This window comes from Ascaphus truei, chromosome 17, assembly GCF_040206685.1.
Source record: "Ascaphus truei isolate aAscTru1 chromosome 17, aAscTru1.hap1, whole genome shotgun sequence".
Classification (NCBI taxonomy): Eukaryota; Metazoa; Chordata; class Amphibia; order Anura; family Ascaphidae; genus Ascaphus; species Ascaphus truei.
This window is the reverse complement of record NC_134499.1, coordinates 27,203,940-27,348,118: the sequence shown is the minus strand read 5'-3', so window position 1 is coordinate 27,348,118 and position 144,179 is coordinate 27,203,940. Positions and strand designations below refer to the sequence as shown.

Sequence of the window (144,179 nt, the reverse complement as noted above, 5' to 3'; positions counted from 1 at the left end):
ACAGATATATAGGAGAGATAAGTGATAGACAGATTGATTGGAAAATGGTACATGGATAGATAAATGATAAAGAGAGATAGATAGCATTATTTAACTATACTAATAAGTGGACACATGGGAAATTATCTATTAATTGGGCATGGAAACACACTGACTGACATTTAATCAATCACTCCCATGGTCTCAACAACCTTTGCACTTTACAGAAATCATTTCAGTGGTAGTGTAAGCTATCTGAAAAACAAAAGTTAAAAATCTAGTGCACTATTTAATGTACCAAAATGAAAACCACACAAACGAGAGGTATCCCACTCACAAACATCCTAAAAAGCTTGTTATTGGGTAGATTACTCAAGGATGTTTGTGTGTGTGCCACTGATTGAGCCACCTTTGCTGAAGCAGTGATATCCATAAAACCTGGCCTGTTGGTGGCCCTTCAGGACTGAGTTTGACACAGACACAACTTATTGAAGCCAATAGGCTGCACGTGGTCTCCCAGCACTGAAATAATTCTGCAGGCGTGCATTATTTTAGTCATCTTGAGGAGCAGGTTGCACAGAAGAGTAGAAGCATATTGCTGTGTTTGTAAAAGTGAATTCACAGTCATTATTTCAGACTGTGGGTCATTTTCCCCTCCTACAACATGTTAGCTGGATAACTCCCTGGGCATTAGAGCAACATCTTGTTTATCCCCATGTGAGAAACCAGCTCATGTGGGTCTGTGTCTAAGGTATGTTTGTAATCTCTGCGGAGACAGCCAGCTTGAGCACCCACTGACCACACGGGCATGGTATCTGTCCTGAAATAATCCCTCCACCGGAGCCGGGCAGTGTAGATTTCATGGTCACGAGCAGAGTGTTGGCACATTTTGTACCACTGAATCACCGTTCTACATTTCTATTCCCGACCACCTTGTGATCCTGAGCAGCACATGTCTGGCCCAAACATTCAATGTCCGTCATCTGTATGAATCTGAGACCTACGGACACCCTGTATTATCCCCAGGGACAAGCCAGAGAATATTGAACCATTTTTGAATGAAAAAATCTTGGGGGGAACCCCCCCCCCCCACATTGTTTAGGACAGAGAATATAAGGACGTGTCTCAACAAGACTTCTTCTCATGCAAGGATGTGGTCATTATTAAATACTATCCATTTGTTTCTGTAATGAAAGATAATGAACACATTGTTACTGCTTCTCCATTAATTAGAAAAGCTATTTGCATGTGTTAGCCCAGGGGTGCTGAACGCCAGTCCTCAATGCCCTCCCCCTCCCCCCCCAACAGGGCAGGTTTTCAGGATATCCCAGCTTCAGCACAAGTGGCTCAATCAGTCCCTGCTTCAGTACAGGTGGCTCAATGAGACTGCGCTCTGATTGAGCCACATGTGCTGAAGCTGGGATATCCTGAAAACCTGACCTGTTGCAGGGACTTGAGGACTGGAGTTGAGCACCCCTATGTTAACCAAATATGCAACACGCCTATGGCCGCCCCCCTCCTCTGTTTTTGTTTACATGTTTGGGAAGCAGGATTTCTCCTGAGCTGATATGCTCTATTTTCTGCTTTTTTGGGGGGGGGGGGCCCAGCTCCTGAGATACTTACTGCAGAAGGTACCCCTGCAAGGGAAACAAAAATCCCCAGCATAACGCGAGCCAATAGGAAGCCATGGCGTCATTCGTTGCAGGATCTTGCTGATCCACCATGACGCGGGGGATTTACACAACTGCGCTTCCAGGTTTGTATCACGGGAACCCGGGGGCGCTCCGAGCTGAGGTTAACGCGGTGCAGCTCTGGGGACCCCCTGCTTTCCACATATGTTAAAAAAAAAGGGGGGGGGAGGTGTGGGGAGTGGGGGAACTTTAAACTATGTGCAATGAAGGCGCATATTCTTGAAGCCTAAATTAATTGATCCTAAGCAACAGGGAAGTGTTTGTTTAAACAAAGTCACTTAGTGGATTTACACAGTTACATAATAGATTAGGTTGAAAAAAGACGTACGTCCATCCAGTTCAACCTATGCTAAATTTAGACGACAGATACTTTATCCTATATCCGTACTTACAGTATATTGATCCAGAGGAAGGCAAACACAAAACCCCAGTGAAACATCATCTAACGATATCTCTAAGGGGAAACATTAATTCCTTCCTGACGCAAAATATTGGCAATCAGATTACTCCCTGGATCAACATCCTTCCCATGTTTACTTATTTGGTATATCCCTGTATACCTTTCCATTCTAAAAAGATGTCCAACCTTTTTTTTGAACAAATCTATTGTATCTACCATCACAGTCTCCATGGGTAATGAATCCCACACTGTAACTGCCCTTACTGTAAAGAACCCTTTCCTTTGTTGCTGGTGAAATCTCCTTTCTTCCAACCTTAAGGGATGTCCCCGAGTCCTTTGTACTACTTCCATGCAGCAAATATGGCAGCTAATGCACAGCGCAGGTGTGACTGCGCAGAAATGTACAGGCAGCGCACTTATTGAGCACGCTCGTCTTACCGTGTGGCAGTAGTGCACTGCGGAGACAATTTGCCGGAAGAATCCGCGGGCTTCGTTCTCTGGAATGGGATGTTTGTAGTTGATGAAATCGTACAGCTCTCCGTTGCTGGCGTACTCCATCACGATGATTATTTTATCTCTGCTCTCAAACACTGGTAAAGGAAACACAATTGGGAAGGGGTGTGAGGAGAATGTTCTAGCGTTCACATGCTTTGGCTGGTTGTAGGCCTGGTGGGGGGGGGGAAACTCCAGTCCTCAAAGGGTCACCAACAGGTCAGGTTTTCAGGATATCCCTGCTTCAGCACAGGTGGCTCAATCGGTGACTCAGTCACAGACTAAGACACTGATTGAGTCACCTGTGCTGAAGCAGGGATATCTTTATAACCTGACCTGTTGGTGGCCCTCAAGGACTGGAGTTGGCCAATGACTGAGCCACCTGTTCTGAAGCAGGGATATCCTGAAAACCTGACCTGTTGGTGACCCTTGAGGACTGGAGTTGGCCAATGACTGAGCCACCTGTTCAGAAGCAGGGATATCCTGAAAACCTGACCTGTTGGTGGCCCTTGAGGACTAGAGTTTCCCACCCCTGATGTAAGCACTTCTAATGGCTCTCCTCAAATCGCAGTACGAACGCTGAATTTCACCTTGATGCAGCAGTTGTGTAAGGTCCATTCCTTTATTGGCAGGCCGATTTAGGTTTCTTAATTATGTCTTAAGGCAGCAATTTCTTTTACATAGATTTTTTTTTTTTTTACATGGTTGGAATGCTCTCTTTTCAGTTCTGGAGAACCCCTGCTTCCAGAGATACTTACTGGTGAAGGTACCAGGTTAAAAGCAGCAAAACATTTCTAAATAAATCAGTTCTGTACTGATCATCCTTTGGTTGCTACAGCAACCATTTAGAAAGTCACATCCACTTCCTCTTTTGAAACTGACTCTGACATGCACCTTTTTGAGCTCTGCTCTTTGGCAACAAAGTATCACAAACAGATCTGTTGCGGTGTTCCACACAGCAGACTGTCTATTACTCTGAAAGCTGTAACAATAGTGTTACACTTAGTAATATCATATCAGCTGCAGCATTGCACAAACTGCAGCACAACGTTAGAAGGCGGCCATTTCATTTGACACACAATCAGGATTTTTACACATTTATAACAGGAGCACCAAACGATTGCCAGCTTAGGTAAGAACGTAGAGTATGTTTTACGTATGCAAATAAGAGGAAAAAAAGGGGGAATATAGTATTGCTGCTTTAAAGTTCCCTTCCTGGAGAAACAACATGGCGACCAAATCTTGCATGATCCGCGAGCCAATCGTTTTACTCGTTCTTTTGGACGATACTGGCAGCCATATTGAATTCTCCATGAGGGATCACCATTACCAGTGACGATGTCGAGAACTAGCGGGCATCGAGAGCTGAAAATAGAGGGGCTCGGACCCCCTTCTACCCATTACGTAAATGTATTTTGTATTAGAATTGACGGGATTGCTCCTGTAACCAATTTGCTGCTTTTGCAATGCGGTGTAAGCCCCCTCTGGCAGTAAATGAATTAAAAGTGTTTTCTTTTCATGCTCTTTAAATGAATAATTTCCTTTCTGTTTATCGTTGTGTTTAATTAGCAGCATAACCATAGTTGCCTTTTCTTGTCTCGCAGGATGTCATGCTTTTGCAGTCTCCTATTAAATAATTTTTTTCATTGATTGTATTCAAATCTTTTTTTGTGCCTGGATTCCACCCTTAAATTCCCTTTAAAAAAAAAAAAGAAGGAACCTGGATGATCCTTGAAGCTTTAATCTTAGCCAATTAAATGCATACTCCACCCTGAAAAGCATGGCTTTCCTCTGACAGACTGCGAAATTATTGTCACAGTTCCTCCCTCCACATTTTCCTCCCTGCTACGCTGAGGTGGTGCTTTTATAACCCTTAATCACCGTACTCTATTTAAGATGACATCTTTAACAACTAATAACTTGCTAACACACACAGGAAACACCGCTTAAAGCAGCTACATGGCTCTCACTTTTTTTCTCTCTCTGCAGGATTGAGGCAGGGGGTCTCCGGAGCCGAACACCGTTAATTTCAGCTGCGGGGACCCCCTGCTTCCAGAGATACTTACCTCCGTAGGGGATGCCGGTATCGCTACAGTGAGGGAAACTGTTCGCCTAACATAATGGCGGCGTTTAAATGTCACGTGGGCTAGTAGGAAGCCGTGACATCACCCGGTGCGGCTTCCTATAGGCCGGGTAACCGGGACTAACGGAGGTAAGTTCTCTGGAGGTAAGGGGTCCCCAGAGCTGAAATGAACACAGTTCAGCTTCGGAGACCTGCTGCTTCAACCCTGTAAAATATATATATATATATATATATATATATATATATATATATATATATATATATATATATATCATATTTACCAGGCCAAAGTCCAGCAAAAAGAGACAGCACACTGTGTAGTATAATCCAAACGTTTTGTATTAGAACAAAAAATACACCGCAGCCTGTATATATCTATATATGTAATTCCCCGCCACAAGCGCCGCCCGCTCAGCCCGCTCAGCGCTAGCGGGGTCTCAGCCTAACGGGGCTCAGTGAATAGTGTATGCTTGTGATGACATCTTATGTGCATATAATTTGTCACTAATGCCCGTTCTAATGAATGCAATACTTTTTACGGGATTAAAACCGGATTAAATGTTACGTGTTATCCTCTGGTGAATACAGTGTTGCTATGAACGTGCCAATATTAATAATAAGGTAACGTAATGGCTAATAGCCTAGTGGAGCTTAGTGAATATGGGCTTTAATTCTGTTCAGTAGGTGACTCCGGCAATCTGTCAACTCAGGCTGTAAACTGACCTTCAAAGACCTGTATAACATGGTCGTGTTTCAGCAGCGCGGTTATCTCGATCTCTCTCTGGAGGTGGACTCTGTCCAGTTTATCTGTGATCTTGTCTTTCTGAATGGACTTCACGGCAACCTAGAGAAACACAACTCATCATCACTGCTGGGGAAGTCCAAGCATGGGTTCTCTCCATGCATTATAGTAACGCTTCCTTGTCATGTATCACTACAGCAAGCAAAATCACGTTTCACAGAAATCTCTGGTGTCTTAAGAGCTTACAATCTAAGTTTGGATCACGTTGGGGAAAGGACCATGCACCACTGCTGCATGTCAAAGACTGCGACATTACCGAATATTATATCCAGGTGAGGCTGAGGGAAAATCAAACTCTTATCAAGGCTTAGCAGCTATACAAACAGCCACACATTGTGTAGCTCAAGTTTTTAAAGCTGTTTTTTTTTTCAAAATAAATTAGTTCCGTACTATGAGAAAATACTTGTAGTATTTTTTTTAACAACAACTCTGAATGACATTTTTAATGTATTATAATGTAACAAGCATTTTTGTTTCTATAACAGCCATTTACAAAGTCACATCCCCTCCCTCTTCTGAAACAGGCTCTGGCACACCCCTTTTTGAGCCCTGCCCTCTCTCTAGCAGTGCATCAATTGTATCTAGTGACTGCCTGGTCACATGATCTTCCCCACAGAACTTTGCATCTTTGGTCCCCTTCTGCTGCACTGACAGCCATTTAGTGATCCCCTGAGCCGAATCTTCGCCGATCAATGACAGGAGAACAGATCAATCGGTAACTTAGCTAATTACTTATCATTGTGTGGATTGTATTGATGCGCATATTAAAGTGGAATATATATATTTTATTTTTTATTTTTAAACGGCAGCTTGGACAATATGTACTCAAATAATAGAGGGAGTTACCTGGTGTAATGAAATGCAGGGCTGACAGGGAGCAGATTGGGAGAAAGTATCTGATATCAGACAAACACGCTCCTAAACATGGACATTCCCAGTTTATTCTTTTGTTGTAACGTTGCCAAATTTTGCCAAAGAGTTTGATTTAACCCTGCACTGTATTGCGTGGCGCTCTCTCGGCACCAAAGGGTTGACTTCTCTAATATTTGGAAATAGAAAGTTTAGTATTTTTTTTACATTTTTGTTTCTTTTAAATATCCTTGTCCTCGGTTGATATAAATGCTGCTCTCTCCAAGCTGCTTTATCATCTCTGGCAACTCTTTCATCTGCTGGTCCTTCTGCGGACAACTATTTCTGTCCCTTCTCTATTAATACAAATTCTCCACGCGCTTCTGTAAAATCGAGCAAACAAAGACTAAATAACAACGTGGTCCGAAAATATTTATACAGTGACAGGAGCAGAACACTGGCGATGTCACCGTCTTTGAAGTGGGTGAACCCACGTTTGAAGTCCTGTCTCTGCTCCTCGTGTCACTTTATCTCAGTGTAACACAGGCACCAAAATTAGATCGTAAGCTCTACGGGACAGAGGCTCGTGTCTAAAAGATGTATGTATAGTTCTGTGCAAGAGGAAAATACTATTATTAAACTGAAAGAAATATTTTTTGTATGCCAAAAACAAATGTTATTGAAAACAGGGTAGTACGTTTTGTATATTATATCGTTCAATGGCCGTGTACATCTGAATTGACTGTGTCTACTCACTATACTTTTTCATTGACACCCTAACCACATTCTACGTTGTGAAAGGGGCCCATGCTTTCATATTCTGGAAAATCGAGATACAATGATGTTTTTGAGGTAAAGGGGGAGAAGGTATTATTTCTCAGCAGATTATGAGAATGGGCCATTGATGCGTTTACTGTTCTAAACAGGTATATACAGATATATTCCCCTGCCTCTTCAGCAGGTAAGCTCTTATGTGAACTCAGTATCCAGACACTAAACTACTATTCAGGCCATATTTGGCCTAAAAATCCAACTGAAGTCTACAGGGATTGTGGGACGAAAATGTCCCAAACATCCACTTTAGCGTATATAAAATATACTCCTACAATTCCCTTAAGAGAGGAGTTGCTCAGTGAGTAACGACACTGAGTTTGAAGCAGGAGGTACCTGGTTCAATTCCCAGCATTGGCTTCTTATGACCTTGGGCAAGTCACCTTATCTCCCTGTACCCCAGGCACCAAAAAACATAGACTGTAAGTGCAGGGACTGTGGCTGCAAAATGTCTCTGTAAAACTAGCAGCGCTATACAAGAACAAATTATTATTATTATGTGGCTAAATAAACCCATCTTTTATTGATAAGACCATTGGATTGCCGTTCTTTCTACTTTATACCTTGGACTTCGGCAGTGTCCGTACCGAGCACCGTACACTGTGACCCAGCACCCATGGCAGTAGTCTTTTATTCATGAGTGCACCTTCCCCCTTTGATCATAATTAATTGGTACTACAGTTTGAAGAGTTTAATCCAACCTTTTCTCTAATATGACATTAGCACCAATTTTTGGTTATCAGAATCAGTGGAACGCAGTAACTTATGGTAACTAAGGCTGTGCTTATTGTGCCGGCGACGGCGATGCGAATTCGCCCGAAAACAAAAGCATTGCCGCTGCCGCGTGCGCTTATAGTGCACACGACGGCGACAAGCGACGGAGCGACGTCGCCATCGCCAAAACCCGTCACCGGCAAAATGTGATTTTTCAAGGGCCGTCGCGTCACGTGACGGCCCTTTAACAAATCAAATTGCGGGAATCCCGCGATGCCGCCGACCGGCGAAACATAACTTTCGCCGGTGGCGACGGGTGACGTCACCCATCGTGTTGCCGTCGCCATCGGCGGCACTATAGGCACGGCCTAAGAATGGTTAGGACTCATTTTAGCAGCACATCCTTTATTAGCGCACAAGATGCTTTGAGTCTTACACAAAAAACTGCAATACTGCAAATAGAAGCTATCGCGCTGACATTCCCAGTGAAGTCAATTGCTCTGCTATGTTTTAAGAGTAATCGTGCACTGTCGCTTCATGAAATGCCTCCAACACATGTGCTGTCAATGTGTGTAATCGGGAAACGGAACCACACAATTTCATGTATCCAGCTGTGCGGCACTGTGCTGGCCTGTAGTTTCCGCCAGTACACAGCTGAGTGTGAATGTGGGTGTGCGAGGGAGGACTACATCAAGAAGCTGGAGGATAAGTGCTTCTTATCGCCACTGGAAGCAGAGTTAACAGCAGTCATCTCAGCTGTTTCCGGACAGCATAACCACATCCTTCTCTTGCTGTCTCTCTCTGGCTGAGAGATAGCACAGAACGTTCTGTAAAGAGGGTGGGGATGACTCCGACAGCTGAATTTATAGTTTAAACCTGTAGATTCTTTGTAGGTTTTGATAACCCTTAGGGCACTTACATCACCATTCTTAATAGTTGAAATTATAGTGTACAGAGTTTTAAAATGCACACGGTTTCTTCTGTGTTTTATTTGTTTAAAGCAACAATACAGGTTTCATTTTTTTTCATGTGTTATTATTACAGGATTAAAGCAGAGGGGGGTCTTTAGAGCCGGGACCCCCTGCTTGCAGAGATATTTTCCTCCATAGGGCGTGCCGGTATCTCTGTGGAGTTTAAATGTCCCGTTCACTTGGGCCTATAGGAAGCTGCAAAGGGATGACGTCCGGGCTTGCTATTGGCCCACGTGATGCGGGACATTTAAACGACGCCATTTCGTTAGGCACACAGTTCCCCGCAGAGATACCGGCACTTCCCACGGAGGTAAGAATCTCTGGAATCAGGGGCCTGCCGAGCTGAAATGAACACAGTTCATCTCTGGAGACCCGCTGCTTTAATCCTGTAATAAAACAATAATTGAAACCTGTATTGCTGCTTTAATTGAACATTGTACATTGGCTGCTCAGCTATTTATCTGAATGTGAACACACTGATGAGCCCGTGTCATTGACAGATTGCATGGCACAGCATACACAAGAATGAAGAGATAACAGTGGATAGGCTCCTTGATGGATGAATGTCTATCCTGTGAAAGGCATTCCTGCTGCCCCTGTAACAGCATGTCTGTTCTTAAGTACGGCAATATCTCTTGTGTGAGCACATTCACATCTCAGGCAGGTCTGCCACTCTGCCCTTCCCCATTATCTCTCAGCATAGAGTGCTTCCACTGCAGCCAGGGATTCTGGGTAAAGACATGCAAATGAGCATACAGTGTCCTACATGGCCAGTCAGGGGCCTCTAAGGCTATAGCCCCAGTGCTCACGGCTGCACGCGCGCCAGGGCGCCTGGCGGCGCGTGCACCCGTTTCAGCCGCGACCTGTGGTCTGCGGCTGGGCTTTCAGTGCAGAGCAGGAGATCCGATGGGGTGGGGGTAGGAGGGGACATGGCGGTGGTGCAGCCATGACCTCACATGGCTGGTTTGCCCTCATTAGCTGAACCGCCACCATGACGTTGCCAATGCTCGGCCGCCGCGCCAAAAGACAAAAATCTTGTCTTTTGGCCAAGGTGGTCGCGCGTCGTGGCTTCTGCGCGCACACACACGCCGACTGGGGCCTGCCCCATAGAGGGCTCTGCCATGTGTAAGGCGCGCACACCGTCACACGCGTTGCCGTGGCCGCTGGCGACCTAGCCTAAATGGGGAAGTGTCTGTTGATCAAGTGCTTTCTATCCTCTTATCAAACCCCGTCCTTATCAGGGAGCCAATAAAGATAACAGGGAAGGTGGAAGGAGGGATTCTGGTTGTACAAGCACTTGCTGATCACACAATGACATCACACAAAAGGGAGCAGCCAGAGGAAATTAAACTCCTCCCAAGTCTCACTTTAAATAATAAAGTAAACATACTTATAGGTGTCACAGATTTGGGCTAAAAAAAAAAAAGGTATCTATCCACCAGATGAGATCCCATAAACATGTCACTGGAATTAGTTCACGTAGGTCCTAGGAGGGATTGACCCTTTTAAGTGCATTAGTCTACTAGAACCCAACACAAGGTACACAAGCCCACAGCTGGTCTTGCTATCTCATGTGGCATAGGAAGAAAGGCGGGTACAGGGGAGCTTGTGTAGCAGCTGACAGTGGGCAAGGGAGACGGGGAGACAGTGGCGAGATGAAGACGAGATCTTGTTTCTCGACAGTAATTGCTTTGGAAGTCTGACCCAGTGAGATTTGGTCCCAGGCAGTATCACAGGCACCATTCTCTCTCTTTACTAGTCTTACAGTCTCCCCTGTAAATGTACGTCTGTACATATCAAGGTAACCCAAAAACAAGCTGACCCATTACTCAGCCTCAACAGAAACCTAAAAAAAAAACAAAGTAAGCAGATATTTGTGGAATTTGTAGGAGAGGAATGAAAGGAATCAGTGTTTCAGGCTGCACAAAAACGCTTGTTAAAAATCAGCACAAAATGTGTTTTGTTCTGTTTTAAAAACAAATAAATCGGAACACATATTTTACATAAACCACTTAATTGCCGGACTTGCAAACGCCTTAGGCAACAAAAGGGTTAACAGGTTTGGGGCAACTGTACCAACTGCACCCATGCAATGCTTTGATGCCCAACACTTTAGGAGGCCAAGGCTACTTTCCGTCTTCTATGAAGAAGTCCAGTTACTGGAAGATAAATCTCAAGCTGTGTGACCGTCACATGCTGGTCCGATTCTTAAGCGAGTTGGAACAAGTTAGCACATCGTTGCTACATAAAGACAGAGCCCACATAAGGGACAGGGCCAAAGGGCTGATGGCAGCGGTGGGAGGAGGTTAGAACGACGCACCGGAGGGGACACTGGGATTAAGTAGAAGCAGCGAGTGAACAGTATAGCTGTATTTGGGTAGTGTTCTCATGTCATGCTCTCACCAAGTCTTTTTGAGTTATAGGCAGTGTTCGACAAACCTATACATTTGCTCGCCCCGGGCGAGTGGATTTAACATCGTGGCGAGCTCCTATTGGCCCAAGCAGCACACGTTTGGTACTAGGTGGCGAGTAGATTTTTTTGTGATTTGTCGACCACTGGTTATAGGTGACTTTGTTACAGCAGAACTGCCAGGCCAGCTCTGACTCGCATACAGGTCCGGCTGGGAGGTTTGCGTGGCTCTGTGCAGTGGTGTTTTGGTGGGGCCTCTTACTTTCTCCAGAGCGGTATCACCTTCTCCTGCGTCATCATTGCGGCATGGCATTGTGTTGTCATGGTGACGCATCGTCACATGAATGCCGGTGGAGATGACGGCTCCGGAGAGAAGGTAAGGGGCACTTACAGACGCCCCGCGCTCTCCCCTGGCAATCAGTTTAAATGTTGTGGGGAAGAGCGCCGGGGCCTCTGTAAGCGCCGGGCTCAGCGCAGTGGCACCAATGGAACCGCCAGGCTCAGCGCAGTGGCACTGATGGAACCGCCGGGCTCAGCGCAGTGGCACTGATGGAACCGCCGGGCTCAGCGCAGTGGCATCGATAGAACCGCCATCAAGCCAGCTCTGTTGGGATGGAACAGTAATTGGGACGTACACTTACCCAAGTAACAATAATGCTTGTGGCAGCTGTACGGTTGGGCCTAGAGTCAGCTGCCGCAGGAATGGGGTAAGTTACGCGGGTGCACTGCAGTCACTGCACCCAGGGGAGAGGCTCAGCTCGGCGGCTAGCTGTCCAGGACCTCTGTTTTATGTTTTGTTGTGGCTGGCTTGGGCAATTTGTTTCAGCGCATAAAGCTATAACCTAAAATCAGTGTCAGGCCCCATTACTGGTTTTAATCATGGCGAAGCATCCATCACTGGCCTGGGTGGCCACTTATCTTTGACACATTTTCTGGCAAGCCCTTCTTAACAAAAAAAAACCACACACACAGAAAAGGGAAAGTGCCTCTTCCAGAAACTCCTCCTCTCCAGATTACGTGTGCTTGCATTTTTGTAAGCTGATGATTTGTTTTGAGAGACGGAGGTTGTCTCTCTGCCAGCGTTTCATACATTAGAGGGATAAGGCTGCACGTCCTGAACCCACATCTTGATTCCCAGCGCGATATACTCAGCAGTGAGAACACAGCGTGCCTTTCATTTGGCGCGATTACGCCCTGAAGCGCAATACATTTCTGCCATAAGTGCCTCACTACATTCTCACTTTTTCGCTTACTTCTTTTCTCCTTCTCTCTTTAATTTCCCCCCCCCCCTTTGTTTTTGGAGGTTTTCAACTTTTAACCATTTAACCCTTTAAAGGAGCGATCCAAGCAACAACCTACATGTGTGTTTTAAAAAAAATAAAAATCAGTTCTGTAGCATTAGATAATACTACCTTTTTCATTTTTAAATTAAACCCCTGATGCCATTTTTAATGAGTTTTAATATATTGAGCATCTTTTGATTTCTATAGCGGGTTTTAGCCCACCTCCCCAGCAGTGCAAGATATTTGCAACAATTTCCTGTTTGTGATAAGTTGTTGCCACATTTCCCCAGCAGTTTGAGCTGTAACAATAGATAATGTCACCTTAGTAATATAAGAATACATTGTAGCTGCTGAGTTATGACTTAAGGATTGATTTGAAACTGAAAGGCAGCCATTTAGGGAACCCTGGGAAGCAGAATTTTGCTGATTGATCACGGGAGAATGAATTGATCGGCAGCTTAGGTAATTCGTTTTCAATAAAGGGAATCAAATGCTGCATATATTAAAATATTTGTATTGCTTGGTCTGCCTCTTTAAATGCAATGCACTGCATTTGTCATTTCTCAGTGGGTGTGTCTGTGAGCTGTAGCATATCCTCCAACTGTACCTATGTAGCAGGTACTGTACTTATTCTTCATGTCCTGGACCATTTAAACCTAGCTGTACCTTTTGTACCCATTTCTGCTCACCTGTGAAAGCCAAGGACCGCTCCACTGCCTGTCTGATTAGTTGAAGCTCTGAGGCTTCTGCCAATAACAGCAGCTTGAAGATCAACAACTGATGATATAGAACATGTATCCCCATGTCTATTCTGTGTATGTTATGTGTTTGCAAATAATACATTGCATGTGTTGTGGAGCCTTTATAAGAGTGTCTGTGTCTCCCACAACGAAAGAGAAAAGGGAAAGTGTGCTATTTCCATGTGGCCAGTGTTGGGGGGGGGTTTGCTATAATCCCAATGCCAGACCCTATCCCGCCCAGTACAGATGTGGGAATGTTTTCAAATGGGCTTTGCAACATTTTTTTTTAAGGTTTCCCTTCGTTGTTTTTTTTGTTGTCAATTTCACCAGAATTGAGCAGAAATAGCAGCATATGGAAAGTCACGTGACCTGCATTTCGTGTCATGTGACCTACACTTTTAATATTTGGTGAACTTTTTTTGTGCAAACTTTGAAACATTTTGTAAACTATTAGTGCATAAAGAAGGGGATAATTGTATCTAGTTGAACTTCAGCGAAAATGTGGCACAGCTCTACTGCTGAGCTGAGCCAATGCTGAATAGTACAGTTCTGCATTGAGATTTAATAACTAATAGCAGTGATAGGTTTGACTGCAGATCTTTCACCATTTGTCTCACAAAAACAGGTACACTTTTATTTACTAGTGTGGGATATAGGACAAGTGACCCCACACCAAAGAGGCACAATAACACATACAATTCCCTATATGCAAAGATTATAATATAAATATATATAACGTGTGTATTTATGGATTTAGCTGTATATATTTATATATGTACACACAACATACATGTACACACAACATATTAAATCCCCCTTGACCAGCTGATTATTAGCAGATATGTCATCAACCTCCCAGCTGTAGGAACAGGTACTGCTGGATTTAGGTACAGAATATACAAACCGGGTACAGTACCTGCTAGATAAATACAGTTAGAGGGCATGTGATTTTTTTTTTAAGTGGTTGACAAAAGTCTGAAAGGATCCATTTGTTTTCAGTTCCAGCTGACTTTGAACTGGGGGGTGGTTATAAGTCTTTTTTAGATCCACTTCAGTGATAAGGTTTTTACTGATGTATACCTGCTCTGCTTGTTATAATGCTAATTAAGGCAAAGGGCAATGGTAATGAAGAGATGAAGGCAGCAAATTCCATTTCAGGTCACAATGTTTACAAAGATTGTAAAGATAACCCATCAAAGACATGAATTCAATGATTCAGCCATACTGAAGTTCCCTACTGATTAAACCGTTAACAACATATTCAATGTGTCGTTTTGGGATATTCTACAGGTGTGCTCTGCACTCTTTCACACTTCCACTTACCCTTGTGTATGGGCTACTCTACACATATAGATGCTGTAGCACCCTCTCATACACATCCTAGTGGGTTTGGTCTGCATATAGTAGCTGTGTCCCTTTTAACCACACTCTTATCCACCAAATTCCACGATGTGACTGTCCTTCTCACCCGCTCATAATGTGCAGTGTAAAAATGAATGAGTAACCAGTCTCCCAGTAACATGCACTGCCCAGTGGTAAAAAGTCCTATCCCGTTTTATGGACTACTCACCATCCGTCCAGTTCCCTTTTCCATGGCTCTCTTCACTTTGCCATACGTGCCTCTTCCAAGGGTCTCCAGGAGCTCGTACCTGTGCTTTATGCTGTGCTTGTGGTGGTGTGTCTTCACTGCACCTGGGGCAGCGCCTTTCACACAGCCTGAGACTCTGCAGGAGCTCCCATCAGACCGGTCCCTGGGGTGAATGTTCTTCTCTGCACCTCTTCTTTGAACCTGGTGTCCTTCTGCCCCCCTGCCATCCAGCATGACCTCTTCACAACTGTTGTCTTCACTAATGCAAGTCACTCCTGTCATTGTATGTCTGCTGGGGCCTTGTATTCTATCAGCAGCCGTGGAACCTTATTAAATATGCATTCAGGACATGTCAACAACTTGCTTCTTTACAGTACATCTTTAAAAAAAAAAAAATACTTAGGTATTTAAAAAATGTAGGTGTGCAAAATACGTGCTCAGTATAGTAATTAGTATATGCACTTTCTAAGGCAAATGTAGATTATAATAGTTCCCTCAGTGTTATGTCTTACTTGTCTTGGTCCTATGTGCTTGTAGATCAAGTAATTTGGATTCCCAAGCTTATCTATTTTCGCCTAGAACAGAACATCTCTCCAGTTGATTCAATCTGAGAAGAGCTACCTTCCTTCAGAGATACAGAAGAACCAGTTTGACGTCCCACCTTCTTAAAGCATCTGGTCCAGATTCTTCTTCAACAGCATAAATCTACTGGGTGCATTCCTCCTGCGTGGCAAGCACTGTGCTGTGTTGCAAAGTATAAAGCCTATTGCAGAAATAGCAGCTATTAAAATGCTGAATGTAAAAGTGATTACCATTTGCTCTTCAGTAGTATTGCAGAGGCAGCAGTTGTTGAGCCTGCCAGCTCCCTGCAGTTGCTGTGTATTCTGAGCTGGAGACTGGCCTTGCATTCTCTTAGTAAGAGGGGTGGAGAAAGATTTAGGAAGAGGGTGGAGCCCCAGTCTGATCCTTCAGTCTGCATATCTGTCCCTACCTGTGCTGTGTGCACTCTGAGCAGCGTATCAAAGCCACAGAGATGATGTGCTGTTTCTTAGAACCGTCTTCAGTTCTTTGTTACCCTGCCTGGAGCTTCTTGGATTCAATATGGGGGTTTTGAGCACAGTTCTTGTGCACATTTCAGTGCTGGATGAGGCTGCAGCACATAGTTATGTGCCATTATTATTACTATTATCGCCATTATTATTACTATTAGTTGTATGGCGGCAACATATTCCACAGCACAGTACAATGTGGGAGAGGAGATAAAACCATTGTATGACAAAATACTACATATATGTTAAGACAAGCAGAGACAATAGGAAGGAGGTGTTATGAGCATTTTTAACACCGGTGGAGTACAGAGTGCATCGGTTTGTTTTCATGTTAATAATCAATACCCTTCCAGAGCCATCAGTATACACGTGGCTGTACGTAGTACAGGTGCACAGCTAGTGATCCAGTTTTGAAAGTCAGAGAAAGTGCACATTTCAGGGTAATGTATGCAGCTGACATTGTCGTCATAGCTAGGGATTAAGTGGGCTAAAGGAGTGACTCAGTGAGTCAAGGAGCTGACTCTGAAAACCATGATACTGTCTTTGAAGCAGGGGAGCCTGGTGGCAACTCCTTGTGAACTTGGCAAGTCACTTTATCTCCCTGTGCCTCTGGTCCTAAATTAGATTAATTGTGTCTGCAAAATTCTATGACCAGTGCTGCATACCCTGTCAGCCCTATATAAGAAAACATTATGTCTAAAGCACTTATTCCCATGATCTGTTATTTATATTATCTGTTATTTATTTGATTACCATATGTATTACTACTGTGAAGCGCTATGTACATTAATGGCGCTATATAAATATAGACATACAACACAATACAATTATTATGGGAATAGAGATTCTGCCCTTTTGTGTCTGCCTCAAACTGCAAGAAATATGTTTCTCACATTTGATTCAATGTGTCTTACTCATATGTGGCTGACTCCAGTACAGACCTGGTTATTGTGCCATTGATGCACACAATGGGGAATTCATTATTGCACAAGAACGGACACAGAAAATGATTACACACATTATCCTATGCACTGTATACCAGTTAGAGGTGCAATCCCACATAGTCGGCAGCAAAACATACTTTTTACTGACTTCCCCAACACACATCTAACAATGGTAATCACTCAGGGTTGTCTGCTTTCATATTGGTAAACTAGTTACAAATTGAATTTGTTAGGGGCCTCTGAATGGGGAAGTGTTTGTCAATCAAGTGTTTTCTTACCCTTTACCCTGTCCTTATAAGAGAACCTATAAAGATAAGGGGGGTTGGAAGGGGGCTCTGGCTGGTCAAGCTCCTTCGGAGCACAGTGATATCACAGTGACATCACACAAACAGGAGCAGCAAGAGGACATCAAACCACTCCCCAGTCTCACTTTTATCATTAATAATATATATTTTTTCTTGTATAGCACTGACAATGTATGCAGCTCTGTACATAGAATTATTGCCCCATGGAGCTTACAATCTATTTTTTGTTGCCTGAGGCACAGGGAGATAAAGTGACTTTCCCAATGTCACAAGGAGCCGACACCGGGATTTAGAACCAAGCCCCCCTGCTTCACACTCCGTGTCAGTGTTTGTTAGTCAGTGCATTTACTCACCGAGCCGCTCCTTTAGCCTAACTTTAAATAATAATGTAAAAATACTTAGAGGTGTCAGATTTGGATAAAAATGGCATCAATTACCTAGGCAAGACGCCTTAGTGATGTCACTGGAATTAGTGCACTTTGGTCCTATGAGGGATTGTCCCTTTAACTCTTCTCTAACACATCTGGCTCAATATGGACGCTGCCCAGTCTGAATACTGAAACAGTTGTGGCTAAATTAAAGATAAAAGAAACACCTGTGAGCACATTCACATGTCTCAGACAGGTCCACCAACCCTGCCTTTCCCCATAATCATTCAGCGTACAATATTTCCACTGCAGCCAGGGATTCTGGGTAATGATATGCAAATGAGCACTCACTGTGCGTCACATTTGGCTTCTCATGTTAACATGGATCCCTTTAAGCTTACACCTGCTCTATTACACAGCGTAGCCTGGGTTAAGGAAGTACATTGCCAGCAAATCTACTCACAGACAGCCATTTGGACCCTTTGGGTCTCACCAGTGTGAAATATGCTCATAAGTGCGGGAGTTTTTTTTAACCCTTGCAGTGCGGTGGCGCGTGTACCAGTTTCAGTCGTGACCTGTGGTCTGTGGTGGCGCGTCAGGAGAAGAGCAAGAGATGGCGATGGGGGTATGTGGTGGGGGTGTGGCCATGATGTCACGTGGCTGGTTCGGCTTCATTGGCTGAACCGCCGCCGTGACGTGGCAAAAACTTAGCCGCCGCGCCAAAAATCTTGTCTTTTGGCAAAGGCGGTCGTGCATCGCGCTCTGTGCAGGCGCGCGGCGGCAGTGACTGGGGCCAGCCCCATAGAGGGCGGTATCTTGTTTGTGCGCACAGCGCGAGCAGTGGGGACGAGGCCCTACTCAGCATAACTTACTTTGTGGCTAAATTAGAACACACATTTCATTCAGTGATGGAGCAAATGTTGTATACATCCCTGCTGTTTTTTCTGGCCCAAACAATGCAGCACAAAGGTGAACGATGTTATTTCTTAGTCTAAATAGTGGTGTGCAGAAAACAAACATCCGAAATCTGTTTGCTTGTGAATCCCCCTTCATTAAACAAAGGGGTTAATTACAATCAATTTAGTTTTTTTTTTAATTGTATGTAAATACTCACAAATGTTGTGAACAATTCACAGATTTAATTAGAGACTATCCTGACCACAAGTGCTTAGTGCTCACCTAACGGGGGTTTCACCAGTCTGTCTCCCATTTATGCAAAGCTCTATGACATATAGTGATGAGGTGAGTCAGACAGAAGGTACAGAGAGAGCGGCCTTTTGAGTCACACAGCTGGTGCAAAACACCGTCTGTAGCCTGAGGCTGAAGTGAAATTCCCAATCCTTTGCTCACTGCAGAAGAAAGTGCCCATTGTAGCCAAAACAGACAGCTGTTTCGCGAGTGTTTGAAAGATGGCAATAGCTGCTCAAGCAGCCAAGTTATTGTATGTAAGCCTGTCCTTGTCCATGTGACACTGCGCCGGAGTTTGGAGATTTCCAGGTAAAGTTCTGTTTACAGATATATGAAAAATCCTTCTGCCAAAAAACGTCACGTCACAGCTTAAGTGAGGCCAGTGGGGACAACTGAAGATAAATTGTCCTGTGACAAACAATAATCAATTAGATTGTAAGCTCTTCGGGGCAGGGACTCCTTTTCCTAAATGTCACTTTTGTCTGAAGCACTTCTTCCAATGATGTGTTATTTGTATTATTTGTTATTTATATAATTATGTCATGTGTATTATTTGTGTGAAGCACTATGCACATTAATGGCGATATATACATAAAGATATAAATAAATACATAGTATATCTCATATATACTGATGCATGTATTGAACGATTGGATAATCGTACAGTATTAACATGTTCTGCAGGCTGCAGTGACCCAAGAGTCTATGTAACAAGCTATACATTTTATACTGTGCTGTATACTCTAGCAACAACTTTCTGCCCCTTGCACATGGATGAAAATATGCAGTAAATATAAAATGTGTTTCAGGCTTCCCTGGCAGCCAAAATGTAAGAAAATGACTTACTTTTGATATAACTGTCTTACTCTGACTAGTTTGGGCCGGATTAGTTGAAGATGATGGCTTTTCTAGACCCACGAAGATGGAAAAATGTTAACCTCAAATGTTGCAAAATGTAATCTCTTAAAACTCTCCCTATTGTTCCATTAAGCGTCATCCCAGGCGGTGTGATCAATCTCCAGCCAATATGTGCATTTTTCAAGGCTGACACATACCCTTCAATATGGTTAATATAACGTCTGGATTGGGGCCAATTCCTTGAAATGTTTTTGATACATTGTTCACTTTTAGGAATGTTTTCATGTCTTATGATGTGATGTAAAAACAGAATATTTATCTTGGAAATGGTGAAGAAATATGAAACGATTTGCATAGAACCTTCTGTCCATTTTGACAAGAGCTCCATAAAAAAAATAAAAGTAAAATAAATAATAACAGAGCTTTATATTTTGTTATATTTTGTTTGTGTCACATTCAGAGGCTACTAATGTAAGCAGTGTTTGTAAGGGCCACATAGAAGCTGCCAAAAATGTGCTTTTCCTCTCCACGGAGGTCTTATATGGGATCTGTCCAAGTCCCTTTTTTTTTGTGTTCATTGTAATAAATTGTGGGATGTTTAGTGGAACAACAAAATATACATCGATGTTGTACATGAGCTCGGAAATAATGTAGGTTAGCGCTTCAGGTAACATCTGCCATTGTGGTCTCCAATGCACTTTTTCAGACCCTGCATCCCTTCCGACGCGACCCCATGCTCTAGGTCAGAGGTGGACAGCTCCAGTCCTCAAGGGCCACCAACAGATGCATTTTTTTTTCTTCAGGATAGCCCTGTTTGGCACAGGTGGCTGTCATATGACTGAGCCACCTGTGCTGAAGCAGGGATATCCTGAAAAACTGACCTGTTGGGGGCCCTTGTGGACTGGAGCTGTCCACCCCTGACCTAGGTCCTTTCTGCAGATGTGAGCTCGTTGCTTCATCTGGTGACTCCACTGAGCGTTTTCCTGGAGATGTGACAAGTATCTACTGCAAATATGGCTTCATTCTTCACACCTCGCCACACCGTCTCCTCTTGTGATAATCCTGATCCTTACAAAGATGCCAGAAACTCTACAATGGCAAAGTAGAGCGTAAAATATGTGTAGAATATCCTAAGCTATCCAAGAGAACAGCTTGCTGTTAATTATTTGTGCTGTGCATTGGCTAACCCTTTCACTTCCACAAGGATTTGAATGCGTTGTCTGTGTTGTGTTGCACGTATTTCGCACGTATTTCTCAGGGTCTCCAAATCTGTTTCATCCATTCTACAACTAAACCAATGTGAAGACGTTGCCAGACAGACGCACGATATAGACAGATAAGTCACCACGTTAACAGAGAGAGAAGTGATTCTTAATGTGTTCTGCAATCACTAGCCCTTCAGGAACAATTGAAAATCCATTTCCGATCAGCATGGCGCGCAGTGTCTTAATACAGAGCACCAAGAGGTCGAGGTGCGTGACCACAGCTGACACTCCATGGTATGTCTGGCAAACAGGAATTAGTCTTTAAAGTAACGAAGGTGCCTTAACAAGTTTAAGTTGGACTGTGTAACTGCAGCTGCCAGACCTTTTCATCATAATGTACTACACATGCAAAGAATTCACAGAGCATACTTATACAACCCACATACTTTAATAGCATTACTAGCTATTGTGCCCGGCTTCGTCGGGGGAATGTAATATTGAATACATGTCACCGCCCCCCTCCTCCCCCCGGCTGGCGGGACCTGTCCCCTCCCCCCGCTGCCGGCACATCTACCCGGCCCCCCCCCCCCCTCAGACTCCCCCAGTGAAAGTTTTGTTTTGCTACATGGTGCAGTTTCTGAGATTTCGATGCTTCGGACATACAAAAAAACGGAATCCAACTTAGAATTATAGCATAGATAATATATATATTAGTAACTGCTTCATCTTCTAAAGCAGAATAATAATTGAAAAAAAAACCGTGCCATGTTCCCAATAGGAGATTTTGCAACCCAAGTTCAGGAATGTTGTGTCTCAATTAAAAAAAAAAAAAAAACCCACATTTTCAAGGAAGCGGTTGAGAACCTTGGTAAATGCTAATGACTTCACTGAGCTGCAGCCAAACCCATCTGTACTTCTGAGAATATGCGTGGCATTAAAACGAAAGGGAAGAGAAACGTTTCGTCGTCTTTTTAAAACGCAATGGTTTTTTTTTTTGTTTGTAAATAAGCAGAAATGTGTGTAAATGCCACGTATCGGTACTCAGTGGTACATGATTATAGTTTAGCTAGAACTACTGTGTGTCCAGCCACGGCATTAGTGACCATGTGGGATTGTGTATAAGGAGAACGAATGCGTTTAGCACTAGGTGAAGTGACGCATGACCGCAAGGTCCAGGCTACCCTCCCCTCCATCCACACTTCCTGGTCACCGGTGACACTCTGGGGGGAGGAGAGGTCTGGCTGGGGGGTAGGGGTTATAGGCAGGCAATGAGGGGCAGGAGATCGTTCTGCCCTCCGTCGCTGTGTTTTGCAGCTCTAGGCTGAGGCCTGTTCCCGGGACGGAGGTGGAAGCGAGGCTGTCGCAGCACTTTAGGTGCGTGACTGATCGGGGGAATCTGCAGGGGTAGGCCCTGGCCATTATTAGGCCTCTTGCTGCTGCCCCCCCCTCCCTTTGATATTCCTTGCTCACTCCCAGTGTTACATAGCAGTTGCGGGAGTGAGTTCTATCGGAACCCCCTGGTTGGTGGTGCTCTCAACTACCAGGAGGAGTTGGAAACTCATTGAGCACAGCCAGGGTTAAGATGCATAGCCAGCAAACCCACCCACAGACAGACTGTTTCGACCTTAATGGGTCTCCTCAGTGTGGGGTTGGTTATACTGGCTATGCAAAAATGCATCTTAACCCTGGCTGTGCTCAAAGCTGTGACCATGCAGCAAGCTTAAGCTTATATGGAACCATGTTTATGGTTTTGAAGCAAAAGGTGGCACTGTGTGCTCATTTCCCAGAATCCCTTGCTGCAGTGGAAGTGCTGTGTGCTGGGTGATAATGGTGAAAGGCGGGGTTGCAGACCTGTCTAAGACATGCAAATGAGCATACAGGAATATTTCCATTTGATATATAATCACTTGTGAGCACATTCACATGTCTTAGACAGGTCTGCTATCTCACAAGTGATATTCTTTATTGGCTATATGCTAACGGTGGAGGTTTTGTGTCGCCTTTTTCACCCAAATTAACTTAAATAATGTATATGTATATATACACACATATACATCTTTTTATGTTGTCCCTTTGCCTGTGTATTATCACGCTGCCTCAGCCTTCAAAGACACAAATCTAAAAGATTTGCAGGTTTAAACTAAGAAAGAGGCTATGTAATGGAAAAGTGCTGCGTTTTATTACTGAGACGATGAAGGCTGAAAATCAGAGGCTCGGGTTGCTCGGCCTGATCAATAGATACATGTATGGGTGGTGCTTATCATTCAAATCATAATAATAGCTAGAAGCATGGCTAAAACCAGGCATTTCACAGACTGTCTGCTGAGTGCAATCTTACTGAATAATTGAGCAACAACTATTCTGGGAATTATGTAATTATAATTATTAGTGTTAATATATGTATAAACTCCCCTGTCACACCTTAAATGTAGTTGTGCATGATTACTAAATCAACATGAAATGATCAACTTTATTGAAGTACATTGATAGTGGATGATGAATTTGCCTAATCCCGCTGACAATAGATTCTACGAAAGTACTGGAGAAGGAGGAAAGGGGGTCTTTTCAGCTGTTCTGGATAGGCAGAAAAGAAACCCTGAAATGGAAGGGTATTTTATAGGCAGAAATTGGAGGACGTGTTCATGCTCCCACAATGTCAGGCCTTATCCTAATAATCAACATCATTTTTCAAATGTAGCTTTCTACTTAATAGCAGGGAGGCTGCAGTGTGTTGAGATTCCTCACGTATCTGTTGTTTTTTCTTTTGTTTTTCTTGATGTTTCACATGGCAGAAAGGAGAACTAAATACTCTGAGCACACTCCACCCTGCACTGCTATTCCCATGGTTTAGTTCATGGAATAAAGTGCAGTGCTGCCTCCTTCTCCCGGACATGCTGTTGTGGAGGTTATGTGGCAGTCGGATCCCAGTCCTGTTCATGACTGTGTATTGATGTGGAAACAAAGTTATCACTCAGCACCAACTGCCTCTGTGCCTCTGTTTGATGTGGACATCTGTTTGCTGACAGCTGCGTTACGTTCTCAGACAGCTGTCCGCAAGGTGTAACTTTCCATCTCACCTATCTGAACTGAACCTTGAACTGAGGCTATCCGCCCCCCCCCCCATCCTCCCTTGTATATATCATCCACACTCCTCCACCTGCTGCTCTCCAAACATGAAACGACGCTTTGGAAACCAGAGGGAATCTTAGCAAAGCATTTGCGGGTGATTTTTTGGGGCCTTGGGGCAATCAAAATAAATAAGGGCTTATTTTAGGAATGTGTTGGAGCCAATGGGTTAATTACTTTTAAACGTCCCCCACTACTGGGATCCTTATTCAATATGCATTGAGCAGCGGGTCACAGCATAATGAATAGGGGATTACATGGGGAAATTGGCATTGTTATTGGCTTGTGCTATGTAATACACCATCAGGCGCAAGGATCAGTTAAATACATCATGCTTTGTGGCAGAGCATCTTCCTTCTATAAGGTAAGTTGCTACGTGGGCCCAAAGACATATTCGCACTAGCATGGTAATTGCATAAAGATTCCCCCCATGCTCTTACCTGAATATACTTTTCAATATCATAAAATGTATGTAACCTAAGGGTTGAAACAAGGGTAGTTCACAGTTCCCATATAGGCGAACACACTGCCCCTTTAATACCGCCCATCCAGATAAAACAGCACTGTGATTCCCAGCTGGCCCAACTGGATAGGCCAATATCTGAATTATAAGCCTTGGGTAGCTTCAAAGGGAATCATGCTGTATCCAACGCATTGACACTTCCTTAATCTTTATGGTGTTTGTCCTCCACGAAAAAGCAGAAGTGGCCACTGCTAGAGGGACCACCAGCGCATTGCAAAACCTTCAGGCAGCTAAGAGTTAAAAAAACAAAATCTGCCACAAAAATGTCTCTGATCTCTGATGATAGCATCAGTATAGGATTCTAGTTACAAACCACATCATTTGAAAACGACATTACATTTTATTCATTGGAATGCAAATTACAGGTACAGGTAGGGGCACGGACGGTAACCATCAACAAAGAGATGTCCAATAGCCCAGCCATTAATATTCCGGTAGTATCGTGCTTTATTTCGAACGTTTGGCATGTCACAAGAGGGGAGAGGTGTATGGATTTCTCAGGGCCTTGTATCAGCCTGAGGCATCAGGCCAGAGGGGAATTCAACATCAATTGCAGAATGCCCAGAACGCTCATGAGAATGCTGAGAACGATCATGAGAATGTTCAAAACTAGCATAAGAATGCTCTGAACTCGTGGAATTTGCACACAGGAACTGAGCAGCCAATAACTTTGTTACACAATATACAGTATCATCCATGCCGAGTCTGAAAAAGGGCCAAAACAGTGCTTCCTCTGCTGGTTATTTCTGAAAAGGATTGTGCCAGATACTCCATATATGTCTTGCCCATACAGAAACTATCTGAAGAATTTAACTCTTATTTGGTGCAGTCCGGTCTCAAGGGACAATCTAAAACATTAGAAAATTTAAGAGACATTTTAACCCGAGCAGTGCAGGAGCAGACTGTAATTAAAACGATGGATAATAATTATTTTAAACATGCATCAGCGCCACCTGCTGTAAGTTACATGATATAATATAGGCCAACAGGTTCAAAGGTAGGCTGCCACAATAGTACAAATACAACCTGTATTTATACTTATATATTGCCATTCTCATCCCTCACCACATTGCTTCATTATTGTCTATATTGACTCTAACTTAACTCTCTATACATCACTCATTGCACATCACATTGATAACTTCATTCATGTGTAATAGCTCTGGATTGGGTTCTACCCACTTAGATCGCACGTTCTATGGGGCAGGGACTTTTTCCTATTGTTGTTTTTGTCTAAAGCGCTTATTCCCATTATGTGATAGTATTATGTCCCCTGTATTACTGCTGTGAAGCGCTGTGTACATGGATGGCACTACTGTATATAAATCAAGATATACATACATACATACATACATACATACATATATACATACAGTACATACACATATACAGTACATACATACATACATGCGAAGGAGAAACAGGTGCGCAAATCACATCAGGATATGGAAAAGAAAGTGAAAACACAAAATAGTGCAATATTGTCTGCTCCAACAGATAATTTCAATGCTGGAAATTCTATAAAGTTTGCACTCACATGTTTAACGTGAAATGAAAGCGTTGAGGTTGTTCAAAGTTACCAACTTATGTCTCCAGACAGGTACTCCAGATCCATATAGAGGGGGGGGGGGGAATCCATATACAAAAGAGGGAAAGCAAATAGTATAATACTGTTTTTAATGTTAAAAACACAAGGTATTTCACTTACATAAGTGCCCTTGTTTGAGAGCATTCAGACCACCCTGGGTCATAAGGTCAGACAAGAGTATTCACAGCAACAGCATCCGCTCCATGGCCGTCACAGCAGGTACTGAGCTGATCAAATTTGTCCTCCACTCTGGATGTCATCAACAAGGGCTCTTTAGTGATCCCCAATTCAGGTCTCATTTTCAGGGGCCTCTGAATGGGGAAGTGTTTGTCAATCAGGGGTTTTCTTTTCCCTCATCCCACCCCGTCCTTATCAGAGAGACAATGAAGATAAGGGGAGGTGAGGAAGGGGGACAAGCACTCGCTGATCACACAGTGACATCACACAGTGACATCACATGACAGGGAGGAGCCAGAGGAAATTAAACCCCTCCCTAGTCTAACTTTAAATAAAAAATAAAAATACATATAGGTGTCAGATTTGGTAAAAAATTTTTTTTTAACAATCGCCCAGATGAGACGCCTTAGGCTTTGCCTATAGTGCCGCCGATGGCGACGGCGATACGATGGGTGATTTCACCCGTCGCCAACGGCAAAAGTTATCTTTCGCCGGTCGGCCGCATCGCGGGATTCCCGCAATTTGATTTGTTCAAGGTGACGGCCCTTGAAAAATCAAATTTTGCCGGCGGCGGGTTTTCGCGACAGCGCCGTCACGTGCACTATAAGCGCACGCGGGGGCGGCGGCAATGCGTTTGTTTTTGGGCGAATTCGCATCGCCGGCACTATAAGCACGGCCTAAGGCTTAGGCGACGGCCCCTGTGCGTGCGGGGTGCCTGGCGGCACTCATTCCCGGCAGCAGCGCGACCTGGTGGACTCCAGGCAACGCGGGGGCACGGCCATGACATCGCACGGCTGGTTGGCCCTCATTGGCTGAAACGCTGCTGTGACGTGGCCAGCGCTCCGACGCCACAAGCAAAGACAAAATCCTTGTGTTTGCAAAATGTGGTTGCGCATCGCGCCGGGGCGCACAGGCAGCTACTGGGGCCGGCCCCATAGTGGGCCATAACCTGTGGGCACCACGCCCGCCGTCACGGCCACCGGGGACAAAGCCTTAAACATGTCACTGGAATTAGTTCCCTTTGGTCAGTCACTCAGTTTTAACTTCTCAAACATATCGCTGCCATTACTTCAGTTCGCTGCTATGTGGGACTGAACTTGTATTTCTCAAACATTCCCTTGAGAAAAAGGTGTGTGTGGCGAGCACGCATGTTACAAGTGACACTTCTTAGTGTTTTTACACTCGTCAAAGGGTTTAATTCCATTTAAATGATAAACTGAAGTACAAAATAAATAGAATGCGTGTCCCCCGCAGTGAGTAGGGCCAGGCAATTGTCAGCTGCAGGTCAGTCCTGTAGTGGTTCTGATCGGGCCGGGGCTGCACCGCACATGTAGCAGCGGCATTGTTGTGCCTGGAAGCTCTTCACAGGCAGCCGTGGAGCCGGTCATAGGTAGTGGTAATGCCGGCACACATGTCAAATATGAGCGCATGCGCAATAGCATTGATGTTTAAGCGCATGTGCGAGCGCCTTCAGATACCTGCGCATGCGCACGATCTCTGCCACTTGCACGATCGCAGGGTAGAGGAGACCGAAAGGCTCCAGTGTGCGGAAGAACTTGGTAAGGCACGGGGAGCGCGTGCATGGTGCGTGCACGCCCCCAATCTCTGTTAAATTCGCCCTGTCAGACAATCATGCTGAGAACTTGTGCTGCCCCAGTCTGCATAGTCCCTTTCATAGCAAGTCACAACTCAACCCATTTTACCTTATCAGATTTTCCAATGAGCTATCGTCAGCTAAGAAGTTTCACTTCAAAAGTCTGAAAGTTTATAACCAGCGTGTCAATACAAAATACCTTTTTTTGTTTCCAGGATTACTGATGCAATTAAACTGATGAGTTATCCATAATAAAACTCAATGAAGTATCCATACTGGTGTCACTCATTAATAATTAGTGCCGTTTAATTATGTGCCGTCCACAACAGATGCATTTCATTAAAGTTTTAAATGTTCCAATGTATCATTTTGAGCATTTCAATCATTTACGAAGCAGAAATGTAGCAGCAGTAAGAGGAGTTATTATATATTGCAAAGTATGGTGCTGCAGTGCAGACTTGTACATTTACCATACAGCTGGGACACCTCTACCATCCACAGCAAGAGGGGTCAGCAATGTGAAGCCATGCACACAGACTGAACCCACAAAGAGAGAATTTTGCAAAGTTACCATAAGATACAGAATGGGAGAAACAGAGGCACATTTGTCTATTAAATACTTATAATTAAGAAATATTTGTTCCACATAAACTTTATAGCAGCAAGGCATCTACTCTGGCATTTCTAATTATTCTAATTACAGTGGGTGCAATTCTGCAACTGCCAAGGCCAAGGCATCCTTAATTAACTAAATTAGCTTATAAGAGGTTAGAGAAGTGTGTGTGTGTATATAACACACACACATAAGCTGGTGCACTCTATGCACTATTTAAAAAACTCTGTACAAACTGTTACATCCATGAAGAACTGCTCCTCAATGCATTGCAAAATTGCAAACCTCTGGAAACCAAGGGATTATTGGGATCAACCCATCTCTGTTAGTGGTCATGCAATTCCCAGGCAGAGAAGGAGTCATGAGAGTGTGTTTATCCTCAGCAGAACAATGGGTTTTGAAAGACAACAATAAAACACATATAAAAAAATATTGACAAATATTGGTAGAATAGTTAAAGAGTTCGCTCATTCCAAGGATTTTACAATGTAGATGACGTTGATCCCCTGGTCCTGCTGTCACTCGCCTCTGTTTTGCAGGAGAGTGTATCCTTGTATCCTGTAGTAGCGCTTCTGAAGCAGCAGGGCCCCACAAGACAGCAATGCTACAACGCAGAGAGCGCTGATAAAGACTGAAGAAGGGAACATGAACTCATCCTGGCTGCCCTGGAGTGGACCTCCTGCAGAATAAAGGTGACAGAGACAAAGTTACTGACCTTCATTGTGATGCAGTGGCGAGAACTCTAAAAAAAAGTCAACTTTGCAATCATCATTCTAAATGCATTCTGAGGGTGAGTTGGGAAAACAGCATTTCACTTGGGGATAATCCACCAGCCTAAGACCTGTAGACATTTGCCTGTTGTTTACTAACATTACTAGTTGGGAAATCACTTTCCTATTAGAAATATAGAACATAGAAACATATAATTTGATGGCCGATAAGTGTCACTTGTCCCACCTAGTTGTTACTACTTTGCTGGAACCCTTTATGTATTAATTATACATCCATTACAGGAGCATGGGATTCTGGGTAGGGGCATGCAAGTGAGGGCTGAAAGCATGGCACTTATCAGAGGTTGCAGACTGGTTTACAACTATTGGTGGTGGCAACACTGTAACACCGATAAAAACTTTCTGTCAAACTTCTCACTATACTTATCTCTAACTGTCCATGAAATGTCTGTAAATTGAATATATAACCTCTGCTCATTTAATGAAACCATGTATTGTAATCAGCGGCGGATTTCAAAACCTGCCGCCCCTTGGCACTGGCCTGTGTCGGCCGCCTCCTTTCTGCCGCCCTCCTGCTTCTTTGGAATCCCAGCGTCAAATGACGTCGCCCGGTGGTGCGTTGCCATGGAAACGCAACGTCATTATGTCATTTGGCGCGCCGTGTGACGCCACGTTCGTGACGTCCACGGTGTCATTTGACACAGGGATTCCAAAGGAGCAGATGGGTGGCAGAAAGGAGGCGGCTGACACATGGGAGTGCCTTCCCATCAAGCCCAATACGCCCGAGAGCGCGGCAAATTTCCGCCCTAGGCCCGGGGCTAACGGGAATTCTGACACTGATTATCATAACTCTGTGCTTAAGACATACTTGAAAATGGCAGGCAACGCTCAATGTATTACTTCCTGGTAAAATATTTGATAAATAAATAAATTACTTAATAGATCAATGTAGGTGTTAAATAAATCACCAACGTTTCCAGATTTGTGCCGAAAAGTAGGGGACTTTATGGTAACTTGTTAAAATCCCACCAGCCCATGATAGGTAGTAAAGGAATAGAACAGTAGTAGAAGGAGATAACCAAAAAAAAATAAACAAAAACAAAAGTAAACCATCCCAAAAGGTATCAGGGTTACTTCAGATTGTGTTTTTTGTATCGCAAAATGGAGAAAATACAAACAATAGTCCAAAGTCAACAAATACCACTCCGGTGCATGTACAGGTAGTCCTCGCTATCCAAAGTTTCACTTTGCAATGAATGGCATATCCAACACTTTCCAATGCAACCCTAAGGGCCGTTTTTCGACGCCAGAATGCGTTATCCGACGCTCACCACAACTGATTAACATGGGACTCACTTTACAACGGTTTCACTATCCAACTCTACTTCCAGAACGGATTCTGTTGGATAACTGAGGACCGCCTGTATAGCAGATATACAGAACAAAGTGCCATTAATGCTGGCAGGCTGTGTTTTACCAACCAGACAGATGTCAGTCAAGACACTGTAAACACAATGCTGTCTGGATTTAATGTTCCCTGTTGAATCACCCTTGTGTTTTTTGTTTCAAAATTCACACAGAAGGACTTCCCACGAACTCCTGTTGGTGTAAATAATAGAGCTGGAAAAAGAGAAGAACTAGCAGAACAAAAGCAATGGTTTGATTGCAGGTGAGTAGCTAGGCTGGAATGTGTATCAATCATTGAGGTCGGCATACAGGTCCCATGGGTCAGACCTAGAACAATTATATCCTGCTACCAACAGCCTGCAGCAAAGAAACCAGGGTTATTCCGGCCAGGTGGCTGCTCAATTGGTGAAGAATTCCCCACATTCGTTGTTTCTTGATCTTTTTCAAATGTTACTGCGATGAGTGCTCTCACTTTCTTTCTTTACGTCTGTAATTATAGCCACACTTCTGTTTTTTGTCTACAAAGCATCAAGAATGTTCTTGTGTTTGTAATGTTCAGAATGTATTGTAATACAGAATAAATGATAGGACGAACACAGTGATGCTTTATGGTAGGGTGAGACAAAACAATGATCTGCCCTTGGCATCCCAGATACTGTATATACTGTAGCATGTGAGACCTGGGTAGTTCTTAAGGGAAACTACATATAAAATCTGACAGCGTTTATCGCTAAACTTTGGGAAATGAGAAAAATATGGGATTTTTTTAAACAGATGTAAAAAAAAAAGGACAAAAAAAGAAATTTGCCATACAAAAATAAAGTCTAGAAACTCTTTAAATGCAACATAAATGTATATAAACATTAATTAAGCAACCAATATTTTAGTCAAATATTGGCTTATATTTTTTGGCCACTGTGAAAAAAAGTCTTGAAAGGGTTATTTTAAAAGCACGCAACTAACTTTGGAATTTGAAGATTGAATCTCATCTATATTTGTGACCGGTGGCCATTGTAGAGTCACTCCTTCATCTTCATGTAAACTGTTATAGGAGTGATAGGCGTCTGACTACTAGAAGATGTAATCAGGTAACATTAGAGGAGGGAAGAAAAACATGTGGTGGAAATAGAATTAACATAGCTTACCATGGTTAAATACAATGGGCCCTTGAGAGAGTCTGGCGGACTCCAGTTGGCTTTGGGAGGTGTGAACATCACGCCTGTGCCTTCTGCTGAGGCAGCCTTGAGTGCAGCGGTTGGGAGAAGAATTATTATGGCAGATGACGACGTCGCAGGACAGATACACCTCCTGGAAATTTTCAAACTTAAACACATGGAAACCAAAGCGTTGCTCTCTGTGGTCCAAAACTGGGTGTTCGTGCACGGTGGAGTCCTGGGAACACCTGAGATTGATGACAAATAACATAATAGCAGTAGGACATTGGAAAATGTATTAGCACCTCGTAGCATTAGAAATATGAGATTGCCACGTGCCCCACACTGCTGAGGGCAAATGATGTTGATCGCATCTGACTTTTACAAATTTCATAATTCAGGGCTCTTCATGAGGCATAAGAAATAGGTTCTATTAATCCTATCTCACAATGTCAATTAAAATAATAATAAAAAAAGTTGTGTGTGCCGAGCACGGGCATTTTAAGTGAAACTTCTTTGTCTTTTGTCACACAAATTGTATTTGTGATGGTGATGTTTTTAATTGAAAATCAAAACACAATTTCAGTGACAAAACACAAAGAAGTGTGACTTAGAATGCGCGTGCACGGCGCCCCCAGCCTGTTTTAGCTATTTGCACTAATATATTTATACTAACTGTGAATTCCTTGTGTGTGTGTGTGTGTGTGTGTGTGTGTGTGTGTGTGTGTGTGACTCTGGGTGTTTGTGTGGCTGGATGTGTGTGTGTGTGTGTGTGGATGTATGATTGTGTGTGTGACTCTGGGTGTGTGTGTGTGTGTGGATGTATGATTGTGTGTGTGACTCTGGATGTGTGTGTGTGTGTGTGTGTGTGGGTGTGTGACTGTGTGTGTGACTCTGGGTGTGTGTGTGGCTGGATGTGTGTGTGTGACTCTGAGTCTCGGGGGATGCGGCTCTCTCACTCACTCCCTGCCCGGTGTTCCCGGATCCTCTCCTCCCTCTCAGTCCGTCCTCTTTGGTGGCGCGCATGCGCAGAGGACCACGGCCGTGTGCAAAGGCCAGCGACCATGCACAGTAGCTGATGGCCGTTAGTGCGCATGCGTCCTGGAAGAGGGGGGAGCGCGAGTGTACTTGGAGCGGGATAAGGGCGGTACTGCACATGTGTAGTAGGGCGCGTGACGGGCGTGCGTCCAATAGTAGCGTGATGTCACTTTTGTTACAGTTTGTCGTTACAAAGGAATACATTTTTCCCATGAAAACACTATAGGCGCCAGCAAAGACGTTTCACTTCGATAATTTGCTTTGATTGGTGAACGGGGAGGTACAGAGTGGTAACTCAATAAAAAGTCAGTGTTAGAAAGTCATGCATTTAGCATCCATAATGAAGAAATATGTTTCTGAATTAATAAAACAGATCAAAGCAATGATGAGCATTGGGACACCATGATACAATGACAATACCCAGGATTGTCGTGTAAAATAACTGTATGAGTATAAATACATTATATATGCTTCTCACCCATGCTCAATGAGGTTGTAAGTTTGGCCTCCATCCTCTAACAAAGGGGAAGATTTGCAGTTTTCTGTGAATATCTGCAGGTCCTTATCATCTGATTCCACTTTAAACTCCACATAAAGATTGCCATGTAGATCGATTTCATAAGGATACGTTGTAATCGGGTCGTTGAAGGCCTCACTTTGGTATAGTCTCAGGGAGATGTTATAATGACCCAAAGAAATCATGTCGGTGACTTTGGGATGAAAGTTCAAACCAAGGGTTTCGTTCCCCACCATTTCACACCTTACAGGAACTTCAATACGATGGATACTGGTCTCTGGGACAGTCCCATAGACGGTATTTACATAGAATGTCTTCCCATCTTCAATCTGAAGAAACAATACAACGTTCTCTCATGGGTATTGTATTGATTGTCTTAAGTGCATTGTATGTTTTTGGTGAGTACAAAAATACCTTGATCTTATAAATTCACAGAAATACACATGTATAATTATTCCCTATTAAAAATAGATCCCCTATTTTAGCTAAAATGAACACAAATGGGATTATTTCCAAACCTTTCAAACTACACTGAGGAACCAAGCAGGACTGTCCTCTATCACCTTTATTAATCCTCTTTGCAATAGAACCACTGGCTAATCGTATTAGGAACAATCAACAAGTTACAGGTATAATGATTTCAAATATTTAAGAGCATAACAAATGATGGCTTTATGCATATTACATTTTATTGACTCTGAACCACAGACATTGATTGTAGCACCGATGGAATACATTAATCAATTTCTGTGGTATCAGGTTACAAAATAAATATATAAAAATCTGAAATAATGCCTATTTCTAAGTATTATCTCCCTGGTACTGCAGGAAACTGGTCCTGTAAATTAAAATACTGTACCTTGGTAACTTTAGATGCCATGATTTAATGAAAATGATCAAGTGTCATTTTCCATCTCTCTTTAATTGCATCTCTTCCGACATTGATAGATGGAATTTATTCCCTATGGTATCGCGAGGTAGAGTAAAATCAATATTACCCCTTGTATACATAATATGTGAGAAGCATGCTTCCACTAAGGATCACAGATAGTTTATTTAAAAAAATCCTTGTTATGTTTGATGTTAGAAGTCAGCGGACTTACATTTACACTGTGAAGCAAATGTGTGTATAAAACATTATTGGGAACTCAAAGACATCACAGCAGAAAAATATCTGCGATAGAACGAAGTAGCTAAATAATTCCTGAGATGATTCGTTCTCAACACTGGTTACAACAAGTTGTCATGACAATGACATACTATAAGCAGGTGTGCAAAACAGAGGATCAACACTGTCTGTAACCATGGTTTCTAAAGGTATGTGCCTTTGTGAGACTATATATATTTACTTTTCAGCTGATTCAGAAGAGGAAAATTATACACCACATTTTTACAATAGTTTTTTTTCTCTCCAGAAAAGCACGACTGTGGCTCACATATATTTGAAGAGTGGGTCCAAGGAGCAAGACACGAAGAAACTTTGTTAACATAATAATCAGGAGTAGGATTTTAGTGTAACTTGATACCCACTGTACCTCTCTCTCCAAATAAATAAAAAGTTTAATTGCATTGTCCTGTGTTTTTTTTTTTTTTTTACAAAGCTCCAAAATACAGGCAGAGTGGTAGGGTATAGACAATATGAAATGCACGATAGGGTTTGTTTATTGGTCATGTACACAAAACATGTACAGTACATATTTTGGTAAAAATCCATCTATTCTGGAATTTTGGGATATTTTGAAAAATCAAACCCCCAAGTATTCTTTACCAAAATGAATCTTGTTTGTTGCATCACAGAACCCAAGTAACCATTGACAAAGGAGAGAAGAAGGCGACTGGTAGGTACTTTTGTGAGACCACCATAGAATACAGATATTCTACATAGGAGTATGTGTTCCATCATTACATGGCATGAATTATTACTGTGACTATACGTTTATATGTATCAGGATTGGGACATTTTTTAAAGTTATTACTTGGACTTCGTATGCTCTTCTTTTTCAAAACCATCTAAGTACAGGTAGTATCTTTAAAATAGAAGTGAGGATACTACTGTTAGGAGGAAAAGAACATCTCACCAAAACTCTGGAGCCACATCTGTTGAACGGCATCTTAATGATAACCCAGTGCCCCTCCTGCACTGCTTGGCACAGGGGATCTTCAAGGTGAATATCATACACAGACAGGTCAGCCTCGGATACCAAGCTAAGAGGAAGTTGGTACACAGCACCAAGGGAAAGGCAACGTAGAACTGATGAACTTTCTGGCTCTTCTGTTGTCTGCGGGAACGGTGGATCTGACAAATGAAAAATAGGCACCAGATCAGTCATACTTCTGCTGCGCTAACCAAGTTAATGTGATAGGAAATCATGACAATGCCATACTAGGCACTAACTACAGTGACATTAGGAGAGCTTCTACAAACACCAGATGGTGTTCTATAGGTACTTCGAGGACGTTTAAACTCATTGGGTATGGTCAAAAAGCTATGATTATCTGACACCGATTACAGTGTGTGTATGTTCCGGAAAGCAATACGCTTTTTTGCATTCCGGTTTAATACTTAGCTACTATTGTGTGCCACCAGTGGCTATTATTTAGTGCATGTTTAGGGTGCAGTTCTGGGTGATGGACGTGGTGCTAGAACGACGACACATGTGGTTACCTGGGTATTTTGTTTGTTGACCCAGTGAATATCCATAGGAAACATAATTTTCAATTCCATAAACAGAGATAGTGAATGCAGAGGACTCGTGGTATATTTCGTGCTGTCCACCTGTTTTGCCCAAAAAGACCTCCCAGCCACTGGATCCATTTAACACCTTGATGGATACATTATACAGATCGAGGGGTTGATGGTCAAGGTAGAACTCAGAGGGTGAGGGTGACTGTGAGACAATCAGAAGGTAGTTGTAGTAGAGTTCTTGGGTTACAAACTTATAATATTTCCTTGTCAATGTTATAGGTGGAATTGTAGTGAGAAATGGGTCGTAAAAATCAACGGGTCCAGTTTGGCAATCTTGAAACAGATATGAAATCATAACAGGTTTGGTGGAATTCACCAGATAACTCTCCATCATAGTCAGCCGTATATGGGATCCTTCTCCTAGAATAAACTGGTTGGTTTCTCTGGATCCCTCAATGTACACTAAGGTATTTGGGCGTGCAGCCATTATGTGAATGTGATCTCGAAAGTGGTTTAACAGTGGAAACACAGCGAAGAATCTCCCCCAATTCTGCACAGGATACAGCTGCGCGACTATGGTGTCACATGCTGCGTTTATGCCTGTAAAGCACTTGTTTCCACTGAAAACAGCCACAGGTGTCGTGGATATAATTCTGGTGCCTGTTAGATCCGTCTGGCTTTGGAACTGAACAACCTGCTGATATTCAAGAGGGATTGAGAAAGTCTCCTTGTTGCCATATTTAAAACCATTAAATGAGATGGAGCCCGAGACTGTTATGTTCACCCAAGCTACCCCTTCCATCCCATTAGCAACAGCAAATTGATTGGCCTTCCCTGCTCCAGATGTAAAGATGTAATATTCCGTGCCCAAGTCTTCTTGAGGAAGGCAGGCCATGGCATCAGCAGATTCATTATTTGTGTAAAATACAAAGGCAGATATATCTGCATCAGATGTCACTATTACTGCCTTGGAAGATATGTGCTTCTCGTAAATCATGTACTCATAGCCCAGGCTCACTATGACATTGCTGTCCCTATTAACTAGCACGGTCTGGTTGAATCTTGGTTGGGACACAGTGACGGTGACTGTAGCTGCCTTATCGTAAGTGACCAGATACAGTTGTAATGTTGTTGATGGAGATCTTGAGTTGTTTTCCAAGAAAGCTGTGGTGAAGCGTCTCTGGGCCTGACCTAGTGAACAAAACACAATAAGCATGGAGACATAATGGAGTGTTCACGACAAGTGTGTCTGTTCTCCTTATGATAAGTGTGCGCTAATATTTAGGAGTGAATGCCTACCCTAAATACGAAAGCAAAAGGAAAGATAGGGAGGGCTGTGGAGAAAGCACACAGTTTTCCTTTAGCATCTGTATGTATAGCTCATTCCTGGTACTTTAATGGACACTCGAACCATGGAGGAAAACTACCAGCAAGACACAGAATATTATATGTGTCAAACAGCTCCTCCATAACCTCTCTTATATTTCCATATGACAGCTCCTTATGTTACTAGCTGCAGCAGGGCCAACATTGGAGAAACATATCTTGATACATTTAACTTACTGTGAAGACTTCTTCACACGTAGGAGAAGCGCTCAGATCTAGTAGGAAGTGTAAATTTCCCAGCAGACCTCACGCTATAATGTACATTTCCCGGCAGACCTCACGCTATAATGTACATTTCCCGGCAGACCTCACGCTATAATGTACATTTCCCGGCAGACCTAACGCTATAATGTACATTTCCCGGCAGACCTCACGCTATAATGTACATTTCCCGGCAGACCTGACGCTATAGTATACATTTTCCGGCAGACTTCACGCTATAGTGTAACATTTTCCCACAGACCCCATGCTATAGTGTAACATTTCCCGGCAGACCTCACGCTATAATGTACATTTCCCGGCAGACATCACGCTATAGTGTAACATTTTCCCACAGACCCCATGCTATAGTGTAACATTTCCCGGCAGACCTCACGCTATAATGTACATTTCCCGGCAGACATCACGCTATAGTGTAACATTTCCCGGCAGACATCACGCTATAGTGTACATTTCCCGGCAGACCTCACGCCATAGTGTACATTTCCTGGCAGACCTCACGCTATAGTGTAACATTTTCCACCAGACCTCATGCTATAGTGTCCATTTTCCAGCAGACCTCACGCTATAGTGTAACATTTCCCGGCAGACCTCACGCTATAGTGTAACATTTTCCGGCAGACCTCACGCTATAGTGTAACATTTTCCAGCAGACCTCATGCTATAGAGTACATTTTCCAGCAGACCTCACACTATAGAGTACATTTTCCGGAAGACCTCACGCTATAGTGTACATTTTCCGGCAGACCTCACGCTATAGTGTAACATTTTCTGGCAGACCTCACGCTATAGAGTACATTTTCCAGCAGACCTCACGCTATAGAGTAACATTTTCTGGCTGACCTCACGCTATAGAGTACATTTTCCGGAAGACCTCACGCTATAGTGTACATTTTCCGGCAGACCTCACGCTATAGTGTAACATTTTCTGGCTGACCTCACGCTATAGAGTACATTTTCTGGCTGACCTCACGCTATAGTGTAACATTTTCTGGCTGACCTCACGCTATAGAGTACATTTTCCAGCAGACCTCACGCTATAGAGTACATTTTCTGGCAGACCTCACGCTATAGTGTAACATTTTCTGGCTGACCTCACGCTATAGAGTACATTTTCCAGCAGACCTCACGCTATAGTGTAACATTTTCTGGCAGACCCCATGCTATAGAGTACATTTTCTGGCTGACCTCACGCTATAGAGTACATTTTCTGGCTGACCTCACGCTATAGAGTACATTTTCTGGCAGACCTCACGCTATAGTGTAACATTTTCTGGCAGACCTCACGCAATAGAGTACATTTTCTGGCTGACCTCACGCTATAGAGTACATTTTCTGGCTGACCTCACGCTATAGAGTACATTTTCTGGCAGACCTCACGCTATAGAGTACATTTTCTGGCTGACCTCACGCTATAGAGTACATTTTCTGGCTGACCTCACGCTATAGAGTACATTTTCTGGCAGACCTCACGCTATAGTGTAACATTTTCTGGCTGACCTCACGCTATAGAGTACATTTTCTGGCAGACCTCACGCTATAGTGTAACATTTTCTGGCTGACCTCACGCTATAGTGTAACATTTTCTGGCTGACCTCACGCTATAGAGTACATTTTCCAGCAGACCTCACGCTATAGAGTAACATTTTCTGGCAGACCTCACGCTATACTGTACATTTTCCAGCAGACCTCACGCTATAGTGTAACATTTTCTGGCTGACCTCACGCTATAGAGTACATTTTCCAGCCGACCTCACGCTATAGAGTACATTTTCCAGCAGACCTCACGCTATAGAGTACATTTTCCAGCAGACCTCACGCTATAGTGTAACATTTTCTGGCTGACCTCACGCTATAGAGTACATTTTCTGGCTGACCTCACGCTATAGAGTACATTTTCTGGCTGACCTCACGCTATAGAGTACATTTTCTGGCTGACCTCACGCTATAGTGTAACATTTTCTGGCAGACCTCATGCTATAGAGTACATTTTCTGGCAGACCTCACGCTATAGTGTAACATTTTCTGGCTGACCTCACGCTATAGAGTACATTTTCTGGCTGACCTCACGCTATAGAGTACATTTTCTGGCAGACCTCACGCTATAGAGTACATTTTCTGGCTGACCTCACGCTATAGAGTACATTTTCTGGCTGACCTCACGCTATAGAGTACATTTTCTGGCTGACCTCACGCTATAGAGTACATTTTCTGGCTGACCTCACGCTATACTGTACATTTTCCAGCAGACCTCACGCTATAGTGTAACATTTTCTGGCAGACCTCACGCTATAGTGTAACATTTTCTGGCAGACCTCACGCTATAGTGTAACATTTTCTGGCAGACCTCACGCTATAGAGTACATTTTCTGGCTGACCTCACGCTATAGAGTACATTTTCTGGCTGACCTCACGCTATAGAGTACATTTTCTGGCTGACCTCACGCTATAGAGTACATTTTCTGGCAGACCTCACGCTATAGAGTACATTTTCTGGCTGACCTCACGCTATAGAGTACATTTTCTGGCAGACCTCACGCTATAGAGTACATTTTCCGGAAGACCTCACGCTATACTGTACATTTTCCGGCAGACCTCACGCTATAGTGTAACATTTTCTGGCAGACCTCACGCTATAGTGTAACATTTTCTGGCTGACCTCACGCTATAGAGTACATTTTCCAGCAGACCTCACGCTATAGAGTAACATTTTCTGGCTGACCTCACGCTATACTGTACATTTTCCAGCAGACCTCACGCTATAGAGTACATTTTCCAGCAGACCTCATGCTATAGTGTAACATTTTCTGGCAGACCTCACGCTATAGAGTACATTTTCCAGCAGACCTCACGCTATAGAGTACATTTTCCAGCAGACCTCACGCTATACTGTACATTTTCCAGCAGACCTCACGCTATAGTGTAACATTTTCTGGCTGACCTCACGCTATAGAGTACATTTTCTGGCTGACCTCACGCTATAGTGTAACATTTTCTGGCTGACCTCACGCTATAGAGTACATTTTCTGGCTGACCTCACGCTATAGAGTACATTTTCTGGCAGACCTCACGCTATAGTGTAACATTTTCTGGCAGACCTCACGCTATAGAGTACATTTTCTGGCAGACCTCACGCTATAGAGTACATTTTCTGGCTGACCTCACGCTATAGAGTACATTTTCTGGCTGACCTCACGCTATAGAGTACATTTTCTGGCTGACCTCACGCTATAGTGTAACATTTTCTGGCAGACCTCACGCTATAGTGTAACATTTTCTGGCTGACCTCACGCTATAGAGTACATTTTCTGGCAGACCTCACGCTATAGTGTAACATTTTCTGGCAGACCTCACGCTATAGAGTACATTTTCTGGCAGACCTCACGCTATAGAGTACATTTTCTGGCTGACCTCACGCTATAGAGTACATTTTCTGGCTGACCTCACGCTATAGAGTACATTTTCTGGCAGACCTCACGCTATAGAGTACATTTTCTGGCTGACCTCACGCTATAGAGTACATTTTCTGGCTGACCTCACGCTATAGAGTACATTTTCTGGCTGACCTCACGCTATAGAGTACATTTTCTGGCAGACCTCACGCTATAGAGTACATTTTCTGGCAGACCTCACGCTATAGTGTAACATTTTCTGGCAGACCTCACGCTATAGTGTAACATTTTCTGGCTGACCTCACGCTATAGAGTACATTTTCTGGCTGACCTCACGCTATAGAGTACATTTTCTGGCAGACCTCACGCTATAGTGTAACATTTTCTGGCTGACCTCACGCTATAGTGTAACATTTTCTGGCTGACCTCACGCTATAGAGTACATTTTCTGGCAGACCTCACGCTATAGAGTACATTTTCTGGCTGACCTCACGCTATAGAGTACATTTTCTGGCTGACCTCACGCTATAGAGTACATTTTCTGGCTGACCTCACGCTATAGAGTACATTTTCTGGCAGACCTCACGCTATAGAGTACATTTTCTGGCTGACCTCACGCTATAGAGTACATTTTCTGGCTGACCTCACGCTATAGAGTACATTTTCTGGCAGACCTCACGCTATAGAGTACATTTTCTGGCAGACCTCACGCTATAGAGTACATTTTCTGGCAGACCTCACGCTATAGTGTAACATTTTCTGGCTGACCTCACGCTATAGAGTACATTTTCTGGCTGACCTCACGCTATAGAGTACATTTTCTGGCAGACCTCACGCTATAGTGTAACATTTTCTGGCAGACCTCACGCTATAGTGTAACATTTTCTGGCTGACCTCACGCTATAGTGTTACATTTTCTGGCTGACCTCACGCTATAGAGTACATTTTCTGGCAGACCTCACGCTATACTGTACATTTTCTGGCAGACCTCACGCTATAGAGTACATTTTCTGGCAGACCTCACGCTATAGAGTACATTTCCCGGCAGACCTCACGCTATAGTGTAACATTTTCTGGCTGACCTCACGCTATAGAGTACATTTTCTGGCAGACCTCACGCTATAGTGTAACATTTTCTGGCTGACCTCACGCTATAGAGTACATTTTCTGGCTGACCTCACGCTATAGAGTACATTTTCTGGCAGACCTCACGCTATAGTGTAACATTTTCTGGCAGACCTCACGCTATAGTGTAACATTTTCTGGCAGACCTCACGCTATAGAGTACATTTTCTGGCTGACCTCACGCTATAGAGTACATTTTCTGGCTGACCTCACGCTATAGAGTACATTTTCTGGCTGACCTCACGCTATAGTGTAACAATTTCTGGCAGACCTCACGCTATAGTGTAACATTTTCTGGCTGACCTCACGCTATAGAGTACATTTTCTGGCAGACCTCACGCTATAGAGTACATTTTCTGGCAGACCTCACGCTATAGTGTAACATTTTCTGGCAGACCTCACGCTATAGAGTACATTTTCTGGCAGACCTCACGCTATAGAGTACATTTTCTGGCAGACCTCACGCTATAGTGTAACATTTTCTGGCAGACCTCACGCTATACTGTACATTTTCTGGCTGACCTCACGCTATAGAGTACATTTTCTGGCAGACCTCACGCTATAGTGTAACATTTTCTGGCTGACCTCACGCTATAGAGTACATTTTCTGGCTGACCTCACGCTATAGAGTACATTTTCTGGCAGACCTCACGCTATAGTGTAACATTTTCTGGCAGACCTCACGCTATAGTGTAACATTTTCTGGCTGACCTCACGCTATAGTGTAACATTTTCTGGCAGACCTCACGCTATAGTGTAACATTTTCTGGCTGACCTCACGCTATAGTGTAACATTTTCTGGCTGACCTCACGCTATAGAGTACATTTTCTGGCAGACCTCACGCTATACTGTACATTTTCTGGCAGACCTCACGCTATAGAGTACATTTTCTGGCTGACCTCACGCTATAGAGTACATTTCCCGGCAGACCTCACGCTATAGTGTAACATTTTCTGGCTGACCTCACGCTATAGAGTACATTTTCTGGCAGACCTCACGCTATAGTGTAACATTTTCTGGCAGACCTCACGCTATAGAGTACATTTTCTGGCTGACCTCACGCTATAGAGTACATTTTCTGGCAGACCTCACGCTATAGTGTAACATTTTCTGGCAGACCTCACGCTATAGTGTAACATTTTCTGGCAGACCTCACGCTATAGAGTACATTTTCTGGCTGACCTCACGCTATAGAGTACATTTTCTGGCTGACCTCACGCTATAGAGTACATTTTCTGGCTGACCTCACGCTATAGTGTAACATTTTCTGGCAGACCTCACGCTATAGTGTAACATTTTCTGGCTGACCTCACGCTATAGAGTACATTTTCTGGCAGACCTCACGCTATAGAGTACATTTTCTGGCAGACCTCACGCTATAGTGTAACATTTTCTGGCAGACCTCACGCTATAGAGTACATTTTCTGGCTGACCTCACGCTATAGAGTACATTTTCTGGCAGACCTCACGCTATAGAGTACATTTTCTGGCAGACCTCACGCTATAGAGTACATTTTCTGGCTGACCTCACGCTATAGAGTACATTTTCTGGCAGACCTCACGCTATAGAGTACATTTTCTGGCTGACCTCACGCTATAGTGTAACATTTTCTGGCTGACCTCACGCTATAGAGTACATTTTCTGGCAGACCTCACGCTATAGAGTACATTTTCTGGCTGACCTCACGCTATAGAGTACATTTTCTGGCTGACCTCACGCTATAGAGTACATTTTCTGGCAGACCTCACGCTATAGAGTACATTTTCTGGCAGACCTCACGCTATAGTGTAACATTTTCTGGCAGACCTCACGCTATAGTGTAACATTTTCTGGCTGACCTCACGCTATAGTGTAACATTTTCTGGCTGACCTCACGCTATAGAGTACATTTTCTGGCAGACCTCACGCTATAGTGTAACATTTTCTGGCTGACCTCACGCTATAGAGTACATTTTCTGGCAGACCTCACGCTATAGAGTACATTTTCTTGCTGACCTCACGCTATAGAGTACATTTTCTGGCTGACCTCACGCTATAGAGTACATTTTCTGGCAGACCTCACGCTATAGAGTACATTTTCTGGCTGACCTCACGCTATAGAGTACATTTTCTGGCTGACCTCACGCTATAGAGTACATTTTCTGGCTGACTTCACGCTATAGAGTACATTTTCTGGCAGACCTCACGCTATAGTGTAACATTTTCTGGCTGACCTCACGCTATAGAGTACATTTTCTGGCTGACCTCACGCTATAGAGTACATTTTCTGGCAGACCTCACGCTATAGTGTAACATTTTCTGGCAGACCTCACGCTATAGTGTAACATTTTCTGGCTGACCTCACGCTATAGTGTAACATTTTCTGGCTGACCTCACGCTATAGAGTACATTTTCTGGCAGACCTCACGCTATAGTGTAACATTTTCTGGCAGACCTCACGCTATAGAGTACATTTTCTGGCTGACCTCACGCTATAGAGTACATTTTCTGGCTGACCTCACGCTATAGAGTACATTTTCTGGCTGACCTCACGCTATAGTGTAACATTTTCTGGCAGACCTCACGCTATAGTGTAACATTTTCTGGCAGACCTCACGCTATAGAGTACATTTTCTGGCTGACTTCACGCTATAGAGTACATTTTCTGGCTGACCTCACGCTATAGTATTCTAATATTTTTCAAATGTGAAAGAATAATTACCAGCAGCAATGATATTCAGAAGAAGCAGCAGCAGAACAAAGACTTTTCTCATTGTGATTCCTCTGTGAATTTCCATGGTCTCTGTTTTGTTCACCAATCTGGGTGCTCTTTTATACAATTTCTTATCTTCCCTTCCTGTTGGCACCACATTCATTTCATTGTCCGCCACATATCAACTTTCTGACATTAATATAAAACATGAAGCTAATACGTTGATAGCGTTTGACATGGGATTGTTGCAGCTGCAGAACAGGTGCGCTATGTCACGTAAGACCAGAATTTAACACTGGGATCAAGGCAGCACCCAGGACACAGGTGTCAATAATGGACATTTACTCCAGCCGGAGCCCGCAGTCACGGCTCAAAGTCACCAACAGAGCTTACACTCTGTGAGTATTCGCCATCCTGGCGGCTGGAGACTGTCTCCTCACCTTAAAGCTACTGCCACGACAGACACTCAAGAGGCGCTGCCTCAAGGCCCCGTTATGCGCGCGCGTGGATCTTGCGCGGCCTGCCTGCCCGCCCGCCCACAGATTCCACCTTTGCCCCCTGCTCTGGCGCGCGGAGGTTGCGCTCATCCAGCCTCCCCTCTGTCTCACGCCCCAGTCTCCACCCCGGGGACGGACAGGACATGCGTGGGAGTGACGTGCGCTCCAGTCTCCGCCCCCCTGACCTTAGTGACGCGCGCGGGTCGGCGTGTGCTCGGTCCCATCTCCGTTCCTGATTCGGCTGCATCATGGGGCACACCTGTGTGCACCAGCAGCCTATAGGATTCGGTTTCCTGGTTCCGCCCTGGCTCTTCATTGGAGGATCGGCCTATTTATACCCTCTTGCTCCAGACACACATTGCTGAGCATAGTCTTGTGTGCCGCCGTGCCTTGCTGCATTGAGTTCCTGTATCTCCTGCCTTGCCTTGCTTGTTTATCCTGCCGTTGCCTGAACTTGCTACGGACTTTGGACTCCGCATCACTCTACTCCTGATCCGGCTATTTTACGACCATCCTCCTGTCTCCGATCCTGACCTTGGCTACGTACGCCGATGATCCGCTACTCTCCTATCCTGAACTTGGCTACGTACGCGACGATCCGCTACTCTCCTATCCTGACCTTGGCTACGTACGCCGACGATCCGCTACTCTCCAATCCTGACCTTGGCTACGTACGCCGACGATCCGCTACTCTCCGATCCTGACCTTGGCTACGTACGCCGATGATCCGCTACTCTCCGATCCTGACCTTGGCTACGTACGCCGACGATCCGCTACTCTCCGATCCTGACCTTGGCTACGTACGCGACGATCCGCTACTCTCCGATCCTGACCTTGGCTACGTACGCCGATGATCCGCTACTCTCCAATCCTGACCTTGGCTACGTACGCCGATGATCCGCTACTCTCCAATCCTGACCTTGGCTACGTACGCGACGATCCGCTACTCTCCGATCCTGACCTTGGCTACGTACGCCGACGATCCGCTACTCTCCTATCCTGACCTTGGCTACGTACGCGACGATCCGCTACTCTCCGATCCTGACCTTGGCTACGTACGCCGACGATCCGCTACTCTCCAATCCTGAACTTGGCTACGTACGCCGATGATCCGCTACTCTCCAATCCTGACCTTGGCTACGTACGCCGATGATCCGCTACTCTCCAATCCTGAACTCGGCTACGTACGCCGACGATCCGCTACTCTCCTATCCTGAACTTGGCTACGTACGCCGACGATCCGCTAATTTGGTGCCAGGCACCAACCACTTCAAAGTCAGACCCGGGGGTTGCTTCCACACAGCGTAGGGTTAGAGACTGTCCAGACCTTGGTGCTGCTGTACGCGAGCAAGCGCTTTAAAAGAATGCTGCTAAAAGTCCTGCTCTCTGCGTCTCCGACAAAGATACAACTCCTAGGGCTCAAAGCAGGTTTGAATTTGCCGCGCGCATCAGCCCCGCGCCTCGTTCTCCACGTCTCCGGCATGCAGCCACGTTCCAAGGTACAAGCAGGTTTGAATCTCCCGCTTGGATCTGCCTCACGCCTCATTCTGGGTGTCTCTGGCAAATTCCCCTGGGGCACTCCACTTAGTCAGCCTCCATGCCAGCAACAGAAAGAGCCCCTTGGGCTCAGATCGGGGCCCCCTTTACATAGTTTCTCTGCTTCCATTGAAAAGCATGGGAAACAGAGTGGCGACCAATCACAGCGCGGATGCTGTACCTGTGCCAATCACAGCGAGTGGTTTGCCTGTGTTGGCTAATCCAAGACGGAGGGGTGTCGGAGTGGCAAGCACAACCCACAGGGGGCAGGATCAGAGGGGAGTGGGGACTTCGAACCGGCCAATGGGAAGAGCACATTCCGAGGCTTGCCCAGCATCTGATCCCCTGGCTGGCAGGATATCTCCCGCCGAGATGAAAGCCTCCAGACACAGAGGTGCCAAGACCAGCGTCTCCCACACGAGGGCTGACAACCTCCCCTGTCCCTTTGCTTCCCAGACTACACAGCCCCTTCGTTTCCTGGACATGCATGCTGAATAAGGCAATATCAGCCCTGCATGTCCGGGGAATCCAGCAAGCACATTATTACACTTACAAAACCAGTACATCTCACAGGAATAAAGAATTCCAGTTAAAGGGCATGCGTGATTCCACAGGATCCATGTCTAGTTTTGTGCTCTCCTTTCCGGGTTTTTTCCAGAGCTTGCCTTCACTTGGCTTTTGTGGCCATCTTTGTTCCTGGCAGCCTCCTATTTAAGGCTGCACTTCCTACAGGAAGTTGCTGAACAAGGTTCCTGTTTCTATTTGCAGTCCCAGCCGTGTCACTCCGTATCTCCTGCCCTCTTGCCTGTGGATTCTGTGTTGCTGTGTTCCCTGTTATCCCGGCTCTGCACCTCTGCCGCCTGCCGCGATCTTCTGCCTGCTACCCGACTACGTTAACTCGAACAGGACTCTTGCCCCTTGGCTCTGGTTTCTGGGTATATACCCCTACCTTAGCCCTGCAGGTCTACTTCCTGATCTGATGTAACAGTGTTTCCCCCACCCGATGGGAGATTCTGCCATTACAGCGTGTGTGGTGCACGCTACCTATTGGCAAGCAGGAGGGCTGAGTCGTCCACCGATGGTTGTGGGGACATAGGACAGATTTCTGGGGTACATACCCCACATGGTTCTCTAGCAGTGCAGCGCCTCCATCTGCCATAGGCTCCAGATGTATGGAGGCGATCCCCTATGATAGAAATACTTCCTCTCCTTCCCCAGTAAGATCACACACCAGGTAGGAGGTATATGAACAGGAACGGTTTTATTGGGTCCACACTCATAAGCACGGCAGTGGCCTGCCCAACACAGTCTCTGAGTCGGCTACCCAGCTGTAGGATGGTCCTTGGATAGCCACTACGGGTCAAGGGCCCCTGCAGCTGTCCTTGCTCTTCCCTGCCCCTCTAGCAGAGGAAAGGTCCACACTCACTCTCCCCCAAGGAGAAGAGGAACAGAGAAGGCCCAATGTTCAGGCACTCTGATGTGTGACCTGCCTCTCTCAAGTGGGGAGAGGCACTACTAAATTTGGGTGGCAATCTCCCTTAAGTACAACCAGGATGAGGGCATCATGTCTGATCCAGGATTGAACATACTCAGGCCTAGTTCCACCTCCTCCCCCTGTCACTCAAGGTTACTGCAGGGGGGTGGGGAAACCCCATGATTACTACTGGCAGGCCTGCTCTTACCAGGGCTTACTGCCAGTGAGGGCAGAATGGTAGCCAGAAACCAGTCCTGGCTACACTAAGATGAACACCGTTATAGCAAGGGGCTACAGAGTATATTAATACCGGGTAGCTCCAGGGACTTTGGACCAGATGAACTGCAAAGAGACACGGACAGGGGCCAGTGCACGGGGTTAACCTTTAGTACACGGTACCCTGGGCCCCCTTCCTTCCCACGTTCCTTAGCTAGTAAAACATCAATAACTCACAATATTTCTAATGAGCATTGTATATCATAAAGAATTGGCTTTATTAAACCAGAAAAGCCACGTCAGTTTTTAACTGCAGCTATAAATAGAATCATTGAGAGGCCGTGAGTTTTATTACCATTTATTACCATACTGTACATAAGCCGACTTTCCAAATATGACGAGATCAAATTAATGTGAAACAGTAATGACCGTGGCAGGGGGTGCAGCAGTGTTATACAATGCATTCAATCCATGTTCAGTTAATATCAATTCAACTATAGGTGTGTAAGGATATAATGTGCACATTTTTTTTTTCTATAGGTGCTGCTCCCGCTGCACGTTTATTTTTGTATTGGTGTCTTGGCTATACTGTGGCGTACAATAGAAAGTGTCCGTTTTCACACCCCTTGTTCCCCCTGCCCCCAACTCCCTGTTTTGTACACGTTGCACTTTATTCCTAAGAAATTAACCCAAATCCTACATTGTTACGGTGCTGAAGCCTTTCTCAATTAGGGCCATGATTGTAAGTAATTAGTGACATCACTGCACGTGACAGAATGTTATGTGAGAAGTTCGGGATGAGACATTGTCTCTGATAAGACGCGCTGGCCCAGATTTACAGAGCTCTGTTATTGACATAAATAGGCGTTAACGTATCATTAAGTGCTAACGGGTATCTCAAAGCTCACTAACACCGTGTTAACTCCTGTTTTCAGCAGTAACAGGCCTAGCGTTAACTATAACGGACTTTAGTGCTAATGTTATGCAAAATAGGTGTTCCCGGATCAGTAGAGCGATCATATTTTTCCCAGGGCAAACCGGGACGTGCGTGCCTGCACAGTCAGCGCTGGCCGATTGCGCACGTGCGGTCGGCGCGGACCAATTGGGCATGCGATTTAAAGAAACGAGACGGTTAGTACAATTTTGGGCCCCCAGGGACAAACAACAAAAAACTGGGACTGTCCCGGATAAACCGGGACATCTGGTCACCCTAGCTATCGGGCGTGTCTAAAGGTGTGTCTGAATAGCACACGTTTGCATTCAGAGTTTCCCAACAGCACATTCGTTTGTAACCAATTTAGTTGATGAAGATACCCTGCAACCTTTGTGATGATAACCACAGCGTATACATTTACAGAGATGTCACATTTGCTGAAATGTTGAGTGTTAGATCAAAATGTTTCAATCTGAATCGTATGTGGGGAAATCAGTACTTCTGAAAATACACTTTTTTTACTTTTTACGAGAATAGATGCTTATCATGGGATATGGTGGCCCTAATGAGCGTTAAGTCTGTATTTTATATACTTCCTTGGTTAATTCGTATGAGCAGGATAACATAAGAAGAGAAGAGACATAGGATGACACGGGTTCAAAGATTCCTGAAAGGGGTACAGACCCGAGCACCACTTTCTGCACTGAAAATGATCAATGTTTATTCTAGATTAAGACCAAAATATAGGTACTGTATATAGTAACTCTGAACTCGCATTAAAAGGCCATTTTGGAGAACAACATACAGTAGAAAACTGTAGCAGCAAAAGACAATAAAGATGGAATGCCGTTTAATATTAGGAATTTCTAAACATCTCAATTGTATTGGTTTCTTTTGATCTTATTTTTAGGATTTTGGGGGGAGAGACATTTCAGAGAACTGCAATCTTTTCAGTCTATTTGGATATCAGAAACAAATGAACAACTTCATTAACCCCCATACCTTTATGTTTCCACTAACCCTTCCTTATAGAGTGTGAGCTTCTTGGCGCGGTGTCTAAGCTTTCCTTACTTACCTACTGAAACGATGTACGTTAATGTTTGATATTTATTGTTATCAGCCTCCGTCTCCATTGTTGTGCACTGTGCAGAACAAACATATATAAATCAATGATAATAATATTATTCCTATAATCATGTTTATGCTCCATTAAATAAATAAATAAGTGACTCCGGTGCAAATGGAAACTAGACGGCTCAGAACTTTATTCCGAGTTGACAACAAAATGACAATCCCAAGAGTGACAAAGAACTCTTTTTATCCTTCTTACAGTACATACGTCCAGTTCTGTACTGTAGTGGACTTCAGCCCAATAATATCATTGATCTTTGTCCAACATATGAAGCAAAATGAATGCACTTTTCCTCTCTAGTTAACATAGCTTGTAAACAATTATATGAAATGTTTAGTATTTCTTAGCTTGTCTACTTCAATGTCCCAAGGACATCACTCAGCTCTGGGCAGCTGCCTCTGTCCTTATCTGCTGTTTCCTGTTTTTGCCCTGATATTGCAACTTTGTTTCCTACATTTTCTTTAAGGTCATCATGATTTTGTTGGCGGCTTGATGTGATTCTACAAACACACACAGCTGTCTGTACACACATGGGCGTCCTTCTGACCTGGTACAGATCCACACATAAAGTCTCGCAAAAGAGCGAGTTTACTGTTCTGCACTAAAATTCTGTATTGTTGTATTGTATGTCTTTATTTATATAGCGGCAAAAGTGTACTCTGTGCTTCACAGAGAATACAGTACAGGGAATTTTAATAATACAATAAGTGCAGCAATAGGAAAGGAAATCCCTGCCCAAAGAGCTTACAATCTAAGTGGTATGATGGGAGACTTACAGAGACAGCAGGTGAGGGAATGAGTGCTGTAGATGGCAGTTAGTTGGGTTATCTTGAAGCAAAGAAGTTATGTAATGGCTCTTACTTCATATTAAGACTATTTCTTTTTTTACATCTTCTGGGCCACTAGTGATGGGAATAAGTGAGAAAGAAGGAATTTGTATGTGGTGGTGTTAGTGTTGTTAGGAAATATTGCTACTTTCTTCTGGTCTACAGCAAAAGCTAGGATACTTCACAATGAAAACACATTACACTGTGGCTATAGTCAATATTATGTTTCTTAGACAACCAGAGGGATACGTAGACTGGGGGGGGGGGGAGGGGGGGGAGGGTGGAGAGGGAGGGGGGTGAACTCGAGTCCTCAAAGGCCACCAACTAGTCAGGTTTTCAGTATATTCCTGCTTCAGCACAGGTGGACTGAGCCACTGATTGAGCCACCTGTGCTGAAGCACGGATATCCTGAAAACCTGACCTGTTGGTGGCACCTGAGGACTCGTGTTGCTCACCCCAGACTTAGACAGAACAGAACATGAAAACACCTGTAAATATCTCAGAATAACCAGACTAGTCAAGTTTCATTCATTGTTAACGCGTTTCACTCAACGGAATTTTCACCATCAGTAACCTAAGATGCTACAAAGGAGTCTCACTTACACTGATGCATGAGGTTTTTGCAGCACATTGCATAGTGTACATGTGAGGCCCTTACAACAACCATTTAAAGCAGAACGCCTGGTGACACCTTGTTTTTTTATTAATAGGTCTGAAGCATGGGGTCTCTGGAGCTGAACCGCTCTGATTTCAGCTCCGGGGACACCCTGCTTCCCAAAATACTTACCTCCGTAGGGGGGCGCCTTATTTTTTTCTGATTTTTGCCCACCTTTTGCAGCCGGGAGACACTGATCAATAAACCCTGAAAATTTAATATGCGAAAACTACAGGAAAAAAACCACTAGGGGGCGCTTGGTGACTGAATAGAGGATATTCCCACAATACACTGTGAAACCATCGAATTGAATGATGTATGAATTCTTAATAACTGTTTTCATGGGCAAATTAGCAAATACAATTGCCGGAAGCAAACTGCAAAAACAAGTTACTTTATATCAAATATTTAATTTATTATACTGGAAAGAACATGCATACATGTTTTTACCTTATGGAGAGATTGCTATTTTATTCTTTTAATCCCGTTTTTGCACACTCGCTGGGCCTTGGTTATGTGAGATGGGTTGGTCCTCAGCTAGTAACATCTTGTCCCAAAAGAAAAACCAAGGCGCTAAAATGTGAATTAATTTGCTGCCCAAGTGAAGTGGAGGATCTCGCACCTCCACGAAAAGTGCTAAAAAGAAAAAGACACTTTGGCACATATTATTGATGAAATCTAGGAGTGCTGTGGTGTACCACGTTTTCAAAATAAGCAGTAACTTGAATTTAAAACAAAGAACATTTATTAAAATACATAATAAAATCAGCACACAAATAGAAATGAAACTTCCATGTATGGAAGTATATTACATACAAACCTTTATAACTTGATTAAGCTTAATTAACCCTTATGATATCATATGCTTTAAAAATATTACATGACATTGTAAAATATTACATGACAAATATGTCCACACCTGGACTAAGTCTAGAAAAAGGTAACCCCTTTATATGACAACAAATAGCTAACTTCAGCAATAAGTCCAGGGTGGGTTTGCAAATTTGTACTGTTGTTTAATACAATAACCACCTCTTTGTGTTGTTTATCCCCTCTGTCCAGGGAGATGTGAGTTTGTAATTTGTGTTGATTTTTTCACCTGGTATAATCGTACCTGGGCGCTTGGGATTTTTTTAAAAGTACTTTCTTCTTAAAGATGTTCCTATGTTCAAATAAGAGATGTTGTCGTGTTATCACCAGGGAGATGTGGATATCCTATGTGGAGTAGCTTTCTGCTATTAGCTGTGTTGAATTGTTGATGATGTTAATGCTGCATTTGAGGTTTAAGGTCTCTATGCCGGTGTAACAGGGGACTTATCCCTGTTCACAAATGTGCCTCTAATCCAGCAGTGTGGTGGTTAACTGCTGGTAGGCAATTAACTAACACCACCTGGCTGATTACAGGGGTTAGAAAAAGCCTGCCTCTGAGACAGGAAGGGAGACTCCTTAGTCCACAACTGGGCTTAACAAGGAGACAGACGTCTTGAGCCTGCCAAAAGAGACTGCAAGCTGACAACAATACACAGGGGATAATACTTCTATACCTGGATCCTGACATTGCCTTATCACAGACTGGTGTGGACACCAGGAGAACAAAGAAGCCTTCCCCTGCAGCAACCCAGCTAACAGATAAGACTTTTCTTTTAAGACTATTATCTATGTTTATCTAAGTATATGAATGTCTCTATGATTTGGGCTGGTGAATCGTTGACCTAACCTTAGAGAGAACTGGATCAAAAGTGAATATATACTCCAGAGTGGAGTGGATTTTGTTTGCTGATTTACATGTTTGCTGTGTTTAAAGCAACAGGCGCAATAAAGCCTTATTTTAATTTCACCTTAAAACAGTCTCCATTGCATACCTCTGAACACGTCTCTTACAGCCGGTAACAATTGTTACACAGATTGTTTACTCCTGTTGGTTGCTACCCGATTTTGAAGTCGAGTCTGCTTCCTATGTGTGCGGATCCCTTGCGGTCGCGGCATCCGTCTGTGTTAGTTACTTCTTCAGTGGCTGTGTACCTTTACCTCGGTTTCCCCGCAGCTCCCAACTGGCTCGTTAAACTCCACGTCACTTTACTCCAACCTCTGTTGAATCGAAGACACAGGTTCCACAATGGACTCTATTTCAGTCCGTCTCGTGTCTCACACCGGCACAGCAGGCAAACGGAACGCACCTCTCCTCGGCATTCCGGTTTGGCGCCAAACACAAAGCGGAGGTGTGTGTGCAGATGATGCAATACACCTGTTCACAAGTTGCAGGTTCCAGACTGTCCCACGCTACGCCGAGGAGAAGGCGCTCCGTTTGCCTGTAGTGCTGTAAAATTGTAATGCTGGAACGTCCTGTGTCTGCTTGCAAATCGGCCAGCGCTTCCCCACGATGCCTACTCCCGGGTTCGGATGGCAGGTGACGTCACAGACTTTCACAGCCATTGGAGATCCAAGTCTGGTCTCCAAGCTAAACACTGTAGCGATGCTACTTAAGGGGCAGACAGTGGGTACTTCGGTCGCACAGCTTGTTCACAGTTACAGAGAGCTATCTTGAGAGTTCCTGCTTCCAGATTTCTTGTTTGATCATCAATTCAATACAACCAGTAGGAGCTTTGCGCTTTGAGTGTTTTCTGTGACGTCTTCTGAGGGGTTGTGAAACTCCTTACGCCAGCAACATGTCCTGTGGTGATATTAATTTGTATTTAATCCCTTGATTTTCTTGAATTTGGTTAGGGTTTGCGCTTTAATTTTCTTTATCACGGTGTGCAGCATATACCTCTAATTTGGATAAAAAAACAAATACCAGCTGGGATTGCTGCTTTAAAATGACTACAGGGCTAATTCTATATGGGCTAATTCTATATGTGCTAAAGTGGCGGATCGGGCTGTTTTCTCCCAAAATTCCCCCGTAGACTTCAGCTTCTATAAAGCTCAACCTTTAAACATTTGTTTCACAAGAGGGCAGTAGAATATAGTTTACTGGATTTTCTCATGTTATTCCAACATCGTTTTGGAGACTGCTATATTTGTTTGAACCAGCAGATTGTATCAAATGCAGATATTGCTGTACATAATTGTGGCTAAAAGATCCGAAGAAAGCAATTGTGTTATTGTGTTTGTCCCGTCCAGCTAAGGTAAGATCGTGCAAAAATCAGATTGCCTAGAACATACACATTCTGTATAGTACATACTGTATAAGGTTCTGTTTCACATACTTGGTATTTAAATATTGTTTCCACATGTTTCAGATGATTTATAGTAATGGATGGTACTGCCATCTTGAGTAAATAGTAACGTGAATTAATATGGACACTTTGAAATGTCATCCATTGGGAATCTTCTAAAACAAAAATGCTACGAACTGTACAACGCAGGGGAATCCGAATCTACCCCCACATTATAGTAATTACAGTTATTTTAGTTATTTACTTTAAGAGTAATTTTTAATAGAGTATGACAGATTCACACTTCAACTGTAAACTCAACTTTATAATTCAGGGGCGTCAGGCAGCGCAAATACTGTGGGTTAGAGCAAGAAAGCTTCATTAAAGCACGGCTCAGAACGTGATGTTACCTAAAACAGGACAGGGCGTTAAGTTAACGCGTATCCTTAAAGTTAATTATATGCAAAACCAACGTCCGATCTACATCTCATTACCATAAGCGTAACATTGAGTTATTGTAGCACAGCATTGTGTTATCTGCCAATAACGTGACAGTAAGTAAGTCTTAGCGTTACTCTAATCCAGACCCTGACATTGGCGTTTAACTCGAACTGAGAAAGAGAGAAATAACTCATACCTAACTGTGGCGTTACCCCCATACAGACCTTACAAAAGCCCTATTTTAGGGTCAGGCTGGCAAGTTTTGATGTGACCCAACCAACGTAACGTTAAGTCCCTGCGTTACCCTTAAAAATACTTCTGTGGATATGCAATGTATTAACAATGCCTCATTTGCATGTAATTACCACTAATGGCCGTTATAGTTAACGCACTGCGCTTTACCGGCGAAATCATGGCTTCATGTTACATTATTGGCCTTTGAGGATTCACGGTTAGGCTTACCGTGAACTTAAGTGAGAACATCCCGTTAAATTGGCTGTACCTATTGGGGTATTGGTTTTATTTTTTACTAGGTGAGAAGCAGGGGGTTTCCGGAGCTGAACTGAGCTGAGTTCAGCTCTGGGGACCCGCTGCTTCGCGAGATAAATACCTCGGAAGGTGATACTGGTAACAGCCCCGGCTGAGCACAGAAAATGTCTGTTTAAAGATCCCACATACCGCGGGCCAATAGGAAGCCACGACATCATCCCTTGCTGAGTCCTATTGGTCAGCGTGACGTGGAGCCTTTAAACATGCAAGAGATACCGGCATCACCTTCCAATGTAAGTATCCTGAGGTGCAGCAGCTTAAATTAACACGGTTAAACTCAGCTTCAAACATATATATATATATATATATATATATATATATATATATATATATATATATATATATATATATATATATATATATATATATATATATTTAAGGCAATCATGTTTTAAGTCACTCAACAGAGTTGGGCCTTGGTAAGCACATATTTTAACCCTTTGCTGCCACAATGTCTACCCTCTGTTATCTACTGCTGCTTACATAATGGTATACACAGCTGAAATGGTAAGCCTGTGCTGCTTTGCATGTCTGGTGCTACGCCCCAATTCTTGTGTCATTTCTTTACTTTCTGAACAATGGCTGTCACTAGAAAGGATGGCAGACGTACCCAATCCTGGTAACCATTTGCAGAATACATGAGGTATACATTTCAGTTTTTCTTTCATATTCATGGCATTGTAATGGGAAGGATAGTTTACTGGTCTCCAGGCCTCTGTCCATATGGAATTAGTTAGAAAGCATAGTGGGGCTCTGTAATTGGAAACTAATGACAGAAGAACTAGCACATATCATATTGCTGGGATTTTATTGAGCCTGGCAGGGTTTTTTTTTTTACATAATGCTTTGCGAGTTTCCAGCAAGATTAACCGCAGCTCCGTGAAATACAAAAACGTGGAAAGGGGGATTTTTTATTCTTTCTTTCTTTCTAATACATCCCATTCATTTCTTCCTTTTTAAAAATACAGCACAGGGTGAATGCCGCAGTGAAAAGACATTTACCCTAATCATAACATGATATAAAAAAAGGTCCCTCACAAGCGCAGTCACTCACATCCGTTAGAAATTTCGTTCCCATTCAGAGATTTTTCCCCTATGAGATTTTTTGTAGGTGCAAGGGCCGGCAAAAGCAGTTTCACTTCAAAAAAGTTTGGTCGAAAAGTGACTTTTACAAATAAATGCACTTTTCAAAAAAGAGAGTAATCCGGTACAAACACTGTTAACTCTTTCACTGCCAGAAACACACAGCTACCAATTGGCAAGACTGCGTTTTGCTCGTTTGCATGTCATTTCCCAGAATCCCTGCAGTGGAAGCATTGTCTGAGACACGTGAATGTGCTCACAAGGGATATTTTTATTGGCTGTAGAGAAGGTAGGAACCTTTAAGAATTTCCAATTGCTGAAGCTCTACTGGGATCTGAAAATCCCCTCTGTATTTGTCATTTCATTGTTTATTGGGTCTGAAAAAGTCCCTGGCCTGGCCAGTACGTCTGGAAGTCTGTTTCATAACGTGTGAAGCACATCTGTGTGTCTAGAGATTCTCATGTAGGTGGTTAATATAGATGCCATATGGGAAGAACTATGCGTTCATTAAAAGCTCCAGTTTATCATTACTCGTTAAAAAAAAAGAAAACACCAATATGTTTTTTTTTAATTTTATTAAACAGGTATGGAGCCAGGGGGTCTCCGGAGCTGAACCCAGATAATTTCCGCTCTGGGGGTCCCCTTCTTCCCAATTTACTTATCTCCATAGATGCTGCCGGTACCTCCCGGTTCTACAATGTGCTGCGGCACGCGGTCCTATATGAAGCTTCCTGTTGGCTCCCGTGGCGTGGGAGATTTAAACCTCCATATAGTTTACCCAGCGTGGGACGCTATCGGGGGCACCTTCAGAAGTAAGTATGTCGAGAAGCAGAGCTGAAATGAATGCGGCCCAGCTCGAGGTTGCCTGCTCCCCACAAAAAAGAACTAAGCCCTAGGCGATACCACACCTTCAAAATCTTTTACTGAAGAACGCAGGATCCTGTATGTTCACAGAAAACAAACATTGAGGTCTATTGTGCAGAGCAGGGTGAACACAGCAACACTCAGCAGATAATAGCTGAACATACTCAGTCCTATTTGCGTGGTTGAAACCTATTCCAGCTTCAAATTGCAAAGCCAGTATAACCAGCCTCGCACACATTAGACGCAAAAGGTTGAAAAAGCTATCTGTGAGCAGGGTTACTGGCTCTGCACTTCTTTAACACGGGCTGTGCTGGAAAGCTGTGTAATACGGCAGGCATAAGTTTATAGGGGGTCCGTGTTAAAATGGACTTGAAGCAAAAGGTGACAGTGTGCTCATTTGAATGTCATTTCCCAGAATCCCCAGCTGCAGTAGAAGCATTGTATGCTAAGAGATAATGGGGAAAGGCAGGGTTGCAGATCTGACTGAGACATGTGAATATGCTCAGGTGAGATTTTTATTTGCAGTCCTCTTTTGCAACTGAAAACTGCTGTGCGTGTTCCCCACACAATGAGATTTCAATGCTCCTCGATGTTTTGAATCCAAGAGGCCAGGAGAGATACTGAGACCGTGGGAAGAGAAATCCATGTTGACTCTGGCAATGTGCATTAATGTGTTTTAGTGTTGAAGTCGGGGACCCACCATGGGTTTTCCTGGAATAACAATAAACAGCAACACGCCTTTACAGATAATTGCCACCACTGACTGGTTTGGCAGATTTTCTTAGGTCTGTCTGTCAGAGGACAGAGAGTACGAGAAGGAAGGAGCCACGCAAGATGTTACCACAGTACTGCTCCGAAGGGAATAACTGCTGCATTGTTCAAATATAACAGCCGATAAATATTCATCACTTCCAAAAAAGATTAATAAAGCATTCCTCTATAACGAGCAGCCTGTGGAGATTCGCTACAATTCTACTTAAAATGTATTTCATACGCATAGAGTCAAAACTTTTCTTTCTTGGGGGGAATTTTTTTTTCCACTCCCAAACAAATCGCAAGCAATGTGGAATAAACAGGACAGGTAAGAGTCACTGTTTAAGGCTTTACATTGATTATTGAAAGGGGACATTCATTGAAATTGAAATCTTACACAAAATTAACCGTGCTAAACCACATTACCAATCATTTTTGTATATGGAATACAGGTTAAAAAGTAATTAACTAAACATATGAAAGAGAGGATAATTACCATTACTATTTCTGCATTGTTTCTAAACAGATGCAGTTTGCGGAATGGCCTGTGTTTCAGGAAACCTCTTTGGCTAATGTTTCATTTCCCAGAATCCTCTGCTTGTCTCATCCTGACTTCCTTGGCTCTCCCCTCCACAGTGAGGGCAGTGACATCATCGGACTCAAATAAAAGCTTCATCTGGTTCTATCTGTCATGCTGTTCTTCTCTAGACAGGAAGCGACTGCAGGAATGTGGACAACCTTCCAAAGAGTGAAAACAAACATTGGAATATTGGAATGAACCGGAAGTTCAGTTGTTGATGTTTAAGTTAGTAGATTGTTAGCTTTTGGGATTTAAGGGTTGCAGTTCTCTCCCTGCTTCTGGAATACCAGCTAGACACAAGGTCACGTTTAGAGAAGGCTCCCAAGATTTCTCCAAGCTCAGGTGAAAAGATGAGTTTGCAGCTATTATGCCCCAGACTTCCTTCTAAACTGGGACCTTTCAGAGACCTTTTACTGTTCACAAGCTAAATTGAGGTCTCCTCTTTATGTTGCCTTTTATAGATGTAACTATCAATAACATTGTGTTATAACTTAATATACCTCTGCTATAATATAATGCAATGTCATATTATAATGTAGCGTGTGCGGCACAATTATCCTTATTTTTCATACTCCATTCCTTACAATTTCCATGTTTTGTTCCTGGATGAGGGTAGGTTTCCCCAATTCCCCAGGTAGACACATAGCAAATAACACTTATTGGTGTCTTCCACGGGGCAAAAACAGTCAAACTATTTGCACCAGATTTATTAAAGCAATTAATCCTACAACTTTCAATGGGGTTCCTTTTCTTTGCTTAATATGGTGCTGATTTTTGCACTCGGTTTGCCCTAGTTTTGCATTTGGAAGACTTTAGTAAATAAACCCAACTCACTCACTCACTCACTCACTCACTCACTAAATGATAATTAACACTCACCGGTATAATTAGGCTGCTTATTACAAGTCTATTTCAATCATTTGCTGCCAAAGGCCCCACGATGTGTTTTATTTCCAGCCCGTCTGCTACTGAAGGGGTTAATTACAGTAGCAAATAACTCCAATCATTTGCCAAATAGACAACAAACTGTTGTCGTTCTGGTTTATTAAATTCCACTACTTTATAGCAGGTAGAAAAATCCCTTTTTTATTAGTTCGCAAATTCCACGCTGTGCAATTGCTTTGTTCCACAATCCCCATCCATGTAGATTATTTACATTCAAGATGGAATTAAATTTTAATCTGTTTTTTTTTTCTTCTTTAATTTTGTAAGCAGAGTTGCCTGGCGTGGAACCCAGTTCCCCCCTCAGCACATGTGCAGTGTTCAAGGTAAAGCTACGCTGAGTATGACTGAGACATTTTCTTACAGACTTAATTGGCCAGGTGGAGTTTGGTTAATCGCCCTGCTGCACTTAACCAGAACCCTGCTGGATTTTAGAGATAGTTTCTTCAACATGGATAAGTAAGTCCCTGTTACATACGTGTAAAATCTTCCTATGGATTTGGTCGATTTCAATCCATGCGGATTCTTAAAAAACACGCCATTGGATACAACCCATGGACGGATCTGTAGAATCCTATCGGCAGATTCAGCAATCCGTTTGGTGGATTTGTAGGATTACTTAATCCGCCGATTGGATCCTACAAATCCATCCACAGGTTGCAGAATCCGCAGAGTGTATTGGTAATAATAAAAAATCCGCAAGACGCGAATCGCCCTTTTTGAGATTGATCCGCTGAAGCCTGCGGACCAAAAGACCAGGCTGATCCGCTGCTTATCCAAATTCACCCCCAAAATGTGCCCTTCTCTAATCAGAACCACCTATACTTTCTGACAGCATGCAAACCTGGGGGTCTGTCAGGGCTGAGCCATGCTATTTTGAGCTCCGGTGGTCCCTGCGGTTCCCAGGATACCTGCCGGTTTAGTTAGCGATGTTCCTTCAGGGTATTTAAATAGCTGTCCAATGGGAAGCAATGTTGAGGCTTCCTATTTTCCCGAGGGACCCACAAGATTTGGCGGCCATAATGAATTACCGAAGGGGGTGGAGAACACCGGTATCTAAATTGGTAAGTATCTCTGGAACCAGGCGGTGCCTATGCCCAGAGGAACCCCCTGTTTCCAGTGCTATAATGAGAATTGTGTAGGGGCAATTATTGCTTTAACCCTCTGAGTGACAGAGGGTGGCATGGCCGCTTTGGCACTCGCGATCACGTGATCGTTCAGTCACGATGACAGAAGTCCACCTTTCATTCCACTTGATGAGAACGCGATCTTCCCTGGGTCACCATACTTCATGACGTAGTAGCTATGCCTAAAGGGTTAAAGGATTCAATCAAAGAAAAACACACACTAATTAATTAGAAGAATGTCTCAGAAATGCAGAATAATTCAGATATCCCCTCTTCTGTTTAAAAGAGCATGGCGGGCTGACGGGTTGCATTTAAATGTGTTTCAGATGGGTTAGAGTTTGGTGGTTCGGTGCATAAACATATTCTTTACCTTCCTGCAGTGCCGGCACATTGTCAGGTTGTGTCCCCATGTCCTGATATCTTATATAGAGGACCCTCTGGATCCATGTGTGTGAATTGTCCATGTAAAACCTTCATAGGCCTCAGGACAAGATGCTCTCCGCAAGAAGTCTCCAAAAACAACCAACAGGAACAGAATGAGGTCAGCACACCAATGTGAGAATAGCTTGGATGTGACCACCCCAACAGCAGCTGGTGACCTACATCTCCTGCACGGCTGGATAGGATTGGTTATAAATTCTGAGATGTTCCAACCACAGGAATATCATCCCCCTAAATTGTACGGCACGTACCCGACTCAGCTGTCAGCCCACAGGGATATGTTTTCAACGGGGGGATTGTTTGGTAAGAAGATTGTTTCTGGTATCTCCCACCTCTGATGCACAAGGCAATTAGATTGTATGGAACTGGCTGAAGCGCAAGTCATTTTATCTCAAAATTAGATTGTGAGCTCTTTGGGAAACTCCCTCGTTGGGTCTGCAGCATTCTATGGAGAGCGCTGCGTACATTGATAGCACCATGTAAAAAAAAAATGAATTTGTCGTTTTGTTTAACTTACACAAATCAGCCAAAAATGTATCTACTGTGCTCTACCGCCCCTAATTTATCGGAGGTTAATGTGCAAGAAGATCCGTTTAGGGAAGTCAAGATTTGTCCCATTATAAATAACGTGTCTGGTATACGTATGAGCATTTTGCAGTAAGGGAATTGCAGAAGGAAGTACTTATAATATACGTACAAACACCATTTCTTGGGTGTGGTAGGAAACCAGTCCATTTCCTATAGCCAAATTCCACAGCTTCCAAGCTAATGGGTAAAATGTGCAGTCGAGAGATCAGGTTTTCAGTGGGCGTGGTGTGGGGAACTCCAGGGGATCTTGTAGGGGTAAGAAGTAGAATCAGGGATGTGATTTCTCCTCATCTCTCTGGCGGGACAGAAGGGGCAATTGGCGTAGAAAATCGAGTACTTGGTTGAAGAAGACAACGGCAGGAAGGAAGAGGCACTTCAAGGACCCTATACAGTATAGGGTCAGAAGTGGGGTAACACAAATAGAGATGTAGCAACTTCCAATTTATGGCAAGGGATGTTGATGTTAACTGTGGCTTACCCGCTCCCCACCATATTGAATAGGGCAATGAAGATACAATCAGTGATGCTCAATAAACCCCTGTCGGAGGGGCCAGTGCATTGAGTAGGGGTTAGTGTTTTTTTGGGGAGGTATGGGGATTACATACATACTTTCCTGCTTTTTACAGCGATTTATTCCAAGTCTTCAAGGGCCACCAAGAGCCCAGGTTTTAAGGATATCTCTGCTTCAGCACATGTGGCTAAGCCATTTTGATTAAGGGATGTGTGCTGAAGCTGGGATATCCTTAAAAACCTGGCCTGTTGGTGGCCCAGGAGGATGGAGTTTCAGCAGCGCTCCATTTAGTGCACCCTTGTAGGTGGATCCTGTGTTGGGATACCCAATGCTTTTTGGAATATGTCTTGATACAGATGAAAACAAACAAGAAACGCAGTGGCTTTCCCACAGGACTTTATCTGATTATCTGCCTCTGTAATCTCACAGTGCTCTATGTAACGCATTGAACCTTGTTTTATTACACAGAAAGGGAGCAGCTGGCCTGGGTAGGTAAATTACAAGCTCCTGTGCAACAGCTGCTTCTTCAAGACACTTGATCTGTGTGCCCCAGAATGAGGTAAACTCACAGCATGAGTAGCTCGCTTGTTCCGAGATTGATGTCACAGTGCCATTTAACAAATACAACCAAAATGTAAACTTAAAGGTTCCCTATAGAACTCGCTATATAACTCCGCGTTCTAACCATGCATTTCCTGGGCTTTCTCACATTCCCCGGTGTACGAGATGTGTGCGGAGGTATGCAAATGGAGACCGTTTTAGGGTGAAATTAATGTAAGGCTGCATTGCCTGTTTCTTTAACAATGTAAACACAAAGCATGTAAGAAAAACCTGCTCCACTTTGGAGAATAACTAGCCAGTACTGTATATGCAGTCTCTAACTGGGTGGGTAGCTAGGCTGATTACCACCCCAAACAAATATATATGTATAGCAAATGGAAATATTACTGTATGCTCATTGGCATGTCTTAGACAAGTCTGCAACCCAGCCTTTCACCATTATCACCCAGCACACAGTGCTTCCACTGCAGCAAGGGATGCTGGGAAATGACATTCAAATGAGCACACAGTGCCACCTTTTGCTTCAAAACCATATAACATAGTCCCCTATATATACACACAACAGTCGAACAAGAAAGTCTGTTACCTGATTCTGTTGTTGCTTTAGGGGAAGGCCTCTCTGTTCTCCAGGGTCAGCGCCCTTGTGTGCTATGGTACTCTCGGTGTCCAGGTATAGAGGTCTTGTCCCCTTGCCTTGCTGTCAGCATACAGTCCTTCTGTGTGCATCAAGACGTCATATTTTCCTCATGTCAGCCCAGTTGTGGGCTAAGGAAATCTCTGCAGTCCTCCTTCTCCTTATGTCAGCCCAAATGTGAGCTAAGGAATCTCTCTCCTGTTTCCAACAGGAAGATTTTTCTTACAGACTTAATTGGCCAGGTGGAGTCTGGTTAATCGCCTGCTGCACTTAACCAGATCCCTGCTGGATTTAAGAGATAGTTTCATCAACAGGGATAGGTCCCTGTTACACACAGTGTAAAATCTTCTGACGGATGTGGTCGGTTTCAATCCTCGCGGATTCGACAAAAGCTGCTGATCCGGGGGAATGGCGACCTTCATTTAATTCTGTTAAACAATCACAAGAAAAAGGATGACAAAAAGACAAGCAAGACTCACTGTACGGAGCATAAAATGCTTGTTGCTGGGGGGGAAAAAAGGGAAGATGTGCTAACCGACTTTGTAGTGAGCTGCTGGCCACTAAGAGGTTAAGCTAAAAGACAGGCTAGTTTTGAAACGCTGGACATGCCCATCATGCACTGAAGGGGTTAACGTGATTATACCATGTACTGTACACAGATTACACCATTAAGGGACAAATTGCACACACACACAAATCCATATTTATCTTATCTGCGCCTGGATCCACTATTTTTGGGTCTCCAGATGTGGCGCTCACATGATCTCCAGATGTGTTTAAAGACCGTTCTTCTCTTGGGGATCTGAGTATTAACTCCATTCTTCTTGTGAAACTTCATGAATGCTGCCCCTGAAGGTTGGACAGATGGCACTGCCCCTGCATGCAGCCAGAGAAGGAACTGCAGCCGGTTTGCCATGCATGTTGACTATAAATGTCTATAACACGCCGATTAACGTCTTCTCTGCTGGAAATGACAGCAGTCCATTGCTCTGTATGCAAACGAGTTAACTCTTTCTTTGCCAAAGGAGCCTGCTACACCTTGCTTAGATCAGATTCCAGTTAGGTTGCCCTGCTATGTTCTTATTAAAAGGTCGTCCAGTGATGTAAATATAATAGGTCGCAGCATGTGGAGATACAGTATGTATCTTGAACTTCCAGCAATAAAGATGAGCTTCAATTCTCAAAACGCACTCAGATTATCTGGCATACGGCGCTGAATCTTTTCTCTATGTTCAAATAATTTGGATGCGTAGGAAGAGGTTTTTAGCCACGAATCCGCTTATATATGCCGCGACCCAGCTTCTCAATGTCAGAGCTTGCTAGACACTGAGTAACAGCTTCAAAGTATATATAATAGGGGGCTATTTATCAAGGTTAATACACCTGAACGTGTGGCAACCCCCATTCAAAATCAGTGACTGATAGCTCCTGTTAGGGTGCGTTAACTCATACCGGAGCTTGATGCATCGTTATAGACCCTTTATGTCAGCCAGCAAACGGCACCAATGTTTCACTTTGTCACGCCGCAAATATCGGTGTCCGCGAAGAAACACCACGTTCGCTGCGAATTCGAAAGCCAACTAATAATTCTCCCATCTCTTTAAAGCAGGGGAGCTCATTCTTTTTTCCCTGTGCCTCCATGCCGGCGGTCCCTCTCTCTGCGCCCCCCCCCCCTTACCTCGGCTCTGGCGTCTGGGCGTCATGACGTCACATGACCCCGCGGTGTAATTGGACGACACGGTGACGCGTCTCCAGAAGCCGTCTGAGCCAAGGTAAGTGCAGTTTACAAAGGCCTTCGCTGCTTCCCCGCCATTTCATTTAAGTGCCTCTGTAAACCCTGCGCCTCCACAGACAATCTCGCGCCCCCCAGTTTGCGCACCCCTGCTGTAAAGCACCCGCAAGACAGCTTCGCAGCGCACTGAACAGTGACCATTGAGCAGATGTACAACCACAAGGAAGTTATTGCCAAGAGACATTCAGAGACCTGGGACTGGACAGCAGGTAAAGATCTGGTGGGTAGATTTGAGTGTACAGTAGGTGCCTATTCTGCATGCTGGGAAGCTGCTTGCACAATGTCTCTTATGACTCATCACTGATTTGGTTAGAAGATTTAAAGCTATAATGTTTTATGGTTCTGCATCCATGTTTAGATTATCTTGATGCGTGATACATTTTTTTCTTCTTCATGAGAGTTCTTAGCAAGAAACAATTATCCCACCCACGCAATATTTTCCTGTTTCCTCCCGAAACACAGCTGCCTTCCAACACCTCAGCTTCTTCATAAAGCCGTACAGCCCAATGTACATTGTACAAAGAGGACCCCGCCTCCTGGCTCTCCAGGTCCTTTGCACACTGTGCTTTCATTGTTCCTCTATGGCATATTTGGTTGGTTGGGAGCTTGGTGGTAGGCAGCTTGGAGTGGGCTTCTCTGACTGAAATAGTCTTGTAGCCCCTGGGTGCTAGCAGTGTCCCTCCGACACAGAATAGATTAACGAGCTCTGCGAACACATCTATCAGTGGGACCCCCCCCCCCATCCTTTGAAACCGGACAATCTAAACGTAGTTTTGTTTAACATTAGAGTCATCCAACCAATGTCATTCAGAAGGCCATCAATGGAATCTGACTCTCTCCCAATCATATGGATTATGTATCAAAGTCTTGTAGACATAAAACTGAAGCACAAGTAGAGCAAATAAGAATCCCATTGTGGCCTGTAGAATGCGATACATGAAAACAGCCAATAATGTCTCGGACCTCTAGGAGGAGGGTAAGACACCATGAAGTCCCCAAATAAGATGCACTCGACACACCTATATATCAACAGATGAGTAAATATTAGTATAGGAATCCATAACATAAAAATAATTGTATTAATACTGAACATGACTGTGTTCAGTATTAATAAAATAGTTTTTATACGTCACAATCATCACTTTTCTGTTATATTCTGCGGTAAATGCTTCCATTAGGTTCTTTCACATAGCTTCCGCCCTCAGTACTCTTATACATCAGTATACACTTAATCATTATGGATTTCTATACTAATATTTACTCAGCCATTGATATATAGGTGTCGAGTGCATCTTATTTGGGGATTTCATGGTGTCTTACCCTCCACCTGGAGGTCAGAGACATTATTGTCTTTTTTAGTGGATCCCTACCCCTAGTGGACCCACCCTATACCCATCTATAGGTGTGCGGACCTCTCTTTTGTTGCTTTTGTCCGAATGTGCCATGACCATCAACAATAAAAAAATAAAAAATAAAAAATAAATATATATATATATATATATACACATACATACATTAGATCTCTGGCAGTGACGGGGCTAAAGGAAGCATGTGAAGCCCCTGTCAAAAAGTCCTTTGGTGGCACTGGTTTAAGGGTTTGTTCAGTAACAGCCCGGGAAGAGAAGTGCTTCTAAGCTAATGAAATGAAATATTTGATTCATCGAGTCAAAGTCCATGGAAACAGAAGGCTGTTTGCATGTATCCTGGCAGGTGTGCCACGGTGTCTGTTAATCTCATCAGCTAACAAATAGCCCTTATTCTGTGCTGGCCCTGTGATACTAATAGAAACAGGTAACAGCCCATGTGCTGTTCTTGCCAGTCAACATGGGAGGACAATACCCGAGCGAACTGAGATTACACTGGCTGCCTACTCCTACCCTTTATCACCAAGAAAGAGTCCACTGTCCTCTTCCAATCCTCATCAGACCAAGAGTGTCTCCGTGCTTCTCCAGGTCCACATGGAGTGAAGCATTAAAAACCTGCAGCACATTCCATGCTGAGTGTCGACTTTGTGTTTCGTCTGCCCAAGGAACACACCTTAGAATCCATCCACACAGTTACTTTTCAATAACAGGGTGTACATCAGGGTCCTTCAACTGGCAGCCCACTTACTAAATACAGCCCATAACGGGCCTTCATATGGCCCTTGGACTCTTTGCTCCTGCTAGTCTCATACTAGTTGCTTGGGCAGTTAAGGGTAATGTTTCACACTGAAACTCACTTGTAAGTTATGGTCATGTAAATATATATGGTTATATGGTACAGGTGTTATAAATGCAAAGTGTCAAAACATAGTATTTTTTTAAAGTCTAAATGTATCTAAAATGACATTACAATAAGCGCGTGACCCTTCTACTCCTAAATGAGTTCTGATCCGGTCCCTTTGGAGAACGAGTTGATGATGTCCCGGTGTACAGTATGGGGGATAAAAAGGCATTATGTATTTTTTTGTTGTCTTTTTCAACCCAACACATTTGAGGTGCTTGAACATAGTTCATTTTAAAGAGATAGGAATTGTTCCTTAAAGTCAGTATAAGCTACTAATGAAATCCAAGATTTGAAAAAGAAGGGAAAACTAGACCCATAAGAAAGCTATAAATGTGTGCAATTTAGTGATTATATATATATATATATATATATATATATATATATATATATATATATATATATTTTAAACCTTACAATGATGGGCTATTTATCAACATTTTGCTCTAGCATTTAACTAGTGAAGAAATTCTTGTTATCAACATAGATAATCCTAATCTTGGAATGGTTAGCCAGATTTTCACCCAATGCAATCATTTTTCCCCCATTACACTGTGCATTCTGAAACATTACGTGGCATTATAAATGTCATCTTAGTAAACATGGTCCATTAAAGTCCTAGTAACAAAAAAAGAAAATGGTGCTTGAAAAATGAAATAATATTCTTGCAATTTGCCTTTGGTTGCATCAACCTCCTCCCTGACACCATCAATCTATGCCAAAGAAGGGACCTCATTCTGCATTCCCTTATTCTTCCCGTCTAAAAAAGAACAGAAGCCCTTTTGGGTCGTTCTGCGATTATTCATCTAATTGGTATGCAAAGACTGCTTCGGAATTTCACATGGAGCATTTGAAGATATTAAGGAGCAACCTATGAATACAAATGAGCTCTGCTTTCTGATGACACAGTGTCCTACTAACGTGATACAGCACAAGAAGTCACATACCCCTTCATCAGGCCCATTTCTTCTTCAGGCTTCCCTGCTTCAATCCTGTACTAAAGAATGAAAATGAATGACTTTAAGTAGTAATTATGCTGAAAGAACATGAAGGGGAGAGGCTTTGTAAAGTACATCCAACCTTCTGTAACAAGAAAATAGAATTGTTTCTAAATAAATTTAAAAAAATGTAAGCAGTGGTACTTCCATACTGGCTTGTACCATCACACTTTGAGAAAGCCATATAAACAATTTACTATTTTTTGTTTTGTTTACAGTGCACCAAACTATTTCCTTTTTTTCTAAGCATTAAAAAACAGAATGACCAGAATTAAAGAGTAAAACAGCTGGGTTAGCACTTCATATAGGTTCAATGAGCAGAGTTCTTTGTGGAGCTCACTCAATATGAGTGAGCTATTCTTCCACTGAGTAATTCATTCCAGATTCATGAGACATGGCAGGTTTTCATCACAAAGCACTTTTTCCATAGGAGGGGGTATTAGCAGGAAAAAAAAGGGGCGTTTATGACACTTTGAAGATTACGGTTAGTAAGACTGTACGATCTCATCTAGAAATAACATGCGCTGGAATCAGTCTGAGGAAGGTTTGCAAAGGAAGGCTGCAGGGTCCAGCATTGCAGAGCAGAACACCAAAGCAAACCCTCCAGCAGTACCTACTGTATTTAGTTGGTCCACTACACATTCTTGTTCTGTAAGACCAGCTGCAAAGTTGTGTTGTATGCGGTGAGAGGCAGGAGCAGTGCCGGATTTACGCATAAACTAACGAAGTCAGGGGTGCTCAACTTCAGTCCTCAAGCCCCCCGCCTTTGACTGAGCCTCTCATTGAGCCACCCCCTTAAAATGTGCTTGAACTTCGCTTTCTGCAGAGTGTAGCGGTTACATGGCCCTTTAATTATGACATTAAAGATATTGCGTCTATGGTGACTTTCTGGGACCGCCACAGAACGCAAATATATTGCGAGCGTTTCGTGAAAAATTCTAAACAAATTGCCAAAGGTTTTGCAAACCAAACAACAAGAATTGTGCCCATTTCTAAACAGGAGTGAGGACAGCCGTGACTTTATATAACGTACAAGAGGGCAGCGTCCTCCAGGGGAATGACAGTTCTAATCTAGAACAGGGGTCATCTCCTAAAGCCGGAGGGAGACTCGGAAGGAATGTGAGAAAATACTTCTCTACTGAAAGGGCAGGAGATGCATGGGAAAGAACTCAGGAAATCTTGATACAAACACAAGGAAACCCCAAGAGTTATGTATCTAGGAATCAAGCCAGACATCAAGCAGGGTGTATGTATCTATGGAAATAGAGCAGACTAGACACAACGCCTTATTTGCTGCCAACTGCAGTGTTCTAGGTTTTTTATTTGTGTAGCACACAGAGGTGTCTACTAACGAGTTACGGTTGTAAGTTTGGGCATCGCCTCTCCCGGCAGCTAGTGTTGGCAAAAGGGAAAGTGGTTTACTGTAGGTCCCATGATATTAAAGCTTGCCGCCCTCCCCCTGCAGCGTTTGGAGTTATATGATCTTGTGAGGTGAAGCAGGGACAGGAGCAGTCATAGCCTCACCCCCCAAAGGTAGTCAAGGACAAGCTGGCCAGGAGACTAAACAATACTGCGCTTGGACAGAACAGCAGGGGACAAGTAATCAAAGGATTCAACAGGAAATAGGTCCCTGTTGTCTCAACCTACAGAAGAATCAACCTAGTCTAAGCTCTGGTAGAAGAATCCTCTTGGGAAGTCCACTTAGCTCCTAAAGCAGAGGATCCAAACTCCAGTCCTCAATGCCCACTAAGTGCAGCTTTTACGGCTATCTTCTCATTAGCACAGGTGGACCAATCATTTTGACTGAAACAAATCTGCTCAAACAGGAGTATACTTAAAACCTGCCCTGTTAGTGGTTATTGAGAACTGGTGTTGGGAACCTCTGTCCTAAAGCCAAGACCTCCTTCCGGCTGGAACCCCGGAATCACCAGTTGGGAGAAGTATTTGTTTGTTGACAGACTATTTATATTACAAAAGACACAATTTGTTTGAGATAAAAGTTACAGTTTGTTGTTTGGATTCTGCAATAAAGAGCTTTATTTTTTTCCATAAAAGTTTCTGGCGCCCTTTCATCTGCCTCTTCTCCCTGCCCTGCTCAACAATCCAGTATCCTGATGTCCAGAGTCCTGGATTACCATAATCATCATCATCATCATCACCATCGTCGTCTTCATCATCGTCATCGTCGTCATCATCATCATCATCATCATCATCATCATCATCATCATCATCATCATCATCATCATCATCATCATCATTCAATCCCTGGTCCAGTTCTTGCTTACTACCTCTGCTGATCCTCCTGGTTCCATAGATGCCCCTCTGATCAGACACGTGGAACAAAGGGATGCAAAAAAAAAAAGACACATTTTGCTTGCATGAGATTTCCCTTCAAAGTAGTAGCTTTGTGGACTTTTGGGTTCTCCACAGAAAAACCAGCACATTTGTGCACGAAAGTTTGACTTTTAAAAAAGTTAGTAAAAATGTCATATTCTTTTTACAAAACGTATGTGTGTGTTGTAAATGTCATCAACTATTGTACTGTGCTGTGGAATATGTTTATGTCCAGTAAATAAGTGATAGAAATAATACATCACAGCATGTTCATTTTCTACAATGAGGCGGGGGCGAAGTCTGCCCCCTGTAGGAGCAGGGGGCATACGACAAAACCATAGGAAAAGCTGTCCTCCTAGGGCAGCAGCTGGGAGACGGCACAGGGAGCTGTTCCTAGCCAGGCCATGTACCGTATCTGAACTGCTTAAGGCCTGTCAGCCTGCATCACACGTGGGCACTTCTGGGCACTTCTTGTATCCCTGTGTAAGGAGGCTGTCCCATCACACACTGGCTGAGTTCCTTGGCGCCTGGTTTTCCGATAGGCAGCCAGCCTCAGTGCAGGGCACATGACACGGGCAGCAGCTCAGGGCTTTCTGGCTGATACACAGAGAGCGAGAAACGAGGCTGTCCATCAGACTTCAACTTGAGAAGCTTTGATTAAAATCGAAGAGCATACACTGAAAACAAAGAGGCTGTAATGCAGGGGTTCTGAACCCCAGTCCTCAAGAAATAATTCATAATTAATTAAGAACTAATTAATAAAGAACGCCCAAATGATCAGGTTTTATGGATATCCTAGCTTCAGTACAAGTGGTTCAGTCTTCGACAGAGCTACTGATTGAGCCCCCTGTGCTGAAGCAGGGAGCCACTGATAAAGCCACCTGTGCTGAAGCAGGGATATTCTGAAAACCTGACCTGTTGGGGGGGGAGTCTTGAGGACTGGAGTTGAGAACCCCTGCTGTAGTGGATAAAGGCAAAAGACGTCAGAGGGAGAGATCTGCGATTCTCTTGTAAATCGGTTGTTAGTTTATGAAATAATTACTTTGCTGTGGTTTGATGTAGCTCACACCATCCTCTCATCTCTTTCTGACCACTGACTAGGGCAAATTCTTTGAATTTGTAACCACTATAACATGATTGTACCTGATTTGCAACCACTACCAGCATTACAAGAATCTGTGACCAAGCTCAAACTGAGCAACAGCTGTCTCTGAGTGGCTCTGCAGATTCTGCACTTCCTTGTTCCAGGCTTAGGCCGCGTTTATAGTGACCGTGCGTGACCGAGCGCATGATGTCACACGTACGTGGCACGCGCGAAACATGCACTAAGGCAGCGGTCCCAGTGTGCACTGTAGCACGCGCACCTGGCGGGGGGGGGGAGGGGTGGCGCTTGCACAGCGCTTCACCGCGATCTGCGGTCTGGGAGAAGATAACGGAGATTGTGATGGGAGGCATGGCTGGGGTTTTCCATTGGCGTGGCCATGACCTCATGCAGCTGGTTCGCCCTCATTGGCTGAATTGCCGGTGTCACCACCCCTTCGTCGCAAATTGTAAATACAATTTGAATGTCTTTGGAAAGAATTGTAGTACAGCGCTGATGCACATTCCGCGCGAAGGTACATACTGTGCCCAGCCCCACTGTTCGCGCAGTGCAGGCTGAGGCGTGCGCTCTAGATGGCACTGAGACCGCGGCCTAAGATTGAAGGCGATCGGGAGGTGACAGGGAGTTGTTTCGGAGGCGTGGCTGTGACATCACATGAGCGGTTCGCCCTCATTGGCTGAACCGCACACGTGATGGGGCCGTCGTGCTACAAAAACAAATCCAATGGTATTTTCTAAAAGCGCGCGCTTGGTCACACGTGGGGGCGCGTGGGGTCACGCGCACTATGTGAGCTTTCAATGGTATTCATTAGTTTGTTCCGGCGTCACGCGCAACAGCGCCGCCAATATAATCACGGCCTTAGCTGTATAAGCAGCGTAATGCAGCAAGTAAAAGCATTGGTGGGAAACACGAAGTCTATGGGACTTCACCGACGGTTCCCAACCACTGGCGTCTCTTCCGGTGGGCCCTGGCAACCCTCCCTCTTTCCTCGGTGCAGAGGGAGTTGGGACATTCCTGCCGCGGATCAGAGCTCCTCCCCACTCCCTCAGGTCTGCTGCTTTAGGACAGGGCGCCCATTAATAGTGTCCCGTTCCTTAGTGTCCCGCTCCTCTCCTGTGCTCAACACTAGTTCTGACAGTAAGAAAAGGGACAGGACAGTATTAGCGCATGCGTGTAACACCCACTCCCTCCTCCATGTTACGCACATGCTCGCCAACACGGAGGTGGGGGGTGTACCTGGACAGTTTTCCTGGTCCCGGTAGAGGAAGGGCACCCGGCTGTCCAATCCAGAAGTCAATAACTATCACATCCCCTTTCGTCCAGTGAGCTCCCCTTCCTTCTCCCCCCCCCCCCCCGGCTCAACAGCCTTGAACCCCACACCCAGTGAAAACTTTTCTGCAGGGTTGGTCACCCACTCCCCCCTCCATGTCTCCCCCTCCCATAAATCTCCCGCTCCCCCTCCATGTGTGTCACTGCTTCAGTGAATGCTAAAGGTGATGTGGGCCCCTTGAATATATCATATTTCACATCACTGCTCTAGAAACCCCATTTAAAAATTGATAGGAGCTGAATCTAAATTTCCATATCACTACCCAGAATCCTTTTCTGAAGATGCAGGAGATTGCAATGGGAGGGGGCGTGGCGGGGGTTTTCCAGGGGCGTGACCATGATCTCACACGGCTGGTTCGCCCTCATTGGCTGAACCGCCGGCGGGGGCAAATTTTAAATACAATTTGAATGTCTTTGGAAAAACTTGTCGCGCGGCTGCACATTCCATGCGAAGGTACATACTGGGCCCAGCCCCACTGAGGGGCGGTGCTTGTTTGCGCGCCGCTCGCTGTGGCGTGCGCTGTAGAAGGCACTGGGACTGCGGCCTTATGTACTAAGCATCGCAAACAGCATTTTGAGAGTAAAATTGGCCCCTGCCGAACTCCATTTCAGTTGCGCTTCTGTGAAAGTATGTATGTAATAAGCTCAATTCTCTTCCGCGCCAGCTGTGACAAAAATGATTTGTTTCATTTGTTTTGGCGCACAGAAAAGCACTGCGCTTGCCGTACAGATGTAAGTGGTTTGTACTAAAAAAATAATATTTCTGTGCACCACAAAAGAGTGGCAAAATCTGCAATCGTCTGCCAAGTTCATCTTGGCGTAAACCCTAAAAAGACTTATTAGCGTTAACGCAGAATAAAGTTGCTACGTATCAACCCAAAAATGTATTTGATGCAGTGCGTATGGTTCATTCTATATGTTAAAAAAATTATACTTTTCATAGTATTGCTATTATAAAGATATATATATATATCACACTAGTTATTGATATTTACTAATGCTAGTTATAAGAAAAATACCCCAAATTCTGTTGTTTTTTTTTTAAATTTAACATAACGCTAGGTGTCAAAAATTATTTTCAAACAAGTCTTCGCACATAAAACACACGTTTTATGATGTTTCTATGACTTTTTAGCACTGACATTTTGACACACAAACACATTTAAATTCAATTCTAAGTCCCTATACCCCTAAGAGTTTATAGGAGCCAAATCTATTCTATATGACGTAATCCTCATATTGATTGAAATCGCAGATGGAGAATTAATAACAAATAATTCTTTTTTGTAAAAAAAAAATGTTTTGGTTGTTGCTTTTGCCAAATTCCTCCATCAGAACAGAAACTGCTTTCCAGACGAAGGTGTTTTTTTATATCCTGCTTCCTGGCTGGGGAATAGCTGAGGTTAGAAAGTGGCTCAGCAAGAACGAGGCAGCTCTGCATAGCCTGCAGTCCCTGCTCTGCATGCTGTCCCTGCTCTGCACGCTGTCCCTCTGTCCCTGCTCTGCACGCTGTCCCTGCTCTGCATGCTGTCCCTGCTCTGCACGCTGTCCCTCTGTCCCTGCTCTGCATGCTGTCCCTGCTCTGCACGCTGTCCCTCTGTCCCTGCTCTGCACGCTGTCTCTCTGTCCCTGCTCTGCACGCTGTCCCTGCTCTGCACGCTGTCCCCTGGACGTCTCCTTCTCTCTGGCTCAGTTTGATTTGGAGGTGTAACCCTGGACTTTATTACGCGCTGTGCAGATTATTGAAGGCACAGGGAGAGTGAGACACACACAGGCAGACGTAGTAACGAGAGACCGAGACAACCTCATCCCCCCCTCCACTGATTCTCTACCCCGGGGATCTTGCCTCTGTCCAGAGATCTGAACACCACCGAGGGTTATTATAAATGGGTTCTCCAGGAACAGCCATTGTATTTCAAAGCAGGACGTGTGCCAGACAGCACAGCAGATGGTAAGGCTGACTTGTGATCCTCCTCAATCAGCTCATTAACTGGATGCATACAGGTATAGTATCCTTATAATATACTGCATGCGTCTGTATCAGCCTGTGCCACACGGGATCCCTGCCTTGAAGAGATTAGTCTAAATGTTGGGGATTCAAGCACAGAGGGATTAAGTGACTTGCTTATGGTCACAAGGAGCTGGTGTTAGGTTGTCAACTGGACAGTGCCTGTACCACTATGCCTGTGGTTAATGCACTGGTCAGTGAAGTGGAATCCCTGATGTTCAAGAGTCAACACCACTTGACCTGTTGACCAAGTCTCTGCATTGGACAATAAATATGTGCTTTAAAGCAGCTGGATTTGATTTATTATTTAACCTATGTGCTATGTATTATGGTAATTTCTAATAAGAATCAGAAAGATTGCAATGTTGTTCTAGAAGTTGAGCATATATCTAATTCTGTTTATTCTTATGCTGCTATGAAGAGATTATTCACTGTGTTTTACTGTTACCGAGGTAGAAATACTACATTCCCCCTTTTTTATTATTTGTATATATTGTATATATTGCATGTGGCAATGTATAATTCTACATTCTTACCTAAACTGGCATTGATTTGGTGCTCTTGTTATAAATCTGTAAAAATCATAATTGTTTGCCTAATGGCTGCTTCAATTAGAGTAACTCAGCAGCTACAATGTATCCTTATATTACTAAGGTACCATTATCTATTGTTACAGTTTGCGGCTCAAACTGCTGGGAATATTGGCAACAAATTATCCCAAACAGGAAAGTGTTACAAAAATCTTGCACTGCTTGGGTGGTGGATTAAAACCTGCTATAGAAATAAAGGGATGCTTTAAAACTTATTCAAATGGCATTAAGTGTTGAAAAAAATATACAGTACTGCAAGTATTATCTAATACTACAGAATTGATTTATTAAAAAAAAAACCCCATATAAGATTTCACATGTTTTGCGGCTCTAAAAGTGCTTGATAGCACCATGTTACAGGATATGCCATACCACAGGGTGTATAAAAAATAAATATATTATTACTATTTGCCCACTGTTGACAATGGGTCTTATCCTCTGTTGTATGGTTCTTGAGGAGTTTATTTCTTTAATCTCTTATCTGCTTGAGCAGCAAAGCTGGGCAGACTTGTACTTTTTAAAATTGCTTTAACAAGCCAACCAGGGCACATAATTGCCCCGAGAATAGTATAAAGAAGTCAGCTTCTCGCTGCTTCTCTCTGGTACTGAGCAGACCCATCTCTTGTTAGCTAACCTTCTCCCTTCACCCCAGCCAGAGATACTGAGCAGTTTCTACATTTCGCCTTTGGTGTAATTTTAGTGCCCTGGTCATTAGCAGTCGCATCCAATTAATGTCGCATCCAATTAATGTCACTCTGCTCGGGGACGAGGCTGCTTCTGATTAGTGTAGCAAACAGTCGTCTGTAATTATTATTATACACTGAAAGGTTGTTGCTGTTTTAATGCTAAATAAAATACCATACCCTCAAACTGTACCTATTCTAACAGTTTTGTGTCCCGTAAGATTATATGAACCAATTAAAAACAGATGTTTTTATGTGTGTGATAAGGAGTGTAGAGCAGGGGTGGGCAACTCCAGTCCTGAAGGGCCACCAACAGGTCAGATTTTCAGGCTATCCCTGCTTCAGCACAGGTGGCTCAAACAGTGGCCCAGTCAACGACTCGGCCACTGATTGAGCCATTTGTGCTGGAGCAGGGATACCCTGAAAGCCTGACCTGTTGGTGGTCCTTGACGACTGGAGTTGCCCACCCCTGGTGCAGAGGAAGTGCTTTGAAGGGGCTCCATGCAGCAGGAATGGAAGCCCTACACGTGGGACCTATTTGTATGTGCAAAACGTTGGACGGTCTCCGTGCCATTCCACCCTCAGGAAATCTGTAGTGAACCTTAACACCAAACATACATTCTGTGCTGCTCCATAAAACGGGGATAATCTTCCTGCCGCCACATTTAAGATTTGGGATTAAAAAAAATCCCATAAAGTAAACCCCATACATTTTAACATGCCCTTTATGTTGCTAATTTGCAGTGTTGCACAATGCTGATATAAATGTATTTGTCGTGGTGTATATAGAGCGTTGCCTGTATCAGACTTTGTTACTGTTTTGCTGTTTGGAAGCATATTGCATTTGTTGTGCTGCAGATGCATTGATATTCCCTGTGCAGCATGTAGCTGCTTTGCAGTATTGGAATACATTGACACTGTGTTTTCCTCTATATAAGCCAAATACTATAGTGCAGTGTTTTTTAACCAGGATTCCTAGGAACCCTTTGGTTCCGCAGACATCCCTAAAAGGTTCCCTGTAATTTTCAGATCATTTTAAAATTGTAGCAAATACAGAAGACTTTTCAATGCATCTGATCTCATACGCGCTATTAGAGAGGGTTGGGGCTCCTAACAATACATCTGATCTCAGGCGTACTATTATAGAGGGTTGGGGTTCCTTACAATGCATCTGATCTCAGACATGCTATTAGAGAAGGTTGGGGTTCCTTACAATGCATCTGATCTCAGACGCGCTATTAGAGAGGGTTGGGGTTCCTTACAATGCATCTGATCTCAGACGCGCTATTAGAGAGGGTTGAGGTTCCTCAGAATTTCACATAGGATTCCTTATCCAAAAAAAACATTGGAAATCCCTGCTATAGTGTGTAATATACTGTACATACATATATTCCAGCTTCTGTTGCAATGCATTGCAGCTCCTCTCCATGTCTTAGACGTGTAATATAGTGCACGCGCGTGCGCTACCGTGCACGCACGCACGCATCAATTATACTTGGCTGTGTTAGCCAGACGTTTGTATACTTGGGACACGTGTGCGCACGGGCATGAGCGGTGGCGCGGCAAACCAGGGAAAATACAATAAAATTGTATTTTCGCGCTGCTGCCGCACCGCAAACCAATCACAGTGTAGCCTAACGCTGTGATGTCAGAGTCACGCCCCCTAACTGCGAGCGTCACCGCTTGCACCCCAACAACTAAACGCGCATGCCACATGCATGCGCAATGTCGGGCGCACACCTGCACACGCAGCAGTGAGGACTAGATAACAAACCTTACACAGCCACCTTACTAACGTTTTGATGACTAAACATGAAGAAATGTTGAGGGGTTTTCTGCACTACGGCTTTATGTCATATTGCTCACCCAATAAAATCTACAAATGTTTCATTCAAAAAACATGTTATTGGTACAATTTAGCATAACTGAAAACTAAACGGGGCCAAATCATAAACCATTTTATTTTCAACATTTCAACAAATAAAAAATCTTTTCCACCGAACCCTTCCCACAACCAAAGTCACAACGCTGCAATATGACCACATGTTTTTCTCCAGTAGACCTTTTAAAGACCCTAAAATAACCCTCCCCCATTAGGACTGGAAGCATCTGGCAAACCTTATATATCTCCTGGTGCTGGAAAACAACCTGTAGAACTCGGGTCTGTCTGTATAAACCACATCCCCAAGGACAATCAGCCATGCCATGTTTTGGGAACGAACAGCCCATATTATGATAACTAAGTGCACTCCTGTGTCCTTCCTAGAATCTCCTGTGGTTGGGATTCCATGGGAGTTGGCCAGAGTCTCTTAGAGGTCAGGGTTTATGCGAGGCATAGTCAGCGTGTAATGTGTGACCAGTGTTACTGGAAATCACTTGCCAACCTTCAGTTTTAACTCAATTAAGTGGGGGGAAAAAGGGCCTTGTACTTTGAATATAAACTTTAAATGTAAGTTCAATGGTTTCACTTACTATGATTGTCACGATGACATCAACTTTTATCAACACATTTATATTTCTGGGTACTTGATTGAACAGAACAAGTTGCAAAATGAATTGTGATTTATTTCCTTAATAGACAAACACACGACATCTGCAGAATACACTTAAAACCACACTCACTGGGATCAGGAAACAAAATAAATTGTCCTTGGAACGAAAGAAATTGTCCTTTGCTTGCCAGTGCAAGAAATGCAGCCTTGGTTTTAAAAGTCCTGTGGTTATGTGGTTGTTAACCCCTTCACTCCTGGACTGGTTGCTGCTGTACTGGAACAAAGTCTTGCATCTTTACATCATGGATTAAAATTCAGGAATCACACACTGGGAATAATTGGGAAGCCACATTTATAGACTGCCCAAAGCTATCTTTAACATGTGGATCCAATCCCCTCGTGGGAACAAAAAAAACCACGAATAGCCAAGTGACCCACAGTTCCTAAGACCGGTCCAAAGGGCTGTCCGGTGGGCAGGGCGCATGGGTCAGGTTGACGCCCATGCCACTTAGCATACCTGGGCTACACCCATTTCTTGGGGCCACTGTGTCTGGTCTCTGACTCCAAGGTGTCACTAGCCTGACATCTGCTGTGCATCAGTATGCCAGTATTGTATACATTATGGGCCTCTGGGTCTTGTCATAATTGACACTCTTTTAGACAGGGGGACTCTAAATCTGTGGCAGCCTTTTGAGGCTCCATCATAAAAATAATTACAACCCTTTGAGGCTTGGTCATAAAAATACCGAAGCTCCTTCACCCATATCACAGCTGGAGGTCCAAGTAATCCCTGCTTGGACTTACAAAAAAAATACATCCTGCCTTACATTTAAGATCTGCTATCATGTGTTGGTTAGAGGGTATGGCAAGCAATGCATCTTGTCTTTTACCCTCGCAGACATGGAATGGCCTGCAAATGGGGAATAAAAATGGCGGGGACCGGGCAACAACAGTAATGCATGGCAAATCAGGTATTAACCCTTTCCTCCCCGTCACAATGATCATCTGCCTTAACATCTTCATTGACAAAGTGGCCAGAAATGGGCATCCATTAAACATGGTATCACCAATATTGTCAGCCTAGTTCCATGTTATCGTGAGATTATACTTCATCACCTATTTTGCATTGAAAAGGCCCCATTATTCTGAGCCACAAAGCAGTGGAACCCTTGTACTATTTTAAAACTTCATGTTGAGATTGATGCCTGTTCAATATAGTGGGAAGAGGCGTTAGCGCAGTCAACAATGTATCAACTTCCATTGGTGAATAAAAGGGATTATCATATTGGCAGCAGAGTACCAGTAGTATCTTCAATGTCCCTTAAACTATGAATGTAACAATGGTTCAGCTTTAAACTTCAGACAATAGTACGGCTCCAGTCAACTGCATCTTGGACATCCAAATTGGCCAGGTGGTAACTGCCCGCTGTGCAATAACTTCTCACGGACATATAACAAATACATCTTACTGCATTTTTTTGACATGGTCATTTTACATTGTGAATGTCCTTAGCGTCAGCTTTGGGGCTTTCAGTGGGAATCGCGGCATGTGGTATTGACACTGTCAATACATGATGCAAACTTGTGTTATCCTAGGCACACATTCCACTCGTTGTTTGTTTATGTAAGTGTCTCTGTGCCCATTCATGTCTACGCCTGATCCCAGAAAGTTTTTGAAGTTGACACCCACAAAAGTCTGACTTAGAACTCGAGAACAGGAACCATGCCCACTCAGTTTTAGTTAACCCTGTCCGTGCTGGGGGCCCTGCAATACTATACCAGCATATATGAATAAGGGGGCGTAACTCTGTGTTAAAGAACCGACCATCGAAGCAAACGAGTTCAAAACCCAGTCAAATATTGCGTCATCTTGGGCAAGTGACTTTATCTCCTGGCGGAAGAAAAAAAATAGAATGTAAGCGCCTTGGGGTAGAGAGTAATTGTGCCTGTGTTGTTTAAATATGTCTATTGTTTGTACTCACTATTTGCGATATAAAATGAGTAATTATTATATTCTTCCGTGCACAGAATATGTAAAGAATTAAATAAGTTACATTGGTTTTTAAGAGGCAGTCCAAGCTGCACTTTAAAAAATAAACTAAAAAAAAAAGCCTTTTCTGTTTTAATATATGCAGCTTTTGATTATCATTTATTGAAAATGAATTACCTAAGCAGCCGATTGATTCATTCTCTTGTGATCGATCAGCAAGAGATCCTGTTTGCCAGGGTTTATTAAATGGCTGCCTTTCAGTTTCAGATCTTGCACTGCTCTGCTAAAGCAGAGGTGGGCAACCTATTTTACAATGTAGCCGCAGGTGTGGCGAATGAGAAGTGCAAATCGCCACACCACGCTTTCCGTTTACTTGCGTCACTACAAATTTTAGCTCCCATAAAAAATAACAGTTCAAGGTCGGGTCTAGACTCCAACTGAAGGCACAGGGGGGTATTGGATGGCTGTGTTGCGTCAATGACTCATTCAGAAAGCGGAAACCAGCACACGCCGTCAGGAAAAAGTTTATTTCACTGTGGGAGCTGGCAAACTCATCCGCCACACTTTCATGGCCAATTCGCCACGTGGCGATTGGCGACAGGGTTGCCCAACTCGGTGCTAAAGCCTGCTATAGAAATCAAAGGATGCTCAGTATATTAAAACTCATGAAAAATGGCATTAAGAGTTGAATTATTTTTTTAAAATGTAGTATTATCTAACACTACAGAACTGAACAAACAAAACAAAAAAAACACAGGTAGGATATTGCATGGATTTCTCCTTTTAAATGAGCATCAGCTCCTAAAACAAATGCTTTTTCTACCTGCTTCCCAACATACTTACCTCTGAAATGAGAAGATCTACTGTTTTACAAATGGTCCTTGTCTGTTCCCCTATTCCAGCGAAATAAACATTGTGATAGCCACATCTGGCCACCCAAATATACAGAGGAAAAATATATCAACACTTATTCTTTATTGCATGTCTTACTGTACGTACAGTATCTAGTGATCTGAGAGGATTCTGAGAAACTTTCAGGAACTCATGTGCTCCCTGTATGGAACCGGCAATTCTCCATACTTCAGAAATTCATGTTTGTTCAGGCTGGATCTGCTGTTCTCTTGTATCACTTAATATCATCATCATATCATATCTGCTGCAATTAGTAAGTGTGAAATCTCCAAACGACTCGGGAGCTGACTAACGAACACTTAGACAGGGTGGCGGCAATCAACACTCCCTAACCTTATGCTCACATGCTGTATTAAACTGCACACCCAGTTGTTACTTAATAGACATGTGTGTGTATATATATATATATATATATATATATATATATATATATATATATATATATATATATATATATATATATCATGTTTGTTGTTATTTGTAAATCCATTGTAATATAAGGAGTGTGCACAGACCTCCAATACACTGTTAAAAGGCTTCCTCTATTTATTGCTGTCAGTGAATCATTAAAACTTGGCACTGTCAGTTGGACAAGTAAACTATGTCAAAACTACTCTGTCTATGGTAGATGTGTTCATTTGCATGTCATTACCCAGAATCCCTGTCTGAGGTTTAATTCCTGTATGTTGTGAACTGTGGGTGAATGAAGCAGGTTTGGGGGCTCTATAGAAGACATATGAAGTTCTTATTTTCTAAAAGTTCATCACTTCCCTATTAGCAATGTAGCAAATATAATGCACATATGCTACATAAAAAAAGCCTCAATCCAGTAATGATGCAACCGCTGACCCCCAAAGACGTCATAGGAAACCCAAAGCGGACCTGTGCCGCAAATGTCAGTACAGGTGGAACAGACATCTAATTCATGGGTATGTGTCACTGGCAATTAACTGGGTGATGGCTTTGGGGCAAACCACTAATCCAAGTATGACTCAATGTAAGGGTTACGCATCTATTTAATGTCATGGTACCAATAAATAAAGATACCAGCATCATGAAACTGCTTGTTGCTAAATTAACCAGGAACGTTACCTAGTGTCCTATATATGTGTGTGGATGGACGCACATCAGACTTGTCTGGAGCAGCCCAAAGAAGATGCATTAACCCCTTTGCTACCAGAACAATGTGTTACATTAAAAAACCCTCTGATACTAAGGGTATTTTTTGCCTCTATCTATTATGACTATTTATTTTTCATTGTTTTAGCTCGGATCAATTTGTGACAAATATATAAGATACTGATGATATTCAGGCAAATTTGACATTGATACAGTTACAATTTTTCTTTCTTTGCACATTATGTTGAACTGTTATTTTTTTGTGGAAAAATGAAAATTCTTCTACAAGAAGTTATCTCTTCCACATCACTCTTTCAACTCCTGCCATAGGGAGAAAAAAAATGTAAAGTATTACATATACATATGAGAAAGGAAAGGTGTACAGGGATTTACCAAATAAGTAAACTTGGGAAGGATGTTGATCCAGGGAGTAATCTGATTGCCAATATTTGGAGTCAGGAAGGAATTTATTTTTCCCCTTATGAGACAGCATTAGATGTTATGTCACTGGGGTTTGTGTTTGCTTCCTGTGCATCAATATACTGTAAGTACAAATATAGGATAAAGTATCTGTCTAAATTTAGCACAGGTTGAACTTGATGGACGCATGTCTTTTTTCAACCTCATCTACTATGTAACTATGTAACTATGTGACATACAGTAGGCAGTAATACCATCCTAAGACTCAATCTCCTCTTTATATGAGGTAAGGATTCAGCATGTAAAGGCAGGTCCCGCAAGGGGATTTTCCAGGCGTGTACATACAGCATGTATACAAAGACATGGGTGATCTGCATGTGAACTCTCCCCCTCCCCCCCATGGTAAGGTTTTTATTTCTATAATGTAGTAAGGGAAAGGGTGTCTACAGAATAAAGAGGGGGGTTGGGGACAGGGGTTGGAGGGGGGTACAGAGTTAGGTTACAGGCAGGGGACACCGGCTATAGGATTAACATGCATAATATATTACTTCAACATTGTATCTCACATAGTTTGGAAGATAAAGTCTTACTAGGACAATATAGATGACAGTGGAAGGGGTTACCTCATCTCTTCCACCCCCAGAATCCTCCTTTTCTTTTGTTTGGATATATTCACATGGATGCCTTATCCAAAGAAGGGTGTTTCTCCTTCACTACCCATGTGTCCCGAATTGTGGAAAACCTGTCAGTAGAATCCTTTAGCCAGGCAGTCAGTTTCTCGAGGCTCATAATGTGCCATACCTTATTCATTGTCATGCTCATTTTAGGGACGGGACCTTTCCATTCCGCTGTCACAACGAACCCAGTGGTCAGGATTACATGGTTTATCGGTTTTCCCAGTCTGTAGTTAGTGTGTGCCACTTTTTTATATAAAAGGGCCATTCAGGCAGAGGGGCTGCATTAGTTTTTGATGCATACTACGTAGAGACATAAGAAAATGCAGATGAAAGAGGGGCTAAGCTTACTTAGAACATGAGATAGGCAAAAAAAAAATGTGTGCACATTTGGATCCACCTGGAATCCAGCAGTTCCTTTGATCCGCTGATTACTCTCCAAAAGTGAAATGCTCAATTGCAGTTTTTTTCCCCCAGAGGTAATGAAAAATCCATTCTGGGATGAATCTTTGACAATCGGGAGAGAGATGATATATATATATATATATATATATATATATATATATATATATATATATATATATATATATATATATATATATATATATATATATATATATATATATATATATATATATATATATATATATATATATATATATATATATATATATATATATATATATATAATCTAACTGGCAACTGCTACTAAAAATAAATATATATATCCTCTCAAGCGTCCCTCCAAATAGATTAGGGACACATTCCTCTGCAATGGTGTCAGATCCAACAGGGCTAGAACCCACAACCACTACTTTTCTAGGCTACAGCTCTAAGAGTGTGAGCTAAACCAGCTGATGGGTTGCAGTGCACACTGTCTACTAACAGCATACCTCCCAGGGATATCTATTTTGTTGATTGTATTTGTAACCTTGAAAGCACTTCAAGCACAAAGTAATAAGATGTACTGAGGGCTAGGAGTCCTGTTGGATCTGACACCATTGCAGTCATTAGATTGGTGCCTTAGGCTTACTGTCAACTGTATGTAGTTGGTATGGAAATATTTTTAGGAAGTGTGGGACGGGACTCCTTTAAATATACTTTGCATAGCCATTAGCATATTGCTTAGGTGTGCGCCTTTTTCAAATATATCTATAAAGTACACCTAGTTTGGCATAGGTTGTGGATGTCAGGGTATCAATGTGCAACCCAAATGTTAAATAGGAGTCAAACCACATACCCAGATATTTAAAACTAGTGACAGGGGCTAGGATGGTATTAGAGTTGGTTCTGATCTGTAGCTACATCATTGGTAGCTTTAGGAATTTCCATAGACCCAATACATCCTTATACCTCTCTGTCCCATTAACCTTTACACCCCTCTCCCCCCCCCCCCTGCCGCCAGACTCATTACCCCCTTATTCCCCCTCCAGGACCACCTAATACCCTGCTAGGCCCATTAACTCCTTATACCCCCCTAGGTCCATTCCCGCTTACACCCCTTCCAGCACTTCCTAATACTCCTCCCCCCAGGTCCATTAACTCCTTATATCCCCTCCAGGCCCATTACCCCCTTAAACCTCTTCCCCAGGCCCATTACCCCTTTATGTCCCCTCCAGGCCTATTACCTCCTTATACCCACTCCTGCACCCCCCCCCCCCCCATGCTGCTCATACCTGCTTTTTCCTCCTCCCCTGGCCCAGACCTTCTACTTACGTCCAGCCCCCTCCAATGTGCTGGGGGGGGGGGGGCTGCTTCTGATATTTGTCCTGGGCCCTATGATTTCTGTTGGCAGCCTTGCTGTTGATTACAGTATGAGTAAGAGTGTGGGTCTTCGTCATTGAGTGTCGCTAAAGGGTTGGAGATCCAGTCAGGTTTTAGCCCTCATTTTGCAGATGAGATGCTTTGCACTGCAGCTAATGCCAAGTAATCCAAATGGGATCCACATCTCAGCCCCCACTTGAAATTTAATAGTCTCTACACATACACTTTGCAAACACAAAAGGTGAACAAAGCATCAACGTAAATACATTTAGTAGAGAGGGACGCTACAACAACTCATAATGCTAATATTTACTATGCAATGCTACACCTTTCCAGAGGGCAGTGCATAGCATTGCTTTCTTTCTGCCTTAGAAACTATAAGAAGACGATTTATGGTACCAATAGATGGACATGTTGTTCAATAGTTACCCAGTATGTGTATAGAGCAGCTCTGCCAATAATATCTGTTAGAGATTCTTAAATTCAGGCAATTAACGATGGCAAGAACCTTTATATATATATATATAATCAAAAAATAAATAAATAGATGATACCATTCTGTGGCTAACGAAATTCTTTTATTTGTGCGAGCTTTCGAGATACACTGATCTCTTCTTCCGGTGATGTTACAATGAATGAAGCAAGCAAAAGGTATACTTAACAACAGTGTCTATTGGAATGTTATCTGTGCTGGTCCTTCCCCCCTGGTGTGGATGTTTTATGGCTAGAGGTGTCAAAAGGTTGCTGAAAGCAAGTGATGTAAGAGTGTGTGTGTGTATCAGTGTGAATAAAAATGAATGGAGAGCCCACAGTATATACAGTGCTTTACAAAAGGTGTGTGTGGAGTGGGAGTGGATATAAATGGTGTGGGTGGGTGTGGAAATGTGAGAGATAGTGGCACAACTAAAAGTGTGTGTGGATACTTAGTGGTCCCTATTGGTGTATAGGGATGGAAAAACAATATATATATTTAATATATATAAAATATATATATATATATGGATTGTATTATTATTACCATGTATTTGTAATATTCCGCAGTGCGGGACAAGGCCTACTGTAAGCTCTCATGAGCCCTCATTACCTTTTGATTCTGTTTGTGCATGTTTGCCCTTGCCACGGGAGACCAAAATTCTTCCACGGGATCGAGGCACCAGACAGGACAACGCATTTCAACAAAGAGTATTTATTGTGGCCGGAGCAACAAGCACAGCACAAATCACAAGCAGAGCGTACACTCAATTATCAGTGAACCAAAAAACATAAGGGGGGTGGGGAGGGGACTCTGGCTGCACAAGCACTTGTTGATCACACAGTGACATCACACAGTGACATCACACTATATATAGGGAGCAGCCAGAGGAAATCAAACCCCTCCCAAGCCTTACTTTAAAAATAAATTTCAAACACGTATGTATAGGTGTTAGATAGAGGGGGGGGGGGGGGGGAGGTTTTAATTACCCAGATGAGACCCCTTAAACATGTCACTGGAATTAGTTCACTTGTCCTAGGAGGGACTGGAGAACCACTCACAGGAAGCGCAGGCTCTGAGACTAAATTACATTGTCGGAACAGAGATGCAGCATAAATAAGCACATTTCCCAGTGTAGTAGTCGGTCATTGCAGGCAGCACATCCTCTTGGAGAGGTTCTATGTTACACGTGTGTGTGTGCAGCACGAGGGCAGTGAATACCGCCATTGTTCTTTTTTTCTGGTGCTTCTCTCTCTCCTGGAACTGTCTAACGTCTGTGTAACCACAGATATGTTGTGAGTTTTATGTCAAAGAAAACGTGAAGCAATTCTGGGGCAACAATTCCCCCCTCCCCTTCTCCCCCCCCTCTCCCCACCCCATGTATGAAAGAAAGAAAAAAAAAATATATAGACTTCACCCATAAATAAAATTCCAAGCTGCCTTGTTTTAAGTAAGTTTTTTGGCTTAATCCATTGTAACATCGCCCAAAGAAGAGATCACTGTATCTCGAAAGCTCGCACAAGTAAAAGCATTTAGTTAGCCACAGAACGGTATAGACTATTTGTTTTTTATTTTATATATATAAAAATATATATATATACACACACACACCATATTTATATATACCATTGTTTCTTACATATAGATATGTCATTACTGTAACAGACAGGTATCCATGATTTCCACGAGCCAGATTTTCAAATCTTTTAGCCTACAGTAAATAATCACAGCATACGTATCAAAGAATACAATCCTACCTATTTCAATGGGGACTTTTTTTTTTAATTTGATTTATATATATTGCAGGTATTTTGCCCCAGAACGGACCCACTTTTGCCTTTATACAGAAACCCCCCTTGTTTTTTTTTGTTTTTTTTTTAACATCACTATTTCTCTGCAATGGAAACCCGCTGGAGGGTTCGGCAGTGCAGGATTAATGATAGAAGGGTAAAGCAAACACAGATTACATTCTTAGTTAGAAAACCCCAGAGCCTTGCCGGAGAGCTGAGAGCGAAATGCATCCGCTCGGTGAGCACTGGATCTGCCAAACCGGGTTCTATTAGCTCAGTCTGAGTATCCCAAGCAGCAGCAGCATGCTTTTAGCACAGAGAAAGATGCTGTGTCTGACAAATCGCAGGGACGCTGCCAAGGTGAGCTCAGCATCGGCTGCCTGATGGGGGTCCGTGGGCCGGCATGGGACACACATGTGCGCAGCAGACAGCTGCTTCTGAAACGCTGCAGTGAAACATTCGGGGCCTTTAGAGAACGCTGCCAGCTCTGCAGACACGTAAGTGGCTGGGCACGGGTTGAACACCTGCTGCCATTAACCCATTCAATGCTGGGGGGATTGTAATGCTTTGCTGCGTGACGTTTTACAAGCTGCTCCAGCACGGCACGGGTCTAGGACAGTGTTTTATCCTTTTTTTGGGCTAAGGAACCCATAATTATATATAATTCGGCAGAACCCCAACCCTCTCTAATAGCGCGTCTGAGATCAGATGCATTGTAAGAAACCCCAACCCTCTCTAATAGCGCGTCTGAGATCAGATGCATTGTAAGGAACCCCGACCCTCTCTAATAGCGCGTCTGAGATCAGATGCATTGTAAGGAACCCCAACCCTCTCTAATAGTGCCTCTGAGATCAGATGCATTGTACGGAACCCCAACCCTCTCTAATAGCGCATCTGAGATCAGATGCATTGTAAGGAACCCCAACCCTCTCTAATAGCCCGTCTGAGATCAGATGCACTGTAAGGAACCCCAACCCTCTCTAATAGCACGTCTGAGATCAGATGCATTGTAAGGAACCCCAACCCTCTCTAATAGCGTGTCTGAGATCAGATGCATTGTAAGGAACCCCAACCGTCTCTAATAGCGCGTCTGAGATTAGGAGCATTGCATAGAACCCCAACCCTCTCTAATAGCGCGTCTGAGATCTGATGCATTGTAAGGAACCCCAACCCTCTCTAATAGCGCGTCTGAGATCAGACGCATTGTAAGGAACCCCAACCCTCTCTAATAGCGCGTCTGAGATCAGACGCATTGTAAATTCTTCTGTATTTGCTACAATTTTCAAATGACTTGAAAATGGCAGGGAACCCTTTAGGGATGTCCGGCGAACCCAAGGGCTCCTAGAAACCCCTGGCGAAAAACACTGGTCTAGGATTTTGCTTGGACTTTAAATTCGTACTTTTAGCAGCTCAGTACATTTCGGTTAATATCTCATTGCTTTTTTTTTACACTCCTTGGTTGGCATTTAGCTGTGCAATGCGTGGCAGCCCTCCAGCATGACAGGGATTAAAATATGCAGCATTTCTGTAGTCTGTTCTGATTTAGCTTGCTTGTGTTTTTTCAGTAGCTACAGTGGGCAAATATGACTTATATAGAAATAGAGCAGAATGAAGGGATGGTCACATCTGTGACTGCGTTCATACAGCCTTCGTCCGCACTGAGGCGTGTGTGACATTACCCGCGTGAAGCGGGTGCGTTTTCAGCACATGGTAGATACGCCGTCAGGGGGAGTGTCATGGGGCATGTCTGTGACGTCACGGAGCTGGTTCGCCCTCATTGAGCGAACCGCTCACGTGACCTGCCCGTCGCTCCGAGAAATCAGTTTCAACTGATTCCTCGTGCAACGCGCGCCCCCTCCTGCTGTCGCCCGCGCGGTCTGTGGGCGCAATCATTGTCATAAGGCAATGTAATCGCGCCTCACGCGGACGCCTCCGCGCGGTCTGCGGGCGCAATCAATGCCTTAAGGTAAGGTCTTCAGCAGCATGGACGACGCCTTTGCCAGACTTGGCAGGCACAGGCGTTGCAGTTCACTGCAGGGACACAGCTCACAGCATTGCAACGCTACATCATCTAGTGACATTGGCAATGACAAACTGCATATAAATGAACGGGAGATGGATCTATAGGGGATGAGAGCTGCAGGGAGGGAGGTTCAAGGAGATTGCAGGCTTGCTAACTGACCCTGACACAGCACTGTTTGCAGTCCAATCCTATGAGTACTGCAGGAGAAAACTGTCACAGAGAAGCATACACTGCAGCTGGGATGTATCATGTGTAGGATGCTGATCATGGTATCTGTGCTTCCAGCTCTATGGGGGCGCACGTTCTCATTCACATCCAATCAAAGTGTCATTTGGGACTGATGAAGGTGACTGTGTTATGTGTGGCTGAGTTACTATTATTTATTCCAGCAAACATTATGTGTAGTGGTTAAATGGAGCAATAGAATATACTTAACTTTTGGCTGCACCTCTTTGGTACCCGAGGGGTTAATGCACTTATGATAATCGTCTAAATAAAGGGGGTTTGTTCTTAATATTTTTTCCCGTTGGCTAGCAACATTTAAACCGGAATCCCATAAATTGGTGTTAACTGCCGAAAATGTATCAGACGAAAAGCATTTTGCAAATAGGACACGAGACCGGTAGAAAAGGAAGGAATAGGCAATAGTTATCCGGTTAGAGGACATAAGACAGGGTCGGATTTATTGTAGGGAAGGGTGGGACATGGACATTGTCTCCCTGCTTCAGTTTTAGCAGTGCCATGTTTCAGACACCCCAAAAATAAATGTGCTGCAATTCAAATCAATCAGCAGAATATTTGCCGGCTGGTCAAGAAGGAGCCGAAGGATTATCTCAGGAGTAATGCCACAGCCTTTGAAGTGGTTGAACACGGTTGAAATACTAGTGTCAGGTCGGTTTGTGACCTTTTGGCAAGTCACTCAGTCGCCCTGTGCCTTCGGCACCAGAATTCGATTGTAAGCTCTGTAGTGCAGGGACTTCTTGTGTCCACACAAATTCTATGTAGAGCATTGGATAAAACATATTAAGAACATTTGCTCCCAGCAATTTCAACTGAAGGACAACAGGAGATCTGAGACTCCATCACACCTGATGGGAAGACATATTCTCCAAGGCGCTTTAGACTACAAGTCATTTTTCTTCCTTTGGAGGCATGGCCTTGTGTATCTGTAGAGAAGAGATTTATCATTGGCATACATCAAAACACGGCAAGTGGGGTGTGCAGATCAGATTTCACGCTCAACGGGCTGCACAGGGGACCTGTGGAATGTCTCTGCTGCCCTGGTAACTTTGTAGCTTGAAGTCTTTGTGTGCAGAGTCTTGGTGTTTGAATGTGGGATACTTCAGTGGAGGTCGGAGATTGGGAGATAAGGTGAAGCCCACCGGATAGACAAGTAGCCATATTTCCCAGAATCCCATTAGTGTACATTAAAGGGCCAGGCCCTCGGCTTTGCTGGGCCCAAGGCGGCATGCTGGCAGCAGGGCCCTCCTTGTAAAAAGAAAAAAGCGGGACTTACTTAGACAAGCAGCCCTCCTCCGGCAGCGTCAAGGCGTCATGTGACGGCACGTTGCCATGGCAACGCGGCACCATATGACGACGCTGCAGGAGGTGGCCCGCTGCGGAGAAGGTAAAAGCGTGCGCACACGACCACACCACACCCCGCACTCACCTCTCTGCCGGTGCGGGGGCCCCAAGCACTTTCTCCTTTCCCTCCTCCTATCAGTGCCGGGTTCCAACTTCTGACCGGAAGGGGGAGCTGGAGAAGGGTAGAGGAGGGCCACGCTGCCTCCTCCAGCTCGCTGAAAGTTGGATCCAGGCGCCGACAGGAGGGAGAGGAGGGAGCACGGGGCCCAAGGCGGCCGCCTCCCCCGCCCTAAGGCCGGCTCTAGTTTAGGAAGATTGGTAGTGAATCTACAGTGAGATTGTATATTCCCCAAATCATCTGGTTAAATGAACATATTATTTCTTCCTTAGCAGAGTGACACCTTTATTTAATGATGTCTCAACCCGTGTAGTTATAAATCACCCAGTTTTAATTTAGATGATGCCACTTTTATAGAGCAATGGAATTACATTTTAAACAATAGCTCATTTGCGTTTATGAGACTTTTAGCTGCCTATAGTCACTAGAACTGGGGTGACCAACTCAACTCCAGGGGGGGACTAGGCTGACCAAATCCAGTCCAAGGGGGGGACTGGGCTGACCAACTCCAGTCCAGGGGGGGACTGGGGTGACCAGATCCAGTACATGGGGATGACTAACTCCAGTTCACGGAGTGACTGGGGTGATCAGATCCAGCAGGGATATCCTGAAAACCTGACCTGCTGTACTGGCGTTGGCCACCCCTGCCCTAGAATAAGACCCTTTAGAGACTGGAAAGTGAAATTGGTAATCTACAAGAACGATTGGAACTATTTAGGGAATTAGCAGGTTTCGGGGTTTTATATGAGAATGCAATTGAATAAGACAGACAGGGAGCTGGTCATTAACTATCAGTTGGCCTTTTAAAGCATCACGCCTATCTTACTTTTGTTCAGCTGCCCCTCTTGGCGCCTAGGCGAGGGGCCACCATGACCAGGGGGCAAGACTCCTCCTCGCCACTCGGTGTCCCTGACCGCTCTCCATCACGCAGGCGCGAGCCGGGGATGACATGGCCAGGGGGGTGGGCAGGGGAGGAGCCGGAGGGGGATTTAAAGCACAGCCGGGAGCAAGCGCGCTCAATCTGCTCCCGGCTGCCACGTGTTATATTGGGTACTGGGTAACGAGGGGACCAGCCTCCCTGGTCATGTAAATGAACACTAAAAAGACATTTCCTTAAGGCCTCGTTCAGGGTGCCAGAGGCAGGAGTTGGAGGGAGGGCGTTCGGGAGGGCGTTTTGTCTGCTGGGCGATGTGTGTTCATCCCCAGCAGACGTTTTCAGGAGTTGGGGAGGGGGCGGGGCTACAGACGGGAGCTTAGGGATCCAAGTTGCAGTCATGAAATCATTCTCAAGAATGATTTTATTGGCTGACGAGGTCCCTGTGACGCTGCTGCAGCTTCAAAAAATGATTTTTTCGTTTATTGAAACTGTAGCCAGCGTCACCTCCGGGCTTCGGAGACAGGGCAGCTGCTACCCTGACAACCAGTATTCAATTTGAATACTTTGTGTCCCACGGCAGCTCGCACGGCAGCACGCCCTCCCTCCGAAGCCTGCACCCTGAACTAGGCCTAAGTCTAAATTTGAAAGTATCCCAACAATAGGACTCCAAGATATTTTCAACAAACAGCACTAATCTCAGAAGAAAGTGATTTTTTTTTTTAAATGATAGTTATTCCAAGGGAAACATTTTAGAATCCATTCATCTTTTAATTGATACAGAGATAAAGGTATTTATTTTAAAAATAATCTTCATGTAGAAGATAGAAAAAGCCCTCATGGAATTAATCAGTCAGCAGTGATCAGCCAGTCAGACAAGGGAAGGGTTTGTCATTCAGAATATGAAGGACTATTTGGCTGAAGCTCTTCGCTTACTGAATGGTGACAGCCCCTCTCAGGCAATCGGTACTGAATAAGAATCATATTGTACATTTCTAGCCGATATAGAAGCTTCTAAACAGGTCAGGTTTTTAGGATATCCCAGCATCAGCACAGATGGCTCATTCAGAGGTTCAGTTGAATACTGAGCCTCTGATTGAGCCATCTGTGCTGAAGCAGGTACTGATTTAGCCACCTGTGCTGAAGCTGGGATATGCTGAAAACCTGACCTGTTGGGGGGGGGGGGGGGGGCATGAGAACTGGAGGTGAGCACTCCTGCCCTAATTAACAGACACAAACGTTCTGCAGGGAGCAAGCAGCAGCTGATACTGTACATCTCATATGCACTGACCTTAACCTTGATTTAAGACCATGTTGGACCTGAAACGTTGCTGCTGTCTCCGACCTGTTCCCGTCAATAAATTGAAGACCTTTTTGCAAGCAATCTTGTCAGCAGTGTTCTAATTAACTTTTTACGACATACTCAGAATCCATGGATACTTGTTTGGAACTTTGTGTTACAGCCGATAAAAGTAGCACTGCCTGCAACGTTTCTTAAGGGAGAAGACAGCCTGAGCTATCTCTTGACCACCTGTGGTCAGTATACTAAATGGATAAATAACATCACATTTTGCCAATTTCAAAGGATCAGAAGGCCCTGGAGCAGGGGCGGGCAACTGCAGTCCTCAAGGGCCACCAACAGGTCAGGTTTTCAGGATATCCCTGCTTAAGCACAGGTGGTGATTTAAAAGCATAAAAAAAAACATGTACTGTAGGAGAAAATTCTGTTAAAAAGCAGAATTTTAGGAAGAAAGAAGAAATCATTCTCCTTTATCACTACTTTTAATATCGGATCTTTTAAAATAAAATAAAAAATATCATTGTTAAGAAAAATTGGAAAATTTAATACAAATTATTATATTCTCGGCACCTTTCACCCTGAAAAGCCACAATGTATCTACAGACCATGCAGCTAATCTTAACGAATGGTCTCTGCCACAGTTTTAAAGAAAGCGTGTCTCCCTCCCACACCATCCCACTTCTTGTAACAAATATGTGATGAACACTTACAATTTAAATCAGATGTCACTGGGCGGACTGTCGCTGGGAAACAATGTATCAGTTGCAGGTCTAAGCACATAGTATATCTTTTGGAGTGTCCGGTCAAGCGGCCGGTATGTGGCCTGCACCGAGAGACCCCTAAGGACTTCCACCGTGGGATATATTGAGAAAGGCCTATAAGCAGCCGGTTAGGACATATGCTCGTGGCAGTTGTGCCACTACCAAATCTCCACCGGTGTTTAGCCACCAGTTATCTCGCTGCCGGGAGATCTCTCTGCCCTAATCCCATACCCTAAAACCCTTTACCCTAATCCCCTACCCAAAAACCTTAACCCCTTACCCTTATCTCCTACCCTAAAAACCTAACCCCTAATCCTGTACCCTAAAACCCCTTACCCTAATCCCCTGCCCTAAAAAACCCTTACCCTAATTACCTTACCCCAAAACCTTAACCCTTTACCCTAATCTCCTACCCTAAAAACCTAAACCCTAATTCCCTACCCTATAATCCCTTTACCCTAATCCCCTACCCTAAAACTCCTTACCTTAAAACCCCCATACTTAACCCCTACCCTAACCTCTAAAACCCCTTAAATTAACTTACCTTATTGGTGTAGCAGCTGGCGGCTGAGTGTCCAGCGGCCGAGGGGTTGCAGCGTAGGGTCCCCCCTGTGCGTGTTCTGCTCTTTTTATTTAAAAATAAAGAACTGTTTTTCTACAGTTAAATCATACTTTTCTCAGTCTCTAGCTTCTGAGGTTAACATGGTATAGACTGCACTAGGCTCTGGAGAAAAATTCATTTTAACCTCCCAGACAATTAAAGAGGCAATTTAATATATGCAGCATTTGATTACCTTTATTGAAAACTAATGACCTAAGCTGCTGATCGATTTGTGCTCCCAGTGATCGGTCAGCAAAGTTCCTGCTCCCCAGGGTTCACTAAATGGCTGCCTTTCAGTTTCAATCAATCCTTCAGTCAGTGCAACTCAACAGCTACAATGTATTTTTAAATTACTAAGGTAACATTATCTATTGTTACAGTTTGCAGCTCAAACTGCTGGGAATATTGGCAACAACTTATCACAAGCAGGAAAGTGTTGCAAAGATCTTGCACTGCTGGGGAGGTGGGTTAAAACCTGCTACAGAAAGCAAAGGATGCTCAGTATGTTAAAACGCATTCAGGATGGCATTAAAGTTGAATTAAACAAATAGTAAGAATGTAGTACGTATTATCTAATACTACAGAACTGATTTATTGGAGAAAAAACACACGTAGGATATTGCACGGATTTCTCCTTTAATATTTCAAAAGCTTTGGGAACAGAGCGTCAGTTTTAAAAAATAAAATAAACACACGTTTGGAAAGGGCTAGGGTAATTCTCTTAAAAGTAAGCAAAACAATAACATGAAAAATTAATGGCAATCAGCCCATTAGGGCCCAACAACCTCTAATTAGTAATAATAGGGAGCCGTGTATGGCCTTTGTAGAAGGGGTTAAACCTTCCCGGAGTATCCTTGCATGCTGAAAACCGTCTATTTACATAGCTCAAATTGTGTCTGCTGGATAATGTGGGCGCAAACATGGGGCGCGCAGTGCTACTATTGGCTGCATGCTGGGCAACAACACAAGCAGAAGATGAAACAATGAGGGTCTTTATCTCCTGCAGCCTTCTCTTCTAGCAGCAGCAGCAGCTTGGGTTCCACCAGGAAACTGCAGCCAGCCTTCGCCCCTGGGGTTGTATGCAGCTGCACTAACATGTAAGTGGGGGGGAGTCGGTATCAGAGACTGCGGATCTGAAGGGGTCGGCTTCCCAGCGCTGTACTTGTTGCATTCTGTGTGTGCTCTTGATGTTTTGGATCTGCTGTGCAGAAATAGTTTTAACTCATTCCAGAAGTTAGGCGAGTTCCTCTCTGCTTGAGGAGACCGCAATGCATTTTAAGGCTCTGGTGGGATCCACCCATGTCTCCCGGTGTCTGTGTGAAAGAATTAGTTATTGTGTTTGTATTGTATTCAGATGTTCATGTTAGTATGATCTGTAGTGAATGTGGCGTGAAGGCTTCCCCCTGCCCCCATGCCCTGGAAGATGTGAGCTTTATTCGGTGGAAGTAGCTGCAGTCTTCTCAATCACCGAATATTGAATGGAGGTCAATTTCTGGGACTCCTCAAGCTCAGTTGCGGGGTATCACATTCAAGTCAATGGCAGTTAATCCCGATCAGGGTACGATCCTCAGCATCGGAGTTTCACAAATCTGTCCCTATGTTCTTCATGTCTGTATAATAGCATTTTAGCATGTACATCCGCTAACGTGTCACCTGCAATCCTTTGAGTGTAGGCGAGGACCAGGCCTCATACCTTCTTACTAGCTTTGGGTACCCATTACCGCAGGGGTTTCCAACCTTTTTTTTGTTAAGGAACACTATGTGAAATTCTGAGCAACCCCAACCCTCTCTAATCGCGCATTTGAGATCAGATGCTCTGGAAAGAACCCCAACCCTCTCTAATAGCGCGTTTGAGATCGGACACTTTGTAAGGAACCCTAACCCTCTCTAATAGCGCGTTTGAGATCGGACACATTGTAAGGAACCCCAACCCTCTTTAATAGCACGTCTGAGATCAGATGCATTATAAATTCTTCTGCATTTGGTACAATTAGTAAAAATGTAAAATTACTTGAATATTACAGGGAACCATTTAAGGATCCCCAGGGAACCCAAGGGTTCCTAGGAACCCTGGTTGAAAAACACTGCATTACTGAAAAGCAGGTGTATATTTGTTTAGTCTCTTTGATAAAGTGATAAAGTGCCAATAAATAGAAGTTTTACTGCACTTACCTTGCCTGGGGGAGTTTTCTTCCGCTGTGCACCGCCCCCCCCCCTTTCCTGTTCTCTCTATACATTTGTTTAGCATTACAATTCCCAGATATGAGCTTTGACAACCTCATAATCAAACAAGGAGTTAGTCGGAACAAAATGCAACTATTATGGCGAGAACCAGGGCATTGCAGGCTTACTCCTGACTGATACAGAATAACCCAGCTATAGATTGTTTCAAGTCTTTACCTCTTGTGTTTTCGGTCGACATACTGGGACCAAAGAGAACAGTTGACGCCGTAAATGTGTTTCGCACATGCTTTGTCTATCTTGTCTTGGAAACGATCCCAGGTGTCCGGCGTGTTTTAATGTTAGAATCCCGTCTAAGGAATTTGACCCTGATACTTTGCAAGCAAACAATATCCTTTCTTACTGACGGCAATGAAATGGTTCTGCCTAATCTTGGACCGGCCCAAGGTAAAGGGAAACTGCCAATTGCTAGCAGGTTGATTAAAAATGTATATATTTATTTATAAAATATTTTTACCAGGAAAATACATGTGATAACATTAGAAGTTACAGTTACAAACATGTTTAAAGCAGCAATGCGTTAAAAAATATATATATATATAATTTTTTTTATTACAGGATTGAAGCAAGAGGTCTTTGAAGCTGAACTATGTTAATTTCCGTGCTTGGGCCCCTCTATTACCTGAGATAGTTACCTCCGTAGGGGGTGTGGGTATTCCTGTGAAGTTTAAATGACCAATAGGAAGCCGCAATGGATGATGTCACGGCTTCCTATTGGCCCGCATTACGCGGGTTCTCTGCCTGCAAAGATACCACCCTCCCCCCCCCCCCTACAGAGGTAAGTATCTCTGGGAGCTGGGGTTGCACGCCGCGGAAATGAACACAGTTCAGCTCCGGAGACCCCCTGCTTCAAACTTGTACTGAAAAATATATATATATATTTTTAAATGCAAAGGAACTTTGACCGGAGGTATAGTGTTCGGTAACAGAAGGGAGAGTGACTGGATTCATTCTTAAACCATGGAACCACCTCTTGAGTCAGACCTAAGGTGATAAATGTCGTATACAGTAGGGAGGCGGGGGGGAGGGGGGAGTGGGAAAATAAACTGAAATGATACTCAGATGTGGAAGAAAAGAATACGTTTCTTTTTATCTGCCTAACCTATTATAAATTCAATGGTAGGTAGATATACTTCAAAGTCTGAGTAGCTGTATTTTTCTTGGCGATTTGTAGTTTGTTTTAAAGCTGTGACACCTTTTAGGACACAAACATGAGCGTTCTTGATACATGAAATTATAGTGGACAGGTTTCTTCTTAAAGTGTAATATAGACAACAACAAAAACAGTGCACAAGGCTCATAGTGTAATAAAGTTTAGTATAAAAATATTGTATCTAAAAGGGTAAGTATTCTGCGTACATCACAAAAGATCTTTTAAGCATTTCATGTAACAAGACATGCGTTACCGCACTGGAACCGGACGAAACCAATGTCAGACGCCTTCCGGTCTCTCCGGGATGGATATTCCGACTCCTGGATAGAAACGCTCTGCTCACGGTAGGTGGCACCACGCAAGCGCGGGCACGATAAGTCCTCCTCGGCGTATGTAGGGAGCAGCAGTCCTTATGGCGGTAATCGCCGTGGAAGCAGGTGTTCGGACACAAACAACTTTCCGGTATCGTAAAACACGGCGGTGTATCTGCGAGGACACCCTCGTTACCCCGCAGCGTCACGAACTATCGTGACCGAGAGTTATCGGTAGGGTAGTCGCTATGAAACAAATGCCGGCACCAGAGGTAAAGCAGCTAATGTCTATAGAGAGTAACGCATGTCTTACGATACCGGAAAGTTGTTTGTGTCTGAACACCTGCTTCCACGGCGATTACCGCCATAAGGACTGCTGCTCCCTACATACGCCGAGGAGGACTTATCGTGCCCGCTTGTGTGGCGCCACCTACCGTGAGGAGAGCGTTTCTATCCAGGAGTCCGAATATCCGTCCCGGAGAGACCAGAAGGCGTCTGACATTGGTTTCGTCCGGTTAAAGTGCGGTACATGAAATGCTGATAAGATCCTTTGTGATGTACGCAGAATACTTACCCTTTTAGATACAATCTTTTTATACTAAACTTTATTACACTATGAGCGTTGTGCGCTTTTTTTTTTGTCTTTATTTTCCTCTAGTGCCTGAGAAGTGCTGAGCCACCTGTGATTTACAACAGCAGACGTTCTCTTATTACCTAGCAAGGTTATGTACATGTCACTGAATATGTGTTCACTTTAAATCACCTTTTTGGGGTAATTGGGATCTCAATATTTGAGTCTGTCACTTTCACAATTGTGTTTTTCTTATCCCTGAATTTATTTTTGCTGCGCACTTTTTTCTTTCCTTTTTGTAATCATTCTTCTTAAAGTGGTATGAAAAATTGAACTATTCTCTCACTAAGGGAATCTAGTGGCTCTGATCTACGAGGGAGTGATTATAAAGTAATATTCAGTCAAACGTTCCAGTTATTATTATTTGTATAAGCATTCCGTTTGCTACACATTTGTAATGGCCAAAGTTATGGCGGAGTTATCTTTGTGACCTCCGCGGTTTGTCAAGAGCCAGAGCTACGACAGAAAGAAAACATTTAACATTAGCCATGTTATCTTTTAGTATACTCTCGAGTGACAAAGAAGTTAAAATCCATGTTGCAAAGCTGCTTTGTATTTGCCGTGCTAATAATAGTAATTTTTTCTTACTTTGTTTGGCAGGTTTCCTGGGTGTATCCTTCTACGTGTAACAGGCTGTCTTAGGCCAGTGGATAAATGAGACAAGAATAACTCAACGTAGCAAAAATAATGGCTGAATCTGTACTGCTCCAGGTGTGGATCGTTCTGGCCGCTCTGGCGGTTATTGAGCCATCAACATTTGTTTCTGAATTTGACAAGACTAATGCAGAACTGACTCATGAACTTACAGAGGGCAATCCAACGAAGAATGACTCCGACGAGCCTTCTGAGAATAACTTGGAAGTCAAAAAGATGGCAGCCTCCAATGTTTTCAGATTGGAGGAAAGCATGAGTGCGGAAGATTTATACTATACAAAACCACCCTCAGCACCCGCAGTTATCCAGGGTGGGAAGGTTGCAGGAAATGTGAAGCATCCCCCAGAAAAGGGTACTGATGGATTTCTGGACAAGGAAGAGGAAAAGGTAGTGGCTGCTAATTTACAAATGTATAATGAAATGAGCCCAGTGAGCACCGTCAGGCCAGGGTTGGAAGAAACTGAAACTGGAAATAATCTTATGACCCATCCTAGTATATCTGAAATGCACGAACTGAACTCCAAAGGTAAGAGCTCCACTTCAGCTGATAAAGATAATGAATGGAGCAAATTGCAATCAATTGATGAGCGGCCTTCTTTTCACACGATGGATGTGTCTTTGAAAATGGAAAACGACATTGAAACTGTAACAATAGAAAAGAGTGGAAGAGAAATATTAAGCACTAGTCAGTCAACCATTTCCACTATTGCCCTTCTCACTACACCTAGGCCACATTTCAACACGGGGGAAGATAGACCTATCACTCAAATCCAAAAACTGCAAATAGAGAGTGGTGATGAATGGGTGACCAAAGAACTATCGAAAAACTTTGTAGAAGCTCAAGATGACTTTCTCAGCCATGGTCCAGATGGCTCTTCTGACGCCCAGAGAGGAGCAGCGGAGAATAATTTTCTTGACGATAATTTAATTCCAAAGGTACATGCAATACAGCCTTCAGAGAAATACAATGCTGCATACAGGACTACAGAGAGCTACTCAACCTTGCAAGGCAATGTTCCAGGAGGCAACGAAGTCATATCAGCAGATGTCGAATTACTTCAGGCAGATGATAAACTTGAGTATCAGAAGGATAGCAACACCATCCTGGTGGAATCCATGGAAGGTGAAAATGAAACAGTGTCTCCACACTTTTCTGCTTTCTTGCAGCCTAAGCAAACAGTTGCCCAGGTGAGTGACACACACACCCCAGCCATCGGGCCTCCAATCCACCTGTTTCCATCTACCCTGCCTCTCAAGCAAGAGTTATCCACATTGTTGCCTTCTGTTACTAAGGACAATCTTCCACATGCTACTGTGGTTCTCAGAAAACATATAACGTTAGAAGCGAAGGCAAGAACACAAATGGAGAGGGTCCAGTCTAATAAAGAAAGCTCACGGCAGACAACACAAGAATCCCTCACCGCCCAGAATGGTTTCATGGTGGAAGAGACGAATGAGGATGAGGTGGCTACCAACTTATTTCCCTACTCTACTGATAAGGCAGATTCACACGACATACTATTATCTTCCCTGCCACCTCATAAGACTCCAACACCAGCAATGCAAGTGCTTGGTAAAAGTAAGTGCAATATACATTTCACAAACTATGTCTGCATATCTTACAATTACAGCACCAAAGACCATTCTAATGAGCATAAAAATGCTGAGTAAATCTATAAATCAACAAATATTAAAGCAGTAATACTTTCAAAATCCGATGTGTTATTTTTGTTAAATAAATCAGTTAGACAGTATTAGATAATACTTACTGTATTCCCCCCCTCGCCTCCCCAACTCTTAATGCAATAAAAATTGCATTTTAATGTAATGATCATTCTTTCCTTTAGTTGCTATAGCAGGCTCTGATACACCTCTTTTTGAGTCCGGCAGTGCAAGAACGTTAGCAACAAATGATCACAAACAGGAAATGTTGCAGTGTTCCCAGCAGGAGACTGTGGCTGAGTTGAAAGCTGCCACAATAGACAACGTTACCCATAGTAATATAAGGAAATATTGTATTTGCTTTCCACTGACTGAAGGATCCCAGAGAGCAGAATATTCGCTGATTGGTCAGCAGTTTGGGTAATCAAATGCTGCATATATTAAAACAAAAAAATTTTTTTCTTCTTTAAAGTGCCACCAGGAACGCTGCTTTATGGTAGCCAAAAATTAGAAAGGGCCAGCATGCCTGAAATGTTTATTTTGTGTATTGCCAGCCCATAATGAACAATATAAATCCTTACTGTACCTTAGTCTTACGTTTTTTTTCTGCTGGGGAAAGCATTAGGGCATGACATAAGCGTGATGTAATGTAAAAAATAAGAACTTAACAATGTTTTTTTGGGTCTCCTTTCTCTAAAAACAAAAAACATAAAGGACCCAGAAAATTCCTATATTTGGAGCAGTGTGTGTAGTAATGTGTGTAGTAATGATAAGACGTAAGAGAAACACTCCTCGCTCAGCTAGGTCAGGAGTGTGCAAACTGGGGGGATGCGAGATTTTTTTTGGGGGGCGTGGGCGGTTGCAGAGGTCTCGCGCTCTTCCCCAAGGCATTTAAATGAAATGCTGGGGGATCGTGCCAGGCCTCTGCAACCTCTACTTACCGAGGTTCAGCCGTCTTCAGGACGCTTGACCATGGCAACGTGGCGTCAAATGATGCCGCCGGGTTATGTGATGTCACGGTTGCCTTGGTTACGCGGTGTCAAATTACACCCGGGTCACGTGACGTCACACAAAAGACGCCGCGCGAGGTTAGGGGGGGGGGGGGAGAGCGCAGGAACGGAGGCAGCAAGGCCGTGGGGGGGGGCGCAGCAAAATAAGTTTGCGCGCCCCTGAGCTAGGTAGTAGTTGAAAAGTATAGTAGTAGTAATGTACTGTAGAGATGGGAGAATACGCCCAAATCCGTTCCCTGGTTTTTCGCTGATGTTACCCCCAAAATCCGTTTTGCGTTGTAAAATCTGCAAACGGATAAGATACGGTACTACCATCTACCACTACCTAGCTCATTTATTAAGGACAGGTATACATCCTTCCTTATACAGTATAGCAGTACCTAGACAGGGCAGCAATACCTCACGTTACTTTTATTGTTCCTGGATGCTGGCACACTTTTAACCCTGTATATAGATTGACATTTATTTGATACTTTTTGAATTAAATCTTAATTTTTATCCCACCTCCATTACCCCATTATTTGATTGTGTGCTTTCCTCCTTAGTAACTGTATGCGTGTAGTATTGGTCATAAAGGCGTTAGTAGCAACTACATATACAAAATCTAGCACACACTCTTACAAATGTATTGGATGTTACTAAGAATGTGAACATACAGTCTCAGTAGTACCCAGATCAGACCATCAGCTGGACCCGGAAACTAATATATGGACATTCTTAATGAATGCTAATTTAAATGATAGAATACTTTAGTCGTTGATGGTGTGATCTGTACAACATATACATGAGGTCATTTATCTCCGACTCCAAAACCGGCGCCAAAATGATCAAACAACTTTCCCTCATAGAAACCAATGGGATTTCCCTCTAGGAGCAAGTCAAGAATACGTTGCCGGACTTATCCGCGTGGCAGCTGGGAGACTTTGCTAAATCACCCCCAGAATGCTGGCCACATGACAATGATTCCTAGAGCTTATTGTAAAGCCCGGTTAGTGTCGGATGTTTCATGAGCTGACCCTATTTCCCCTCCTTTCATTTTCAGACCCTAATAAATTACAAGAGCTGGAGCAAAGTTCAGCTCAACCAGGGAAAGGATCAGCAGGGCCGCTAATTACTCAGAGAAGCCCATTAGCAGACCGGGCCCCACCTGGGCTTGTGATGTCCACCACCTGGAGGATGTTCATAACCAGACAGCCAGGTATGGTTCTGCTTTAATTTAACCCTTTGACAGCCAGACGAGGGCCGGCAACACGACTGCCACTTTAGTCCTAGGAGGGTCTCCTTTATGTGGACAAGGCGGGAATTAAATTGGCTTTCCCCATTTCTCTGTGATCAAGGTCCCTAAAACTCCCCCCAAAACGTGGTTCTTTGGTTTGGGATCCAGCGGCCCGCCAGGCATTAAATTGCTCTAGGGAAATATAAAAAGGCAAAGTGTGCTGCATGTAGCACATGCTCTGCCTCTGCAGGCCTCCCGGGAGCTGGGAACCTGCGACCAATTAGAAACCTCTGGCAGCGAGATCAAAATACGCGATGGCACAGCAAGCAAGCAAGAAAAACATGTATGCCGGGGCGTAGCAGCCACACCGGCAGGCTTACCATTTCAACAGTATGTAACAGCATGCAGCAGGGGTGGGCAACTCCAGTCCTCAAGGGCCACGAGCAGGTCAGGTTTTCAGGATATCCCTAAGGGCCACAAACAGGTGAGGTTGTCAGGATATCCCTGCTTCAGCACAGGTGGCGCAGACAGCCACAGATTTAGCCACCTGTGCTGAAGCAGGGATATCCTGAGAACCTGACTTGTTGGTGGCCCTTGAGCACTGGAGTGGCACACCCCTGGTATACATGGATGTGGAGGCCTGTGTGTGTGTGTGTGTGTGTGTGTGTGTGCCTGTCCAAATCTGTGTATATCCTTGTATATGTCAGTGTCTGTATTTGGTATATGTCTGTCAGTGTCATTGTGGGCACACAGTGTTTGTGTACCGAGCGTGTCAAGGTGTCTGTATGTGTATCAGAGTATGTGCAATGAGGTCAAAAGGCATTAGATGCTGGAATTATAGGTATGTGCCTAGAAATGTCACAGTCTTTTGCACCTCTGGTAGCAAAAATTTATACATTTGTGCCTACAAACTACTCACCCTTCCCCAGCCCACTGATCTATAGTAACGACACTGACTGTAAACAACAGCACCGAGTCTGAAGCAGGTTCAATTCCTGGTCACTCGTGGCAAGTCACTCAAAAATCATAGATTGTAAGCTCATCTGGGCAGGGACTGTGTCTTTAAAAATCCCTGCGTATCGTGCGCTGTACTGTAATTAGGAAGCATTCTGGGTCCCGTTGTTCACCTCGGCTGCATACTGTTAAAGCTATATGAAATAAAGTTGTTATATATACAGGCGGTCCTCGGTTATCCACCGGAACCCGTTCTGGGAGTAGCGTTGGATAGTGACACCGCTGTAAAGCGAGTCCCGTGTTAATCAGCGGCGGTGAGCGTCGGATAACGCATTCAGGGTTAGATAACGCATTCCGACGTCGAAAAACGGCCCATAGGGTTGCATTGTAAAGCTTTGGATATGCCATTCGTTGTAAAGTGAAACGTTGGATAACGAGGACTCCCTGTATAAATATATATATATTGATACAGATTGCAGGCACTCCAGGGCTTAACCTCCAGAAGTCCATGTTTTATTTTTTTTAATGGTGATACATTTTAGTTCTCTGTAGAACTTTTTCCAATACTTGACAAGGAAGGTTCCACAGAGAACAGAAACATCAACCATTTATTGGAAAAATCATGATCGTTTGCAATCAGCATCAATATCTAGGTACTCAATCCTTTGTGTATTGCACCCGGGCAGTAACTTACACACACACACACACACACACACACACACACACACACACACACACACACACACACACACACACACACACACACACACACACACACACACACACACACACACACACACACACACACACACACAACGAATAGATACTGTTCTGTGGCTTCGAAATGCTTTTATTTGTGTGAGCTTTCGAGATACACTGATCTCTTCAGGCGGTGTATAAAGCAAGAAACTGATACGGTACAGATACCTCTATATGTATGTGTGTGTGTGTGTATATATATTTTTTTATTATATATATATACGGTATATATATATATATATCATAGAAAAGCAGCTCATGCAATCGCTCTATAAGAACACTCATGAACACAGGCTTAAACAAAATCAAGCCAAGGTTTGGCCCATTGCCGGGAAAATAACTTTATATACAGTATATATATATATATATTTTTTTTTTTCTCCTGTAAAACGGACATCTACATTTCATAACTTCTCTGACTAATGATGCATGAAACTTTATGGCTGGGAGCATAGGAGCCAAAACACTGCCGCATTAAATATGTACGGCGTGGGTTTCCTTTCTCCCTCGATGGTAAAAGGCTGTATGAGGAATAAGCACCGAAATGAGGCTGCAAAAACTAACGAGAAACAGATGGAAGCAGCCAGGATACGCGGAATTAACCCTTTACTGCCATAGGATAAGGGCCGCCAACAGATCTCGCAGGGCCCAGGACTAGAGTTTCGACAGCCCCCCCTCCCCCACCTCCTCCGTGTTGGAGGGCCCCTTCCCCATCCCCCCCCATGTATTTTTCACGCCCCCCCCTGTATCACCGTTAGCCCCTCTCTTTCTCACTCCCCCATTCCCCCCACTTTCTTCCTCACTTCCCCCTCCCTCCATCAATTACCCCCCTCTCACTCAATCCAGTTACCTCAATCCTGCCTCCTCAAACTCATTCCCCCCTCCCCATCCCCCCAGCTACACACACAATCCCCCCACCATAATTACACCCCACACCAAATACATACAATCCCGTTCCCCCAAATGCATACAAAACACACTTACCTTGAGGATGGTCTCGGGCCTCTGGAGCCCCAGCTCTCCCCCAGCTGCTGTGGGCCTCCTGCCAAGCCTGCCTCTCTCCCTCGCTCTCCCGCGCCGGGCTTCTCTCTCATGCCGGTGCATGGCTACGGCCACAGTGTTGGCGCGCCGCGTGCAGCTGTGATCTCCGGTCTGTGGCTGAGCTGCAGGAGATTGCGACGGGGATGGGGGGGGGTGGTTCTCGCCCTCATTGGCTGAACCTCCGGGGGGCGTGGCCAGCGCTCCGTCGCCAGTTCTGAAGACAATTTTCTTGTCTGCAGAAAAATCTTGTCGGGCAACGCAGTGGCCAAGGCAGCTAGTGGGCTCGGCCCCATTGAGTCGCGGTTCTTGTTCCTGCAGCGCACGCAGCATGTACTGGGGGCCTAGCCTTAAGCACTCTGCTTTGGAGACATCAGGGGCCTCTCAGCAGGGCCACTCTGATTAAATCCCACTGCTGCCACCTGGATAACCCCAATAGGATGTAGACTTCCTCTAGGAACCTGTAAGCTTCTGTACTTCCACGGCTACTAAAGCTAACTGGATAGGACACTTTCCCCAACTACAAAACAACAAACACGGACAGGACATCATCACTACACATTAACTATACACAGGAACATATTTACATTACCAACAGTGAGGCTCCTCGAACTGTCCCTCCCAGGAACCCGAGTCTCACAATATATACCCTGATGTCACTGGTCACTATACATATAGTGGGAGTGGCTCCTTTCCTGTTAGGTTACTCTATATCAGATGATGGGAGAGGGGCGTTAGCTCTGCGTGAGCCCAAACAGTTAACCCCTTAACTGACATAGTAGTCCCTAGGGGGGGAGGGGGCTCCATCTGTATTATTCCTGATCATTAATTGCTGCTGGTCCATTTTCTTGTTGGATAAGCAGCCTAGATAAAGGTCCAGATCCACAAGAGGGTGCTAAACTTAGCACCTTTTTGTGGATCTGGGCCAAAGTTGGGTGAAATTTGATCGGTGCCAAATAAAAACATCTGTTTATTAGGACTAACAGAATATATTCATGTGCATAGCATTTGCAATGTGTTGCTCAGCAAATGGATATAATATAAGACATTAGAATACAAGGAATCTCAGGAGAAGAAGTCTCGGGATAAGAACCCCCGGAGAGAAAGTAGTTGGAGGAAAGAACTCCAGAGTTAGAAACAATTCTGAGTTAGCCCCAAAAATTCACACCTCATTTAACCCTTTCAAAGCCAGAGAGGGGGAAGGGAGATGAGGAGGGAGGGCAGAGATGGGGAGAGGAGTATGGAGGGAGAGAAGGAGGAGGGAAGGGGGGAGGGAAGGGGGGAGATGAGATGGGGGGATGAGGAAAGGGGGGGGGAGGAGAGATGAGGGGAAGAGAGAGGAGGGTGGGGTTTGTACTGAGTGGAAGGACTTTCCATTGTCAGACAAAATTGTAAATGTTTTTTCTTTAATTCATTAAATAAAAAGGTTATTTTCAGCTCCAGATACATATTGTCGTAGGTGCTGGTACTCGCTCATGTCAAATCCAACATGACCCCTGTGTCGACCAATAAGAAGTTGCAACTTATGTTGCGGCTTCCTACTATCCCACGGGACCCGCCAGATTTGGTGGCCATATTGAAATCCCAAAGGAAACTTTGAACACCGGCACCAAAAACTGTAAGAATCTCAGAAACCGGGGGATCCCCGAAGCTGAAAATACCATGCGTCAGCTCCAATGGAAACCCCATCCCAATGGTGTAAATAAAATTGATGTAAACAAAAAAACGATTCGAGCATGCCTAAAAATGAACATCCTTGAGAAAGAACATACTGTTCGAAACGCGTAGGAGGTCATTCTCTAAGCCTCGAGTCTCCATGAAATCATTTTCTGTGCATCATTGGATCCTCTCCTTGCTCCTTTTGGCTGCGCACTACTTTTACTTCGCTTCTTGAAAACGAACATGGCAGATCTGGTTACAGGCAGCAGTTTATTGTGGCATAGAATGAGATTTGGAAGCCTGGAAGTATCATTATGCTCCGAGCTTGCCAGGAGAAAGACGTTCCTCTCCCTATCTCAGAACTGGCCTTTAAGATTTCACAAAAAGAATGATTCCTGCGCTCCTACCAATTTGGGCTCAAATAAAATAGTGATCTCATGAATAAGAGTTATTTAGTTAAACCCTTTGGCCAGCTTTTAATTGCACTACTCACAACAGCATACGCTTTATTTAACCCCTTCAGGGCTTTCTCACACTTTTCATTAGTCCATGGGACAATAATTACATATATTCAGTGTACGTACCTGCACATTTGGTTATGCTGGACGTGGCTTGCAGGCTTATAACGCTTTTGCCAAAGGGTTTAACTAAATAACTCTTATTCATGAGATCACTATTTTATTTTAGCCTAATTGGTAGGAGCGCAGGAATCGTTCTTTTTCTTTAAGATTTCAGCCAGTATTAAAAAAACAGAACTCCGTTTCCTGAATGCTGTCCCAGATCTGCTGTCTCTAGAGCGAAGAAATCGTGGAAACTTAAAACTGACAATTGACTGAACCCAGAAATTCTTTGGTACTGTAGAAAGTGAGCAGGTGGCCGTGGGCTGCAGTTCCAGAGAGACTTTCTTCAATAGGAAATGACTCACCGAGTCTGGATAATGGGACAGGACACAGAGGATGAAGTGGGGGCCCCAGATGCCAAAGAAACAAAGTAGTCCACAGTTTGGGGGAGGCATAGGAATCTTCGCCTTCGAATCACAGCTGATCCAGCCCTGAATGAGTTAAACGTGCATTCTTTTCTTACATATAAGGCTACTTCCATCATGAATTTGTTACACACTATCGTCATTTTTTGTAACGTTTCTCCCTACCTCTTTGTTAATTTTCATTTTAAACCCTTCTCCCCCATTGCAAACACCCCACACACTGCTGACGGATATATGGTCCTACATACTCTCCCCATTTCCCAGGATCCCTTTCATCCATTTATTGCCCCGTCGGTTTATTTGCCACGAATTCCCCACATCTCGTTCCTTAGACAATTATCTTCTTTTTTTTTTACATCTGTATTAAATTCATGAAATCTTTGTAATCAGTATCGCTGACCTGAGGAAGAGAGAGAACTCTCTAAAGCTTGTCCTATAATATCTATTGTCAGTCCAGATATCACCTAATACTGAAGTACTCCTGTAAGGCTACCACATTTCTGAAGGGTTCCACCGGAACCAGTTTCTCTGAGCCAGTATTGGGTTTAACAAATGTTTGCGCTGTCTACAGTTATTCCTGGTGGGTGGAGGTGACGAGGGAGCGGGACACCATACACATGTAAAAGAGGAGAAATCACAAAGATAGTACAATACTGTAAAGCACAAAAATGATATTCCTATGAAATTCTGCAAAGATCATACTCACAAGCAGACAGCGAGTAAAAGCATTTCACACACAAAGTGTACACGAACAGTAGTCCCACGTTGAGGAGCGTCTGGGGACCAGGATGGAATGGATAGGGTGCACTACACCAGGGAACGAGAACACACCATAGCGCGAACGCCCCTTCCTCTCCAGGAATCGCGCTTAGGTTTGGAGTAGAGACGCTATCTCTTCTTGAGCGCCAGTCCTGGGTATTTTCTTGCTACAGTTATTCCTGACCTAATTGTGATTTTCGACACAGACTTGTGCAAACCAGGCCTGTTTATTGTAAACTAGGATTGCTTAGTAGCATTACTTATGTAGCATTCTACAGTGTTCAGCATTTACGTACACATTTTGCTGGCATTATGAGCTTTACCCCTCCAAGAGCTCACAATCTTACACAATCAAAGTGACTTCGCATAATTAGAACCCTTATTCTCACTAAAAGCCTGACTGCATGAATACTTCCAGAAACATATTGGAAATGATCGCGCCCTCCATGATCAAAGCCAACTATTTTTATTCAAGGGTAATCGTAAAGTAGTGACCTGGCAAATATATAAATATAACCAGCTCCGCCCCCCTAAATATAACAATAAATATGGGAGGAATATCTCACCCAATTAGAATTTAACAAAGGTTGAACTTGATCGACATATGTCTTTTTGCCGCCCAGTCTATGGCTCAAAGGCACAATGTTTGCGCAAAGTTGTTATTTTGTTGCAACTCACACTGGAATATACCTGCGGCAGCAGTGGCGCAACTACACCTTAAAGGGTCTGTGGGTGAAGTCATGGCATCATGATGTCACTGCGTCCCATGTCGGCGCGTTGCCATGTGACGTTGTGTCGCCATGTTGATGCCGTGACATCATGGAGGAGGGCTGCTGTGTTACAGAGGCCCTGCTCTCTCCCCGGCAATCAGTTTTAGTCCTATGTAACATACGCAGATGATGTCTACATGTCAGTACATTTGTGAATATACCTGCGATGTGATGAAAGTAATGAATGCCAGAAGCTTCCGCCTAAGTGCACCATCACGTTCTGAGAATCAGTCTCATTCATTTCCCCAGTGACCTCATGAACGTCTGCAAAGCCCGTCCAAATGATATGGTGAAAATGTCACGAACGTGAGTCATTGCGCCTTTCTAGGTCCGAGAATGAAAGGAGTAATTACATGACTGCTAAGACTACCAATGCACCACCTGTTTATACAGTGATCAGCATTGATGGTGTCTGGATTGTCTGTAATTTATTGACATTCGCAAATGTAGACGCAGAATGGGGAATTGGCTGTACCACTGCTCTTATATCCAGCTGTAATGGTACGTTGTGCAATCTTATAGTAGTACTAGAATAAAAACATATCCTTACTGACTGGGGTATAACATTGGAAGACTTCGAACCACCCACTGGGGACTCATAGAAACATAGGATGTGACGGCAGATAAGAACAACTTGGCCTCAGGGCCAGTGTAAGAGTATTCGGCACTCTAGGCAAACCTTCAGCAATGAAGTTATAGCCTCAATCTCTCACCCCTCCTCTCTCACCCCCCCCCTCCTCTCTCACCCCCCCTCTTCTCTCAGTCTCCCTCCCAGTCCTCCGCTATCACCCCTCTCCTACTCCCCAATCACCCTCTTCTCCCCAATCACCCACCTCCTCTTCCTCTCTGACCCCCCTTCTCCCCTCTCACCCCCCTCCTTCTCCTCCACGATGACGATAGCGGGAGAAGATGATAGAGAATGGCAGGAGCATAGCAGGGCAGCAGAGGAGGAAGATGGCAGGCGGTGGCAGGAGAAGAGGACTAAGGACCATGGGAGCAGTGCATGACGACCAGAGAGGAGCAGTGGCTATCACCGGAAGTCAGTGAAGACTTACAGGTTGGACCGTTGGGGCGCTCTCCTCCACGGCCGCCCTCGTGTGCCCCCCTGCTCCAACAATCCTCCGTCCTCTTGTCTCGCTGCTGCCTAACGTCCTGCTCCACTCCTACAGTCTTCTCCTGCCGCCGCCCGACGTCCTCTCCTCTGCTGCCGCCCTGCGTGTACCGCCCACTTCCGCCGCCCCACAAAATGTGCCACCCCAGGCAACCACCTTAGTCGCCTAGTGGTTGCACTGGCCCTGCTTGGTCCCCGTGTTTGCCCATTTTCCTATCTGCTGTAAAGCCTCGGACCCTATATGATCCTTGGGGCTTTCTTTCATATTTAGGATTTAGCCTGATATCTATCCCAAACATGCTTTAATTCCCTCACTGTATTAGCCCCTACCACCTCTGCTGGGAAGCGATTCCATGAATCTACCACCCTTTCCGTATATAAGTACTTCCTCGTTGTTCCCCTTAGCTGCTACTCTCCCGCGTCAGAGAATGACCTCTTGTGCTGGCGCTGCTCTCTTTCTCTGGAATATGCTTCTCTCCCGCACTTTGTTGAATCCCCTTATATATGTGAATATCATACCCCCCCACCCCCTCTCCCTATACCAGGGGTGTTCAACGCCAGTCCCCAAGCCCCCCCCCCCCCAACAGGTCAGGTATTCAGGATATCAGCTTCAGCACAGGTGGCTCAATCAGTCCCTGCTTCAGCACGGGTGGCTCAATCAGTCCCTGCTTCAGCACAAGTGGCTCAGTTATTCCCAGCTTCAGCACGGATGGCTCAATCAGAGGCTCACGACTGAGCCTGGTTGAGCCACCTGTACGGAAGCCATTGTCTGTACTCTCCACTAACACTCAACCCTGCTGCAGATCTTTGTGTAATCTCCAAAAGGGCATACTTTCCCTCTGAATCACTTGTAATGTCACTAATAAAGCTGTTAAAGAGCACCAGTCCCAGTACAGATCCCCGAGGTAATCCATGGATTACCTTCCCTTCCTCTGACTGTACGCCCTTTACCACAATGTTCTCATATGTGCGCATATGTTTAGGATAAACCTTTCTCTGAAGGTCAATTTTCCTGCTCCCCAACGCGCACAGTACATATGTTAATTGTAATCGTGCGTGCGGCCTACGACAGGCCCGTCCCTAGGCTTACCTCTGGTCAAGCACCGCCTAGGGGTGGCATGTCTCAGGGGGCAGGCACCCCTGGCAACACTACTTTCGTAATAGGTGGGAAGCAGGGTGTGTCCCGGAGGTGAACCACGTTGATTTCATCCTCCAGTCCCCCCTGCTCCCGAGGTTCTTACCTGTGCAGCTATCTCTGCTATTTAATTGTCCTCTGGGCCAATAGGAAGCCGTGACGTCATCCCTTGCGGCTTCCTATTGGCCCACGTGACACGGGACATTTAAACTGCAGAGATGCCGGCGGCACCTACGGAGGTAAGTACCATCGGGGAGCAAGGGGGACCGGAGGATGAGATCACACACAGTCCGGCTTCGGAGACCACCTGCTTCAAACCTGCGGGGGGATCTTAATAGTGATTGCCTAAGGGTGGCACATAACCTAAGGGACGGCCTGCCGACGGACATAACGGGATGACTTAAGCGGAGTGCTGTTTCTGGAAGATAACCGGGGTAGGCCTGAAAGAAGGACCACGCATGGTAATTTAAATATTAAGGAGGACGGGAGGGTAGAGAATGCTGATGGTCTAAGGCAGGCCTGTACAACTCCAGTCCTCGAGGGCTGCAAACAGGCCAGGTTTTCAGGATATCCCTACTTCAGCACAGCTGGCTCAATTAGTGGCTCAGTCATACTGGCCCACTCACACACCGGAGAGAGAGGCTCCTACTCACACACCGGAGAGAGAGAGGCTCCTAGTCACACACTGGAGAGAGGCGCCCACTCACACACCAGAGAGAGGCGCCCCCCCCCCCATAAACTCAATCTCCCTACCAGTGAGACTTTGGGGAGGGATTGATCGTGATTGCTCTAGTGCTATGTACAGTACTGCACACACTTGCAGCACCATAAAGTATAAACATAGGGAATGTCACAGACTTCCTCCCAGAATCAGATTACCTGCTTATTTCCCGCTATAGATTGTCACAGTGGTGGGAGTGCTGCAGTTTGTCTCCAGTCTAGCAGCGCTTATACACATTGCCTGTTGCTGTGACTCACTCGTTGCATTTAACTTCACCATGTGTTTAAAGGAATCATTTATTTTTTTGAATGATTGCCACCGCTGGAACAAGATTGTCAGAATTAAATGGAAAACAGCTTTAAAGAGCTATAAAATAAAAACAGAACCACATTTGCTTTATGAATTATGACATTAAACAAGTCCAAATTAAGACAATAACAAAGCTTTGCTGGATTAATCACTGGCAGCGATCATTTTAACCCTGGAGGTGCCTGCAAGGAGTATTTCAGGAGTACACAAACAAATTACTTTATATAGTATCAGTATTGATCTGCACAATAAAAGGCAACTGTGTGTGTATATACAGTGTATATATATGTAGCCAACTCCAGTCCTGTTGGTACAGGTCAGTATTCCAGGATACCCCTTCTTCAGCACAGGTGGCTCAGTCATCTTCACTGAGCAACTGCTTGAGCCACCTGTGCTGAAGCAGGGGTATCCTGAAAACCTGACTTCTGGGTGGCCTGTCCTAAAAGTTTTCACAACCTACAATGCATCTACATTTCTCCAGGACCAGTATGTCTACTACAACTTCATACTACGTCTTAAGGAGTGAAGCGGAACCACTTGTTAAACGTCCTTTTGTTAAAGGTGCGATGTCACCTCTGCCGACTCATCAGAGTTGGTAATTCCATTGCCAGCTGCCGTTCCCACCCGTTAGTCCCTGCAGCGCCCGTCCGGCATACCGCACTTTACAGAGTGCCGCCGACTGTCGCCTTCATTCCAGACCTTCTATATAATGATTGGCATTTCAACGGATTGCTGTTTTTACTGCACACAATGTACATAACTAAAAAGGCCTGGGGCAAGTTGGAACAAACTTTTTTTTTTTTAAAGAAAGGATAAATACAATATTTTTCTTCATGTCTAAAAGTACCGATGGATAAAAACTGCCCACCTTTAGGATGGATACATGATGCGGCCATGTGACACCGTAAAATAAATCTACGGGATCGCCTACTGCTTGTCCCATAGAGCAGGGGCAACTTCAGTCCTTAAGCCTGTCCAACAGGTCAGGTTTTCAGGATATCCCTGCTTCAGCACAGGTGGCTCACACAGTCCCTGTTTCAGCACAGGTGGCTCAATCAGAGGCCCAGTCTTCGACTGTACCATTTATTTGTACCATCTGGCGAATAAAATAGAAAAAAAATAGGCTACGTTTCGGACTAATATAGTCCTTTGTCAAACGCCTGAACTATTTTGGTCAGGAAAGTTGCCCATTTTTTCTATATTATTTGCAAGAGGGTACAAATAAATAATATTTTGAATATCATTAGGCGTTCTGTCTCTCTCGCGTGTTCTCTCTCTCGTTCTCTCTTTCTCTTGCGTTCTCTCTCACTGTTACATTTTTCAGGAGACAAGAAAGCATACTTTTGCACGCAAAAAAAAATTACGTTAAAAACAAATGTTTTCCATATTTGAAAGAAAATCCAAAACCAATCGAGTTTTGGCAAAATTAAAACCAGAACAGGAATTTTGCCCACCCAGCAGGTATATGGGGAGCGGCTTATAACTACTGTTAGCTATAGGAGGAATTACCTAAGGAACATGTGGTAATATGAATCTTTATTTCACCCTTCCCTCTAAGAGGTGACTATGTAGCCGCAAAACGCTATTTTGTTCTTGTTTTAGCGCGTCCTTTAAACGTTGTTTGGTGCTGGGCAGTGGGGTTTTTGTTTAGCTCCAGGCAGAGCCTCTGCTTTACGTACAGTACTGTAGTCATTCATTTGGGTTTCCTTCTGCCTATTTATTCCACTTTTAATTATTTTTCAGTTAACTCCGTTTGTTGAATCCCCCATTTCCGATAATATTGGAGCAGCGGACATGAGCGCTTAATGCTGCAATTTTCATTGATTCTGGAGAATTCTTCCTTCCTACATCTAGTCCACAAAGGATGAGCTGGGTCAGATTCACACCAGCCAGCTCTATATTGTAGACAGAGTAGGGGGCTGCTTTTAAAAAAAGATTTGAGATGCTTCATTCAGAGGAAAACCTAGATTTGGTGCTAAGCGTTCTATGCCGTGGGCAGTTATTCCTGACTTATTTGGCCTTTTCTACAGACGTAACCAAACTGAGGCTATTCTGGGTTAAACCCATTTTGTAACTTTGAGCTATTTCAAAGCCTCACTAATACTTTATCTCTGCTCTTCCTCCTTTCTTTCGCAGAGTACACAAGAGTCTTTTTATTCTTTCCTCATAGGGATTTCGATATTTTGATATCCTGAAATCCTTCCTGAAGTGTATTGTTAATTTCTGCGGTTGCGAAACTGGCAACGCTCCTGGATAATTCGAGCCAAGCAGCTTTGTGGTCTCAGTTCAGTGTGTTCCCGAAACATCCAGCATGCACCAGATAAAAACAGCCACTGCATGTGTACATCAGAGGGTTCTGTTTGTGTAGCTTCTTATTGATGAAAGGCAAGCGGCGAAATATATTAGTGTGTATCACGTTTCAATATGATTGGCTTCAATATCAAAAAGTTTCATTACAAAACAGTGACCCTAGAACATTTTCTTATGGCAATTTTTTTGATTTTTAGCTCCTTTAGGAACAGGTGTTTATAAGCTACTTCTGCGTATCAATGGTTTCTCAAGTATATTAATAGTATAGAGAAGCAACTGGACATTACAGCCAAATTCCATTTTTAGGGTTGGAAACATTTTTATCTCTCGTCGAAATTAGACGTTGCGCTGAATGATTATTATATTGCCTCGAAACGCGTCAACAAATATTTACACCTACATGTTTCGTTATATCACATCTTGGCAGAGATGGTAACTATATTGATTTAAGGGTGTTAAAGGGCGAGCTGGTGTAGCAGCTGTAAGTATCCGTAGACTCCCTGCACCTTTTCTGAGAAGCTTACAATCTACGTTTTAGGATCCAGAGCTCAAAGCACGGTGACTTCCCACACTGTAACACGGAGTTGGCGCCTGATCTCAAACCAAGGTTTCCTACTTTAGAAGTCAGTTGCTGAACCACAAGGCCATGCCGTGTCACAGTCATTTATCGCCCAGCGCTCATCCAGGAACCTTGTATACACGCATACGTATCTCCTTTGAGGAGGCCTGAAGTCGAGGTTGGCATCTCGGGGTTGAAGACTCACTCCCTATTAGTACATGCAGCTTCTGGACAAGCTTTTCTATCACCTCATAAAGCATGTCCCTTCCAATGCTCTTTCAGCTCAGCCTATCTACATGGAAAAATGAGTCTGCCTTAACCCACCCAAGGCAAGAGATAATGGCAATATTCACCAGACGTCTTCCAAATGGCTCAGTTTAAGGGCTGGGGAGGAATGCAGACATCAGGCAGATCTTATAAAAGTTGTTTCAACAGAGTCCTATAAACAGACCTGTAAAGGCTTCAGGTCAAGTCGATGATTTCCAAATCCTAGTAACACCAATTATGAAATAGTCCTTCACTTAGAGCTTGCATCAAACTTAACAAGTGGGTGAGACATTTGACTCAAGTTTCGTAGGCAATCAAGGTTAACAAGCTCAGAGTTGGAGTTTAACTGGTGCAAGTTAAGGAGGAGTAATACAATGACACGAAATGCATAAACGGATGATTGCATTAGAACACATTCCTGGAGTAACTAATCACGCGAAGTCTCCTATAGAACGACTCATCGTGTTGCTCACTGATACAAATGATGCCTAAGAAACAACAGCTGAAACACTGTATCTTGATGCCAATGCAGGAGTGCCATATTGTGCATTACCATATCAGAGCCATATTCTTCCATTTAATGTCATTCGTGGATCTTCATACAGCTCCCACCCAAAACGTAATCCAGGGGTTCTCAACTCCAGTCCTCAAGATCCCCCAACAGGTCAGGTTTTAAGGATATCCCTGCTTCAGCACAATTGGCTCAATCAGTGGGTTCAGTCGAAGAGCCTGCTTCAGCACATAGTTACATAGTTACATAGTAGATGAGGTTGAAAAAAGACGTACGTCCATCAAGTTCAACCTATGCTAAATTTAGACAACAGATACTTTTTTCTATATCTATACTTACTTATTGAGCCACCTGTGCTGAAGCAGGGATATCCTGAAAACCTGACCTGTTGGGGGGTCTTGATGACTGGCGTTGAGAACCCCTGTGTTAATCCCTATAAAATATAGTTTTATTTTGACCTAGAGATTGGGCTTTTAATGACCTTGACTGACCCTCATCCTTCTCTCTCATACACAAGAATCAGCTTCCTGCTCCACAGTGCTAGAACAGTTAAACCATGATTGAAATGGTAAGACCCCCGGCACTCTGCTGCCGCCCCCCCAGAACTGAGCGGGTTCCTGTGCTACTGTACAGTGGCTTCAGAGCATACACAATATGAGCTGCTTGTGCATTCATGTACAGTTTTGTCCTGCAGCCATATAACCGGTCAAACGTGTTAGAGAAACACAAACTGGACATATGATAGCCAGTGACTCCTCCCTGGATGGTACAGTCAACGGTTAATGAGTTTCTGGGCAAAATATGCAGAATTCTGGGTTCACACAGGGTTTAAAGCAGAATTTATCTTCATAAGTGCAGTCAAGTACCTCCTTCCTTATCTCTTCCAATGTCTCCTTATAGCCAGTGCCCATATAGCTTGTTAACATTAAAGCAATGACATAACATTAAAGAAATGAGTGGATGATAATAATATAAACAATAACGAAAGCAGCTAAAGTGTATGCATCAAAATACAGAAATTGACAGCCACGAAAGCCACGAAAGCCACGGAGCCCACCGAGGCTGCCCACATCCTCAGCCCACTGTCAGATATATGTTTGATATGCAAATCCCATTAATGAAACAACTTTCGAATAGAATTGCATTGATAAAACGTGTTACCTTGGGAACAGCCATTGTCGCCAGCAAGCATAGCATAATGTAGACATTTACATTATCTTAAAGTAAAAGAAATAACTAAGCTACCGTAATAATCTGATTCACTGAAACTAACAGGAACGCGCATTATCTGATCATTTATTACAAATACGGTATCTAAAAAGTATTTGCAGGCTGCTTGTCGCTCCGAGAAACACATTTGATAACATCACTGTCTTTAATCTCTCATTGTATTGCTCTGCCGAATGTTATTGCCATAATCATATTAATATATTAATAGCTAACGTGTAAAATGGTACAGGTAGTTCTCGTTATCCAACGTTTCACTTTACACCGAATGGCATATCCAACGCTTTACAATGCAACCCTACGGGCCGTTTTTCGACGCTGGAATGCGTTATCAGATGCCCGAATGTGTTATCCAACGCTCACCGCCACTGATTAACATGAGACTCGCTTTACAATGGTTTCACTATCCAACGCTACTTCCAGAACCGGTTCCGTTGGATAACCGAGGACTGCCTGTACCATTAAAAACATTGACACTACAACAGAAAAATTAGAATGGGAACCTTATTATAACTATTTATAACCCAATAACAACTCTAATTAAACCTTGTGTAATCAATTATACATGCTTTTTAGTTATATTATTCATTTGAATTTCATTTTTGAAAAACATATTTTTTAATATTAAGTGTCTTTTTTTCAGATCCCATTGACCTGAACAAAGCAGCAGACTCCAGCCCCCCGCAGCTGGGGGATATTGCAACACCTCAAATCTCTCTAAATGCTACTAAAAGAAGTGGTCGTCGAGGTGAAATAAGAGTTACAACTCAACGAGCTCTGCAGAGACCACGACTGATAGAGACTCAAACCCACTTCCCGTCCAAGAAACCTACTACAGACCCACCGCTATGCACTCGGACAGGGGGGACGTGTGCATTTCTTGGATCCAACAAGACACTTCTGAAGTGGGAGGACTTGCACCGCACTTTGAGTTTTGCATGGGATATGCATGTTTATGGAACTGGAGTCCTTTTTGTTCTATTATCTGTAATTGCCATAATCAACCTCATAGGGTCGCCCATCCTACGCGTGTCCTACCTTCCCTTTATTATAACGTCCAATGCGCTCCTGTTTATAATTGGCATCCTTCGAGCCACCTTCTTCCTTGTAGATCCATATGGAACAAAATCAAAGTTTTCACATGGTGTTGCGCTGGTACTCTACAATGTTACCTTCCCTCTTATACTCACTACCTTTGCCACCTTGGTCCTGCTGGTTCTAAAGATAGCTTGTCTTCAACTGCTGCCTTCAAAGTTTCAAAGTCTGCCTTTGCTAGCTGTGGTGGGAGTAATTCATTTTATTATTCTCCTAAGTGCGGACCTCCTCACACATCTGCTCAATCCTTCTGTGAACGTTGTCTTGCAGATCCTCTCAATCTCCTGGGGTATATTCCTAATGGTAGGGAACCTTGTGGCTTACTACCGTCTGAGAAGGAGTGGCAAAGATATTGTGAACGAGACACAGAGAGTTTCACCAGCTTGTGAAGATATTGTTGTTGTGCAAACTCAAGCAAGGAATATCAAGTGTCTGTTCACATTATCTAGGGTGTTGCTAGTGTGCAGCATCTTTGGGCTTCTGTGCTGTGGCTTGCAGCTATATGCAGTATTGTGGTTGTATGGATTACTTGGGAAGAGGAATGAGTTTTCTTGGTCCTGGTGGTTTCTACAATTCTGGTATAGGCTCTTTGAGCTGGCTTTGTGTTTTTCCTTGATATTTGTAGCCTCACACACCTTCTGTCAGCAGTGCAGCAGCAGCGACCATACTTGCTGGTCCAAAATAATCAGTTACTTTTGCACCTACAGAAAAACAGAGGTCCCAGAGTATCCGAACAACTGCTATGATTGGACCAATAACCTCCAAGACAGGGTCACCAATAACAACATCAGCAAAAGCCTTATCCGTAACCAACCAGAGAACGTCCCTCTCAGAATCCTGAAGGAAAACAATGAGAACAAGACCAGTGCGGTATTCTGTAACCATAGTGGGTCGTCTTCACCCCTGGTCAGGTCTAAACCGATGCATGTTTTTGGCCCAAAGTCGCAAAATGTGACCATGGGACGCTCACATACCAGTATTTGTTTTGAAAAGGATTCCATCCTCTCGCTTACAGATCTGGAGTTTCGACCTCCGTCACCCATCAATTTGAGCAGAAGCATAGATGAAGCTTTGTTTAGGGAGCACCTAGTCAGAGACAGCATATTTCTAGACTCGAGTCTTCAGTATCCCAGTTACCTATGCAGGCAGGACTCCTGTTCATCCTTAAAGGAATGCTCTGCATTGAACCAAACAGTGGACCCGTTGCTTTCGTCTGACCTGAAAATGAGACGGTGCAGCAGCCCAGACTATATGTACAGCTTGGCCAGGTGCAGCTCGCTGACGGACATGGAATCCCCATGTGAGAGTCTACAGCAAAGCAAGGACCTTCCACATGACATTACCACGGAAGCAGTAGCTTCCATCAGTTCTCTGGACAGCGTTTCCAAAGGGTCGATTAAAATCAGTTGGAATCCTTGGAGACATGGGCTGTCATCCATGGAAAGCCTTCCATTAGAGGATACACCCAGCACTCAGCCTCTACAGCAGGACTCCAAACCCAGCAACCCCTCAAAGGGCAGTGAATCTGAGAAGACTTTGGGGAAGAGGCTCATCGAGAGAAGTCAAACAACGGACTCACATAGCATTGCCAGTGACACCATTGAACTGTGAAAAAGTTCAGCGGTGGTAAAGGAAATAATATGAACTCATTCTAAACATAAACAAGGTCAACTTCATTGAAGATGTTTCCTATGAAAGTTATGAATATTCTACAATAAATATAATTAGGGAGCTGAAGTTTCTAAGAAACAAACTGATTTTATGATCACTTTACTGTACAGAGACGAAGCTTACTCTTCCTCCATTTCTTTTGTTATACAGTAATTGTCGCGAATAAGCACACCTATTCTGTAACCGTTGACAACAACACATCTAGTATTGTTACAGCTCTTTTCCATTTTGGGTGTATATATTTTGTTTTCCAAATCTGGACTCCTCTACTGACAATGTGTTAGAGCCAACGCTACCGTATTAAAGCATTACTGTAGAGGGCCAGTTCTGTGACTATATACTGTGCTGAGGCAGCCATTTTGTATTAATGCACCTGAGACAAAAGCACTTACAGGCAGATTTGCTCTGAATTTTTGCCACGGCAACCGCATTGGACTTAAGCTTCTGAAACGCCGAAGAATCGGAGCAGAGCTGTAGGAATTACATACAAAATGCGGTACTTTGAGCCTTTAATGAGGTACGTGTTGGCTAAGCTGAAAAGAGTAAATCCATAGGCCGTGCAGCAGCTGTTTCCATGGCAACCAGTTGAGGCCTACTGTGTCATTCTGCATTGCAGAGTCACAAACCAAAAAAAAAAAATGACGTGTTCACCTTTGGACAGTGTTCCATGACAATCAGGCACACGCCTTCAACACGCAGGCACACGCCTTCAACACGCAAACATTGAAAATAAGGCAGCATGGATGAAGACAAGAAAGTAAATGATTCAATCACTACATGTATGTATGTATGTATGCATGTTTGTGTGTATATATATATATGCATTGTGTATGTATATATTTATATCTATGTGTGTGTGTGTATATATATATATATATATATATATATATATATATATATATTGTGTTCTGTAGTAGGAGCAGGGTTGCCACCACTCCGGGTTTGACCCGTATACTACGGGTTTTGGCTAGGAACCTCCGGGCTGCGGGTTGTGATATGAAATCTCCCTGCAGGGCCAGCTGGGATGTTTTGGTCCGGAGCCTCGGCTCTTACCTTCTCCGGCGATGACAGCATCATCCGGCAGCATCTCCCCCTGCATGGTCCCATCAAGATGGCTCCGCTATGTCAAGTGGCATCGCGGTGCCATGACAACGGGACATCACGTGACGCCGTGACGTCACATTGTTGTGGCAACGCAGGGCGCCCTGTACAACGTGACGCCACGTGGCGGCATGATGTCCCATTGTCATGGCAACGCGATGCCATTTGACGTCGCAGAGCCATCTTGATTGGACCGCGCAGGGGGAGATGCCACTGGAAGATGCTGCCATCGCCGGAGAAGGTAAGAGAGTTAAATATATAAATATACGGTGATACATTTCTTAGGATAAACAATTATATCAGAGATACGTTCTACACAAATTCGATTTTTACATACAGGAATTATGTCATCAAATGTAAATGGGTAACACATTCTTAGTCTCCCTGCCGCTTTAATTAGCTGGCGGTTTTGAGCACCAACCAATAGAAACTGGAGGCCGACGCTGGAACAGCTCAGAACCCCCCTCCGCCGGAACAGCTCAGAACCCCCCTCCGCCGGAACAGCTCAGAAACCCCCTTCCGCCCACATAAAAAACTACAGGAAACATTAAAACAAAAAATGCTGGAAATAGCATCAGCGAATTAAAACCAGCTCAGTGACTGAGGGTATATTCTGCACAAAGTTTTATAACAGACTTTACAATAATATATTGAATAAACTCAGTGGTCGTAGTGCGAGAAGGTACTAAGTGTATAAAGTACCACAACTTTACTTACACACCGATAGCACCTCTGCTTTGATATTTTCACACTTGCGATGCTGTTTTGGAATAATAGAGGATTTATTACGCCTCTGATGTTTTCATCTTTAATAGCATAAATAGTGTATAACTTATCCTTAAAACGCCAACCATTTCCCCCAGTGCTTAATAAATTTGACGGTTTAAAAAAAGAAAAAAATTATTATAATTTGCAGGTTTGTATATGTTTTAGGTACTTATTGTATAGACGCTGAAGCAGATGATTTTCGGCAGAAATTCCCCATAGACTTTAATGGGGAATTTCGGCCGAAAACGGCCAGATGTGCCGCTACGGCGAATTTAGAATAAGCCCCCATAGCCTTTTATTAAGCAACTTCAGCCGCTCAGTACTGTGTACTGTATGTATACATTCAATTTACATCCTGTACCTCTCATATGTTTATTAATCAGAGGAAATTGATCTTATATGTATACATATATCTATCTATATATCTATATATATAAGACTGAAATAATGTTTGTGTGTGTATTTGTGCTTGACAGCTCATTGGCCTGCGGGCCAGGCAGGGAGGAGCCAGGCAGGGAGAAGAGACACATACGCACACTCACAGCTTCCTCACACCGTGACCGCGTGCGCCTCTGACCATCACCGCACACCGTGAGCAGCCTCCTCCGCTCACACCACCCTCACCTCACACCCGCAAAACACACACACACACACACCACAGCCACCACCCCCCACCGTCTGTCAGCAGCGCCTCACCTCCCCACCCGCCGCCGACACAGCTCCTCGCGGGGGGAAGGACAACACCACTTCTGCCGATAGCCGCTTCTGCCCCACCACACCGTCTCTCTGCAGCGCCTCTACTCCCCACCCGCTGCCGAAACACCTCCATGCGGGGGGGGGGGGGGAGGGTTGGACAACACCACTTCCGCCACCAGTCGCCTCTGCCCCACCACCCCCACCCTCTCTCAGCAGCGCCTCACCTGCCCACCCACCGCCGACACTAGCGCGCCACCGCCAGTCAGCAGGGGGGAGAGGAGAGGAAAGAGTCAGGAGAGAGGGGGGGGGTAGGGAGTCAGGAGAGAGGGGGGGAAGCCCACACATAAATACATACTGACTGACTGACTGACACACACTCTCACTGACTGACTGACACACACTCACTGACTGACTGACACACTGACTGACTCACACTGACTGACAGACACACACTGACTGACTCACACTGACTGACTGACAGACACACACTGACTGACACACACACACTGACTGACTGACTGACTGACACACACTCACTGACTGACTGACACACTGACTGACTGACACTGACTGACAGACACACACTGACTGACTGACTGACACACACTGACTGACACACACTCACTGACTGACACACACTCACTGACTGACTGACACACTGACTGACTCACACTGACTGACAGACACACACTGACTGACACACACACTGACTGACTGACTGACACACACTCACTGACTGACTGACACACTGACTGACTCACACTGACTGACAGACACACACTGACTGACTCACACTGACTGACTGACAGACACACACTGACTGACACACACACTGACTGACTGACTGACACACACTCACTGACTGACTGACACTGACTGACTGACACACACTGATTGACTGACTGACACACACACTTCCCCCCTCAGTCAGCTCAGCTGCCAAACACACGGGGGGAACGGAGCTGTGAACGGGTGGGGGGGAAGAGAGTGGAAGGGAGGGAGGGGGAGTGAGAACATTACATCCCGGGCAACGCCAGGTATATCAGCTAGTATATATATATATATATATCAAATGAAAAGAATCACTTATGAGCACATTCACATCTCAGACATTTCTGCAACCCTGCTTTTCACTGTTATCTCCTAGCATACAGCGCTTCCACTGCAGCAAGGGATTCTGGGAAATGACATGCAAATGAGCACATCTGTATATATATACACACACACACACACACACATTTATCTGCTTCTTTTTACAGCACCAGCAATCGTTTGGACCAAAAATTTCAGTCCTAACTAATAATAGATATTCCTGAATATGTGAACCCCTCCCCAGGGAGGCGGGACCGGCACAGAAAGGGTTAATGGCGGCTGACTGGCGATGATAAGACCCTTAGGTCTGGCACATGCCAACCATGAGCGGTCCATCAGTGTGGACCGGTATAAAAAAACGGTGACAATCTGACAAGAGAGCAGTCACTCTCGGAGTCGGATCACATAGCCTGGTATGGAGGCTCGGTGCAGCCGCCATGCTTAATTGTGTGCCAAATTATACGTGTAAATAAAATGTGTCTTTACAAAAACCGCAACACGCCTCCGTGAGTCTCTGCTGCTCGGATGTGGACCCAGTTTTTAAGAACCTCATTTTTACCCCAGTGAGGCCCTGCTCTGGCACTGAAGGGTGAGACAGGAGTGCTTTCGCCTGTGATACACTAGTAGATTTTATTAGGGATCGGTCAGGAGTTTTCTACAGACTGTAAAATTGCAGTACCCGTGGGAGACGGATTAGATTCCCAGTGTTGTCCAAATGACGTGTTGTGAGTGGGTCCCACTCACTGGAAGGTGCTCTAGTCTCCAGTGACCCAATTCCATGGGCTGCGGGTGCCCGCTGCTTCCAGTCTTGACTTTTCCTCAGTGTTAACACGTAACGGGCCGATAGTGGAGAAGTGCTTAAAGCTGAGATTACAAATAGCGCACACATCATCAGTCACTGTCTGGCGGTATTTTGCTGAAAGCGTAATATTTTGGCGATATTAATAGACGATGGAGCTTGGCGAAACGTTTAGCGGGGAATCAAATTTAAGGGGGGGGGGACGCTTAAAATGTCACTTATGCAGTCATTTTCAACTGGGGATCCACGGCCACCAGGGGGGAGAGCTGGGACAACTCTCCCAGCTGTCCCGGGCCCGGCGGCACCCCACGCAGCAGTGACCCGGCGGCTCCCCAGCTCAGCCACCGCCGCCTGGTCACTGCGATCCTTCCTCTCCCTGCTAGTGTTGGTGCCGGAAGTCGCGTTCCACTTCCGGATGACAGGAGGCTGGAGATGCGGACCAGCGCAGCACTGCAGGCTCAAAGGTAAGAGGTGTGTGTGTAAGAGAGAGTGGGGGGGACTGGAAGAGGAGAAGAGAGGGGGAGAAACGAAGGGGGCAAGAGAGGGAGGGTGAGTATAAGGGAAGAAGAGAGTATAAGGGGGAAGAGGGATAGAGAGGGAGAGAGTGTAAGGCTGCGCTTATAGTGCCGGCTACGTGACGTTGTGTCAAAATAAATGCATTGCTGACGTCACGTGCGCTTATAGTAAGGACGGTGCAAAGGCGTGGTCGCGATCCCTGGAAGTCATCTCAATTTGATTTTTCCAGCTTGACGTCGCCGGCACTATAAGCGTAACCTATGGGGGGAAAGGGGTGGGTAAAAGGGGGAGGGGAGAGACGGACGAACTGGAGGAGAGAGGGACGCGAGGGAGAGATGGACAGGGAGGGGGTTGGGGGAGAGGGCTAGGGTTCCCCAGAATGTCACAATCTAACTCTAGGGTTCCTTAATTTAAAAAAAAGGTTGAAAATCACTGCATAATAATAATGCATTTTGTACAGTTTCACACATCTCTAGTAGATAGGCTTGATGGGTTGTGCACTACGAAGGATGATATTGTACCTCTCTGCCATCTAGTGGTTTACTTAGGAATAACATTTATTTACAGGGCATATTTATTAAAGTATCCGTGCTACCAATAAGTCATATTAAAAACAAATTTTAATTAAATTCCGGTGGTGTGTTTTTTTTTTTTTTTTGCACCATAGAGACTTTGATAAATAACCTCCAAAATATAATATTGTACTTGCCTATTATAATGCATCATTAATACAGCTACCTCTGGCCTATTCTGGCACCACAAGCCATTATGGTATCTATGTATGTACAGATGTCACACGTGTCTTCAGTCATGTGACTGTGGCAGTCGCAGCACCAAAGGATTAACACTGCCGGGGTCCCATTCATAAGGGCAGAAAGCACAACAGACATAAAAGTCAACATTAGGTAAAGGAGTGCCTGCCCCGAAGAGCTTACAATCTAAGTGGTAAGAAGGGAGAACTTAGAGACAGTAGATGGGGATGGTAAATAAACCGAAGTGCAAGGCTATAAATGCATTATAGTTAGGGATTCTGGGTTTATTTATTCACTTTTTATTTAATTTCGATACTCTCCCTTGTGCTGCCTTTGTCTCCTGCCTGTGGCTGGGCTAGAAAGGCAGGTGGAACTCCACCGGAAGTGATGCTTCATTTACCGGATGTCACCGGCACTGCAATATGATCAGTTATTGGTGTTTTTCGGTTAACCTAAAACCAGAATTCCTAAATATAATACGTGAGACCCAGTCCCAGAGGCAAAGATACAGTTTTTATCTTGGTAACCTTTACACTGCACTGGACTCTGCGGAAAACTCAATTTTGAAGGATCCAAAGATGGCGGGCGCACTCCACTCCTTTCAAAATGGCGTCTGGTACCAGCAGAAATCACTCCATAGACTTTAATAGAGAACAGTATCATGTGGCACTCAAACTCCGTGACAAAGGTAAAAAAGATATTTACAGTCTTTTTGACCTCCCCGCTACCCTCCCCCCTCTTCCCCCTGCCCTCTTCCCCTCCCCCTGCCCTCACTTCACCTCCCCCTGCGTCACACCACCCCCTGCCCTCCCCCCTGCGTCTCACCTTCCCCTGCCCTCCCCCACCTCCCCCTGTGTCACACCTGTTCCCTGCCATCCCCCCTGTGTCACACCTCCCCCTGCCCTCCCCCCACCATCCCCCTGCTCTCCCCCACCTCCCCCCTGCATCACACCTCCCCACCTCCCCCTGCATCACACCTCCCACCTGCCCTCCCCCACTCCCCCCTGTGTCACACCTCCCCCCTGCTCTCCACCCTGCGTCACACCATCCCCTGGAAGGCAGGAAGAGACGCGTGTAACACAAGCACGTAAAAGAGAAAAGAACGATCTGTTTCTGATTTGCCTTTTATGATTTATTTAACCAGGATGGAATGAGTCACTGAAAGGTGGTCATGCCTGGGGTGGTCTTGGCAAGATATCAACAAGGACTTATGCAAATAGCCCCACACCATTCATCAGATGCAAGGAGCCTTGGGATTCTTACACCCCTGCTCCACGTAGAGAAAGGCAGAAACATATACTGTTCATTCCAGGGCTGGTACTGTGAATATTATATTAAAGCAGAATTTCTTAGGCTAAGGCCCCGTTGCACGTGTCCGCACGGCTGTCTTACTTGCCGGCGGCGCTTGCAACTCACTGCACCGCCATCTGCGGTCTGCAGGAAACTTTTTTCGGAGCGGGGTGGGGGGGGATAGGGGGCGTGGCCACACGGGTCGGGGGGCACGGCCATGGCGTGGGGGGCGGAGCCAAAACCAAAACAACTAAAAGCACTAGCTGGCTTGCCATTGCTTGATGGGAGCCAGTCTATGATTGGCCCCTTCGCGTACCATGTGACGCGTTGCCGCACGGGAACACCATTCTCTTGTATCCCCTGCTGGCTGACGCGTCACAGTACGTCGTCAGTTGGCAGTGAGGAGGGACTGGGACCGGATTGTGGGGTTAAACCGCAGCGGGTCCTCAGCCTTAGGGGCCTCTGAATGGGGAAGAGTTTGTCACTCAAGTGTTTTCTTTCCCCTTATCCCACCCTGTCCTTATCAGAGAGACAATAAGGATAAGGGGAAGTGGGGAGAGGGGGCTCTGGCTGTACAAGCGCTTGCTGATCACATAGTGACACAATAATAATAATAGCATGTTCTTGTATAGCGCTGCTAGTTTTACGGAGCTCTTTATAGAGACATTTTGCAGGCACAGGTCCCTGCCCTGCAGAGCTTACAATCTATGTAAGAGCCGACACCGGGAATTGAACCAGGCTCCCCTGCTTCAAACTCAGTGCCAGTCAGTGTCTCTACTCACTAAGCCGCTCCTTCTCCCTATCATACAAAAGGGAGCAGCCAGGGGAAATCAAACCCCTCACACGTCTTTAATAAATAATAAATAATAAAAAATACTTATAGCTGTGAAATATCCGGTGAGACCGTTGTCCATGTTACTGGAATTAGTTTACTTTGGTAGTCGGAGAGATCGCCGCTTTACATAGAATGTTACATATACTATGTCCCGGACCACAACAGTGCCACACTTTACCATGCCTTTAATCCCATTCATCTGAATAGGAGATGAGGCCAGCCAAAACGTGGCACCCTTTTGTGGCTCTCTGCCTATGTGGGCAATGTAAGCACTTCAGAACTTAATATATCCCGATACATTGTGTTTTATATAACTAACCCCAACTCCTATTGACACTACCTAAATCACCAGCAGATGCCCACGGAGAAAAAGCAGAGTACAGATCCGGCCTACAGGGACAATCGCCTGGATACATCCTCTCCTCCAAACTCTTCCCCTTCTGTAGGCTTTTATTCAGCAAAATAAAATGTAGGCTTTTCTAAGGCCAAAATCCAGCTTCCCCAGCGTATGCAAGTCCATATACATCTATATAGTTACCGGGTGTCCCTATGTATCTGAGACATGTACATACTGGCTGTACACGCTGGTGTCCCCTCGTTATCAGTGCCACACGTGGTCAGCACACAGACCAGAGAAACAGGCCTGTTCTGTTCTGACTGACAGATTAAATCTGTCAGTGGTGATATTGGATACCGAGGCTTGAGCCTCATTACTCCAAGTTCTCTTGTTGAGTGTATTGTCGCACACTTTAGGAAGCTTCTTGATCTGTGTTACTTGCCACAGTTGAGTTGGTTTCACAGGGTCAGCGCTGTGATGGGTCGTGGGTAGCGGTCAAATGGGTTTGCAGAGATCGTAGCAAGCTTCTTGATCAGCGGATTTGAGTTCTGGTCCAGTTCCTTGTAGAATTTCTCGTTGAGCTTCTTTAGATGTTCATCCAACATCTCGATGCCCAGCTCCCTGTGAAGGTTTGCTATTCTTGTAGGAAGTGGTGTGTTGGACGCAATCCGCAGCGCCTTGTTCTGTAATTTTTGATGAGATGATCTGAGCCGTTGGTGGCAGCCACTCCACACCGGGGAGGCGTATGTCATTGTGGGTCTAATGATCGCCTTGATCACGTTGACTTTGCTCTTGATGGGCATGGTCCTTGTCTTCAGCAGGGGGTACAGTGCTGCCAGCTTGGTTGTTGCCTTCTGTTGAGTCTTCTCAATGTGGTTTCTCCAGCTTAACTTGCTATCTAACCAGAGAAACACTTCCCTTTCCTATCTTTTAAAGGTTGCAAGACTCCGCTGGGCTCGTTAGCCGTCCCGCCTGCCTCCAGGAGAGGATTAACCATTGCCTGGCCGACACCCAACAGCACCAGCTGCTGTAAACAGGCTTTCCCCTGCTCCAATGCCCCTAAAGCTCTTTCAATCCCATTTTCAGAATAATTATGGCATATTTAACCATTCCAGTGCCAGGGAACCTGAAATGTCTTGCTCCGCGAAGATCATGTGACTGGCCCAAAGGTTCTGCTCCAAAGATAGTGAGTTTCCCAACAAAACTGTCTCTCTTTAATGCAGGGGGGTTCAACTCCAGTCCTCAAGCCTCCCCCCTCCCCACCACCCCTCCAAACAGGTCAGGTTTTCAGAATATCCCAGCTTCAGCACAGGTGGCTCAATCAGAGGCTCAGTCGAAGACTGATATCCTGAAAACCTGACCTGTTGAGGGGGACTTAAGGACTGGAGTTGAGCCCCCCTACTTTAATGGAGCCACAATCCTTTCACCATCAGGAACAGAGTGGGGTTTTTTTTAGCACTCCCAAGCGTTCGTCTTTGGGCGCCTGAAGAAGGGATCCGTGCAGTTCCGGAAGCTTTGCACATTATAATCATATCTATGAAGATAAAGGGGGGTCGTATCATACAAAAAAATCCGCATTTGTCCAGGAGCAACGCGGCTACCTCCAGGATCCTATCCCCGTGCCATGCCCCTCCTGACCTGAAGGCATTTGCACACAGACTTTGAGGTTAAATTGGCCAGACGTGGGTACCACAGACTTCTTGTGTTACTAAAAGCAAAGCAGCACAAATAAAGCCAACCCGTTGTTTGAAGTGGTTGCTAAATCAAACACACCAAGGTCACCATGGACTGAGACCAAAGGATAAATAAGCTAGAAGCTGGCCCAGACGGAATCTCTTTGTATTACAAGCCCTTCATGATGAGGTTGAAAGCAGCTCGGGCCAAAGAAAGCAACATCTTCCCAAGAAATATACCAGGGAGACAGAAGCCTTTGGAAAACAAGAGAGAACAGACTGATGGATTGAAGACCTAGTCTGTCCTATACCAGAGCCGGAATACCAGAGGAATAAAGGGATCAGGACCATATAGGTCTGAGAGATGTCAATGACTCATCCACTAGGTATGTAAATACAACCTGAGGGTCGGTACCTGGCTCAAAACAAACCCTCCAGAGAAGATCCACATGGGATCCTAAAAATGAAAAAAAAAAAAACTTTCATCACATCGGTAAATATAACAATAAAAGTGAACTGCGGTGTATACAGTGCAGCAATGTTAGACTCCTCCATGGGGTGGCAATACAAAACCACACTAGGATCCAAGGTTCCAGTTCTAATGTCTCAAACAGGGTGGATACGTATATATCTCTCCACTTGGTACAAATATTCCAAAGGAATGGGTGTGTAATGTGTATACAAATGTACCTCACACAGGAGAGGACACACTGTCACTAAACACCTCTGTGTGTTTCTCACACACTGTATATTGATGCTATCTCAATGGATATAGGTGAGCACCAAAAGAGGGATCTCCTCCGAGGGCAGGTCAGGCATACCGGTGAGTACACTCCTTGGTGTTTAGGTAATACAATTGCACCAGATTTATTAAAGGAAAAACTCCCATTGCTTTCACTAGGATTAAATGTCTTTGCTAAATCTGGTGCTGTTGGTTACACTGGTTTTGCCCACGTTTTGCAGCTTTTGTAAATAATGTACATAGATCACTTTAGATGTCTACATCTGTGTCGCCCCAGAGGCTGGTGCCTAAAAGGGTTCCCAAAGAGCTGCTCGCCTCTGCACAGAACCAGTGTGCTAAGGGTTAACATCTGCTTTTGCTTAGTCCTCTGTATTTCCTCAATACGCCCACTGGAATGTTAATGACCCAGGAGGACAAAGGACTTTGAAACCACAGCTGCATTCAATCTGAACCCCTTCAGTCTACATCTGCATCGCCCCAAAGGCGGACAGCCTTTGGTGCAGGCGGAGGGCAGCTAAAGGGTGTGATCCGTTTGCTGATGTTTGATGATGTTAAAGCTTCTCTATTTCAATCTGAAACTCACCAGCCCTTTAATCCCCTGTACCCAATTTTCCAGTTTACCTGGCTTTATAGATTGTAAGCTCCATGAGGCAGGGTCTCTTCTAACACATTGCAGGCTTATCCTCCATCTTCTAACACAATTTTAATCTTGTCTGTAAAGGTTACATACGCCCCATACTCATATCTCCAACTTTCCATGAATTGTCTGTGAATTGATTGTATAACCTCTGATCATTTAATGTAACCATGTATTGTTATCATAACTGCTCAATCTTCGACTGGCCCACTGATTGAGCCAACTGTGCTGAAGCAGGGATATTCTCAAAACCTGCCCTGTTGGGATTAGGGGGAGATCTCGAGGACGAGTTGAGCACCCCGGCTTTAAAACAATTTACACAACCCTTTCTTAAATTAGGTCATTAATAACTTTTATTTATAGTGAGGACGGGTGGGTGCATGAGTTCGAAATCCGGACGTCAACGTTGCTTTGGAAGTTTGAGTCGCACTTCGGAAAGAACTTTCAAACCCAACCAGAATGCAAGCCAAAACCGGAGTACGGCTTGTCGTTATATTAATAAATTGATGTTCATAACATGGGGGGGGGGGGAGGAGGATCTATTGAGCTCTCAAACGCAAAAACACAACTTTTTGTGAAAAGTCAAACATATGACAGATAGTTTCATTTTTCACCCATACAAAACCAGATGGAGTTCCAGCAAAACCAAAACAGCAGTGAAATGGCCCGTCCTTAAGTTATAGGCCCGTCCTTAAGTTATAGGTTCATTGTTCATCAGTGTGTACTTAACACCCACAGCAACAGTACTCTTAATGAAACCAAGATTTGTGTAAACAGTGCCACAATAGCATTGCATTAGTTACATTTCCATGGGTTTAAACTTTAAATACAATGGTGACTATATACTGAAGTCTCCTGGCTGCAAAACAACTTAAAGAAATACAGCACAATGTTCAAGAAAAGGAGTCCTAAGGAATGTCTGAGGTCCAACTGCAAAACTGGGGCAACAACACCACCAGATTTAGGGAAAACAGTCCCTTTGAAACCAACCTTTATTATATAAATGTAGTGCAGTTATTTAGCACCTCTTTTGCCCGGGTTTTGCAGCTGTGAGATCGTGATAAATGTCCTCCTTGGAGATTTCCAGATTTATACTCCCCGCTGATGGAGACAGCCGCGGGAACACTTCGTGGCATCCACCTGCAGCGGGGATTAATACTTTGGAGGATCCGATAGAGTATTAATTAGGGAAAGCCAACTCCAGTACTCAAGAGCTACCAACAGGTCAGGTTTTCAGGATATCCCTGCTTCAGCACAGGTGGCTCAATCAATGGCTCAGACTGCACCACCTATGCTGAAGCAGGGATATCCTGAAAACCTGGTAAGGTAAGTTAGGCTACATCTGTACATCTAACTTAGTTCTTTTGAGAGATGGGTGACTTTAGAAATGGTGGGTTCTTTTGCATTTTCAAATATTTGCAGTTCAGGAAAAACGCCACTTTATTTAATTTTTTTTTAACATTTGAATTTGCGGAGAAGTTTCCCAAGAAAATATTTGGACATTACCAAAAGAGAATACAGTGTATTGAAAATTGGGGAATATATTTGCAAACTCGTCAAATAAACAAATAAAATGTGAAAACATTTGCAATTTCTTCTAGGGAGGGGAAACCCGTAAATCGAATTTTCGACAAATTTGTCCATCTCTAATTCTTTTGCACAGGTTTTGCAGACGTTAGTTAATAATCCCCAATATTTATTCATTATTACTTCCCTGGGATAATGTCAGAAGTGGAATCTGTGACATATATACAGGATTTCCCTAAGGAGCACAGATTAAATGTCCCTAGTGTTTGCTTGTAGGTTCCATGCAATTATTGTATTACAATTACACATATTTTTTTATTATTATTATTTGTAAAGGGCTGCATACAAAAGTCAATAATCTTAAAAGCAAAATTCATCTTTCCTGTCTTGCCTTCAAATAATTTCTGGGCAAGCTACCCGTCTATCTGAACAAGCTCCTCACCCCTACCACACGCAGCACTTACCATCTGAGATCTGACTCCAAAAGACTGTTCATGGTCCCAAGGTTCAGCAAAGTTTCCGGCCGCTCCTCCTTCTCTTAGGTTACGCTTATAGTGACGGCGACGGGGCGCGCGAGCGCGTGATGTCACACGTCGCCATCGCTATAGCGATAGTTGCACTTTGGTTCGGGAAACCTCGGGAGGCGACAGGGGACGTGGCGGAGGCGTGGGCGCGAGTGGTTCGCCCTCGTTGCTGAACCGCTCCCGTGACGCTGCTGTCGCACTCCAAGACAAAATAACGTGTCTTCAGAACTTCAGGTGGCCATGTCGCTAGCCGCGCCTTCGCACTCACTATGGGCACCCGCGACGAACTTCAAGTATGCCGTCGCCATAAGTATAAGTGCAGCCTTACCGCGCACTTCACGACTCGGACAGCCTAGCTGAGACTCTCACCGCGGCCTCCAGTCTAAGTAATTTCAGGACTTCAGCTATCTCTTATTTTAATCTTGTCTGTAACTGTTACATACTGTACGCTCGTAACATATTATCTCCAACTGCCCATGAAATGTTTGTAAATTGAATGTATAACCTCTGCTCATTTAATGCAACCTTGTATTGTCATCATAACTCTGTGCCCAGGACTTGAAAACGAGACGTCACTGTCGGTGTATTATTTAGCGGTAAAATAGTTTAGAAATGTAAAAATACATTAAAATGAAATGACTTTGATCACAGTAGAAGCGCATCTCATTCGGATAAGTCATGATTCAGTGGCTCATCCGTCAATGAGACTCTCCATTAACAAGTATAGGCAAACAGTATTCATTGGCCAACCAGAGTCAAGATCCAGCAATTCGAAGTAGGAAGGTAACCCTCTCAGTGCCAGAAGTGCCTGCAACGCATTGCTTTGCTGGCAGCGGAGTTGAGCAATACATCACCAATGCTTCATTAAATGTTGAATGTTCGTATTCAAGAAGGCGTCTTCTCAGCGCAGGGATCTGCACCATTCAAATCAATGGGACCAGCATCTACTCCAGCGCAGGGAAGACAACATTGTTTATCGAAAAAGGGCCTCGGTGAGAGACACCATGATTTAGGCGATAAAAACAAATTTCAGCTGCTGGAGATAGAGTCTGTGAACAAATGTTATGTGCGCCACGTATTTAAATAGGGATCATGGATTGGGGGGATTTTTGGAACCCTTTTATGCTGCCTACAGGGATTCTTGAACCTATCTCGATCTGTTCTTCACACAGAAATCAGTCCTGTGAAGCTTGCTTTTGCTGCAGCTTGCATGCCAAGGCACGACGGGGTCAGGGCAAATGAGCACTTGCAGGGCAGAAAACGCAAAGCTACACAATGGGGCAGAAAGAGCACAATACTTTGTTGACAGCGGTGAATTACTGCCCGGTTATACAGCCAGCCACCTTTGCTGCCCGGTGACACATTGCTGGCCACTGTTGCAGGGAAGGAAATTATATTTCTCTGTAACAGCAAAGTTCCCCAAACTTGCATTGCTTGGAGTAGTCTGTGTAGATCCCGTCCCCTGCATGACTGACCAGTGTTTTGGAAAAATCCAGTATAATTATGTTGACGTCATTGTCCCCCCTCTGGTACGAGCCCCCAGGACAGGTTCCCCCTTCTGGGAGAAAGCCATCTGACAGGTCTATTGTCATTTTCACTCTGGTTTCCAAGAGAAGCAGGAGGTCACGTGATGCAAACAGTGCAGCAATGAGCGGAAAAGAATAGAGGACGATACAAAAGGAGAGAGGCAGAAAAAGAGCGAGAGGGAGAGCGAGAGACGCACGCAGAAGAGAGAGAGAAAGTGAGGAACTGCAAACAATGCGCGTGGATTTGTTTCTGCTCAGTGGATGTAAACTTTCGATCCTTGTTAATGACCGGACAGTCTGAGCAGCAAGTCCTGGGGAGAATTGCACAGGACAAGAGGTGAGCTCATTTCCGGGGGTCGTTTGGAGAGCTGAGTTTTTCGCACGGTTAGTAAATGCATCTAATCTGGTTAAAGCAACAAACAGGCAGAGCTTGTTGGCCCCTGAAAAGCCTGGCCGTCTATTTGTCCCCGTTCTGCCAAGTTGGGGTGTTCTCTTTATAATAATAATCATTTTATTTCATATAGAGCTTTTCTCCCAATGGGACTCAGAGCGCGTCACAGTTACAGTATAGCGCGCGGTGCGCAGCGAATGTTACAGACACACAGTGTGTAACACCTGCCCAAGGTCACAAGGAGCTGACACCGGGAATTGAACCAGGTTCCCCTGCTTCATTGTTATCAGTCAGTGTCTTTACTCAAGGGGGTTCTGCTCCAGTCCCCACCCCCAACAGGTCAGGTTATCCCAACTTCAGCACATGTGGCTCAATCAGTCCTTGCTTCAGCACAGGTGACTCAATCTGATTGAGCCACCTGTGCTGAAGCAGGGATATCCTGAAAACCTGACCTGTTGGTGGCCCTTGAGGACCGGAGTTGGCCACTCCTGTTCTAGGGTGACCATACATCCTGATTTTTCCTTAAACGACCCAGTGTCCCGTCAATTTTCTCCAAAAGGATCAAATGTCGCATTTGTTTTAACTTTTCCCTGTTTGGACTCACTTAAAGCCGTAAAAAAATAGACACTACCTGTTTATTTTAGATAAGATCATTTAATGAAAAGATTTACTAATTGAAACCAAACCATCATTGCGCTACATTCGAGTTTGTGTTACGTTAGGAAACTGGAATAAATCAAGAATACAGCATACCTAGGGGCGCTATTAGACAACTATCATTTTTTAAGTGATGTACTGTAATTTGTTTCATAAATCATTTTTTTAATGTGTCCCAGTGTTTTTACTTTTAAAACCTAGTGCATGTCTGTGTCTATATCACAACATAAATGGGACTAGAATGATAGATGGAATTGGGTACCAGTGTAAGGTTACGTTGAGGTTTTCACCATAAAATGCTCTCCCCTCTAGAACCTATAACTTTAGCACTCACTGACCCGCCAGTAAAGTTTCTATATAAACACAAGCTAAATACATGTTCTAGGTATGGTAGGGGATTTTTGTGGGTTTGGTTTCTCCCTCTCCCCCACATTGCTGGTTTGTATCAGTCGCCGGAGGTGACCTGCAGCTAATGGATATTTTTATTGCAGGTTCCTTTTTTGAGCGGGTCCCTGAGAGCCTACAGAATGAGCCTAAGTAAGTCAGAGGAATTCCAAGGGGAAATGATTTGAGGATACATGTCCAGTAGTACCTCTACTTTTTAACTGGACAGTGTCCAAATATAGGACAGTCCGATCAATACTGGACACCTGGCAACCCTAAAATTTCCAGAACCTTACAGCCTATGTAAGTTAATGGGCCTCTGTCTTGTGAAGAAGCATCGCTTAGTAAAATTGGCCCTATACCCTCTAAAAATTATAGATAAACTTATCATATAATGCTTTTCTCCCAAAAGTGCGTCATAATTACTGTATAGCGCATGGTAAGCAGCTCTGTGCAAAGGTTTTTACAGACACAGGCCCTGCCCCGTGGAGCGTACAATCTATGTTTTTGGTGCCTGAGGCACAGGGAGATAAAGTGACCTGCCCAAGGTCACAAGGAGCCGACACCGGGAATTGAACCAGGCTCCCCCGCTTCTCACGCAGAGCCAATGTTCACAGTCAGTGTCGTCACTCACTGAGCCGCTCCTTCAGTAAATTATTAAACCACACACACTGAAGCAATTTTTTCCCTAAAATTAGAGTCCATCTGTATTCTAGAAATGGGTGTAGGTAAGTCTCATACTTATAAAATCACTACTTGTTGCTATTGCCTGTTTTTAATGTTGTCTACAGCAGTTCTTTCCTTTTTAACGCCCTTGTACTTTAGTAATACAGTATGTGCTGGAACCGCGTGTCCCTCAGGTTGATATGGTAACTGGACACATCCTACCTGCAATGCCTTTGCAGTGACATTGTTGTTACTGCATTAAATCAATACATCTTGGTCTAGTCCACTATGGCAGGGGTGCTCACCTCCAGTCTTCAAGCCTCCCTTAGCAGGTCAGGTTTTCAGGATATCCCTGCTTCAGCACAGGGGGCTCAATCAGTCCCTGCTTCTGCACAAGTGGCTCAATCAGTCCCTGCTCAGCAAAGGTGGCTCAATCAGTCCCTGCTTCAGCACAGGTGGCTCAGTGAAAGACTGAGCCCCTGATTGAGCCACATGTGCTGAAGCTGGGATATCCTGAACACCTTACCTGCTAGAGGAGTGGCTTGACAACTGGAATTTCGCATCCCTGCTCTATGGGACATGCTATAACAGCAGATGACCCCTTTTCAGCCCAAAATTCCCCATTGACTTGGCTTAGTTTGCTCCTGTAAGAACCTAAACCTCTTCATCCAGCAGTTTCTGTTCTTCCAAAATTAGAGAGAGCATTTTCTGTTGGGCTTTCCTGCAGGGTCACCCTGTAACATTTATAGAGTTTCCCATTTGGCAACAATCTGCTTTTATTTTTCCAGATGCCGCCCCATCACAAATTATAGAAAGGAGGTTCCTAACCCTGTGACCATTTTCTTATTTTAGGAGGGGTGTCATTACCCAGCACCCCGATTATCACCTTGGGAAATTTTAGTACTCCGAAAAGAAAATTCCTGGCAACTCCTCTGTGCCTCCCAGCGGTATCACACACTACCAACATGGTAAGGACAAGATGGTGGCTGAGAGGCGTAAGATGGCGTCCGGCCAGTGGAGTTCATTCTCTTCCTGGCCCTCATTCACTATGCGCTGAAGCGGATTCCTCGTCCTGGAGAAAAGTTCAACTCCCTTCCAAGGAAGGAGACGAAAATCTTCTCCGTTGCCAGGAAGCAGCTTCACAGGATATTGAATGAAGTCCAGCGTCGGCATTAATAACCGCACTCTATGTTGACAATAATAAGGCTGATATCTATTAGAAATGGGTAGCAATATTGACAGGTTATATAAAGGGTTAAACCGTGAGCGATTATGAATATGTATTGGTCTTACCCATATTAACGCCTTCGCTGCCAGAGAGAGTTAAAGGGAAGCTTCGGTTGTGGTTTCGAAAGCTGCCATTCCAGTTTAAAGTCGTAGATTATCAGGGTATATGGTGGAGTCGGGGGGCCCTGACATCCCTGCGTCCTGCTGTCACCTTATAGCTCGTGCTTCGCAGTGTTCCACCGGGCGTCAGGTCAGGAGCTGGGCCTAGCTTTGATTTCCTACAGTGCATTTTAACACCAAGTTCTTCTCAGGAGTCTAGAAAAACCTGCCTGGCTGCTCTGATTGCCACGAGAATGTGTCAGGTGGTAACCCCAACTACGACCTTCTCAATAAGGAGAAGGTCGCAGGTTCAATACCCTGCAAAGCCTTCTCAGCCCTTCTTGTGTCTACATGAAACGGAAGAGTGGTGGCTGTAATGATGATGTACCTTGTACGTTAAACCCATTAGAAAATCCACAATATATATATTTTTAGCAATACATACGTAAATGTGACCTCATTGGGAAGGGAGGGGGGGGGGTTATTCACCTTCCCCCCAACCCCCCCCCCCCCCCCAAAAGTCTCCCAGGTACAAAACAATAGGAATGTTTTTCTTTAATAAATCTGGTGCCGTTTCGATAAAGAACCCTAAATTATCTGCTTTACTACTGGCTTCCCACTATATAATTCAGAGGCAGAAAGCAAGAATGAAACAACTGTCCTTGAACAGGTTTGCTGGCTTCCCTCCCCCCCTTCATTTTCAGTCCTGTTTTACCATGATGTAAAGTTTCTCAACCCTGGTGCACAGCAAGATAGAAACAATGCTGCTTAGATTTCGTGGGTGCCTGACTTGTATTTCTATCAAGTGTGCCCCTCGTCTGAATCCCCTGCACCCTCCTGGCGTGAAAAGGAGGACCGTGAGTTTAGAAACAGTGGCAGTGCACCAGCAGAACCATCAGAGGGTCATTGCTATGCAGCAGAAGGAATACAGCAGGTGAGTCTGGAACCCCTGCACCCCCAGAATAACAACACCTACAATAATACCATCTACGCAATTATTATTTTTGTTAAATCAGACAATTGGGAGGGTAGTAGTTGGGGGCTGTAAGTTTTTTTGCACCAAAGTATATAGGGCAATAACTGCACTGACACAAAAGCAAAATGCACTCCAAGGTGGTGTGCCAGCTATTCTAAATGTTTAAACCTCACCCCCTTTTTTTTATTAAATGGATGGGAAGCCGCAAATCCCCAGAGCTGAAACGGGCTATTTTCAGTTTTGTGGACCTCCTGGTCCCAGAAATATTTACCCCGGAAGGTACCGCAGATACATCCCTTCTAAATCGACACAGAATTTCGGTTTCAATCTCCCTAATCACATGGGCCAATAGGAAGCCGCGAAGTTACATGTTGCGGCTTCCTATTGGCCAGAGTGAGGCTGCGGCCATGGTGAATGAGAGCACGCTGGCAATCGAGCTCGGCGCTCATTCTGCTTGGGGGATTTGTGTTCTGCTAATTGCACGCGTGGGGGGGGGGGGGCATGTCAGGGGGCGTGGCCATGATGTCACGGAGCTGGTTCGTCCTCATTGGGCGAACCGCTCCCGTTATGCGTCAGCGAGAGTCAAATCAAATTGATTTGTCTCGCGAAGCAGCTGAGCGCCGTGCGCTCACGGGCACACTCACGCTGGGCAAACAATGTAGCAATGTGTTTGATCGCGCTGAGCGCACGCACCCGCTCAGCATCACCCTGGACGAGGCCTAATGCAGAGGGGGGAGCATTTAAAGATCAGGAAGTACCGTCTCTGCATTTAACGGTAAGAATCATGGAAACCAGGATGTCCCTGGAGATTAAATGAATGTGATTCAGCCAGTGGCAGATCTCACATTAGGGCGGAAAATGTTCTGGTTTTTATTGTCCATATGCAGACGCCCCGCTCTCTTCCCCACGATTGCCAGGGGAGTCTGTAAAGGTCGCTTACCTTCCCCTTCGTGCCGCTCTCCTCCTTCTGTAGCATTGCGGCGTTCAGTTACGCTGCGACGTCACATGGCGTCTCAGTCATGGAAACTCCGTGTCACGTGACGTTGCACTTGCTTAAAGAAGCATATGAATAGCACTGTGGATATTCTGAACACATGATATAAAGCTTGGCCCTCTGCAGACGCACTCACCAGAACTCCCTCCTACTGTCTCTGTACGTTCTCCCTACCTACCAATTAGACTGTAAGCTCCTCGGGGCAGGGACTCCTTTTCCTTAATGTTACTTTTATGTCTAAAGCACTTATTCCCATGATCTGTTATTTATATTATCTGTTATTTATTCGATTACCACGTGTATTACTACTGTGAAGCGCTATGTACATTAATGGCGCTATATAAATAAAGACATATAATACAATACAATTTGATGCTGCAGGAGGGCGGCCTGAGAAGCAAAAAACTAAGTTCCTATAAGCGGCAACATTTTAAATCAGCCACAGGATTCAGCTGGAGGTGGCAATTGCTCCTTTAAGACAAGCACAGTATATTGAGACCATGTATCACTGCACACAAACCTGATTCACTTGCGCCATTGTCTGCTCCACGCTGCGTCAGATGTAACAAGACAACTGCAGCATATTTGCCAAACAGTGTTTCCAGATGTAGCCGGACTTAAGGTCTCCAGAGGCGCGGCCGCAAAGGGAAAGTCTGTGCTGGGGAGACGTTGCTGCGGTCACTCTTCAGGGGAGGGGTGGTCCATGCTCCCGGATAGGAGCCCTCGGCAGCTTAGTTTTCCGGTGCCGTGACCATGAGTGACAGCGGCACTGAAGACACTTGTGTTAGTCACATCAATACGTCACAGAGGCAAACACTGTAACACATCTCATGTTAATCTGCATCGTATAACTCCGCCCGTTGGACACTCCCCAAATAATTGAGAGATGGTGCACACGGCGAGAATTGGAGCAAAGACTTTGATCCATTGAAACTAAGGCGCAAATTCTAGATCTGCGGAAGAGGCCGGTCCGTTGGGTCGCTCTGGAGTATATAGAATTGCTGTATGTATATCTTTATTTATATAGCGCCCACAGC

The 144,179-nt window shown here is 44.4% G+C and overlaps 4 protein-coding genes across 16 annotated transcripts in view; 2 read left to right on the top strand and 2 right to left on the bottom strand.

Annotated features, from left to right (window-relative positions):
* LOC142468185 (NUAK family SNF1-like kinase 1) overlaps positions 1 to 15,749 on the bottom strand; it is a 27,426-nt gene extending 11,677 nt beyond the window's left edge. The window contains exons 1-4 of one of the 4 annotated variants that reach the window (XM_075574421.1): positions 15,646 to 15,749; positions 14,816 to 15,159; positions 5,369 to 5,489; positions 2,509 to 2,660 (exon numbers count right to left, since the gene is read on the bottom strand). In XM_075574421.1, the coding sequence (XP_075430536.1) occupies positions 2,509 to 2,660; positions 5,369 to 5,489; positions 14,816 to 15,115 (573 nt within the window). In that variant the 5' untranslated portion in view covers positions 15,116 to 15,159; positions 15,646 to 15,749. Of the gene's footprint in view, positions 1 to 2,508; positions 2,661 to 5,368; positions 5,490 to 14,815 lie in introns of all 4 variants that reach the window. The other 3 variants (XM_075574422.1, XM_075574423.1, XM_075574420.1) reach the window with 3 other exon arrangements.
* Positions 15,750 to 24,719: 8,970 nt separating this feature from the next.
* On the bottom strand, positions 24,720 to 44,799 carry LOC142468184 (uncharacterized). 3 transcript variants are annotated; one of them, XR_012788594.1, is made up of 7 exons: positions 44,730 to 44,799; positions 35,884 to 37,095; positions 35,297 to 35,514; positions 33,180 to 33,547; positions 31,655 to 31,911; positions 25,937 to 29,050; positions 24,720 to 25,247 (listed from the first exon to the last, which is right to left on the bottom strand). XR_012788594.1 is itself a non-coding variant. In XM_075574417.1 (6 exons), exons 1-6 carry the CDS (start codon positions 44,779 to 44,781, stop codon positions 28,890 to 28,892), a joined length of 2,268 nt encoding a protein of 755 aa, XP_075430532.1. In that variant the 5' UTR covers positions 44,782 to 44,799; the 3' UTR covers positions 24,720 to 28,889. The 3 variants fall into 3 exon arrangements, 2 of the variants coding, with proteins under 2 accessions (XP_075430532.1, XP_075430533.1); XM_075574417.1 differs by having other exon boundaries at positions 24,720 to 29,050; XM_075574418.1 differs by lacking the exons at positions 24,720 to 25,247; positions 25,937 to 29,050 and adding an exon at positions 29,071 to 30,996.
* Positions 44,800 to 75,438: 30,639 nt separating this feature from the next.
* PRRT3 (proline rich transmembrane protein 3) lies at positions 75,439 to 127,583 on the top strand. 5 transcript variants are annotated; one of them, XM_075574412.1, is made up of 4 exons: positions 75,439 to 75,991; positions 101,152 to 102,784; positions 104,920 to 105,075; positions 120,811 to 127,583. In XM_075574412.1, the coding sequence occupies exons 2-4, from the start codon at positions 101,239 to 101,241 to the stop codon at positions 122,871 to 122,873; spliced, it is 3,765 nt and encodes a 1,254-aa protein (XP_075430527.1). In that variant the 5' UTR covers positions 75,439 to 75,991; positions 101,152 to 101,238; the 3' UTR covers positions 122,874 to 127,583. The 5 variants fall into 5 exon arrangements, with proteins under 5 accessions (XP_075430527.1, XP_075430526.1, XP_075430531.1 ...); XM_075574411.1 differs by having other exon boundaries at positions 75,439 to 76,044; XM_075574413.1 differs by lacking the exon at positions 75,439 to 75,991 and adding an exon at positions 89,161 to 89,451.
* A 10,167-nt stretch (positions 127,584 to 137,750) lies between these two features.
* The window catches only part of LOC142468181 (uncharacterized), an 11,232-nt gene continuing 4,803 nt past the window's right edge, over positions 137,751 to 144,179 (top strand). The window contains exons 1-4 of one of the 4 annotated variants that reach the window (XM_075574408.1): positions 137,751 to 138,132; positions 139,288 to 139,333; positions 140,699 to 140,814; positions 141,979 to 142,106. In XM_075574408.1, coding sequence (XP_075430523.1) covers positions 139,324 to 139,333; positions 140,699 to 140,814; positions 141,979 to 142,106 — 254 coding nt within the window. In that variant the 5' untranslated portion in view covers positions 137,751 to 138,132; positions 139,288 to 139,323. Of the gene's footprint in view, positions 138,133 to 139,287; positions 139,334 to 139,376; positions 139,484 to 140,698; positions 140,815 to 141,876; positions 142,107 to 144,179 lie in introns of those variants that run through there. The other 3 variants (XM_075574407.1, XM_075574409.1, XM_075574410.1) reach the window with 3 other exon arrangements.

Excerpts from the sequence above, each read along its gene's own strand:
- LOC142468184 (XM_075574417.1), bottom strand. The coding sequence starts at position 44,781 with ATGAGAAAAGTCTTTGTTCTGCTGCTGCTTCTTCTGAATATCATTGCT. Across the intron at positions 35,515-35,883 it reads TCAACAAACAAAATACCCAG|ATCCACCGTTCCCGCAGACA; the intron begins GTAACCACATGT and ends TTCATTTGTCAG. Across the intron at positions 29,051-31,654 it reads GCCCATTGTATTTAACCATG|GAGGTCCACTCCAGGGCAGC; the intron begins GTAAGCTATGTT and ends TTTATTCTGCAG.
- PRRT3 (XM_075574412.1), top strand. The coding sequence starts at position 101,239 with ATGGCTGAATCTGTACTGCTCCAGGTGTGGATCGTTCTGGCCGCTCTG. Across the intron at positions 102,785-104,919 it reads AATGCAAGTGCTTGGTAAAA|ACCCTAATAAATTACAAGAG; the intron begins GTAAGTGCAATA and ends TTTCATTTTCAG. Across the intron at positions 105,076-120,810 it reads GTTCATAACCAGACAGCCAG|ATCCCATTGACCTGAACAAA; the intron begins GTATGGTTCTGC and ends TCTTTTTTTCAG.